This window comes from Doryrhamphus excisus, linkage group LG18, assembly GCF_037039965.1.
Source record: "Doryrhamphus excisus strain RoL-2023G ecotype Guam linkage group LG18, RoL_Dexc_Guam_v1.1, whole genome shotgun sequence".
Taxonomy (NCBI): Eukaryota; Metazoa; Chordata; class Actinopteri; order Syngnathiformes; family Syngnathidae; genus Doryrhamphus; species Doryrhamphus excisus.
The window spans coordinates 6,480,203-6,614,892 of record NC_136374.1 but is presented as its reverse complement, the minus strand read 5'-3'; the positions used below and the strand labels follow the sequence as shown (position 1 = coordinate 6,614,892).

The following is a 134,690-nucleotide window of genomic DNA, read 5'->3' as shown; positions in this document are numbered from 1 at the left end:
GACAGTTTTACTCGGTGTGCTTCCACAATGGCATCGTCGAATCATATTCAACCCAATGGTGTGGTTTGTAGACTCCATGGACTTGTGTTGTTAATATTGATTTTTTTTCAGTGGTATCTAACTGGTGGATCGACATTCCTACCGATCATTGAGGAAAACCTCTATCTGCAGTTCATCATCAGTTAACTATAGACAGAGTGTGATCAGTCGCAATGAAATATTTTAATCACGAGGGTCGCGGGGGTGCTGGAGCCTATCCCAGCTGTCTTTGGGCGAGAGGCGGGGTACACCCTGGACTGGTCGCCAGCCAATCACAGGGCACATATAGACAAACAACCATTCACACTCACATTCATACCTATGGACAATTTGGAGTCGCTAATTAACCTAGCATGTTATTGGAATGTGAGAGAAAACCCACGCATGCACGGGGAGAACATACAAACTCCACACAGAGATGGCCGAGGGTGGAATCGAACCCTGATCCTCCTAGCTGTGAGGTCTGCACGATAACCACATGCAAATACAAAAAAAAACACATTCGGCAGAAAACACCATACATTTCAAACATCAGCAAACTCAGAAAAATAAACAATAATAAACATAAATAAATAATCGTAAAAATAATCATACATTAGGCTGTATGGCGGTCGAGTGGTTAGCGCACAGACCTCACAACTAGGAGATCCGAGTCCAATCCCACCCTCTGCCATCTCTGTGTGGAGTTTGCATGTTCTCCCCGTGCATGCGTGGGTTTTCTCCGGGTACTCCGGTTTCCTCCCACATTCCAAAAAACATGCTAGGTTAATTGGTGACTCCAAATTGTCCATAAGTATGAATGTCAGTGTGAATGGTTGTTTGTCTATATGTGCCCTGTGATTGGCTGGCGACCAGTCCAGGATGTACTCCAGACCCCCCGCGACCCTCGTGAGGATAAGTGGTAGAAAATGAATGAATGAATGAATCATACATTAAATAACCATCAGGCCGCACGGTGGACGAGTGGTTGAATGCAGGCCACACCATCAGGAGATGGGAAGACCTGACTTGGATTCTCCACTTTGGAGTTTGCATGTTCTCCCAGAGTATGGGGGCGTTTCTCTGGGTACTCCGCTTTCTTCCCCCATTCCAAAAATATGTTAGCTTGACTGTAGAGCTGCAGCTATCCAATATTGATTAATCGAGTAATCAGCAAAAACATTTTTGCTTGGTTAAAGAGCAATAATACATTTACAAGAAAAAAATAAAACATTGCACTAAATAATGAACGATCAGTTGGTCTATGGTTTTTGATAATCAAGGTTTTATTTCTTCAATGAAATAAACTTATGTTTAGGGCTATATTCATTCATTCATTTTCTACCGCTTTTTCCTCACGAGGGTCGCAGGGGTGCTGGAGCCTATCCCAGCTGTCTTTGGGCGAGCGGCGGGGTACCTGGACTGGTCGCCAGCCAATCACAGGGCACATATAGACAAACAACCATTCACACTCACATTCATACCTATGGACAATTTGAATACCCACGCATGCAAACTCCACACAGAGATGGCCGAGGGTGGAATCGAACCCTGGTCCTCCTAGTTGTGAGGTCTGCGCGCTAACCACTCGACCGCCGTGTTTATGTTTAATTATGTGGGAATGCATCAAGGAAATATGTAATGAGCTTATTGAGTGCTAATGTGCATATTCATGCTAGCACAAAGCCTTTTACCACACACAAACGGCCAAGTATTCATCTTTGTCTGAAAAGCCAAGTCCAGGCTGGTACTGGTGGACGGTGACTCTGTATTCATGTGATGCTTCATTCAATGTTATTCCTGTCTGACTTTTACATTTTACACAATACATCATATATGACACTAATGTAGTTGGACTGCTGTGATCTTCATCCAGTCTTGTCTTGTCAACAAAAAGTCACATGTGAAAAAAAGGTCCATGAACTAATAACTAAATAACTGTGTCATCGTCACTGATGAAAACAACACAGTCTCGAAAAAAGGAGTCCAGCCACGCTACGCTTGTTCCCGCCATCTTGTCCTTCCGCTCACTACCCATGACCATAGGTGACCATAGGTGACCATGTGAGGTAGGAACATAGATCATCGCTAAATTGAGAGCTCAGCTCCCTCTTCAACAGCAACCGCATTACTGCCACACCAATCCATCTTCCCATCTTACGTTCCATCCGTCCCTCACTCGGGAACTCTGAGGTACTTGAATTCCTCCAACTGAAGCAAGACCTCACTCTCAATACGATTGAGAACCTTGGCCTCAAATTTGGAGGTGCTGAGTCTCACCCCAGAAGGTTCAAAACTCAGCTGCGAAGATCACAGCCTGATGAAGCCATCAGAGACCTTAAAATCACAAAATCAGACCCCTGATGTTGGCTGTGCCTAGAAATTCCGCTGATGAAGAATGATGACCTGATTGGGAGAAAGAGGCGGACGCCAACGTTAAGTTGGTTTGTGCATGAAACGTCTCCTAGCCCGATATTTGCAGCTGTGCTAGCATCACCCCAGTACTTCCTGAGCCATGGACAGCATGTTGACTCTCCGCGGACACACCCCGCGGTGGCGTTGCAAGCCACAGCCAACAACCTGAGCTGCATTCATAGACGTGATTGTTGTGTTTTTTTACCCTGCTAGAAAAGACAAGAGGGTCATTTTGTGGCGAATCACTGCCGAGACAAGCGTATCCCACCTTTTGCATTTGCTGACGTGTTTTTCATGTGGCTTAGAAAATAACGAACAGACATAAGAGATGTGGGCTGAGGGGATGTCCTGGCACGCCACTTGATGCAGCGCTCGCACCTCTGAGCCAACATTTACCACATCAGGGTGCCCTACGGTACACACGCACGCCACCGGATCGGGAGGTGCTGTCACATGACCCGTGACTCAGTCCTGCATGCTTTTCAGCTGGGTAGACATCACATGATGCGTGCATGCGAGGCTAAGGTTTCCTCATTAGCAGACTGGGGCTGAATAATGCAGGTGGGTGTATTGTTGGACGCAATGGTCTGGGTGCTAATGTGCCACACACAACAGCACTTTAATGGATGTCACCAAAGTCAACTGAAACCCAACCTGCAGACTCAGGTGACACGTGAAGATGTGGGTCTGTGTGTACAGAGGGAACTCAGCTCCAAAACCGCAAGACCAGACCAATGTACTTATCTTCAATAATACTGGATGTACATATGATGGACATACCCTAGGACTGGGACCATAATCAATGAATGAATCAAACACTAGTCAATATATTACTATCTGTACCTCCTAACAGACAGGAAGACTCCCTCTCAGTGAGCCCTGTTCTCAGTCATACAGTCTCTTTGTCTCAGTGGGGGGAAGCGGGGCCGCCAGCATACACACAGAGCGCACAAGAAGGTAACGTAGTTAAAATAAAACGTTCCAATGTGGTCTGGCTCTCACAGGTAGACCCAACCTTATTATACCCCTTCCAAAGCATCTTTCAAGCTCTGGTGGCATGCCATATTTTAACATACAGTATTTAACAACATACCACAATTGTTCTCTATTTATAGGTTATCACATGGTTTGTCTGGTATCAGGCCCGGTATCATGCCCCCAAGTGTCAGTATCATACTGGCACTTATTATCTCACACTATTTAATCTTATTATCACATACTATTTAATCATGAGCTTATTATCATGTACTATTTAATCAAAAGACCATTTTGTTTCCAGAAAATGTTCAGTTTATTACATGTATTATATCTAAACAGTGTAAACACAATAATTGCAAAAATATTTCAACAATAATATTTTATCAACCGTCTTATCTTATCAATGTCTGACAATTAAAGTTCCATTAATCAAGTTTGGGTACAAACTTTCTAGGGTACAGGGCCAATTAATACTGTAGTATGTGATAAACAGTAATCCCTCATCACTTCACCCTTCCAATTTTGCAGCCTCACTCTAGCGTGGATTTTCGCCGGGTACTTCGCTTTCCTCCCCCATTCCAAAAATATGTTAGCTTCATTGGCCACTCCAAATTGTCCATAGGTATGAATGTGGGTGGGAATGGTTGTTTGTCTATATGTGCCCTGTGATTGGCTGGCGACCAGTCCAGGGTGTCCCCCACCACTCGCCCAAAGACAGCCGGAATAGCATACCCCCACCCTAGTGACGATAAGCGGCATAGAAAATGAATGGACGGATGGATGTATAGTCAAAACGGCATATCATATCTTATCATATCTTATCTTAGGACTTGGTATTTCCTTGATGATTTTTCAACCCATCTTGCTCAAAGTTCACACAACTTGTGGTTCTGTGTTTGTGGGTCTCTTCAAAGTGTGTAACCAAATGTCATGGTGATTGGACCAAACACCCTGACGTAGTAGTTAGAGATGTGTGAGGAAGTTCAAGTCCATCCAAGACTGGAAACATCTGGAATCAGAGTTCAGTCACAGCACCTCCATGCGGAACAGGGGTCCATGTTGACACATTGTCACCCTTTTGTGTTTAGCACTTCCCCCATCTCATGCAAACACAAACATACAACATGACTGTATTTCTTCCTCTTTTTTTAACCTTGAGTTCAGGTTTTGAATCTTTCTTAGAAAAGAAAAAGGAGTAGGTAAAGGAAAGTAAATTAGCCATACCGATAAACTTTCCGCTTCTACTGTGTACACACCTAGGTAAGAAGAAGAACTGGAAGAAATGAGGATGTGTTGATGAGTCCAAATGAAATATCATGACATGACTACTACCAGGAGAACCAGCGTATAGAGGGGGAGGAGTCACCTGCTGTGGCCCAGCAAGGTGCACTATCAAGGCACAGTCGGTGGGATGCCGCGGAAATCTCAGGTAAACCTTTTACACTTTTCAAACAGAGGGAAAGTGAGCTCAGGGGAAGTAAGGACAGACAGTTAACGCAAGAGGAAAAAGGAGCGCATGATATGCTCACCCGCACAGTACGGGTCATGTCGCCTCATTGAAGCATCGATAATCCGAGCTATGTTATCAGATTTATGTGTCTGATATCATAATTCCCACAATTAACAATCTAACTAATTATTGGTCTGTTAATTATTGTGTAATGTGAGCATCACCTGCTAGCTGCTGTACAATGGAATATGTGTTATGTTAGCATCACATGCTAGCTGCTGTACAATGGAATATGTGTTATGTTAGCATCACCTTCTAGCTGCTGTACAATGGCATATGTGTTATGTTAGCATCACCTGCTAGCTGCTGTACAATGGCATACAGTGACTAAACTAAAAAGAAAAATCCAGAAATCACAATGCATGATTTTTTAACAATTTATTTGTGTGATACAGCTGCAAATAAGTATTTGAACACCTGTGTATCATCTAGAATTCTGACCCTGAAAGACCTGTTAGTCTGCCCATTAGAAGTCCACCTGCACTCCATGTATCATCCTGAATCAGATGCACCTGTTTGAGGTCGTTAGCTGCATAAAGACACCTGTCCACCCCATACAATCAGTAAGACTTTAACTTGTAACATGGCGAAGACCAAAGAGCTGTCCAAAGACACCAGAGACAAAATTGTACACCTCCACAAGGCTGGAAAGGGCTACGGAGCAATTACCAAGCAGCTTGGTGAAAAAAGGTCCACTGTTGGAGCTATCATTAGAAAATGGAAGAAGCTAAACATGACGGTCAATCTCAATCGGAGTGGAGCCCCATGCAAGATATCACCTCGTGGGGTCTCAATGATTCTAAGAAAGGTGAGGAATCAGCCCAGAACTACACGACAGGACTTGGTCAATGACCTGAAAAGAGCTGGGACCACCGTTTCCAAGGTTACTGTAGGTAATACACTAAGACGTCATGATGTGAAATCATGCATGGCACGAAAGGTTCCCCTGCTTAAACCAGCACATGTCAAGGCCCGTCTTAAGTTTGCATATGACCATTTGGATGATACAGAGGAGTCATGGGAGAAAGTTTTATGGTCAGATGAGACCAAAATAGAACTTTTTGGTCATAATTCCAATAAGCGTGTTTGGAGGAAGAAGAATGAAGAGTACAATCCGAAGAACACCATCCCTACTGTGAAGCATGGGGGTGGTAGCATCATGCTTTGGGGGTGTTTTTCTGCACATGGGACAGGACGAGTGCACTGCATTAAAGAGAGGATGACTGGGGCCGTGTATTGTGAGATTTTGGGGAACAACCTCCTTCCCTCTGTCAGAGCATTGAAGATGGGTCGTGGCTGGGTCTTCCAACACGACAACGACCCGAAGCACACAGCCAGGAAAACCAAGGAGTGGCTCCGTAAGAAGCATATCAAGGTTCTAGCATGGCCCAGCCAGTCTCCAGACCTGAACCCAATCGAAAATCTTTGGAGGGAGCTCAAACTCCGTGTTTCTCAGCGACAGCCCAGAAACCTGACTGATCTAGAGAAGATCTGTGTGGAGGAGTGGGCCAAGATCCCTCCTGCAGTGTGTGCAAACCTGGTGAAAAACTACAGGAAACGTTTGACCTCTGTAATAGCAAACAAAGGCTACTGTACCAAATATTAACATTCATTTTCTCAGGTGTTCAAATACTTATTAGCAGCTGTATCACACAAATAAATTGTTAAAAAATCATGCATTGTGATTTCTGGATTTTTCTTTTTAGTTTATCTCTCTCACAGTGGACATGCACCTACGATGAAAATTTCAGACCCCTCCATGATTTCTAAGTGGGAGAAATAGCAAAATAGCAGGGTGTTCAAATACTTATTTTCTTCACTGTAATACATGTAATAAACTGAACATTTTCTGGAAACAAAATGGTCTTTTGACTAAATAGTATGTGATAATAAGCTCATGATTAAATAGTATGTGATAATAAGCTCATGATTAAATAGTATGTGATAATAAGTATGTGACCTTCGGTCTCGGGCTGATACTGACACTTGGGGGCATGATACCTGGCCTGATACCAGACAAACCATGTGATAATCTATAAATATCAAACCATTAACAATGTTTGGCTACACAATGAAAAAAAAGCCTCATCAACGCCTGATGTGTTGGAGATGGGGAAGACCTGGGGTGGATTCTCCACTTGGGCATATCTATGTTGCCCAACATGTGCATGTTATCTACGCTGGCCACTCCAAGTTGGCCATAAGTATGAATGTCCCTCTGACAGCAAGCGTTATGAGCCATCCCAAAGTTTGTGTGTGTCATGCATGTCATAGCGCTGTCATATTCTAATTTGAGTCCTCCAGAGTAATGTTCCATAAAGTCTTCATTTGTCCACACCTTTAGCTTCAAATTATGACACATCCATCAGTCTCTCCAGATACTCTAATTGTAAAGTAGCAGTGTGAACTCGCCACTTGAAAGTGAGATGGATATCTGTCCAACATGAGGTGACTGAAGGTATGTCTGTCTTTAAATATATTGTATTATATTATAATATATTATTTTCCATTATATTTTCCAATACATTATATATTATAAATACATGGAATAATATATTTTTGTACATATATTGAAATATATTAAATCCAAATATATAATATATGAGTTTATATATCCCAAATTATATGCAATTTTATATATTTAAAAATATAGTCCTTTTTTGGTCTTGATCGCAAGATATTTTTTATATGTATCAATATATACACATATATGATCTATGCATATATTGCAATATATTGTAAAATATAAACATAAGATCCCATATTTGGAAATATATTTCCTAATACATTGCATTATATTTGCCAATACTGCAATATATTTTTTCCATAAGGGCATTACAGCTGGTGTACACCAGTGATTTAGCACAAAGCAGTAGGTCCCATTTTAAGACATTAAAAGCAGTGTGCTAGCTACAGTAGATGATATTCTAGACATTTAGCTGGGCTATCCATCACAGCGAACCTTTCAGCAGCCGTGAGTGGTCACCGTCAAGGCACGATGGCTGAGGCAGCAAGTCAGACACTTTGCATGACAGGTGCAGCGCTTTTTGCAAGCTACCACCCGTTCAGTGTCAAAGGCAACAACACAACTTTTATTGCCACAATAACAGCCTGAGGGCCCATGATCAAAATGATATATGGCCTTCATTTACAAGCTTTTACAAAGTGAAGGAAAGCAAACATCTCAGTCACACTTCATTCATATTTCATTCCATATACATGTTGCCCCTCCACCACCTGGAGGGGTTGTATGCCTTGAAAATCCTGTGGTACAGAATAAGGAAGACAATCCACAATGACTTGACGTATATTCACCCTCAGGATTTATTCTTCCTCTGTGGTTTTGTCACCTGCTCTATACCACCATCGCTGCTAGCACCCCCTAGTGGACCTTGCGGTATTACACCCAAACGCCAACAATGGAGATTTGGTTATTTTAGACACAAACATATAAAAAATAGTAGCGTGTTTTTTTTTCTTTTACAACTGAATTTTATATGTATGACATTAACTATTACTAATATTAAATGCTCTAACCATATTTATACATTTAATATATATACATAATTATATACATAAAAACTGTTTTTTTAAAACCATGTTACCTTATCTTTTATGTACTTTACATACATCAGCTAACAGGTGATGCTAACATAACACATATTCCATTGTACAGCAGCTAGCATGCGATGCTAACATAACACATATTCCATTGTACAGCAGCTAGCATGCGATGCTAACATAACATATTATCCATTGTACAGCAGCTAGCCTGTGATGCTAACATAACACATATGCCATTGTACAGCAGCTAGAAGGTGATGCTAACATAACACATATTCCATTGTACAGCAGCTAGAAGGTGATGCTAACATAACACATATTCCATTGTACAGCAGCTAGCAGGTGATGCTAACATAACACAGATGCCATTGTACAGCAGCTAGCCGGTGATGCTAACATAACACATATGCCATTGTACAACAGCTAGAAGGTGATGCTAACATAACACATATGCCATTGTAGAACAGCTAGCAGGTGATGCTAACATAACACATATTCCATTGCACAGCAGCTAGCCGGTGATGCTAACATAACACATATTCCATTGTACAGCAGCTAGCATGTGATGCTAACATAACACATATTCCATTGCACAGCAGCTAGCAGGTGATGCTAACATAACACATATGCCATTGTACAACAGCTAGCAGGTGATGCTAACATAACTCATGTTCCATTGTACAGCAGCTAGCATGTGATGCTAACATAGCACATATTCCATTGTGCAGCAGCTAGAAGGTGATGCTAACATAACACATATTCCATTGCACAGCAGCTAGCAGGTGATGCTAACATAACACATGGGCCATTGTACAGCAGCTAGCAGGTGATGCTAACATAACACATATTCCATTGCACAGCAGCTAGCATGTGATGCTAACATAACACATATGCCATTGTACAGCAGCTAGCCTGTGATGCTAACATAACACATATGCCATTGTACAGCAGCTAGAAGGTGATGCTAACATAACACATATGCCATTGTACAGCAGCTAGCCGGTGATGTTAACATAACACATATGCCATTGTACAGCAGCTAGAAGGTGATGCTAACACAACACATATTCCATTGTACAGCAGCTAGCAGGTGATGCTAACATAACACATATGCCATTGTAGAACAGCTAGCAGGTGATGCTAACATAACACATATGCCATTGTACATCAGCTAGCCTGTGATGCTAAAATAACACATATGCCATTGTACAGCAGCTGGAAGGTGATGCTAACATAACACATATGCCATTGTACAGCAGCTAGCAGGTGATGCTAACATAACACATATGCCATTGTACAGCAGCTAGAAGGTGATGCTAACACAACACATATTCCATTGTACAGCAGCTAGCAGGTGATGCTAACATAACACATATGCCATTGTAGAACAGCTAGCAGGTGATGCTAACATAACACATATGCCATTGTACATCAGCTAGCCTGTGATGCTAACATAACACATATGCCATTGTACAGCAGCTGGAAGGTGATGCTAACATAACACATACAGTGAAGAAAATAAGTATTTGAACACCCTGCTATTTTGCTATTTCTCCCACTTAGAAATCATGGAGGGGTCTGAAATTTTCATCGTAGGTGCATGTCCACTGTGAGAGAGATAAACTAAAAAGAAAAATCCAGAAATCACAATGCATGATTTTTTAACAATTTATTTGTGTGATACAGCTGCTAATAAGTATTTGAACACCTGAGAAAATGAATGTTAATATTTGGTACAGTAGCCTTTGTTTGCTATTACAGAGGTCAAACGTTTCCTGTAGTTTTTCACCAGGTTTGCACACACTGCAGGAGGGATCTTGGCCCACTCCTCCACACAGATCTTCTCTAGATCAGTCAGGTTTCTGGGCTGTCGCTGAGAAACACGGAGTTTGAGCTCCCTCCAAAGATTTTCGATTGGGTTCAGGTCTGGAGACTGGCTGGGCCATGCTAGAACCTTGATATGCTTCTTACGGAGCCACTCCTTGGTTTTCCTGGCTGTGTGCTTCGGGTCGTTGTCGTGTTGGAAGACCCAGCCACGACCCATCTTCAATGCTCTGACAGAGGGAAGGAGGTTGTTCCCCAAAATCTCACAATACACGGCCCCAGTCATCCTCTCTTTAATGCAGTGCACTCGTCCTGTCCCATGTGCAGAAAAACACCCCCAAAGCATGATGCTACCACCCCCATGCTTCACAGTAGGGATGGTGTTCTTCGGATTGTACTCTTCATTCTTCTTCCTCCAAACACGCTTATTGGAATTATGACCAAAAAGTTCTATTTTGGTCTCATCTGACCATAAAACTTTCTCCCATGACTCCTCTGTATCATCCAAATGGTCATATGCAAACTTAAGACGGGCCTTGACATGTGCTGGTTTAAGCAGGGGAACCTTTCGTGCCATGCATGATTTCACATCATGACGTCTTAGTGTATTACCTACAGTAACCTTGGAAACGGTGGTCCCAGCTCTTTTCAGGTCATTGACCAAGTCCTGTCGTGTAGTTCTGGGCTGATTCCTCACCTTTCTTAGAATCATTGAGACCCCACGAGGTGATATCTTGCATGGGGCTCCACTCCGATTGAGATTGACCGTCATGTTTAGCTTCTTCCATTTTCTAATGATAGCTCCAACAGTGGACCTTTTTTCACCAAGCTGCTTGGTAATTGCTCCGTATCCCTTTCCAGCCTTGTGGAGGTGTACAATTTTGTCTCTGGTGTCTTTGGACAGCTCTTTGGTCTTCGCCATGTTACAAGTTAAAGTCTTACTGATTGTATGGGGTGGACAGGTGTCTTTATGCAGCTAACGACCTCAAACAGGTGCATCTGATTCAGGATGATACATGGAGTGCAGGTGGACTTCTAATGGGCAGACTAACAGGTCTTTCAGGGTCAGAATTCTAGATGATACACAGGTGTTCAAATACTTATTTGCAGCTGTATCACACAAATAAATTGTTAAAAAATCATGCATTGTGATTTCTGGATTTTTCTTTTTAGTTTATCTCTCTCACAGTGGACATGCACCTACGATGAAAATTTCAGACCCCTCCATGATTTCTAAGTGGGAGAAATAGCAAAATAGCAGGGTGTTCAAATACTTATTTTCTTCACTGTATATCTAAACAGTGTAAACACAATAATTGCAAAAATATTTCAACAATAATATTTTATCTTATCAATGTCTGACAATTAAAGTTCCATTAATCAAGTTTGGGTTTTTTGGTGACTGGAGAAGCACTAGGCACTAAGCACTCGTGCGCTGTTCTCTGATTGGTTGTTTCACGGGCACGATACCAGAGCAGCGCGCTCTGAGTGGACAGCTACGGGGGCTGATACTGGACATGGTTAAACTCTATATTTTATCACTATCACTGCCCTGGGCTTTGACACAGTATCATTTCGGCCTTTTCCCGTATCATTCATGGGAGCTTTCTAGGGTACAGGGCCAATTAATACAGTAGTATGTGATAATACGTGGTACTGCAGTCATTCTTCAAGGTGTGTATACTGTATATACTTCACTTCATTCTTCATGCCTTTCCCCTCCACACCACTCCCAAAAAAGCATCCACAGCTGCTTTGAAACGTGCCAACCACGACTTTCTACAACATCAGGGAGTGGAAGAAACGTTGAAATATTGTAAAATTCAGGAAGCGCAGGTCGTCAAGAGTTGTGGGTGGTATCGTTGGAAAGCTCATGGCCAAATTATGGCATCTGTCTTGTGGTATTTTCCATGTTCATCCAGCCATAGAATATTTGAAATATCAGTATAAAATGGCCGCTACAGAAGGGGTTGTCTCGTGAAAAATGGCTGGGAGTGAAAGTGTTCAAGGACTTATTTGGAATGTTGCCCATCATTCCGAATCATTATGTGAAACGTGAGCACGGCGGACGAATGGTTAGTGCGCAGGCGAGGAGACCGAAGTTCAATTCCACCCTCGGCCATCTCTGTGTGGAGTTTGCAGTCTCCAGGTATTCCGGTTGCCTCCCACCAAAAACATGCTAGGTTAATTGGCGACTCCAAATTGTCCATAGGTATGAATGTGAGTGTGAATGGTTGTTTGTCAAAATGTGCCCTGTGATTGGCTGGCCACCAGTCCTCCACCAGTCCGCCTCTCGCCTGATGACAGCTGGGATAGGCTCCAGCATCCCCGCCCGCCACCCTTGTGGGAATAAGCGGTAGAAAATGAATGAATGAATGAACACATAATGGACATCATGGGCAATACGTATTTTGACAATAAAGCCCTAAAAAAAACCAATTTCCATAAGTAACTTGCATATCAACCAAGCTACAGCCATATTGTTATTGTAGCAGCGAACATGAAAAACTATATTTATCTGACACCTGGCTAATTGCTAGTTTAAGCATCATTCCCAGACGGAAGAGTGGATAGCTAGCTCTCTATTTGGCTACCAAGACTCAACAAGATGCTGGTTTGCCATCAGGAGTTTTGACCTAAGGACTGGAAGCACACGTCTTGTGCTGGAAGACACAGCCATCCCAAGGAGAGCCGACATTGGAAGTGTTGTAGCTGTATCTATGCTGCTGTTGTTGACAAAACTAGCACAAGTTATATGCTCGATGTGAAATCAATACGCCTAGGAAAGACGTTTGGTAGTGTTTTAAATCATCACAATACAGCAAGATAGGGACAAGACAGAAAGGGGCCTTTCCCAAAGTCATCTCATGGCAGATTGAAGCACATGCTTTCACTTTTGAGTCCCCAAATACCAAAAAACAACCCCAGAAAAAGTCACTAGATTTGTCGCTAGTCTGTTTTAAGAAAATATGTGGCGTCAATGGGCATTGGGAAATGGCCTCCTCCAGGGTTCCAGCAAAGGCCTCCAGCAGAACAATTTGGCATCATATAAATAAATGTAGAACAGAAATTGACCCAGAAGACAGAGACGACGCATTGAGTGGCTTGGTCCACTGTTGCCATACGTCAGTGTTCGGCGCCATATTGGATGGGTCAAATCTGCGCTGTAAATTAAGGCAAGTAAATGTACTAACTTTCATAAAGTTACGGGTGGGACGGTTCGGTGTAGATGTCACTTGCTCTGCCTCCTTCAGACCCGGAAGAAGTGACCCAAATGATAAGAAAAGATCAAATAAAATAAGATAAGATAAGATAGGACTGTCAAACATATTGTGGTAACAGTGGAAACTGATGTATTTCATTAATGTTACATTTTTGTGGAATACTATCTTCCTGTTAGTATTTCCTGTTGTATTTCATTAATGTTACATTAATGCCACCTTTTAAATGCTGATGCACTCAGAAGTCCAAAGCTCTCCCAGCATCTCTGTCACTCTCTGCCATTGAGTTTGTCATGCAGCGAAGAGAAAGGCTGGCTGTTGGCGTGGACCAATTGAATGGGCACATGATACAGCCGTGCCGCAACTGCACCTACATTCCTCTCTGCTGGCAGTCGAGGTGTAAAAATCGGATCACATGTCATTAATGTGCTTACAAGTGTTGTTTTGGATGACTGACATATGCCGCCATGTGGAATAAATGTCAGGCTAATTCTGATAGGATCAAATATCAGCACACCCTTTACTGCTGGACTTCAATTCAACTTCATGACCTTTCCTGCCCCGAGGTTTACACAAGACACGATGATGTCACCTTACACCGTGCTCTCTTTATCTTCACGTGCTCACCACAACAACAACAACAACAACACAGCAAGAAAATTGGACGCTATATCTTGGACTGTCAGTAAGTGGCATAGATAATAGACCTGTCAGCAACAATGGCTGCTTACTTAACCCTGGCATGGAAGCCATAGGATTGTTCTTCTAAGATTCATAGAATAGAACTAGTCAGGAAATATGAGTGACCTGTTGAAGCCTGTTGTGTGTCTTCCTTGTGGTTCCTGTTCCTGTTCCTTGTGTTGTAACCCCCACTTCCTGTTTTGCACCATGGGCTGCAACATCCCTATTCTATTGACAACCTGCTCATGTACCTGGTGCTGATTAGCTGAGGCGTCTATTTAGTTCAGCTGTTCGCTTTTTATTTGTAATAACTAGTGTTAAAAGACCAGCAGGGTATGGTTAGTGTAATAACTAGTGTTAATAGACCAGTAGGGTATGGTTAGTGTAATAACTAGTGTTAATAGACCAGTAGGGTATGGTGTGGTTAATGTAATAACTAGTGTTAAAAGACCAGTAGGGTATGGTTAGTGTAATAACTCGTCTTAAAAGACCAGTAGGGTATGGTTAATGTACTAATAACTAGTGTCAATAGACCAATAAGGTATGGTTAGTGTAATAACTCGTGTTAAAAGACCAGTAGGGTATGGTTAATGTACTAATAACTAGTGTTAATAGACCAATAAGGTATGGTTAGTGTAATAGCTCGTGTTAAAAGACCAGTAGGGTATGGTTCATGTACTAATAACTAGTGTTAATAGACCAATAAGGTATGGTTAGTGTAATAACTCGTGTTAAAAGACCAGTAGGGTATGGTTAATGTACTAATAACTAGTGTCAATAGACCAATAAGGTATGGTTAGTGTAATAACTTGTGTTAAAAGACCAGTAGGGTATGGTTAATGTACTAATAACTAGTGTCAATAGACCAATAAGGTATGGTTAGTGTAATAATAGTGTTAAAAGGCCAGTAAAAAAGTGTTTAGGAGGTCCTGATAGCTCATGACTTACTGACTGGAGACCCTGACTTAGGGTGTATTAACTCAAAGAGCGGTAACGGAGGTCGTAGGAAGTGCAGACAACTTTGACATCAGTGGTGGAAATGTGGTTGTTACACGTTTCTACATTTATAGGTCAGAAACGTGGAAAAAGCATCAAAGGTCCCTTTAAGACGCCTTTGGTGACGTATTGGAGCTCCACCCCCTCGGAAGCTGACTGGTTACTGCCGGCTTGTGACTGTCCTTGGGCGGGCCCGACCCATCAAGAGCACCCACTGTTGCTCAGTGAGAACACAAAACACATGCTTTCCCTTTTGAGTCCCCAAATACCAAAAAACAACTCCAGAAAAAGTCACTAGATTTGTCGCTAGTCTGTTTTAAGAAAATATGTGGCGTCAATGAGCGTTGGGAAATGGCTCTGTCTCCTCCAGGGTTCCAGCAAAGGCCTCCAGCAGAACAATTTTGCATCATATAAATAAATGTAGAACAGAAATTGACCCAGAAGACAGAGACGACGCATTGAGTGGCTTGGTCCACTGTTGCCATACGTCAGTGTTCGGCGCCATATTGGATGGGTCAAATCTGCGCTGTAAATGAAGGCAAGTAAATGTACTAACTTTCATAAAGTTACGGGTGGGACGGTTCGGTGTAGACGTCACTTGCTCTGCCTCCTTCAGACCCAGAAGAAGTGACCCAAATGATAAGAAAAGATCAAATAAAATAAGATAAGATAAGATAGGACTGTCAAACATATTGTGGTAACAGTGGAAACTGATGTATTTCATTAATGTTACATTTTTGTGTAATATTATCTTTCTGTTAGTATGACAACAGATGAAGGCACAAGTGGCGTCTCCAGAGTCACACGGACTCCTTAAGAACTTTATTCTGACCTGAACGTATCAAAGCAGTGCAATTCCAACATTCATTCATTCATTTTCTACCGCTTTTTCCTCACGAGGGTCGCGGAAAAAGTGTAATAACCTATCCCAGCTGTCTTGGGGCGAGAGGCGGGGTACACCCTGAACTGATCGCCAGCCAATCACAGGGCACATACATATAGACAAACAACCATTCACACTCGCATTCATACTTATGGACAATTTGAAGTCGCCAAGTAGCCTAGCAATAATAACAAAGCCCGGTCCAAATCCCGAAACAACTACAAGGTAAAAGCATGGCAACAGGAAATAAGGCATAAAGTGGTCAAATAATTGAATTAAAGGAGGTGGATATTCTTCTCGGCATTCAAGTGTGCTCGGAAATCCCAGAAAATTGAACTCAAAATGGCGTGATGTCTTTGAACGCATTGTGATTCAACATGTATATTTCTTTTCATGAAAATTGGCATATTTCACACATTGTTGCAAATGGTAACTCATCAGGATGAGTCATGTTTCAAGAAGTCATACAAATATCTAAATATGAAATGAAAGGTGTTGTTGGCACTTAAAAAAGAAGCCCCAGCACCCCTTCTATGGCTCAGCACTAAATAGGTACAGTATGTGCTATAAAGCTGGAACTCAGGTGTATTTTTAATTCCTTTGCATGTCACACAAGCACCTTCTGTCAACATGCCACTCGGGGGGTCGGGCCTGGGAAGGGCGGCAAACTGGAGCAATGAGCACGTTTCATCGAGAGGATATTCTTGCAAAACACCCCCCCCCCCCCCCCGTCCCCACTCAGATGGCTGCAATAAAAGTTTAACAAGATGGCCCAGCATCACATCTGGCTGAGGAGGCAGGAAGTCACATTGGCGCTCTCTGATCCATGTCTGGGCGGGTGCGTTCTGCTCCCCACATGGGCTCCTTTCAACTGGTGTAATTCCAAAACACACCAACCACCAACCACACAAGAAAAGATCACTGTGGTCCTTATTTTCTACCTTATTTAGTCATCAATCCTTTATGGTGGTTTATTATCAAATGAACGTCAGCAATATTGCATTCAATGTTAATAATTTTAATATTTTGTTAGTAAGAGCATAAAAAATCTCCTTGTGACTTTCAAAATACACCTTTTAACACTATTAGAGCTTATAGACATGAAATACCAACCCTATAGTCACCTTTACACCCCTGTTATTCTTTGTTTACATCACATTGCAACTCCTACTGCTGCAGGGACTTGAGGCAGCCACTAGTTAGCAAGCTAACCAGTTAGCCTTGAGTGTATTTCTTCTGAACTTACCACTTCCACACGGAATGAGAGGAGGACTTTCTTTTCACTTGATCTCAGCCCTGGCAAGTCCATGTCATCCATGACATGTCTGTCTCGGCACTGGCATGTCCATCTCACCATCTCACCATGACAAGTCAGAGTTGGAGACACGCAGACCACGTGTAACAAACGCCATCTCACAGAAACATGGTGTCTGAAACACGTGGCCTGTGTGTCGACAACTCATAGAAACAACTGCCGTCAACTACTAGCACGTCACTACTACCAGGAGAACCAGAGTCTAGAGGGGGAGGAGTCACCTGCTGTGGCCCAGCAAGGTGCACTGTATTTGGGCACATTCTTCAGGCAGCCAGTGTGACAGGTCAGCTAGGTCTCTGGTAAACCTTTGGCACTTTTCAAAGGATTCGGGAGGCTGAACACAGGTTTTTTGTTTGCTCCATGCCCCCCTCCAAATGGAACATTTGGTACAACGTCCTTCCTCTGAAAGTGAATGTTTGTTTCCAAGCGATCTGAGGTTAACGTCACACCCTAATGCTCACCTCAACGGGGCGTTTTTTGGAATGATCTGTTATTGGTTATTTTTTATTGTGGTGGTTTTAGTGATTGGGTCTGATCGGTATGATGTCATAATTCCCTCATATGGGCCTGATAATTACATCATTTTGTGATGTCCCTCATGTGGAGGTGGATTGACTGAGTGTAAAATGTGCAAGAGGGGCTGCACGGCGGACGAGTGGTTAGCGCACAGACCTCACAGCTAGGAGACCAGGGTTCAATTCCACCCTCGCCATCTCTGTGTGGAGTTTGCATGTTCTCCCTGTGCATGCGTGGGTTTTCTCCGGGTACTCCGGTTTCCTCCCACATTCCAAAAACATGCTAGGTTAATTGGCGACTCCAAATTGTCCATAGGTATGAATGTGAGTGTGAATGGTTGTTTGTCTATATGTGCCCTGTGATAGGCTGGCGACCAGTCCTGGGTGTACTCCGCCTCTCGCCCGAAGACAGCTGGGATAGGCTCCAGGACCCCCCCGGACCCTCGTGAGGATAAGCAATAGAAAATGAATGAATGAATGAGTTCTCCTATTTTGTGTGGAAGTGGTAACTTTTTGGCTTCTTATTTTGTCTTTCCCCACCCTCGGCCATCTCTGTGTGGAGTTTGCATGTTCTCCCCGTGCATGCGTGGGTTTTCTCCGGGTACTCCGGTTTCCTCCCACATTCCAAAAACATGCTAGGTTAATTGGCGACTCCAAATTGTCCATAGGTATGAATGTGAGTGTGAATGGTTGTTTGTCTATATGTGCCCTGTGATTGGCTGGCGACCAGTCCAGGGTGTACCCCGCCTCTCGCCCCAAGACAGCTGGGGCGACCAGCACCCACCGCGACCCTCATGAGGATAATGTCACGATTGGGCTTCACCCCCTCGTGAGAGCTTAGTTTTCTTCTTAGCCTTAGTTCCTGCTCTTATTTTGTAGTATTTCCTGTGTTGGTCTGTTCTGGGTCCCGTCACTTTTACTTCCCCTTGCATTCGCCTTTTGTGAAAATAAAGCCAAGCTTTTTACCTGCACCTTCCCTTCATCTCTGCGTCCTGGGGTCGCATCGCTACACCGGCATGCCGCACAGTGACAGATAAGCGGTAGAAAATGAATCAATGAATGAATGTGCAAGAGGGATCCTTGAACATTTGTCAGATTCTTCCTAAAAGAAAGCATAATCAGACATCAGACCCCCTTTTGGAATGATGTTTGTTTCTGGCTCGTCTTCACTGAGCTTTTTGTTCTCCACTTTCCACTTCGCACCTCTGAGTATGAGCACACATCGCATTGGAGGTTCCTATCAGGCAACTCTTCACTCTCTTCGTCTCCCTTTGGAGATTTCATCAGGTCATTTCTTTGATGAAGCCTATTTTCCACGTACTTTCACGCTGCATGATCACAGAAGCCTCGTTGGATGCAGATGATTTGATTGACTACAGTCCCCAGGTACCTTCATTAGCCTGATTATTCACATGCAGACATGTAATTAGGCTAATTCTACCCCCCTACCCCCCCAGCTTGGCCTCCTCTGCCGACATGCTGTGAAAAAGCAGAGAAAACAGACACACGGCAATGTCACCATCCACGCAATCCACGCAGTCTGAAGCGACTCCGCAATCATTTGGAACGCCACTGCGAACTCAATGAACCATCTATAAAAGATGGTTCATTGCTGACACCTAGTGGCCGAATGCTGCTCCAGCCGCTCCCATTTGTGTCATGTTCTCAGTTAAACACTTGGTGTCGCTGCTGCTCATAGTGATAATTTGATACAGATCCAGATCTGCAAAAGTATGGAATATAGAAAGTATGGAAGAATATTCATGTTTCCAGGACCGTTTTGTTTTCTAACTGTAGTTTTCGATGCTAGAAATAAGACACCACCTAAATGTAATATGAGTGGTGTGGAATTAAAGGAATAAAATAAATTATTATATATTATATTATGTATTTATATATATATATATATAGTTAGCAATATATATATATATGCATTTACATTTAATAATAATAAATAATAAATTTATAACGCACTTTACATCACATTTACATGATGCATTAAAAAACAACCAGCTCCCCAGAAACGTAATGTGAGGGGAAGTGTGATCTCTCTATCTCATCTTGACAAAAATGTGTCAATTAAGTTGAAACGGCAGTGGCACGGTCGTGCTGCGCGGTCGTGTGGTTAGCGCGCAGACCTCACAGCTAGGAGACCAGGGTTCAATTCCACCTTGGGCCATCTCTGTGTGGAGTTTGCATGTTCTCCCTGTGCATGCGTGGGTTTTTTCCACGCATGCAGGTATGAATGTGAGTGTGAATGGTTGTCTATATGTGCCCTGTGATTGGCTGGCGACCAGTCCAGGGTGTACCCTGCCTCACGCCTGAAGACAGCTGGGATAGGCTGCAGCACCCCCGCGACCCTCGTGAGGAAAAGCGGTAGAAAATGAATGAATGAAGTTGAAACGGCGATAGCTCCTCCCCCAGCTCATTATGCAAACACTTCAGCCTTGTGCCCAGCAAGCTTCTGGAGCCAGGATGAAGCCAAAGCACCATCTCTGAAAAGCTACTCTGAACCAGCTCCCACCCAGTCACGCTGGAAAAGGGTACACGTCGGCTGGGATAGGCTCCAGCCTGCTGGAAAAGGAGGGACGGATAGTTGAGTCTGGACCATGTCTACCATGGGATCTGATTGTCCATACGGTCGTGGCAGGCTGAGGAAATGGGAGGTTACTGCATCAAGTTTGGCAAAGCACCCCCACCTTTGCATGACCCGGTTTCCTCCCACATTCCAAAAACATGCTAGGTTAATTGGCGACTCCAAACAGGTATGAATGTGAGTGTGAATGGTTGTTTGTCTATATGTGCCCTGTGATTGGCTGGCGACCAGTCTTTGGGCGAGAGGCAGGGTGTACCCCGCCTCTCGCCCAGATAGGCTCCAGCATACCTCTACCCTAGTGAGGATACGTGGCATAGAAAATGGATGTATGGGCGGACATACTGTATCCTATCTTATGTATATTCGACTAGTTAGTGTTTTCTACTTTGTGTGTCTCGATCCAGGCTAATCATCATCATCATCATCCATCCAGACGGCCAAGTTCCTCCATCTCCAAGTCTCCATCTCTCCATCTTCCCATCATCCACCATTCCATCTTCCCATCATCCATCGTTCCATCATTCCATCTTCCAATCATTCATCTCTCCATCATCCATCTCTCCATCTGTCCACCTTTCCATCCCTCCATCCTTCCATCTTTCCATCATCCATCATCCATCTCTCCATCTTTCCATCTCTCTATCTTTCCATCTTCCCACCATCCATCAGCAGGAGTATCCCCCATGCTGTGGTTTTGTTGCGTGTAGTGCAAATGCAGGCTTATGCTAATCCCGGGACAACAACGCGATACATTTCTCCTACGCAGATGGAGCCAGGGATGTTGATGGGGATTATCATCTGGAGCGGACGCACCAACATTACACTCAGCTCACAACATCACAGTCGCTGATGTCCTGCCGCTCTTCATCCTTCAACAACATTCCCACCAACCGCCTCTGACCCCCACTGACACTGTGACCCTTTCCTCGGTGACCTCTTACTGGGTGGCCTCCATGCAGCATCCATCACCTCAAGAAGACCCTCTCATGGCTCATGGCTCTCATTGTCGTTACTACATGCATGGATGCTAGATGGTTGGATACTAGAAGGGTACTAGGATGATTACTAGTTGGGTACTAGGATGGGTACTAGGATGGATACTAGGATGGATGGATACTAGATGGATACTAGGATGATACTAGATGGGTACTAGGATGGGCACTAGATGGGTACTAGGATTGATACTAGGATGAGTACAAGGATGGATACTAAGATGATGATACTAGGATGGATACTAGATGGGTACTAGGACGAGTACTAGGATGATTACTAGTTGGGTACTGAGGTGGGTACTAGGATGGGTACTAGGATGGACACTAGGATGAATGGGTACTAGGATGGGTACTAAATGGGTACTAGGATGGATACTAGGGTGGGTACAAGGATGGATACTAGGATGATGGATACTCGATGGGTACTAGGATGGATACTAGATGGGTACCAAATGGGTACTCGGCTGGATACTAGTAGGATACTAGTACTAGGATGGATACTAGAATGGATGGATACTAGATGGATACTAGATGAGTAATACCTAGATGGGTACTAGGATGGATACTAAATGGGTACTATGATGTATAATAGGGTGGATGGATACTAGATGGATACTAGATGGATGCTTGGATGAACACTAGAAGGATACTAGGAGGGGTACAAGATGGGTACCAGATGGGTACTAGGATGAATACTAGTTGTACTAGATGGGTACTAGGATGGATACTAGGATGGATGGATACTAGATGGATAGTAGGATAGATACTAGATGGGTACTCCGATGCATACTAGATGGGTACTAGGATGGGTACTTGATCGGTACTAGATGGATAGTTACTAGGATGGATCCTAGTATCCAAGGGGGGTTGTTTGTGTTCCAGACGTGCGTGTTGACTTGTGTCCTGCGTGAATGTGGGCGGGATTATTCCATGTTTGTGATGAGGGAAGTCCTCATCGCCGGAAAGCCATTGAAGCTTTAATCACACTTTTTGAAATCTTTCAATCCTACATTGTACACCGGCCTTCTCATGAGGGATTCAGGCTGCTGGATTAGTGGGGATGAAGGACAGGATAAACAAGTCAGGCAAAGTGGTTGGTGGGGGGGTTGGTCCTCTTTGCCTGCTGAGAAGTAAAGAGAAGGAAGAAAAGAGAAAGAAGAGAGGACCAGTATTCCCAGTCCTTCCTCCTCAGAATCCCAAGGAAAATCAACACAAACCAAATCTTTGATGGCCATTTCATCCATTTTAATACCATTGCTAACCTGAGAGTCAGAGCCAGAATATTCTTTGTTTGCTTCGATTACCCCCCCGGACCCCCCACCCCCAGTGCACCAAAAAACACTACTGCACTTCAAAATACACAACAAAGAAAAGTACAGACAAAAGACAAAAGGTCACCAAAACACAGAAGAAAGCAGAAGACACGTAGATGATAAATTAGGCAATAAATAAAACATACTTTCATTGTGTAGAATATCTGACCCTAGATCAGACAGACTATAGAATATCTGACCCAAGATCAGACAGACTATAGAATACCTGACCCTAGATCAGACAGACTATAGAATACCTGATCCTAGATCAGACAGACTACAAGTGCTTGTGTATTCGTGGGCCATTGGGGCGATCCGTCCCACGTGGATCCATTTGGTAACGAGTTTGGAAAGGAAACGGAACTTATGTCAAGTATGATTGCTCTAAAATCAGCTAGTCTATTGTGCACCCCCACCCCACGCTGCCACTCTCTCAGTCCCTGTAGGCGGGGGTTATCTGTCGGGGGGTGACGTAGGAGTCATATGAGGCCTGGACACCATAGGCGCTCTGAGACTGGTACAGGCCGTGGTCCACCGGGGACGGGGAGTAGTGGGATGGCGGTAAGTAGTGAGGAGATGGCTCCTGTTTGCTGACCAGGGTGCTGCTGATGCTCAGAGGTGGAGTCGGGGGCCCCTCGTAGGGTGGGGTTCCCACGCCACCTGTGGTGTACTCATGTGGCGAATGGCTCTCGTAGCCTCCGCCTTTCATGGCCCTCAGATGGAGCAGGTGAGCCGAGTCAAAACTGCCATAGGGTGGACTCGGCAGGCCTGGGGAGGAGTAGTTGGCCATGCCGCCCAGAGGCACGGGGGGCGGCCGGAGTCTGTCGTCAGGCCTCCCTCCAACAGCTGGCACAGGGCCCAGTTGAAGGCAGCCTGCCACGAGATTGGTGGTGGGCTGGGACAGGCCCTTGCACAGGGTCTCCATGAAAGCCCGGCTCTCCATGGACAGCCCCCCCTCCAGGGCGGCCGAGAGAGCACAGATGTAGTTACGGGCCAGCCGCAGCGTCTCGATTTTGGACAGTTTTTGTGTTTTTGAGTGGCAAGGCATGATGCTGCGCAGGTTCTCAAGAGCATCGTTGAGGCCATGCATGCGTGAGCGCTCCCTGGCGTTGGCTTTAATGCGCCGGGCACGGAAGCGCTCCTGCCTGGCTTTGGTCACACGCCTCCTCTTGGGGCCGCATTGTTTGGATTCATTTTCACCCTCCCGGCCACCCTCTTCTTCCTCCTCATCTTCCTCGGCCTCCTCACTGCCCTCCTCTCTGGGTTGCTGGTTGGCGCCGCTCATCCTGTAGCGCCGCGAGGTCAAAGGTACATCTCCGTCAGGCGAACTCATGTCGCCGTCCATCCACTGCACGGGGCTGACGTCCTCTTCGCCCTCTCCTTGCCTCGCAAAGGCTTTCATCATCATGGTCTCTGCAAACAACGCAAATATTTATTTCTTTATGGTGCTTGCCATGAGAAATGTGCAAGTGGAAGCCTAACCCTAAACTAACCCCTAACCAGACCCTTAACCCCAATCCTAAACCTAACCCCTAACCATACCCCGAAACCCAGCCACAACCCTAAAACTAACCCTAAGCCCTAAACCTATTTTGTTTGTATGTTGTTATTCTACTTACATGGAAGAAAAAAAATCTCTTCTCTGCACACAAAAATATGAACAAATAATACATTTTAGAGAGAAAAATTGTATTTTTATGTGCCAAAAAATCTATCAATAGCATTATAATATTTATATCATAATACAAAATATTATAAACAATGAACGGATGGCGTTTGTCACATTCTTCATTAACCCGCTGGCACCTGCTACCATCTTTGCCCCATGGCGGGTCATTTTGCAGCAACACTCAGTATAAAATGGGTAACTGGGGCCAGCCAGGGTGGCTTTCCGGATATTCACGTCACTCCTTGACACCTTATGGTTGGACAGAAAGTTGACAGCTTGATGGCTCCCACTCCTGGCCTCCTTAGAGGCTGGTGGAGCCAGGTGGGTTACATAGAGTGTGGCTGAAGACTAACCATCCTAAAAGTGGGTGCCCAAAAAATGAGGATTGACTGAAACAGACGCACAAAAAGGAGCACTTTTATTTGCGTCAAGGCTGAAGGTCTCATTAGGTTGCTGTTTTCTATCATTTCAGCTTTCAGCACTGGACAGTTGTCCTCCTGGTTGGCCTGTGCTGCCCTGGTCCCCCCCCATTTCTCTTGCATGTAATCCCGGTCAACGTCTGAACGGGTAAAGCCCCTCAGAGAAGATAAAGTCACTGACAGGTTGTGCCACCAATCTGGGCCACGGCAGGATTTACTCTGCGGATGAAGCCATGGGATTAAACGAAACCCTGACGACCCCAAATCAGACACAGAGAACTCAGAGGCATGGATTGAAAGGCAGGGTATATCGTGTTGCTTTGCGTTGTGTGCCTCAGATGCTAGCATAGTTGAAGCATCGCTAGCTGATAAGAGCCTGGAGGCTGCATATGTCGTCGCCATCCAGGATGTTCCCTAACCATAACCCGAGGGTGTACAAACTACAGTCCGGGGGCCATTTGTGACCTGGAGCTCCTATGTATCAGCGTGCAGCACGTTGTACAGTGAAAAGAAAGCCAACAACAGCAGCATTATGAAAAAGAGAAGAAAAAGGCGTAACGATAAGAAGAACATGTGTGTTTCTCCTTCAGATAGAACCAAACCTCTTTTAGCTTTCCTGGAAAATAAAACATTCTTTGATGTTTCCATACGCAGCCCTCACAGGAAGAAGTTTGGAAGGAAGTTTGGCCCCCCCTCGACCCCTCTACGTTTGCTCTTCCTACTTGTTAAGCTCGATTTGAGAAGTCACATGAGCATCTTCAACACGTACCTGCACTGGAGAAGTTTGGAGGTGACTTGTCTTGCATCCAAAGGTCACACCGGTGTGTCCATCAGTCAGAGGTGTGGCCACATGTGTGTGTGTGTGTGTGTGCGTGTGTGCGCCTCTGCAGAGCACAGCCTCAGTGCGGGTCACCCTGCAGGAGCTCTGGCTTTAACCTCCACGAGAAGCTCCTCCCACCTCCAGCCACCACTGCCAGCAAAGTTGCGCGTGGCCGGCCCGTGGCTTGAGGCCCGCGCAGCGTCCCCCCCCCCTCAACCCCCCTTGCATGCGTGTGTGCAGGAGCCCCTTTGTTGCAGGGAGGCAGCACGTTTGGGGAGACGCGCTCAGCCGTCTGAGCTTAAGCGTATGTGACAGCTTGAAGTTGCATGTGAGCAGGTGTTTGCTGCAGCCCGCCGTCCCTCTGCAGCCAGATTGTTGCACAAGTTCATCTCACCCGAGAGGCCGGGGCCGCACGAGGTGGGCCATTCGCTCAGCGCCTGGCGCAACATTACGTCTGAAGAAGCGGCGGAGCTGACAATGACGCTTAAATGACTTCTCTTGACATCGTCCTTGGTGGCAATTTCAGCTTCATCTGGATTTGATACTTGCTGCATATTTATGGATGATATATTTCTACCTAATCAGAAGAAAGGTATCTTATTATCTACAGTAGGGAGAGGACTATTTTTACTTGAATTATCAAGACTTGGTTGGGACATGAAAAGGACATGAAATTAATAATAAAGAGAAATCATCTTTACTAGCAAATAATGAGAATTGTATGGATGACACTTACAGTTCTTCTCGATTGTTTACACACAATTTGTGATGCCTGGGACCCAATGACCACAACATATAACCAATGCACCAACTCCATGAACCAAGTCTGCTAAACTATAAGCACAATTCCTGCTTTACACTCAGAATGCAGATCTACAACACACTTTTTTTCAAAACACTACACACAATTCTCTGAGTTTTGGCACAATTTTCATGAAGTAAACTTCTTGTTTTCACAAAGAACACAATGCCACTCAAAACAGTTAAATGAATATTCCTATTATTCACACTGACTCATCACATGGCTAAACACCTGTCACACATTTTTACAATTAGCAGTCTAACAATGAGGGAGGCTGGGCAAAGGGTCAGAAATCCACAAACACACAATCCCCTTCTCCAAGCTATGGAAGATGCATGTGGAGAGATTCCAGAGGATGCTTTCCATGGCTGGATTCGCCATGCTAGGCGATATTTGGCCAGAGAAAACCTTGCATGTGATGTAGATGAGGTGCTGTGGCCTGACCCGAACAGAAGACGTGATGCAGTATAGTCTTTTGCTTTGTTATTGATTATTGATTATTATTATTTCTTGAACTGAAGCTATATACATTTAGATGCAGACCACTGTATGTGGAACTTTGTGTTGGCTGTGATAAACACTTCGTACACTTATGTGAAAAATAAAAATATATATTTTTGTGTAATTTTGTGTTCTGATTAAAAAAAATACCAAAAAAACAAAAAACAATTCTAAAACATTTTGCAAGAAGTGTCAGACTGAACACAAAAAGGCCCGAGTCATGATGAATATGATGTAATCACAGTGTTTTACACTGAGCACATCAGTGTTCAACTGGTTCATATAAATGTTTGTTCATATAGTGCCTTGTGTGCGTCATTTGGAGACAAAACACCATTTTGAGAAGAATGAAGACTGTTTTGGATGTAAAGTTCTCAGAAATGTGTGAGTGATTTTTGGATTTGTGTGCAGAGTTCTGAGAATATGAGACATTTTTTCAGAAAATGTGTTTAAACAATTGAGAAAAACTGTAATACTTCCTATATTCCTATTTGTCTTTTGTGTTATGCCTTGGAGGAGGACGGAATATGGAATATAGAATATGGAATGTAAATCCTGAAGTAGACCTCATGACCTCCAGCATCGTGTTTTATTGTGAAAGTGTACAAGGTCAAAAGTTCCGCTGCTGGATTCAGGTTGATGTTTATCCTGAGGAAAAGTCCAAAGTATGAGCTTTTCTGTCCGTTTTTGTCATCTCAGTTGACCACCTCACCCTGAGATCTCGGCCTCTACTATTCCACACCTGCAGCCTCCCCTGCCAATGGCAGTGTTGAGCCGGCCCTCTGCCTCACTAGCCGAGTGTCTGCACCCTTTTCCTGGCCGGGGCACGAACCACGTGCTTAAGCTGCTTTTGTATCGATATAAGCAGACCAAATTGGCTGGCAGGAGATGAAAAGGGCATCGTAGTAACCGGATTATCATAATAACCGGGTATCGTACTAACGGAACTAATTATATCATAAAAGACTAGAAATTTGCCGGGAAATGAAAATAGTATTGTAATAAGCAGTACTTCGATATAACCGATATCAATATAACGAGGCTTTACTGTATGTACTTGGAACACATTTGTCCCCATTCAGTGTCCCAGATGGTTCCTATGCCACCTCCAGCTAGCCAAGGCAGGTTCTGCCCCAGTGGATGCATTGTGAACATCCAATCAGCTTTCAAGGCTCCCTGACATGATTCATCAACTTGTCATATGTTGTTGCAATTATCTTCAGCATTGTTGAAAGCCGATGGTACATTCCAAAACCAATAGTTGATGGCTCCTCCGCCAGCTAGCTCGGTTCAGTGTCATTTCCGGAAGTGATGTCATGGGAGTACTATCACTCAGGTACACAAAGATGGCTCTGTAGGAGGTTAGCGTGAACAGAGCCAAGGTTTCAGCCATGCATCAAGAGTTTTGGAGGAGGAAGAAACATTTGGACCCCCCCTCAACCTTTTAGAACGTGAAGACGTTTAGAAGGCTGGTGGCTTTCAAAACACATTCTTAATGAGCGTTTTCATTGACGGTTTTATTGCCTTTACTACGCCCCCTTGGCAAACGTATGGCTGTGAAAAGATGTTTACATAACATGTAGAATGCTTCCCAGCCTTGTCGCTATCATGGAATAGTCTTTCAACATGTAAACAAGACCGTATTAACTTCAACATCATTCTTCTAGGTTGCTTTTCTTCCTGTACTGGCAGAATAGCATCCTTTTTCAAAATGTGTTTATAGCGTACTTTCAAGCCAAATGCTTCTTGTAAAGGTAGTCCTTCATAGTGGTCATCAGTGAAATGATAACTCCATCGTCCATCTGTCTCTCCTTCATCCATTGTTGTCTTAAAGATTCCTCTTTTGGAAAAGAAAAGAAACTTCCAGTATGACTGGGATATTGTGAACATCCAGCAGCAACACGTTTGGTGTGATATTCCTACGACAATGACTATTTGGATTAAAAATGTACACAAGCAAGTCCACCATTCACCTGGAGAAGCCTTTGTTTACTCTGCTTTAGTTGAGAGACGTCACCGCGATGACATCACTTCCAGGAAATCAGGCTGAACTGTCAGAGCTAGTTCATCATGGCTAGGGCCATCAACTCTTTACTCCTTTCCCTTTCACTTTCACAAATGGAACAATGTAGAACATAAGTGGTAATACTTGACAGTAATGAGGAACCAGCCCACCTCACCCTAGCTGCTATTTGCCAGCTCCTCATGGCTTCTTCAGTCAGTACTCTATTTGGTTATTGTAGAATTACGTATTCATTCAGCACTTTAACATGCATGTCGTTATACTTGCCTACCCTCATGGATACTTGAGATGGAAGTCTCAGCTGAGAGGTGTAGCTCGTGTGAGAAGAACGTAAGGCATACCCGAGGAAGCGTATGCCGTCATGTGGCGGCTCGTGATCCAAGTTGGTATCCATCAGTAGGAGACTCAGATGCTCGTCCATTCTCAGCTGGCGTCTCACCTCGTGAAGAGGACGATGCTCCCCTGGCAGCGGCTTGATGAAGGATATTCTGGAGCCATCACGTTGCACTCCGGTACACTCGGCGAGTCCCTGGTGCTGGGGTGTCTGAGCGTGGGGGAGAATGTCCATCTGTCGTACTGGACGTCCAGTGAGACTGAAGAAAACTCCACAGCATGAGGAGGCCAAGCACGTGCACGTGTGCGTGCGTGAGTGCATGTGAAGCAACGAAACAAGTCCATGCGGTGAGGCTCTTTCCTTTTGACCGATGGATATTTTATATTTCATACAGAGCAGCATGTGATTGTTTGCACTCGTGCTTTGCTTTTTCTCCACACCCCCAAGCCCCCAACACAGTCACACAAAAAACTTCAGAGGTGAAAAGTCTGAGTCATTGATGGTTTTCCGTCTCGTTCATGACGCTTGGCCCTTTCCTCCATCTTGCTGTTCCTCTGTCTCCATGGAGACGTCAGATGGACATCTCTGCCAGGTCTCCCCAGTCTCAAACCACACTTTGGTTGGACTCCTGGCCATCATCCACCAGACTTTGGTGAGGCATGAACCCATCATCTTACTGTCTCTGCCTTCTAAAGATATCCAAACAGATAAAAGGAGGCCGCTAAGAATGCCCCGAATGGAACCTACTCCACTATGAAACACCTCTAAAAAGCTCCAAGGAGGTTTTTTGGGTTTCTATCCATGCTGTGAGTGTGTAGTAGCAGGTACATTGATGGTACACCTAGCCTCCAAAACAAAATGCTTCAACATGTAGCGTTACCTTTGCTAGTGTCCTGAGGCTAGGCTAGCTAGTCGCTAGCCAGCTAGTCACTGTGGTGTGGCGAGGTGTCACTATGCCAGTAAGGTAGTTCTTGGGAATAACAATGTCAATAAGAGTAATAAGAACAACGTGATTACCTGATAGACGTCGACCTGTGGCGCTTTTTGGATGTTTTTATATCTTTAGAATGCACAAAAAGACAAAGACGTGTGTGTTCAAGCCTTGGATTGTGGATAATTGGCATAGTACGTATCACGATGCCTCAAGCTCCTCCCTAGTGACGCTACCTGATGGTGCTGGTACTGTGTTGTTCGTTTGGAAGTGAAGGCTAGCTTATACATCACGCCTCACATGTGTATTGTTGAGGGTTGTGGCAATAAGCCGAATAGTTTGTCAATGTAGATTCCACACGCTGGCAAGAAAACAACAGGACAGACTGAAGGAAAAAGCAGTTAACTTAGTCAACTTAGACCCGACAACATGGCTACCAAGACTCCGTAAGATGCTCGTTTGTTCTGAGCCTTTTCCACGGAAATGGACGGAAATAGCCTTAGTTCCAATCAGCGAGTCTAAGGAAGACGTTCCACTCATGTTTTAATTGTTTAAAGTATGACAAAGTACTGTAAGTACTACAAGTTATCATCAATGTACTTGGATAGAATATGTTGATAGAGGGTTTTAGAGGGCTTGGTAGTGGAAATATCTGTGTACCAATGACAGCATGGTTAGCTAGCTCATATGAACTACTTTTCTTCTGTTATAAGGTACAGAAAAGGGAAAGACATATGTGTTCATGTTTCACATAAGGATTGGGAATGATGGACAACATTCCATCTTTAAATTGTCCATTTCATCTCCAAGTGTTTCATCCTCCTCCAAAACCTAAATCTCCACTTGGCTAGAATGACCATATATGACCATGACTTTGTTTAGTACTCCTATTATGTCACTTCCTGGAAATGAGAGTGAAGTGGTCATGTTAGCTCTGAAAAATGGATGAACGTAGAAGATAATTAGAGAGATTATTGAACATTCATTCATTCATTCATTTTCTACCGCTTATCCTCATGAGGGTCGCTGGGGTTGCTGGAGCCCATCCCAGCGAGAGGCGAGAGGCGGGGTACATCCAATCACAGGGTACATATAGACAAACAACCATTCACACTCACATTCATACCTATGGACAATTTGGAGTCGCCAATTAACCTAGCATGTTTTTGGAATGTGGGAGGAAACCGGAGTACCCGGAGAAAACCCACGCATGCACGGGGAGAACATGCAAACTCCACACAGAGATGGCCGAGGGTGGGGAAAGACAAAATAAGAAGCCAAATAGTGACCACTTCCACACAAAATAGGAGGAGAATGTTTGGAATGTGGGAGGAATCAGGAGTACCCGGAGAAAACCCACGCATGCACGGGTGGAATTGAACCCTGGTCTCCTAGCTGTGAGGTCTGCACGCTAACCACTAGACCGCCGTGCCGCCTCATTATTGAACATATTTAGAGAATATTGAACATATATTGAACACAGGTTGCTGAGTCCTATCAGGGAGTACTTAGTACTGTTAGTACTTAGTAGTCATTACTGCTTCCTGCCTGCTTTGTGCTGTCATCCCAACATTTGGGTCGCTGACTTTGTCTCGTGTGCTGATGACATCGGTGTCCTGCCTTGGGAGTAGCAGACCCCAACGCAGACTGTGGGAAGGGTCATCACGGGGGGGCTGCGTTGTGTTTGCATCCATGCTGCTCTCAAGCGCTCCTTCGTACGGACACTCCACACATGCATCACATGCTGGAAGCCACAAGAATATGGAGACAAGCTCATGAATGAACGTTGTCGTGCGTTTCATGCTCCCTCGTCAACTTTTCGATTGACCCACATCCACGCCAAACTTGAACCCCCCCTCCAGCCCGGCGCCGACCCAAGGGGGACCGGGGTGATGGTGACCATGTGTCCCCCGACTAACCATCTCATTGACAGACCCCCCCACGCCCTGGCCTCACTAAACACCCTTCACCCCTCTCTAAAGCCGCTGTTGGCCCCCCGGTGTGCGTGCTCATTGGCCGACCGCCTCCAGGCGTCCCATTTTCAGGGGGCCATTGTCTGGGCCCCTAAGCAGCTTTGTTTCTGCATGTGCAGCTGGGCTCGCCCGCGCCGCCATTAGCCGCAACACGCTACACACAGAGCGGGGTAATATAATTAGAAAACAAAAGTCAGGTGGTGCGCCAGCGCTGCCGGGGAAGCCAATTTGGGCGAGATGAGGGACACGCTGGCGGGTGGCCAGCTATAATTCGATTATGAAGTTGTGGGAATGACAAAAGACACAATTGGATCTTTTTTTCCTTCTTTTATTTGCCCCGCTGTGATTGAATGGAGTTGTGTTTGGGCTGAAAGAGGGAAGATTTACTCTTCTTATTTAGCGGAGGAAATGTGATATTCCATGAGAACGCGGCGGAGAACCGGACCGGGGGCTGCACGGGAGGCCCGCAGCAGATGAAGGACCGAGACAGACGAGGGGACAATGGGATCAGTGGCAGATCCATCTCCTGTCATGCTTTCTTTAACGCGGCTGCAAGTGTGTCCCCTGTTCCATCGGCAGACCAGGATTTATCCTGTTAGTCACCCTAGATGAGTGAAACGGGTAAAATCAACCCCCATCCCAGCTGGACGCATGCACACACAAAAAGGCCGCAGCTTCATCGACAGCTGATCTTGGCAGGTTGGGTTGCTGCCACTGTTTGCGGCGGGTCAAGCAGAACAGGATCGGTTAATGTCTTTTTGTCTCGTCGCTAAGGACTGTTTTTTGGGGCTTTGGTGGGAGACAATAAGCCATTGTGTCAAATGGATACGTGCACGTTCTCCTCCAGGCTGGGTGTCACTATTCTACCCACTCGGGTGTGGAAACGCCCATTTTGTGCCCCATTAGGCACAGTTGCATCGTGCCCCTGGAAGAGAGCAGTGCCACATTCTCATGCTGCTAGCAAATGGTCATGTATCATCCTTTTTAGGATCCGCCTCCTCGCAGGATTGGACAGGAAAAACTCAATCTGCTGTTTGACATATTGGAAATGAAATGCTGGGATGGTGAAAAGGAATCTTCCTGTGGGGAAATATGTCCCCAGTGGACCGTTCATTCATAGCGGCGTGTCCTCACCGACTTCAAGCAAGTAGGCGTGCCCAGCATAAACATGAACTGATACAGCAATGGCCAGTGTAAAGCTTGCTGGATTAGCTTACTTTAGCATAGCATGCTAGTGTGGCTGAGTGTGTTTTAGGTCATGTGACCTAGCATGTTTTGCTAGCATGCTAGTGTGGCTATGTGTGTTTTAGGTCATGTGACATAGCATATTTAGCTGGAACAAATATTGATTGGGAAATGGAGAAAGAAAAGAGTATTTTGATTGGTAAAGTTAGCTTCAAAGCCCTGGCAGATGGCTCTTGTAGCAAGACCAAAGTTGTTAGTATCTACTGTGGCTGTGTTTGACTTATCACGGATTACATGGCAATATTAAATTACATTATATTAAATTACATGCAATAAGAGGGGGCGGCACGGTGTTCGAGTGGTTAGCACGCAGACCTCACAGCTGGGAGACCAGGGTTCTCTGTGTGGCGTTTGCATGTTCTCCCTGTGCATGCGTGGGTTTTCTCCGGGTACTCCAGTTTCCTCCCACATTCCAAAAACATGCTAGGTTAATTAGCGACTCCAAATTGTCCATAGGTATGAATGTGAGTGTGAATGGTTGTTTGTCTATATGTGCCCTGTGATTGGCTGGCGACCAGTCCAGGGTGTACTCCGCCTCTCGCCTGAAGACGGCTGGGATAGGCTCCAGCACCCCCGAGACCCTTGTGAGGAAAAGCGGTAGAAAATGAATGAATGAATGAATGAACATGCAATAAGAGAGACCCAATTAACCAGTGGTTTTCACATTTTTACATCTCTCTAATTCTCTGAATTGGAGTTCCAGCTGCTAATGTGATGACCGTGGCTGAAGTCCAGTGTTCAAGGTTAGACTTAGGGGGTTAGGTTAGACTTAGGGGTTAGGTTAGACTTGGGGGTTAGGTTAGACTTCGGGGTTAGGCTAGACTTGGGGGTGTAACAATGTGGGAGTTAGCCTCCCTGACAGTTCATTTAGTTTCCTTTCATGTCTTAGTTCCTGGTTCCTGCCCTTATTTTGTATTCACTTCCTGTGTTGCTCTGTTCCGTTTTCCTTTGCTTTGCATTTCTTATCCCCCGCACCGGTTTTCCGTTTCAGTGATGTCTATTTAGTTCAGGTGTGTGCCCCTTACTTTGTCAGATCATTGTTGTTTTCTGTACATGCTCCTTGTCTTGGTCCTCATCTCTGCATCCTGGGGTCGCAAAGCCGCACCGTGACAGGGGGGTTAGGTTAGATTTAGGATTAGGTTAGATTTAGGGTTAGGTTAGACTTAGGGCTAGGTTAGATTTAGGGTTAGGTTAGACTTGGGGTTAGGTTAGATCTAGGGTTCGAATAGATTTAGGGTTAGGTTAGACTTGGGGATGAGGGTGACCACGCCACATATGTGCCAGTTCTAGTGAACTTCTTTATTGCGGCATTAGGAAGTTGGAAGGTGGTGTGTATCTCCATCACGTGTGGTAGGGCGGAGTAGACGGTCCATGGATTCATGGATTCAGGTCCTGGGTGTTGCGGGATAAGCGGTGCCGATATACTTCTTGCCGTTCCCGTAGGAGGAGTTATTCCAGGTGTACGTTTGGATGATCAGCTCCTGTCCTCCCAGACTAAGGCGACATCTAAGGCAGGAGGACACAACACTGAAAGCACTTGGAGGAGCTTCATGGGAGGCCATGGACACTCACTGTTTGCCGGGTCGGGTGATGTAACACAGGCTGTAAATGGCAAAGTCAAATTCGGGGCTGCAGCCAATGACAGCAGAGCCCACCTGCTTGAAGTAGCCGTCCCACATGAACTGCATGCCCATCACGTCTGGGTATCGTGTCCACTGATGAGGAGGAGATGACGGTGATGAAGAGCATAACAAACATCCAATGATATGTCTTACTGGCCCGTTGAAGCTATGGCTGTAATAATTCAGCTGCCCGCTTTGCTCCAGAAGATAAAACTGGATCCAGTTGTGGAAGCCGGACACCTTCCCTCCCTTGATCTCACCTGGAACACAAACAAACAAACAAACACACACACACACACACACATAGTATTGGCCTTCAATACAGTATGTCCATATCCTTCCATTCTGGGTCATCCATACATCCATATATCTATACATCCATATAATCCACGCTGCGGAGGAGCAGTCATCACATTGATGCTAGATAAATTTAAACTACGACAGAAATGTTTTTATTTTAAACATGAGACCTGTAATATTTGTTATCATGGTCATTTTTTCATGTAAATTGGGGGATCAAAAGCAGTATCGGCCACAAATATCGGCCCAAGCAAAATCAGCCATCGCTGAGGGTGATGGAAAGAAAATCGGTATCGGCATTGTCCCCAAAAAAAACATAACGGTCGATCCCTAATCCATACATCCATATATATATATCTATATATATCCATACATCTATGTATATATCCATCCATATATCCATACATCCATATTCTACCACATCCATCTTTGCTATTTTGACTTTATCCTTGTAGAATGACTGCTGATGTGTCCACTGTGGTTGTTTGTAGTTTTCTTGTGCCATGATACTTGTAGTCCTAACAAAATGTATTATTTATTATTATTATTATTTATTATTTATTATTTATTATTTATTATTTATTATTTATTATTTATTATTTATTATTTATTATTTATTATTTATTATTTATTATTTATTATTTATTATTTATTATTTATTATTTATTATTTATTATTTATTATTTATTATTTATTTTCTAAAATGGATGAACGTAGAAGATAATTAGAGAGATTATTGAACATTCATTCATTCATTTATTTTCTACCGCTTTTCCTCATGAGGGTCGCGGGGGTGCTGGAGCCTATCCCAGCTGTCTTCAGGCGTGAGGCGGGGTACACCCTGGACTGGTGGCCAGCCAATCACAGGGCACATATAGACAAACAACCATTCACACTCACATTCATACCTATGGACAATTTGGAGTCGCCAATTAACCTAGCATGTTTTGACCGAGGGTGGAATTGAACCCTGGTCTCCTAGCTGTGAGGTTTGCGCGCTAACCACTAGACCGCCGTGCCACCTATTTATTATTTATTATTTATTATTTATTATTTATTATTTATTATTTATTATTTATTATTTATTATTTATTATTTATTATTTATTATTTATTATTTATTATTTATTATTTATTATTTATTATTTATTATTTATTATTTATTATTTATTATTTATTATTTATTATTTATTATGACACGGAAGCCAGGCAACGACATTTTGTCGGCAATTTCACTGCTGTGTTATTGTTCAATGACAATAAAGAAAGTCTAAGTCTATGTCTAAAAAGAGGCCCCCATGTCGGAGGGAACGTGCTGTATTTCTTTCAACCATCATCCTGCTTTGCAAGCTAACTTGTTGCTGGCTAGATAGCCTGAAGAACCGATGAGGATATCAACCAAAGGCATTTTTATGCCAACATCTTCTGGCCGATATTATAATGACATCCCTGATGTATAGATGTATGCATAGATTTATCACATACTACAGTATTAATTGGCCCTGTACCCTGGAAAGCGCCCATGAATGATACGGGAAAAGGCCGAAATGATACTGTGTCAAAGCCCAGGGCAGTGATACTGATAAAATATAGAGTTTAACCATGTCCAGTATCAGCCCCCGTAGCTGTCCACTCAGAGCGCGCTGCTCTGGTATCGTGCCCGTGAAACAACCAATCAGAGAACAGCGCACGAGCGTGAACACACACTATAAATATTCCTAGTGCTTCTCCAGTCACCAAAAAACGCAAACTTGATTAATGGAACTTTAATTGTCAGACATTGATAAGATAAGACTGTTGATAAAATATTATTGTTGAAATATTTTTGCAATTATTGTGTTTACACTGTTTAGATATAATACATGTAATAAACTGAACATTTTCTGGAAACAAAATGGTCTTTTGATTAAATAGTACGTGATAATAAGCTCATGATTAAATAGTATTATTTAATCACGACCTTCGGTCTCGGGCTGATACTGACACTTGGGGGCATGATACCTGGCCTGGTACCAGACAAACCATGTGATAACCTATAAATATAGACATATTGATATGTAGACATATATGTAGATATATATATCTTTAGACATACATACGTATACATATATATATATGGATATATAGACTTATAGATATATAGACATCGATACGTATAGATATATAGACATATCAATATATAAAGATATAGATATATAGCCATATAGATATATAGACATATAGATCATTTCTCCAAATATAATGTCACTGTGGAGTGTCCGTGGTGTAAAGACTGGCAGACCAACGTAATATCGGTCAATGTGGCAACACGCAGCTAATGGCCTCGTTCCTCTGATAGTCTTGGTGATGCACCTGAGGTGGTTGGTGGTGACATTTTGGAACATTTTTGGTTGCAAGATTTTTCCAAAGTAAAAAGCGGACCGTGGCTCAAAAAGGTTGGAAACGATGGACTAGAGGAGACTAATGGAAGGAAGGAAAATGATTTTCTTCCAACCTGCAAAGATGTGCTCAAAGCCACTGGAGTCCATCTTGTTGTTGTTCCGTGAGTAGAGACCAAACCACATCATCTTCAGGTCGTACAGGAAGTCTTCCTCGGATGCATAGATACCTTCAAGTGGAGAGGAACATTCATTTCACTAAACATGTGTGTGTGTGTGTGTGTGTGTGTGTGTGTGTGTGTAAGAAACCTTTGGTGGAGAGGAACCCAAAGAGCTCTCGGCCCAGCTCTGTGTTGGACATGGTCTCCCTGAGGAAGCGGTCCTGCTCGGCCATCTCCTGTGGGCTGATGTTCTCCATCTGGCCGGTCATCCTGTTGTAGTTATCCAGCAGGGCCAGGAGAGCTGCATAGGTGGGCCTGGAGAACAAAGCCCCCTCATCCACGTAGCGGAAAAACCTAACAGCACAAGATGGAAGGTGAGCTGCCAGGGTGAGGGAGAAGTGGTTGGGGTGCTGAGGGGGAGGTCATCTCACGGGCGAAAAGAAAGATCTGACTGGGAGCTGCTCTGAGACCCTGAGATCAGAACCTGGGGGTCGATCAGCAACTCTGAGGCCGAAGCCCGGTTTGAGTCCAGGACGTAAAGGGCCTCTGAGACAGACTTGATCTCAGCATCCGTGACGACGGAACCGCCGCTGCCGCCTGCACACACACATACACACCTGCTCTCATGGAGACACACTCCTCAGATCCACCACTTCTCACGTGGTAGGAGAGTGAAGGTGGCTATAGGGGTTTGACTTTATGTCTAGAGGGATCTAATCATGTGGTGGACCACGTGGTGGATCTGCAGGAGGTTCTGAGTAGAGATTCAAAATGTAAGCCACGGCAAAGAAGCCATCCCTTTTCTACGCCGCTTATCCTCACGAGAGTGGTGAGTGCAGCCATCGGACACCATCTGTCAGAGAAGAAAGCACATCTCCAAAGGCCTGGTCTCCTTCAAGGTTTGGAATGAGCAGGAGAGCACCAAACATGGGACATTGAAAGGTGGAAGAAAGTTTTCTTCTCCCTGGATGGTCCTGATGGCTTCCAAGGAGACCCCACCTTAGATGTTTTCCACCATCATCATATTTCAATGGAACAGTGGAGTTTCAGGAGGTGAGGGGGCTGTCTTCCCCTCATCTAGAAGGAGAAGATTTGGGGATGCATTTACAAAAATGGACAGTGAAGCCATCTTCAGCTTCTATGCAATGAATTGCTTTTTTCTCTCCCTCCCGTGTTGAATCTCTACTTAGAACCTTCTTCAGATCCAACAAGGGCCAGATGTTCATTCTTCACATTGGCCCCTGCTCTTCACGTGCTCATGAGACAGATGAATAACAAAGGCCGACTTATCTAACCCGACGCCGCCCCCTGCTGGTCATGTGGTGTAACTGCAGTCACCAAGCTGGTGTTTTGGTCATCACAGATGCGAGGATTTCATTGGACATGGCGTCTGCTGGGTTGAACTTTGTGGGCTATTTTTAGATTCTGTTCGTCATTTATGGCAGTTTATCGCTACCCCACCCCAAAGCAGGATTCAATATTAATAGGTGGAATAGAAACCCTCTTTACAATCTTCATTCATTCATTCATTTTCTACCGGTTTTTCTCACCAGGGTAGCTGGAGCCTATCCCAGCTGTCTTCGGGCGAGAGGCGGGGTACACCCTGGACTGGTCGGCGACCAATGACAGGGCACATATAGACAAACAACCATTCACACTCACATTCATACCTATGGACAATTTGGAGTCGCTAATTAACCTAGCATGTTTTTGGAATGTGGGAGGAAACCGGAGTACCCGGAGAGGGAGAACATGCAAACTCCACACAGAGATGGCCGAGGGTGGAATTGAACCCCGGTCTTGTGAGGTCTGTGAGGTCTGCACGCTAACCACTAGACCGCCGTGCCGCCCCTCTTTACAATCTTAATATACTTTAACATTAGAGCCCTAGGCATCAAGTAACACCCCTATAGCCACCTTTACTCTCCTACTCCTCAGGTAATAATGAGAGACAATAAGACATAGTAGACATAAATAAGACAACATACTAGACTTACATATTTTCTGGACAGCGTACTTCCTTTGTCTTTAAACAGCTTTACACTGGTATTAGCTCATATAGCAGACACAATCAGAGCACATCAGCCATGGAAGAAAGGCCCTGCTGGAGCAGTTGTTTCTTATGGCAGTGATTGTCAACCACTGTGTATGCCATCAGGGATTATCTAATATCAGTTGTTTTTTTTATTAACATTTATTCATCATTTTCTGAAAATATTATATCATTGTCGAGTGTCTGTTGTGTAAAGACTAGTGGAGCAATGTAATATTCGTCCGTGCGGCAACACGAAACCGATGTGCCTCTTTCCGACGATTGACTTGGTGATTGATGCATGTGGGGTGGTTAGTTGGGCTGGAGCGACGCATTGACGTCATCGATGACGCAAAAATACATCGACGCAAGAACGTTGATGCGTTGTAACTCAGAATCAAAAAATGGTGCCTCATGTATCGAGTCGCAGCAAGTCTGGGGAGAAGAAAAGATCTCGCAATAGGATGTCAAAAGTATGAGAGTACTGTACAGCAAAAGGTAACGATTGGGTGGTCTGGGATTCTATTTGGATTTAACTTAACTTATTTCAATCATTTGGCCACTTTTCTGTTGGACAATACTTCATTGTCACCAAGAAGAAGTACTACTTGCCTAAATATACAGACTTCTTACATGATACATACTTCAAACATTCACATGGTTTGTTGGTATCAGGCCCAGTATCATGCCCCCAAGTGTAAGTATCACTTGAGTGAGTGCCAGTATAAATATATACTATAAAATATACTATAAATATATACCACTAATCCCTAAATATACTAATCCCTAAGTATCCAACCACTAATCAATCATCAATTTGGGGCATTTTTTTTCCACAAAATCCTCTCTGAAGCTGAGTGGTAGCGAGAGGACGTTTGCTTTCACTCGATTATCCTTCCTGCCAGCGGCCCCCATGGGACCACCGGGCGGGTCTTTGACACTCGATCTAAAAAAGACAAAGCAGACTTTGCTTTCAGGGGAGGGCGACAGATAGACGGCCACATCCAGGAGTTCACCATCCCACCCGAGCGTGTGAAACAGTGTGAACGCACCCTAAGCGCAGCTCGTCGGCTGTGTCAGGATTGCTATGATATGCTGTGATGTACCGAGTCCTCTATGGAACGTTTGCCTTGGAGGTCATGTGAAGAGCAGCAGGTGTTCCAGAGAGATAGCATCATAGACGTGTGTGTGGTAGACGTGTGTATAATAGACGTGTGTGTCGTCACTGCACCGCCACAGCAAGTCAGGTTCAGCACTGGGCTTCATTTTTACACCGGATGTCCTTCCCAACACGACCCCTGACATTTGTACAGGTTTGGGGCCAACCCTGGACATCTCCAATGGGGGAGTGTTGGGAATCCAACCCTCAAAGCAGCAGCATGTGAACATAAACATGACATTGTACATCACCGTTAAGATTAGACATGCTTATCGTATTTGCCCACAGATAAGTGTAGTGTGTACACACCTGGAGGTAGGAAGTATTACATTGATGGGTCCTAATGAAATACCTGACATGATGACTACCAGGGGGACCAGAGCAGCAAGGTGCACTGTATTCGGGCACACGCTGCGAAGAACCAACTCATATCCACTCACCATCCATCCAACCATCCATCCATCCAACCAACCATCCATTCATCCATCCATCCATCCATCAAACCAACCATTCATCCATCTATTCATCCATCCATCCACCCAACCATCCATCCATCCATCCAACCATCCATCCATCCAACCAACCATCCATCAAACCATCCATCAAACCATCCATCAAACCAACCATCCATCCATCTATCCATCCATCCATCCATCCATCCATCCACCCAACCATCCATCAAACAACCATCCATCCATCTATCCATCCATCCAACCATCCATCCATCCATCCATCCAACCATCCATCCATCCATCCATCCAACCAATCATCCATCCATCCATCCATCCATCAAACCAACCATCCATCCATCTATCCATCCATCCATCGATCCACCCAACCATTCATCCATCCATCCATCTAACCAACCATCCATCCATCCATCAAACCAACCATCCATTCATCTATCCATCCATCCATCCATCCACCCAACCATTCATCCATCCATCCATCCAACCATCCACCCATCCACCCATCCATACATTCATCCATGCATCCATGCATCCATGCATCCATGCATCTATCCATCTATCCATCTATCCGACACTTTCTATGCCTTATTCTAACAAGTGTGGCTGGGATGGAGAAAAGCCACACACACAGGGAGAACATGCAAACTCTACACAGAGATCCAGGAGGAGAATCAACCCAGGTCTTCCTGTGTGGCCTACATACTAACGAATTTCACCGGGAAGGCCAAGAGTCCCCAAGCAGGAGACATCAAAGGCAGAAGATAGTTTTCAAGCTTCTTCTCCTCGGCAAAATGGCGAGTCGTGAGTGGAGGCGCACAGCGAGGAATGCACGTACCTTTGTGGCACACTCACCCTGACATAGCTGAGTGTAGTCCGAGCAGCAGTCGCCGTAGCGCTGACAGGACGGGTTGCACTGACAGGAATAACCAGCGTCTGTTCCAAAACCACAGCGACCCTCACAGGAGTCCAAGGAGTCTAGAAGCCAACACAACACATGTTTCCTTCCGTCCCACTGGTACCACTTGGTACACATACAGTATATATATATATATATATATATATATATATATATATATATATATATATGTATATATGTATATATATAGTATGTATCCATCCAACCAACCAACCATCCATCCATCAGTCTATCAACCAATACATACTATCTGGATGTACTTTCTTTCCCAATACAGGGAATCTTACCCGGGTGTACGGGACACAGCAAAGTGGCCCAAAGTGCGAGGACAGCAAAGACCTTCATCCTGGCGAGACGGCAGCAAAGTGACCTGACGGCACTCATGGTCTCTCTTTTAGAATGTCCAGCCCCTCAGCCGGCCGCACACAGGCCAACACCTCACTCTCATGCTCTGCAGCGTTTCCTGCATGACAAATCATCACCACATGAGGGCCTCGTCCTCCCAAGACGTCCACATGAGAGCCTCATCTTCTCAAGACGTCCCGTGAGGGCCTCGTCTTCCCAAGACGTCCACATGAGGTCCTCATCTTCCCGAGACGTCTATGAGGGCCTCATCTTCCCAAGACGTCCATGAGGTCCTCATCTTCTCAAAACGTCCATGATGGCCTCATCTTCCCAAGACGTCCATGAGGGCCTCGTCTTCCCAAGACGTCCATGAGGGCCTCGTCTTCCCTAGACGTCCATGAGGGCCTCGTCTTCCCAAGACGTCCACATGAGGTCCTCATCTTCCCGAGACATCCACATGAGGGCCTCATCTTCCCAAGACTCTATGAGGGCCTCATCTTCCCAAGACGTCCATGAGGTCCTCATCTTCTCAAAACGTCCATGAGGGCCTCATCTTCCCAAGACGTCCATGAGGGCCTCGTCTTCCCAAGACGTCCATGAGGGCCTTGTCTTTCCAAGACATCCATGAGGGCCTCGTCTTCCCAAGACGTCCACATGAGGGCCTCATCTTCCCAAGACGTCTATGAGGGCCTCACCTTCCCAAGACGTCCATGAGGTTCTCATCTTCTCAAGACGTCCACATGAGGGCCTTGTCTTCCCAAGACGTCCACATGAGGGCCTCGTCTTCCCAAGATGAGCTAAGTTTCTCTGCAAGCCAATTTTCCACAAATGAGTTCAGGGTGGCTAGCTTTGTTAGCATTGTCTGTGGCTAGCTCTGTTAGCATTGTCTGTGGCTAGCTTTGTTAGCATTGTCTGTGGCTAGCTTTGTTAGGATTGTCTTTGGCTAGCTTTGTCTGTGGCTACCTTTGTTAGCATTGTCTTTGGCTAGCTTTATCAGCATTGTCTGTGGCTAGCTTTGTTAGCACTGGCTGTTGCTAGCATTGTTAGCATTGTCTGTGGCTAGTTTTGTTAGCATTGTCTTTGGCTAGCTTTGTTAGCATTGTCTGTGGCTATTGTTAGCATTGTCTGTGATTAGCTTTGTTAGGATTGTCTTTGACTAGCTTTGTCTGTGGCTAGCTTTGTTAGCATTGTCTTTGGCTAGCTTTGTTAGCATTGTCTGTGGCTAGCTCTGTTAGCACTGGCTGTTGCTAGCATTGTTAGCATTGTCTGTGGCTAGTTTTGTTAGCATTGTCCGTGGCTAGCTTTGTTAGCATTGTCTTGGCTAGCTTTGTTAGCATTGTCTGTGGCTAGCTTTGTTAGGATTGTCTGTGGCTCACTTTGCTAGCATTGTCTGTGGCTAGCTTTGTTAGCATTAGCTGAAGTAGTGCTACATGTGTTGGCTCGCAGCCGGCTGTCATGACGGACACCAACTTTTTGGCTAATCTGTCCTGTGTGAACGTCCACACCTGCTTGGCACACTGACGCTGCGGGAACCTGGTGACCCTCTCCGGGGGCACGTGCACCCTCACTAACCCTCCATATCAGCATCATGAAAGCCCCTCCTACATTCCAGCCACTCAATATCCGTCAGCACATTACGTTAAAAAAACAGGCAACTTCCTGTCTCGCTGCCCCTTCTTCACAGCCACAACATTAGGTACACCTGCCCGATGTCTCCAGCGCCAAAGCAAAAGCCTTTTGTGTTTGTCTCATCATGTCAGTCCTAGAAAGCATACATCAATATTGAATCCACGTCTCTTCCTCCCGTCCTGTGGCCGTACTTAAAGGTTATCACATGGTTTGTCTGGTATCAGGCCTTCGGTCTCGGGCTGATACTGACACTTGGGGGCATGATACTGGGCCTGATACCAGACAAACCATGTGATGATCTTATTATCACATACAATTTAATCATGAGCTTATTATCACGTACTATTTAATCAAAAGACCATTTTGTTTCCAGAAAATGTTCAGTTTATTACATGTATTATATCTAAACAGTGTAAACACAATAATTGCAAAAATATTTCAACAATAATATTTTATCAACAGTCTTATCTTATCAATGTCTGACAATTAAAGTTCCATTAATCAAGTTTGGGTTTTTTATAGGAATATTTATAGTTAAAGTGACATTTCCTGTCACATGCGCGGAGTTTAGAAAGTTAAGCCCAGGAGCCCACTTCATGACCTGGGAGTTCTGGGAGCGCTGTTCTCTGATTGGTTGTTTCACGGGCACGATACCAGAGCAGCGCGCTCTGAGTGGACAGCTACGGGGGCTGATACTGGACATGGTTAAACTCTATATTTTATCAGTATCACTGCCCTGGGCTTTGACACAGTATCATTTCGGCATTTTCCCGTATCATTCATGGGCGCTTTCTAGGGTACAGGGCCAATTAATACTGTAGTATGTGATAATCCACCTTAGCTAGCACATCAACTAGTAGTAGTAGCAGGTTCAAAGATTTGCGCCCAGGTTGGACACATTTCCACTCACTGGCATCATTCATCATCACTATCATCTTTACAGTCATTTCCTTGTATATCCGAGGGGCCCAAGGCGACAGGATAGCTCTTCCTCTCTGCGGCTTAATAGATGCTCAGATTGGACCATTCATCGCTGGAGTCCCAGACGTTGGGATGAAAATGGGTTTGCTAGAGGATGCACATGACCAAGCCGACCGGAAGCACATGGGAAAAATGGCTTAGCATGTTCCACTGCTCAAAGGTCAAGGCAGAATATCAACCAGGCCTGGCTGATCATGCTGTCCTATGGCTAGAGTACTTAGTGAGGAACCCACGGCTAGAGTACTTAGTGGGGAACCCATGGCTAGAGTACTTAGTGAGGAACCCACGGCTAGAGTACTTAGTGAGGAACCCACGGCTAGAGTACTTAGTGAGGAACCCACGGCTAGAGTACATAGCGAGGAACCCACGGCTAGAGTACTTACTGAGGAACCCATGGCTAGAGTACTTAGTGAGGAACCCACGGCTAGAGTACTTAGTGAGGAACCCACGGCTAAAGTACTGAGTGAGGAACCCATGGCTAGAGTACTTAGTGAGGAACCCACGGCTAGAGTACTGAGTGAGGAACCCACGGCTAGAGTACTTACTGAGGAACCCAAGGCTAGAGTACTTACTGAGGAACCCACGGCTAGAGTACTTAGTGAGGAACCCCTCGGCTAGAGTACTGAGTGAGGAACCCACGGCTAGAGTACATAGTGAGGAACCCACGGCTAGAGTACTTAGTGAGGAACCCAAGGCTAGAGTACGTAGCGAGGAACCCAAGGTTAGAGTTCTTAGCGAGGAACCCACGGCTAGAGTACTTAGTGAGGAACCCACGGCTAGAGTACTTAGTGAGGAAGCCAAGGTTAGAGTAAGTAGCGAGGAACCCAAGGCTAGAGTTCTTAGCGAGGAACCCACGGCTAGAGTACTTACTGAGGAACCCACGGCTAGAGTACTTAGTGAGGAACCCACGGCTAGAGTACTGAGTGAGGAACCCAAGGCTAGAGTACTTAGTGAGGAACCCATGGCTAGAGTACTTAGTGAGGAACCCACGGCCAGAGTACGTAGTGAGGAACCCAAGGCTAGAGTTCTTACCGAGGAACCCACGGCGAGAGTACTTAGTGAGGAACCCAAGGCTAGAGTACTTAGTGAGGAACCCAAGGCCAGAGTATGTAGCGAGGAACCTAAGGCTAGAGTTCTTAGCGAGGAACCCATGGCTAGAGTACTTAGTGAGGAACCCACGGCTAGAGTACATAGTGAGGAACCCACGGCTAAAGTACTGAGTGAGGAACCCATGGCTAGAGTACTTAGTGAGGAACCCACGGCTAGAGTACTGAGTGAGGAACCCACGGCTAGAGTACTTACTGAGGAACCCAAGGCTAGAGTACATAGTGAGGAACCCACGGCTAGAATTCTTAGCGAGGAACCCACGGCTAGAGTACATATTGAGGAACCCACGGCTAGAGTACTTAGTGGGGAACCCACGGCTAGAGTACTTAGTGAGGAACCCACGGCTAGAGTACTTAGTGAGGAACCCACGGCTAGAGTACTTAGTGAGGAACCCATGGCTAGAGTACTTACTCTATTTACTCGAGTCGTAGTCGGGAATCAGGAAGTCCAACAACTGGTGTTTGCCTCGTTAGGAATTGTAAACAAATGTAGCTTTTCCTTACACGAGACATTGCTAGCAACGCAAACAGAAGAACAGAGGGGTGGGGGGAGGGCAGAGTGTGTATCTGGCTTACAGCCATGCCCGCATAAGGAAATCTGCTCCCCTGTGACATCACAAAGGAACAGTTTAACAACGCCCTCTGCAATCAAGCGTTTTGAGCCATCCTAAACTTCTTTCAAGGCTCACTTCCAAATGCCCAAACCTCTTCATCAGAAACTTTGGCCTGGTTTAACACCATCCAACATTCTAACTACATTTATAGGTCAGAAAGGTGGAAATGGCATGGTAGAAAATAGGGATTGACCGATATGTTTTTTTTGGGGCCGATACCAATTTTTTTCCATCGCCCGATTTTGCTTGGGTCGATATTTGTGGCCGATACTGCTTTTGATCCCCCAATTTACATGAAAAAATGACCATAATAACAAATATTACAGGTCTCATGTTTAAACAAATATTCATTGAAATATCACCAGACTTAAACTGTTATGCCTAGCGATCACCCAGTGAATTGTGATGGGCTTAGTAAAGTGTTAAAAGTAAGCTAACTCTATTACTTGTGAAAACGCGCTCTTGATGTGATTCAACAGTGGGAGCGGGGTACCGCGACTACATGTGTTGCAAGGTCCTCTGCCGCTGGGGCAGCTTTGTGTTGCCCCGACTGTTGCCTGACTGTAAATCATGCGGTGGAAAAATACATCGGCGAACCCACGCGCGTATCGGCCGATACCGATACAAGGACAAAACGCAAATATCGGCCGGCCGATATATCAGTGGATCCTTAGTAGAAAACAACTGAGAAGCAGCGCCTGAGCACTAGCTGTGTCTGCTTCATGGTGCCATTGTTGTCATCCTTCTATGCTCTCCCTCTGCATCTGTGGTCCAGTACTACTTCATCTGTAGCCAAACTAAACCAGTCGGTTTTTGGTCCAAGAAGCTACTGACTTGTTCAAGACTTTGTGAGCCAGGGTGTGGGGGCTTGCATCATATCTGCTTCCTCTGCGTCCACAAATAAGGACATAATAAACATGTCCTAGCAAAGAGTCATCAGTTAGTCTCATGTGGAAGCCAGAAGCACATACATATGCAACATCTCCGCCTTCCTGATATGGAAACCCCCTTCAAACAGTGACATGTTGGCCAATAGCAAGGTACAACACGCACATACACTCCAGCGCTGACAGGAAGCTAGACGCAGACAGAAGGAGTTCTGGACTTTTCAGACAACTGGCAAGCATCACTGGCTTTGGGGTAAGGGATGATATCGTATATATTGGTCTGTGGTGAACCTGGAAGCAGCTCGTAAACCCGACTGTCAGCACCTGACAGAAACATGCAGCATTGTTGGCTTCCTGGATGGAGAGCAAGACAGGCAGTCACCTTTATGTTGGCATACTGGACTTGTGTTAGACATTAAAGCACGCTATTGATAATCAAGTTATTATTTCTATGTCCGACATGAGGGCGGCACGGCGGACGAGTGGTTAGTGCGCAGACCAGGGTTCAATTCCACCCTCGGCCATCTCTGTGTGGAGTTTGCATGTTCTCCCCGTGCATGCGTGGGTTTTCTCCGGGTACTCCGGTTTCCTCCCACATTCCAAAAACATGCTAGGTTAATTGGTGACTCCAAATTGTCCATAGGTATGAATGTGAGTGTGAATGGTTGTTTGTCTATATGTGCCCTGTGATTGGCTGGCCACCAGTCCAGGGTGTACCCCGCCTCTCGCCCGAAGACAGCTGGGATAGGTTCCAGCATCCCGCGACCCTCGTGAGGAAAAAGCGGTAGAAAATGAATGAATGAATTAATGTCCGACATGATTCGTCCCTTACATCACGGACAGCTACAGTGTACAGCCTAGCTTCCCAATTATGTGAATTAAAAAGTAAAAATCGTTTTAATATTTCTAATGATGACATAACATGTTGTTGAGGACAACCAAAGAGCATAAAGATCACAGTTCACCACATCTACCACAGCTTGTCAACATTTAATATCATGCAATAGAATAACGATTCACAGTATCAATAAGCCCAACCAACCTCTAAAACCCCACTTAGCTGCCTATTTCGATCTCTTTTTATATCTTTAGAAGGTACATAAGAGACATAAAGATGGTGGATGATGGGCTCAGTTCCACAAAAGTACACGTTTGCTCCAAGAAGGCAGCAGTACATTGAAGTTAAACTCTCCATCCAAAAAGAGAAGCAGAGGAAAGCAAGTGAAACTGCAGCTCATTTAGCAATAGGTCTTGCTAACAGGAAGTCAAGTCATTCTAACAGGAAATGCTATTTTTAGGTCAGCAAAATAAATAGACCATGTTTATAGTTCAATCATTCATTTTCTACCGCTTTTTCCTCAAGAGGGTCGCGGGGGTGCTGGAGCCTATCACAGCTGTCTTCGGGCGAGAGGCGGGGTACACCCTGGACTGGTCGCCAGCCAATCACAGGGCACATATAGACAAACAACCATTCACACTCACATTCATACTTATGGACAATTTGGAGTCGCCAATTAACCTAGCATGTTTGAAAACTAGTTTATGACTTTTCTAAATATGAGGTCTAACATGATTAGAAAACCGTAGACATGAATGAACATACGTATATTCACCTTTACACTCCTATTATTGTGTTTACATCACATTGCACAGACTACAGGACCACTTCAGGGACATCAAAATAAAGACGATATCTTTCTCAAAGAATTACAGAAAATCTGAAAATGTCTCTATTTCTGAACCTCCGCCACCAAAGAGCTCTTGCTCATGTTTTTCAGAGCAGGACCGTCCATGCAGTTAGAAAATTTCCTAGGGAAAATTCGGGCCTTGCAGACGCCGCACGGAAGTGTCGTGTTTGCAAAAGAGACTACTTTGGCCTGGCGGATGTGAGCTTGATGCCCCCACCCTGCTGCCATAGTAAACCACAATACAGCCACCATTCATGAATGGATTATTTTTTAAGTGAGGGAGCAACATTTGAAGAATTTGAAATGAGGGGGATTTGTTGGTCTTTGTCCTGTGACAAGACAAAGGCTGATCTGTATTGACTGATCTGTATTGACTGATCTGTATTGGCTGATCTGTATTGGCTGATCTGTATTGACTGATCTGTATTGGCTGATCCTATTGGTTGATCTGTATTGGTTGATCTGTATTGGTTGATCTGTATTGGTTGATCTGTATTGGTTGATCTGTATTGGCTGATCTGTATTGGTTGATCTGTATTGGCTGATCCTATTGGTTGATCTGTATTGGCTGATCTGTATTGGCTGATCTGTATTGGTTGATCTGTATTGGCTGATCCTATTGGTTGATCTGTATTGGTTGATCTGTATTGGCTGAGCTTTTCTTTTGCCAGAATGCTGCTGAACCTCACCAACCAGACAGAAACGGAGGATGGCTTCTCCTGCTTCAGTCCTTCGGTAGAAGCGTACCGCTACTTCGCCGTGCTGTGGGGATGTTCCGTCACCATTACCGGCACGGTGGGAAACCTGATGACCATTCTAGCGTTTGTCTCAGACTCCAAACTGAGGACCCGCTTCAATGTGCTCATTGTCCACCTGGCCGTGGCCGACCTCCTGTACTGCACCGTACTGCAGCCCATCTCTGTCGACTCCTATCTTCACCTCCGATGGTGCAGCGGCAAGATCTGGTGCAGAGCCTTCGGCCTGCTCCTCTTCCTCTCCAACTCTGTCTCCATCATCACGCTCTGCTTGGTTGCCATCAGTCGATACCTACTGGTGGACAAGAGGGCCCTATTTGACCGTGTGTTCTCAAACCATGGACTGGTTTTCCTACTAATGGCGACGTGGGCGCTCGGCCTGTCCAGCTTCCTCCCACTCTGGTCCGTTTACGTGTTTGTGCCTCAGGTGTGCACATGCAGCTTCCATCGAATCAGGGGCCGTCCCTACACCACCGTTCTGCTCTTTTCCTACTTCTTTGTGGGACTGGGCTGCGTCGGCACCTTCTATGTCCTCATTTACCAACGCATCAGGGTTGCATCCAAGGCCCTGCTCCGCTACAGGCTCAGTCGGCGCTCTTCCAAGAGGAAAGCCCCTTCGGAACCAGAGATGGACCCCAGCAGCGTGGAGAGCAATGTGCCCACTTGCAGCAGCGAGCTCAGCACATATGTTGACAATTCAGTCCAAAAACCGCAGCAAAGAGACGCAAACCAGCTGACAACAAGCGAGCCCAATCCTGATGTTGTCAGTAAGCCCCCTTCGAGCCCACCTGTGCCCCCTACAGCAGACTCAGGAGAGGATTCAGAATTTAAGCGTGTGACTCGCATGTGTTTTGCAGTTTTCCTGTGTTTCGTCTTTTGCTTTGTCCCCTTCCTGATACTCAACATTGTGGATAAACAGGGCCGTGCCCCACAGATGCTGCATATGTTGTGTGCAAACCTCACCTGGCTCAACAGCTGTATCAACCCCATCCTCTACGCTGTCATGAATCGACAATTTCGGAAGGCCTACCATGTGCTGCTCACCAAGGCGGCCTCGCCCTTCACATGCCTCTGGATCCAAAGCTTGTAGTTCACCTGCCTGGTTGATACAATACCATGCTGATCTTCTAAGTCTCCCCACACAGTTTTTATGACAGGCTTTTGTTAAACCACACTTCCCTCCCGGCCTGACTGCTGCGTTCTGAGTGGGAAATCCCTCCCGTGTGAGGGTGAAACCTCTGAGTGAGGGGAACTTCCAGATCCGCACTAGCAGATCCTCTACTTTAGAGCTGGTTACTCTCGGCCAGGACCTGGGATCATTTACTATCAATCACAAGGTCCTGGAAAGACCATCACTGCCAACACTTTGGTACCACAGAAGACTCCGAAGAAAAGGTTAGCCATAATAAACGGTAAATGATCAAGAGGATAATGACTGTCATAATGAATGTCAATTGTTCTCATGTCAATGAATTGTCCCATTTTAAATTCATAAACAACAAATAGGTGAAAGATGACCATACAGGGCTGCACGGTGGCCAAAGGGTTGGCGTGCAGGCCACGCAGCTGGGAGTCCACCCTCACACGTGAAAGGTTTAATATGCAAACTCCACACATGCAAACTGTGTGGAGTTTGCATGTTCTCCCCGTGCATGTGTGGGTTTTCTCCAGGTGCTCTGCTTTCCTCCCACATTCCAAAAACATGTTAGCTTAATTTGGCCACTCCAAATTGTCCATAGGTATGAATGTGGGTGGGAATGGTTGTTTTGAAGACGGCTGGGATAGGCTCCAGCACACCCGCAACCCTCGAGAGGATTAGCTGTAGAAAATGAATGAATAAATGACCATTCAGGTTATATTGGTTTCATATTAACCGTTCATGTGTGAGGGGGTAAGCTGGTGTCAAGTCAAGTATGATAGCTTATTTTGTCATAAACATTCCATCTTATTTGTCATCAACATTCCATCTTATTTAGTCATAAACATTCCATCTTATTTAGTCATAAACATTCCATCTTATTTGTCATCAACATTCCATTGTTTCGCCATTTGTGTTGATGAAAGCCCGTGTTGCACAAGCAGCAGGAATGTACCATTTGGCGCAGTATGATTGATTTCATCATATGAAGGAACTTAGGACTCACACCATAAGAGACCGGAAGTCATGGCTGACGTGAATGTAGTTGGCGTCACCTGAGTTAACAAAACAAAGATTCTTCACCAGAAACGCCTTCTGTTCTAATCTTCCTTTCGTTTTGCTTGCTAGCACATTACACTACGGAGAGCGAAAACAGTGCATTTGCGAACAATGGTTGTGTATGCCACACTAAATGTGCCCCATAAGCGCCAAAACACTCTTCGAACTTCTTTTTGGGACGTGACACACATGTGCCATGTATGGAGAAAAAAATTGTGAAACAAATTGTGAAACACACATTGTCTCATTTTTGCTCTGACTCCACAGCAGTGCCTCTCAGCCACATGAAACTGCTTTGACATATGAGGGGATGCGAAGCTGCGTCAGGACCCTCCTGGCACCTGCCGCTGGCTGGCAGTGGGCCGCCGCAACATCCGTTGCTCACAATTTTTTTCAGAGTGAATAAAGTGCATCTGCGAACAATGGTTGTGTGTGCCAAGCAATAAAGCACATCACACTAAATGTGTTCCATAAGTGCCAAAACGCTCTCAGGAGGCCTTCTCTGAGCGAGTGGAGTGCTTTTTTGGCCCTTTAAAGCTGGAGCTTTAAGGCTGGCCCTTTAAGGGTGGCCCTTTAAGGCTGGCCCTTTAAGGCTGGAGCTTAAAGGCTGGCCCTTTAAGGATGGCCCTTTAAGGCTGGCCCTTTAAGGATGGCCCTTTAAGGCTGGCCCTTTAAGGCTGGCCCTTTAAGGCTGGCGCTTAATGGCTGGCCCTTTAAGGCTGGCCGTTTCAGGCTGGAGCTTAAAGGCTGGCCCTTTAAGGATGGCCCTTTAAGGCTGGCCATTTAAGTATGGCCCTTTAAGTCTGGCCCTTTAGGGATGGTCCTTTAAGGCTGGCCCTTTAAAGATGGCCCTTTAAGGCTGGCCCTTTAAAGATGGCCCTTTAAGGCTGGCCCTTCAAGGGTGGCGCGTTAAGGCTGGCCCTTTAAGGCTGGCCCTTTAAGGCTGGCCCTTTAAGGCTGGATCTTTAAGGCTGGCCCTTTAAGGCTGGAGCTTCAAGGCTGGAGCTTCAAAGATGGCCCTTTAAGGCTGGCACTTTAAGGCTGGCCCTTTAAGGCTGGCCCTTTAGGGATGGTCCTTTAAGGCTGGCCCTTTAAAGATGGCCCTTTAAGGCTGGCCCTTTAAGGCTAGCCCTTTAAGGGTGGCGCGTTAAGGCTAGCCCTTTAAGGGTGGCGCGTTAAGGCTGACCCTTTAAGGCTGGCCCTTTAAGGCTGGCCCTTTAAGGCTGGATCTTTAAGGATGGCCCTTTAAGGCTGGCCCTTTAAGGCTGGCTCTTTAAGGCTGGCACTTTAAGGCTGGCCCTTTAAGGATGGCCCTTTAAGGCTGGCCCTTTAAAGATGGCCCTTTAAGGCTGGCCCTTTAAGGCTGGAGCTTTAAGGCTGGAGCTCTAAGACTGGTCCTTTAAGGCTGGCCCTTTAAGGCTGGCCATTTAAGGCTGGCCTTTAAGGCTGGCCCTTTAAGGCTTGCCCTTTAAGGCTGGCCCTTTAAGGATGGCCCTTTAAGGCTTGTCCTTTAAGGATGGCCCTTTAAGGCTGGCCCTTTAAGGGTGGCCCTTTAAGGGTGGCCCTTTAAGGCTGGATCTTTAAGGATGGCCCTTTAAGGCCGGCCCTTTAAGGCTGGCCCTTTAAGGCTGGAGCTTTAAGGATGGCCCTTTAAGGCTGGCCCTTTAAGGCTGGAGCTTTAAGGCTGGCCCTTTAAGGCTGGAGCTTTAAGGCTGGCCCTTTAAGGATGGCCCTTTAAGGCTGGCCCTTTAAGGCTGGCCCTTTAAGGCTGGCGCTTTAAGGCTAGCTCTTTAAGGCTGGCCCTTTAAGACTGGCCCTTTAAGGCTGACCCTTTAAGGCTGGATCTTTAAGGATGGCCCTTTAGGGCTGGCCCTTTAAGGCTGGCACTTTAAGGCTGGCCCTTTAAGGCTGGCCCTTTAACGATGGCCCTTTAAGGCTTGCCCTTTAGGATGGCCTTTTAAGGCTGGGCCTTTAAGGCTGGAGCTTTAAGGCTGGTGCTTTAAGGCTGGCCCTTTAAGGCTGGCCCTTTAAAGATGGCCCTTTAAAGATGGCCCTTTAAGGCTTGCCCTTTAGGATGGCCCTTTAAGGATGGCCCTTTAAGGCTGGCCATTTAAGGCTGGCCCTTTCAGGCTGGAGCTTAAGGCTGGAGCTTTAAGGATGGCCCTTTAAGGCTGGCCCTTCAAGGATGCCTTTTCAGTCTGGCCCTGTAAGGCTGGCCCTTTAAGGATGACCCTTCGAGGCTGACCTTTGAGACTGGCCCTTTAAGGCTGGCCCTTTAAGGCTGGCTGTTTAAGGCTGGCCCTTTAAGGCTGGCCGTTTAAGGCTGGCCCTTTAAGGCTGGCTCTTTAAGGCTGGCTCTTTAAGGATGGCCCTTTATGGATGACCCTTTAAGGCTGGCCCTTTAAGGCTGGTCCTTTAAGGCTGGCCCTTTAAGGATGGCCCTTTAAGGATGGCCCTTTAAGGCTGGCCCTTTAAGGCTTGCGTCTTTATGGCGGGCCCTTTAAGGCTGGAGCTTTAAGGCGAGCCTTTTAAGGCTGGCCCTTTAAGGATGGCCCTTTAAGGATGGCCCTTTAAAGATGGCCCTGTAAGGCTGGAGCTTTAAGGCTGGCCCTTTAAAGCTGGCCCTTTAAGGCTTGCGTCTTTAAGGCTGGCCCTTTAAGGCTGGCCCTCTAAGGCTGGAGCTTTAAGGCTAGCCCTTTAAGGCTGGTCCTTTAAGGATGGCCCTTTAAGGCTGGCCCTTTAAGGCATGCCCTGTAAGGCTGGCCCTTTAAAGCTGGGCCTGTAAGGCTGGAGCTAATTTAAAATAAATTAAATTAGTGAAAAATGGGGCTGCACAGCGGTCGAGTGGTTAGCGCACAGACCTCACAGCTAGGAGACCAGGGTATATGTGCCCTGTGATTGGCTGGCCACCAGTCCAGGATGTACCCCGCCTCTCGCCCAAAGACAGCTGGGATAGGCTCCAGCCCCCCACGCGACCCTCGTGAGGAAAAGCGGTAGAAAATGAATGAATGTTTCTAAAGTGTTGGGACTTCAGCAAACCACAACGAGAGCCACAAAAAAGGAAAACATGGAACAGAGGCCAAACAAAATGATGACTCATCCACAAGGTCACAAAAGACCCCACAACATCATCGGAATTTTTTGTTCAGTTGTGTTGTCATTGACTAATGTGATTGATGTGTGTGTGAGTGTGTATACCAGTGTGTTCTACGACTACCCGCGCTACATTATGTTCATCTACATGGTCATCAATGACGCCCTGCAGCTTCGCTTGGTGACGGCGCTCTACGTGGTCAGTTACATCTTCAGGAGGATCCACGCCTCCGTCTGCTGCCTGCTGGTCAGAGATCACCGCCCAGCTTCTTCCACGCTGCCATCTTCTGCGACCACTTGCTGCTCTTCCGCCACCGCTCCATCTACTACAAGAACTTTGTCTTTGACGGCGCCTACTTGTCGTTTGTCTTCCTCACCCTCCTCTTCACCTACTGCAAGATCATGATGACGGCTCGTGCCGCCTCCACCGGCTTGGCGTCCGTTACCAGGGCCCGGAACACTGTGCTGCTCCAAGGCCTGCAGGTGGCGCCACCTTCTACACACGTGCAGTATCTCCTCTTCCAGCAGATGTCAGACCCGCAGTGTTCTTAAGGTTCTGCTATTGTCCTCCTTGCAGCTGCTGCTGTGCATGCTGGCCTTCGCGGTTCCGTCGCTGCAGGCTGCGCTCATCTCGCTCTTCCCGCTTCTGAGCCTGGAGATCCTCTACATCTTCTTCCTGCTGGTCTACATCATCCCTCGCTTCCTCAGTCCCGTCGTCTACGGTTTCAGAGATGAGCTCTTCAGGAAGTCCTGGACCCGCTTCCTGGCCTGTCAGAGCCTCGCTAACATGCGCGTTGGTGCCGTCGCTTGATGCGGACCTCCAAGATCAACTTCAGTGCCTTCCTGTGGCAGGGATTTCAAAATAAAATGTGGAATAAAAGACTGTTGTAAAAACATGGTAACATATTTCCAGTGAAAGATCTGATTAATCGATAAAATATTTATTGAAAAGCATCAAATTACCATGAAGAAAATATTTGTAGTAAAACATCAAATTCCCTTGACTGAATATTTCATAATAAAGCGTCAAATTACCATGATGAAACATTTGAATTGCAGCATCAAGTTAACGTCAAATCAACATGATCAAATATATTTTTATATTTTATCTGAACATTCTAAAATATTGCAATACAATACAAAATAAAAAATTAAACATGAAATAAACATGAGAAATTATATGACTAAATTAAACATCTAACATCATCAAATATTTATACGAAAGCAGACTTCATGAACATATTTGCTAAAAAAATATTATAAACAATACATATTAATATACAGCATAATACACAAATATATATTTAATATTATACATATTAATACATATGTAATAAATGTGTTCATATTTTTAAATGTAAAAATTTAAATTTTATTTTGATTATAAAAACATCACATTGTCATAAACGATTTGCAATCTAATCAACATGATCAAATATTTAGTACAAAATATCGACATAATTATTAAATTAAACCAAATCAAACCTTTGACCTCAGAAGAACTTTCCGTTCCAGGGGTGCCATACAAAAGGTCACATTTTAAACGCCGTCCACATTGTCGACCAGCAGGTGGTGCTGTGGTCACAATAATGATGATAATAATAATTGTTTGCTTTATATCCTCAAGTCATGAAGATGATGATTATGTCGTCATGATTTTTCATTAGTATTATATTAATAATAATTTACTAATATCATAATAATAATCATCATCATATTAAATGTCCCTTGGTGTCGAGTATGCTATTATTATAGTAGCTAAAAATATTTAAACTTTGATTGAAATTTAACAAAAGAGTTTCGCTTGGTCACACGGAGATTCGGCTCACCTCCGGAGTTTGACGGAAAAAGCCGAACAGACTCAGCCACGCCGCACACGGACTGCCGGCCGTGCACGGTCGTGACGAGGGCGCGCAGCTGGACCCGCGAAGACAATTAATTCCTGTTCGTGGACATAAGAGCTTTGACGAATAGTCTGGCCGTGACGTCACATAATGCTGTGGTGGAGCATTGGCGCCAAAAGGTGAGTCAAGTCCTTCATTGATATGACGACATTAGATGCTAGCCACGCGACGTGCGGTCACAACTTTGATCATGACGTGGATGTGACGTCACCGAGTGGAAATAGGAGTTTTTCATGAAGCGACCTTTGACCGCAGTTATGTCAGGTGACTTTTGAGTTTGTGTTGTTGACAATCAACAACATTCTTCCACCTTCCACCATAATAGCCAGTAATCCATGCTTTGTTGTTATGGAAGCAACTCATTTTCCTGTCATACCTCTGGTTTCAAAACAACACTACTTCCTGTTCAGAAAGAATTCTACTTCCTGTTTGGGAACAACATCATTTATGTTTGTAAAGAATGCTACTTCCTGTGGTGAAAGAATGCTAATATTGCTATTACATGTTTGGAAACCGCACAACTTCCTGCTTTTGCTTTTTCCCATTTGGAAAGAACGCTACTTCCTGTTGGGAAATAACACTTTTTCTATTTAGAAAGATGGCTACTTGTGGTTTGGACAAACCACACTAAGAACACTATTTCCTGTTTGGAGAGAATACTACTTCCTGTTTGGAAATAAGGCTAATTTGTTGCTTTGGCTACTTCCTGTTTAGTTTTGGGTTTATTTTTTCCCCGTTGAGATAGGACACGCCCTGCTTGTAAAGAATGCAATTTCCTATTAATATAGAATGCTACTTCCTGTTTGAAAACCACACCACTTCCTGCTTTTGCTTTTTCCCATTTGGAAAGAACGCTGCTTCCTGTTGGGAAATAGCACTTTTTCTATTTAGAAAGATGGCTACTTGTGATTTGGACAAACCACCCTAAGAACAGTATTTCCTGTTTGGAGAGAATACTACTTCATGTTTGGAAAATAATGCTAATTTGTTGTTTTGGCTACTTCCTGTTTAGTTTTAGTTGATTTTTTTCCCGTTGAGATAGGACACATCCTGCTTTTAAAGAATGCAATTACCTATTAGGATAGAATGCTACTTCCTGTTTGGAAACCGCACCACTTCCTGCTTTTGCTTTTTCCCATTTGGAAAGAACGCTACTTCCTGTTGGGAAATAAGACTTTTTCTATTTAGAAAGATGGCTACTTGTGGTTTGGACAAACCACACTAAGAACACTATTTACTGTTTGGAGAGAATACTGCTTCCTGTTTGGAAATAATTTGTTGCTTTGGCTACTTCCTGTTTAGTTTTAGTTTATTTTTTTCCCGTTGAGATAGGACACGCCCTGCTTGTAAAGAATGCAATTTCCTATTAATATAGAACGCTTCTTCCTGTTTGGAAACCGCACCACTTCCTGCTTTTGCTTTTTCCCATTTGGAAAGAACGCTACTTCCTGTTGGGAAATAAGACTTTTTCTATTTAGAAAGATGGCTACTTGTGGTTTGGACAAACCACACTAAGAACACTATTTCCTGTTTGGAGAGAATACTACTTCCTGTTTGGAAATAATGCTAATTTGTTGCTTTGGCTACTTCCTGTTTAGTTTTAGTTTATTTTTTTCCCGTTGAGATAGGACACGTCCTGCTTGTAAAGAATGCAATTTCCTATTAGGATAGAAAGCTACTTCCTGTTTGGAAACCGCACCAGTAAGAATTTGGAGAAAAAAAAACACTACTTCCTGTTTGTAAAACACACTATTGTCTGTTTGGAAACAACACCCCCGATTCATAAGGAACACTACCTTGTGTTTGAAAATAATACTACTTCCTGTCTGTAAAGCTGTGTTGTGTGTGATGGTTGCAGTGTTGTTTACCACTTCCTGTCGGCGAAGTCGATGACATATAGGTCTTTGTATTTCCCAGTGAAGCATGGTGACGGAGCGTCTGCCCTTCCGGGCCCAGCGGGACTCAGATGAAGGTGTCATGCACGTGAACGTAGGTGGGCTGAGGCGGAGCGTCTGCCGCAGTGCGCTGAAGAACTTCCCGGACACCAGACTGGGAAAGCTTCTGGAATGTGACACGGAAGAGGACATCTTGCAGGTCAGTGGGAAGAGTGTTTCACGGTGACGTCGATGGTGCTTGTGACCTTTTTCCCTTCTCCTCCGCAGGTGTGTGATGACTACGACGGGCATCAGAAAGAATTTTATTTTGACAGGAATCCTGGATTGTTCCCATACGTGCTCAACTTCTACCAGACGGGAAAACTTCACATCATGGAGGAATTGTGCATCTTCTCCTTCAGGTGACGCACATTTTGACCACCTCTAAAACAGACAGGAAGTAGTATTATTTCCTACAGTAGTGGACTACAAATGTGATGGAAGTAGTGCATTTTGTGGGCAGTCAGGAGTTGGAGTACTGGGGAATCAGCGACTTCTTCCTGGACAGCTGCTGCAGCTTCCGTTACCATGACCGCAAGCTGGAAAGCAGTCAACGTCGCAGCTGGGACGATGACAGTGACGCCAGCAGCTTGGACACGCTACCGGATGAGATTTCCGACTTGAACAGGTGAGGTAGGGTGGAGGTGGGCGGAGGAGAAGGCCCCTGTGGTTGACAGGCGCGTGCTCCTCGCAGGGACATGCAGCACTTCCAGGAGGTGCGCTGCGGGAACGTCCGCAAGTGTCTGTGGCTCACTCTGGAGAACCCGGGATACTCCATTCCGAGCAAGCTCTTCAGCCTGCTCTCCATCAGCGTGGTGCTCACCTCCATCTCCACTATGTGTATCAACAGCATTCCCGAATACCAGGTCTGACACAAGTTAGCTGCATGTTCTATTTCTGAGTTCAATTCCCAGATAAAATACGTGCTTAACTTGTTTTTACACTCAAAACGTACCTATAAAGGCCACAGTTTGAGCCTGGAATAGACTATTTCCATCAGTCAAAAAAATGTCTATTTCTGAGTTCAATTCCCAGATAAAATATGTGCTTAACTTGTTTTTACACTTAAAACTTACCTATAAAGGCCACAGTTTGACCCTGGAACAGACTATTTCCATCAGTCCAAACAAAAAATTCTATTTCTGAGTTCAATTCCCAGATAAAATATGTGCTTAACTTGTTTTTACACTTAAAATGTACCTATAAAGGCCACAGTTTGACCCTGGAATAGACTATTTCCATCAGTCCAAACAAAAAAAAAATCTATTTCCGAGTTCGATTCCCAGATAAAAATACATGCTTAACTTGTTTTTACACTTAAAACTTACCTATAAAGGCCACGGTTTGACCCTGGAACAGACTATTTCCATCAGTCCAAACAAAAAAAAAATTCCTTGTGTTGCAGACGATTGACTCCGAGGGGAATCTGATGGACGATCCCACGATGCACACGCTGGAGGTGCTGTGCATGTGCTGGTTCACTTTTGAGGTGACTACTGAGTGTGTGTGTGTGTGTGTGTGTGTGTGTGTATGCACGTCGTAAGCTGAGGTGTGATGTCGCACAGGTGGTAATGCGCCTCCTGCTGGCACCAAACAGGAAGAGGTTCTTCCAGCATCCTCTCAACATCATCGACATGGCGTCCATTCTTCCCGTCTACGTCACACTGGTCTGCGACATGGTGCTGGGAACCCCGTCAGAACTCGGAGACTTGGGACGCATCATCCAGGTTTGGCCTTATCAGGCACCCACTGCCAGGGAGCGGGGTTCTTCAACAAGCTTTTGTCCTCCAGGTCTTCAGGCTGATGAGGATCTTCAGGGTGCTGAAGTTGGCCCGACACTCCACGGGATTGCGCTCGCTGGGGGCCACGCTCCGGGTGAGTCCATCGCATGTTCGCTGATGCCTTTGCTCATAGAAATAGAGGATGTAGATCCCAGTGGATGTCAGTCCGTCCTCTCTTGTCCTCTAAATGTCTTCATGGACAAAGTGTGGCGTCAGTGAGATGTTCCAAGTTGTCTGATGAGACACTGATTGAAGAATCCGACAGACCACACATCAATCAATCAGTTGGTGACCGTGTGCATGTGCATATGACCATAACATTTCTACCTCCATGCCACTGATTAAAATTACGGAGGAAATCACTAACGCTATAGATCACAGGAAGTGTGCAGCCGCCGTATTCATGGATCTGACAAAAGCCTTTGATACAATCAATCATGACATCCTAATAACTAAATTAGAAAGGTACGGAATAAGAGGATTAGTTCTGAACTGGGTCAAAAACTACTTAGCTGACAGGAAGCAATATGTACAGCTAGGAGAATACACATCTGCAAGTTCATATATTAAGTGCGGGGTTCCCCAGGGGTCAATACTGGGACCAAAACTGTTCAACTTGTACATCAATGATATCACCAAAGTCATGAAAGACTTAAAGCTGGTATTATTTGCGGATGATACCACTGCTTTTTGTTCTGGAGGTAATACAGACAAAATCATTAGAAAGGTCAGAGAAGAAATGGTCACACTAAAAAGATGGTTTGATGATAATAGATTGTCCTTGAACCTAAGTAAAACTAAAATCATGCTGTTTGGTAACAGCAGAAAGGACACGCACCAGCAAATACAAATAGACGGTGTGGACATTGAAAGGGTGAACGAAAATACATTTCTGGGGATCACAATAGATGAAAATATGAGCTGGAAACCTCATATTACAAATATACAACATAAGGTGGCCAGAAATATTTCAGTATTGAACAAAGCAAAATTAGTTCTCAATCAGAAATCACTCCACACTCTTTATTGCTCTCTGGTTCTACCATATCTTACTTATTGTGTGGAAATATGGGCTAATAACTATAAAAGCAATCTTCACTCGCTAAATGTACTGCAAAAAAGGTCAGTAAGGATAATTCATGAAGAGTCTTGAACCAGTCATGATGTGCTATATATATATCACTATATTGACACTTACTATGGTACCCATTATGTCATTGGATGCTCATATCACCTTGTACTTCGGTACGAGGTACATTATTAAAACATAAAATTTAAAAAAAAAAAAAAAACTTAAACTGTATTATGGAAAGCAGGAAGTGAACAAATGTAACAGTTACTGATTGTAAAAGTCCCAGATGGAGGGGTAGGATTTAATAAGCTTTGCTTCTTCCTACTCCTTTTGGACATGTGGAACTGTGAACTGATTATGGGATGCACTCAATTGTAATCTGATGCATGTTCAAATGAAATAAAACCATTACCTTTTTTCACATGGCGAGCTGTCCTCCATCTTGCAGCACAGTTACCGTGAGGTGGGCATTCTGCTGCTCTATCTCGCCGTGGGAGTGTCCGTCTTTTCCGGAATGGCCTACACCGCCGAGTACGAGGAGGTCAAGTATCCTTGTGTCATGATTACTTTCACACTCATCTGCTGTCTCGTCTCTGTTTGCATGTTGACGTGCGAGTGTCCCTGTGCAGGACGTGGGCCTGGACACCATCCCGGCATGCTGGTGGTGGGGGACGGTGACCATGACCACGGTGGGCTACGGGGACGTGGTGCCCGTGACGGTGCCGGGCAAGCTGGCAGCCAGCGGCTGCATTCTGGGCGGCACCCTGGTCGTGGCGCTGCCCATCACTATCATCTTCAACAAGTTCTCACACTTCTATCGGCGCCAGAAGGCGCTGGAAGCTTCTGTACGCAACGGCAACAGCAGCCACCGCCGCAGGAAGACACCTAGCTGCGGGGACGAAGAGGGCCAGGAAGGGGCGGAGTCGGATGATGTTGACGTACAATACGAGGACGACGGCGGTGGTGTGATCAACTACAGCTACGTGGAGGCAGAGTCACGTCAGCTGTGACGAGACGCTAATTTGATGAGACCTCAGCGTGACAACGACCGAAGAAGAAGCATAAAAATAACAAGATTTGTGTTTATTCTTTCCACAAATAAAAGACATCAAACATCAGCAGCAGTTTTAAGGCAGCAACATTTCAACCAAACTCAGCAAAGCACAAGTTTTCGAAAGGACTTCCCTTTGTCGCATCAAAGCAGTCAAAATGGCGGACAAGAACGCGCCTTGCTCACGTTTACCAGTTCCAAACACAAGGTTGCCATATTGCTTGTGCACGGTGGCGTCCATATTTGTGGCGCTCATGTTAATCCAGTGTTTCTGACTTGACAGCGTCTCAAATGCAATCCTTCCATCTGTACACTTCGATAAGTATACAGCGTACAGTGTGTACTTAGTTCCTGAGTGTGCACATTTTTTGACAGTTTACCGTCATTGTGGACTTAGCAAGAATGCCATTATTCAAAATGGCGGCTCTTTAGTACAGTGTTTTTCAACCTTTTTGAGCCACGGCACGTTTTTTACATTGGAAAAATCTTGTGGCACACCACTAACCAAAAATGTCACCACGACCTCACACGTGCATCAATAAGTCTATGGGAGGAACAAGGTAGGTGTTGCCACACGGACCAATATTACATTGCTCTGCCAGTCTTTACACCACAGACACTCCAATCTCTTGTCTACATGTGCCGTGAAAATCAACCAGAATAGTCAATAGGGCATGCCCAGTAAAACGTAAACATCAACATCACGTGATACCGGCTTCCCCAAGTTTTTCTTTCACTTGTTGGAATAACTCCGTATTACCAGTTTTTCGTCTGTCCAGTCTTGAAATTTAGTTTGAATCAAAAACAAACTTTGCTTAGTCCAGTGCCGATTGCTGGCCTCCATTTTTAAAAGTGAAGAACGTCTGGATCTGCGTGTTATGTCATATCTGAGCATGCGCTGAAAGAACGCACCCGGGATAAATTTAAACAGGAAAAGATCAAATTCAATCTTGCTAATATTTTATAATTAAACTCAGGACATGTTTTATATAGATATATATTTTCTTTTTTAATGAAACTGCACTTGTGAATAAAGTATAGAAGGGTTTAGATTCTGTTCCACAGATGGCGGTAATGCATACGAAAGCTGCTTGCCAACCGCCAATAAACAACAGAAGAAGAAAAACACCACGAAGAAGAACGCACCCTGACAACTTTCCGTTTGAGCGGGTACAAGATACCTCAATCGGATTGGTTAAAGGAATATTCCATCCCTGTTCAATTCTTTCCGTTTGAGCAAATAAACCAAATGCAATTGGAATATTTGGGTCCATGTATACTATTGATATAATGGCTATTGACATAATATTTGCAAATGATGATTAATAAATGTTAACTATAAAAAGTGATATTGGATAATTCCTCACGGCACACCTGACGGTTTCTCAAGGTACACTAGTGTGCCGCGGCACAGTGGTTGAAAATCACTGCTTTAGTAAGTGTCCACACGAGACTCAAAATGGTGAGGGTGCAGTGAAGGACACTTGGCATCATCAATAGTAGCCATCTTGGCTACGTAGCCTACGGAGAGGGTAGGCATAATGGCCACAAAGCATAATGGCCGCTTCATTTGAGGGGGGGTTTGGGGGAACACGCAAGCCAGAAGAAGTCAAAAATTAATTTTTCGTGATTGTATAATTGAAGGGAAATATGCAAGGACATGAATGTTTTTGGGACGGCGCTACGCTGGCAAACACAGGAACTAAGTACAGTGTACTTATGAAAGTGATGATGCTTTCAAGTGATCCGTTTTATTTCCCTTTTATAAGACTTTATCCTCTTATTAAGTTACAGGTTATCTGTTGTGTGAAAGCAGTAGTATGCCAACATGCTGCACATTTCATAACTTATAACTATAACTTTACTATAACTTATAACTATACAGCTAGGAGAATACACATCTGCAAGTTCATATATTAAGTGCGGGGTTCCCCAGGGGTCAATACTGGGACCAAAACTGTTCAACTTGTACATCAATGATATCACCAAAGTCATGAAAGACTTAAAGCTGGTATTATTTGCGGATGATACCACTGCTTTTTGTTCTGGAGGTAATACAGACAAAATCATTAGAAAGGTCAGAGAAGAAATGGTCACACTAAAAAGATGGTTTGATGATAATAGATTGTCCTTGAACCTAAGTAAAACTAAAATCATGCTGTTTGGTAACAGCAGAAAGGACACGCACCAGCAAATACAAATAGACGGTGTGGACATTGAAAGGGTGAACGAAAATACATTTCTGGGGATCACAATAGATGAAAATATGAGCTGGAAACCTCATATTACAAATATACAACATAAGGTGGCCAGAAATATTTCAGTATTGAACAAAGCAAAATTAGTTCTCAATCAGAAATCACTCCACACTCTTTATTGCTCTCTGGTTCTACCATATCTTACTTATTGTGTGGAAATATGGGCTAATAACTATAAAAGCAATCTTCACTCGCTAAATGTACTGCAAAAAAGGTCAGTAAGGATAATTCATGAAGAGTCTTGAACCAGTCATGATGTGCTATATATATATCACTATATTGACACTTACTATGGTACCCATTATGTCATTGGATGCTCATATCACCTTGTACTTCGGTACGAGGTACATTATTAAAACATAAAATTTAAAAAAAAAAAAAAAACTTAAACTGTATTATGGAAAGCAGGAAGTGAACAAATGTAACAGTTACTGATTGTAAAAGTCCCAGATGGAGGGGTAGGATTTAATAAGCTTTGCTTCTTCCTACTCCTTTTGGACATGTGGAACTGTGAACTGATTATGGGATGCACTCAATTGTAATCTGATGCATGTTCAAATGAAATAAAACCATTACCTTTTTTCACATGGCGAGCTGTCCTCCATCTTGCAGCACAGTTACCGTGAGGTGGGCATTCTGCTGCTCTATCTCGCCGTGGGAGTGTCCGTCTTTTCCGGAATGGCCTACACCGCCGAGTACGAGGAGGTCAAGTATCCTTGTGTCATGATTACTTTCACACTCATCTGCTGTCTCGTCTCTGTTTGCATGTTGACGTGCGAGTGTCCCTGTGCAGGACGTGGGCCTGGACACCATCCCGGCATGCTGGTGGTGGGGGACGGTGACCATGACCACGGTGGGCTACGGGGACGTGGTGCCCGTGACGGTGCCGGGCAAGCTGGCAGCCAGCGGCTGCATTCTGGGCGGCACCCTGGTCGTGGCGCTGCCCATCACTATCATCTTCAACAAGTTCTCACACTTCTATCGGCGCCAGAAGGCGCTGGAAGCTTCTGTACGCAACGGCAACAGCAGCCACCGCCGCAGGAAGACACCTAGCTGCGGGGACGAAGAGGGCCAGGAAGGGGCGGAGTCGGATGATGTTGACGTACAATACGAGGACGACGGCGGTGGTGTGATCAACTACAGCTACGTGGAGGCAGAGTCACGTCAGCTGTGACGAGACGCTAATTTGATGAGACCTCAGCGTGACAACGACCGAAGAAGAAGCATAAAAATAACAAGATTTGTGTTTATTCTTTCCACAAATAAAAGACATCAAACATCAGCAGCAGTTTTAAGGCAGCAACATTTCAACCAAACTCAGCAAAGCACAAGTTTTCGAAAGGACTTCCCTTTGTCGCATCAAAGCAGTCAAAATGGCGGACAAGAACGCGCCTTGCTCACGTTTACCAGTTCCAAACACAAGGTTGCCATATTGCTTGTGCACGGTGGCGTCCATATTTGTGGCGCTCATGTTAATCCAGTGTTTCTGACTTGACAGCGTCTCAAATGCAATCCTTCCATCTGTACACTTCGATAAGTATACAGCGTACAGTGTGTACTTAGTTCCTGAGTGTGCACATTTTTTGACAGTTTACCGTCATTGTGGACTTAGCAAGAATGCCATTATTCAAAATGGCGGCTCTTTAGTACAGTGTTTTTCAACCTTTTTGAGCCACGGCACGTTTTTTACATTGGAAAAATCTTGTGGCACACCACTAACCAAAAATGTCACCACGACCTCACACGTGCATCAATAAGTCTATGGGAGGAACAAGGTAGGTGTTGCCACACGGACCAATATTACATTGCTCTGCCAGTCTTTACACCACAGACACTCCAATCTCTTGTCTACATGTGCCGTGAAAATCAACCAGAATAGTCAATAGGGCATGCCCAGTAAAACGTAAACATCAACATCACGTGATACCGGCTTCCCCAAGTTTTTCTTTCACTTGTTGGAATAACTCCGTATTACCAGTTTTTCGTCTGTCCAGTCTTGAAATTTAGTTTGAATCAAAAACAAACTTTGCTTAGTCCAGTGCCGATTGCTGGCCTCCATTTTTAAAAGTGAAGAACGTCTGGATCTGCGTGTTATGTCATATCTGAGCATGCGCTGAAAGAACGCACCCGGGATAAATTTAAACAGGAAAAGATCAAATTCAATCTTGCTAATATTTTATAATTAAACTCAGGACATGTTTTATATAGATATATATTTTCTTTTTTAATGAAACTGCACTTGTGAATAAAGTATAGAAGGGTTTAGATTCTGTTCCACAGATGGCGGTAATGCATACGAAAGCTGCTTGCCAACCGCCAATAAACAACAGAAGAAGAAAAACACCACGAAGAAGAACGCACCCTGACAACTTTCCGTTTGAGCGGGTACAAGATACCTCAATCGGATTGGTTAAAGGAATATTCCATCCCTGTTCAATTCTTTCCGTTTGAGCAAATAAACCAAATGCAATTGGAATATTTGGGTCCATGTATACTATTGATATAATGGCTATTGACATAATATTTGCAAATGATGATTAATAAATGTTAACTATAAAAAGTGATATTGGATAATTCCTCACGGCACACCTGACGGTTTCTCAAGGTACACTAGTGTGCCGCGGCACAGTGGTTGAAAATCACTGCTTTAGTAAGTGTCCACACGAGACTCAAAATGGTGAGGGTGCAGTGAAGGACACTTGGCATCATCAATAGTAGCCATCTTGGCTACGTAGCCTACGGAGAGGGTAGGCATAATGGCCACAAAGCATAATGGCCGCTTCATTTGAGGGGGGGTTTGGGGGAACACGCAAGCCAGAAGAAGTCAAAAATTAATTTTTCGTGATTGTATAATTGAAGGGAAATATGCAAGGACATGAATGTTTTTGGGACGGCGCTACGCTGGCAAACACAGGAACTAAGTACAGTGTACTTATGAAAGTGATGATGCTTTCAAGTGATCCGTTTTATTTCCCTTTTATAAGACTTTATCCTCTTATTAAGTTACAGGTTATCTGTTGTGTGAAAGCAGTAGTATGCCAACATGCTGCACATTTCATAACTTATAACTAATATACACATATGCCCTGAGGAATGACCACCTGATGGTCCAAAGCTTTGAGGAAAGCTCACACAAGATGGTGGTCGTCATCAAAACTATGAGTAAGAACAGCTGGTGCTACATTCTGGTGCATGAGGTGAGGGGGAGTGGGGGACAACATGGCGGCGCCTACGTACCGTGATCCCGTTCCGTGTCCCGGGTCGCACTGACAAGTTCAGAAGTCTTCACCCGTCCAGACAGATGACGACGACGCCTCTCAGAAGTTCTGCTGCCGCCTCTTCTTGGCCTCGATGGCGTCCAGGATGGGTTTCCTCTTGGCTTGGTACCGCTGGTGGATCTCCTCGATCTCTTGCTCCATCTGCGGGTCCAATGAAGCCAGGCGCTGACGGAGCTCCTCCACCGACCACGAGCTGACCTACGGTGGTGACACACGACAGACAGCTTGAAGTCAACCGTGGCCCCTCCCGGTGGAAACGACAAGCAGATACAATGGAACCTGGATTTTTCTTGAGCACCCACAAACACGCAATGTCTTTGAATGCGTCATCCGTGCACGACCCAGTGCTTGAAAGAACGAAGAACGGAGAAAGATAAAGTTGTTTATGGTTCTGTGTCATATACACACTAAATATAATGTAATGACTCGCTGATCAGAATCTGTCTATGGCAGGGGTCTCAAACACGCGGCCCACGGGCCAAATGTGGCCCGCAGGACACTAGTTTGAGGCCCCTGCCTTGATATGAAAGTTTAATGTTAGTGCGGCCCGCGCAAGTTTGATATGGATGCTGTATGGTATCATGTACCCAGAAAAAATTATTACGTTTGATTAATGTTCATGTTAAAGGTTAAATAACTGTTAATAGTTATCCTCCCTATCCGTGTGGAAGTGGTAAGTTTTTGGCTATTTAAGTTTAAAGGAAATAACTTGAAGGCTACCGTTTAGGTTGCTAGCTCTCTAGTTTGCGAGTTAGCATGTGTCTCAAGACCCTGCAGTTGCGCAATATGTTGTAAATAAAAAGAGTATAAATGACTATAGTCGTGTTTTGTCATGTCTACAGGGCTCTAATAATGCTTTGTTCATTTTAATCTGAAAAAAATAATTTGTCTACCCACCAACTATATGTGGTTATTATTATTATTATATTTATTTATTACTGATTGATTGATTTTCTTTATTCTTGATTTGTTTATTCATTTTTCATCTTATTTTGTGTAGAAAAATAAAAAATAAGATATTTGAGAACAGTGGAATGTTTTATCAGAGCTTTTCTTGTAAAGCAAAGTTTATTCATTTTTCTGTTTTTAATAAATGTGTTGTTTTTTTTTTTTGAAAACCTGATGCAGCCCAGTCTCACCCAGACCCGAGCTCCAGTGGCCCCCAGGTAAATTGAGTTTGAGACCCCTGGTCTATAGTGTCCCAACTATCCATTCTATCCAGAGACACACTGATCCATCCATTTTCATGTTCAAGGTGATGGGTGAGTTGTCACCGGACAATTGAGTGTTTTTGGACTGGAACCCACACAAGAGCACATGCAAGTTCCACACATAGAGGTCCAACCCCATACATGGCAAACCACGTCACCACCGTGCTGATGACTATGTTAGCGTATCGGACACCTTGATTTCCATTCCCATTCTTTCCGAGCGAGGTGCGCTGTGGGTGTAACGGGACACTTTAGCTAAAAATACGCTTGCGGAGGTTTCATCTTTTTACTTGTAGTGAGACGATGCCTTCAGCGTGTCCCAGAGGAACACCACCCCCCCCTCCCCCTGACCCTTTTTCCCAGCACGCACTCTGTCTGCAGCTATTTATGAGCCACAATCAATCCGGATAAAGTAACACCGCACTCGTGCAGCCGAGACTTGGTGATTTGATTTGACACTTCTTCTAGTGCAGGGGTGTCCAAACTTTTTCCATCGTCAAAAATGAAAAGATGCACTTTGATATTTGAAGTTATATATTTGAAGAAAAAAAAACAGTCATCCCTGTCCTTTGCAAAAAATTTAATATTAATAAATGGAATAGTTTTGTATTTATGGCATAGAAAACCTGTTTACGATTTATTAATATGTTTTTTTTAACATTATTAGAGCTATGGAGACATGAAATAACACCCCTATAGTCACCTCACCGCTCCTATTACACAATATACGAGATATAATCAGACAAAATAAGGCACATTATATATGAAAAAAGAAAACAAACTCGCATTATAGCAGGTTCTTGTCTTTTTTTTTCCTGGACTGCGTACTTCCTGTGATGGCTATTGTTCGGTCCAATTCGACTGATCCTATTGGCCCAACATTTGTCATATGATTGTATGTATGCTTATGATGTGTATGTATTTCAAATCCCTGTTAAATACCATAACATGTGTTATACATTATGATGGCTTGTTGAATGACTATATGACATAACCATAAGTCGTGTTGTCCAAAGTAAACAATTGAAGAAAAGAGAAGTAACGCTTATTGTCAATTTTACAGCATTTACAAAAAGTGCGCATTCATTATACGAACTAAAGTAGGCAGATGCCTAAATTTGGGCACCCTTGTTTTATTGATTTGAATACCTTTGACACTAATTATTAAATAAAAGCCTCAAAACAACTGCCAAATGACCTGAGAGCAAAGATTGTTCAACATCATGGTTTAGGGGAAGGATACAAAAGTTATTTATCTGTATTTGTATCAACTTCGGCGGCAAGGCGGTAAAGTGGTTAGCGCGCAGACCTCACAGCTAGGAGGACCAGGGTTCGATTCCACCCTCGGTGTGCATGTTTGCATGTTCAGGGTTTTCTCTGGGTTTCCTCCCACATTCCAAAAACATGCTAGGTTAATTAGCGACTCCAAATTGTCCATAGGTATGAATGTGAGTGTGAATGGTTGTTTGTCTATATGTGCCCTGTGATTGGTCCAGTCGAGGGTGTACCCCGCCTCTCACCCGTAGACAGCTGGGATAGACTCCAGCACCCCCCGCGACCCTTGTGAGGAAAAGCGGTAGAAAATGAATGAATGAGTTCTCCTCCTAATTTGTGTGGAAGTGGTAACTTTTTGGCTTCTTATTTTGTCTTTCCCCACCCTCGGCCATCTCTGTGTGGAGTTTGCATGTTCTCCCCGTGCATGCGTGGGTTTTCTCCGGGTACTCCGGTTTTCTCCCACATGAGTGTGAATGGTTGTCTGTATGTGCCCTGTGATTGGCTGGCAGCACCCCCTTCAACTTCCTTCTTTAATAATCTTGGTAAATTTCTTCTTGTAATAATAATAATAATAATAATAATAATTTATTGCCATAATAGTTTGACTTTATGCAAGTGTTTTGTTTCTCATAATTTCAAATTATGTACTACTCATAATTAGCAGCTATTACTAATACTACTATTACTAATAGTACTTTACTTTTGTGTAAAATGTAGACCTTTTCGTAATATATATTTATATATAAAAAAATCTATTTCTGCAGTTTTTTTCAAATTTTCCAACCACTGTATTTTAACTTTCTTCTCGTCAGTTTAGTTCTGATAATATTGATGACTTTATTCCAATCAAATGTTGACCTTATTCTCATATAACTTTGCCCCAATGTTATTTTCTCATATTGGAGCTTTTTTAAAAAAAATTAAAAAATCCTACAATGACATTATTTTTCCTCAAAATATGATGTTGTGCTAGTGAAATTTTTTTGTCATTATTATTATTATTTTGTATTACAACTTTTTTCTTGTAATATTTTGACTTTCATGTTGTGAAATTAATGCAATTTCCAATTTCTGCCGGTTGGAAATGGCCCCCTGACTGTAATTTGGACATCCTTGTTCTATAGTGGATGGCGTGTTAAGGCATGCAACAAGGATGAGAGGTTGGACTTGAGTCTTTAAATGCCCCTGAATCTTCATTCTTCACGCTTTTTAGACAATTGGGTGCTTCCAACTTTATGGGAACACTCTTTTCTTTCCCCAGCGCACAGAGCAACATGCATAAAGACATGCTTGGAGGAGTTTGTTGCGGGAAATCAGTGACTTTTGACCTTTGTTGATAGTCTTCCCAGAAGAACAAAAGCTGTTCTCGACAGCATTTTCTTCACCTTACGCTTCCTGTAGCTGCCCCAATACCTTTTGTCCATGCAGTTTGGTTGGCCGTAGGAAAGTAAACAAAGTCTGCAGCAGCACTCACACGTAAATAAAAAGATGAAACATTTAGCATGGCCGCGCTTCAGTGCTCTCCTCAAATGTACACACACACACACCATCATCATCATCGTGATGAGAATAAGTGAGTGAATGGAAGGAAATCTTTCCTGAATGAAGATAATAAATGTTGCTGTTTTTTGTACTGAGAGGCATCCATTTAACAAGATAAGAAGCAGTCATCATTAAGAATGATGCAAGCCATTTTAGAACTTGCTTGTTCTTTGGCACACTGTAAAAGGTTTGTGCACCCTTCCATTAGGTTGTGTGTTTGTTTACAGTCATCATCATCGCAACTAGTATGCACGCGCTCAAACGGTCACAGTTGGGTGCCTCGCACAAATGATGCAGCCGAAATAGACGGAAGCTTTGGATGTTCCACATCTGCTGCTCATCAATAATGTAGCTTAGTTCTTCCTCCAGCGTGTTGTCACGGAGGCGCCCAAGAGCCCAGGCCGGGAGGTACGTAGAGAAGCTAGGCGTATTTGACTGACGCATGACATCACAAATGTCTTCCTTTTATCTACTCATGTTTTGAATTTAATTGTAAACTGTCCATGAGACTCCTACACTCATCTGAGACCATCTGTTCCATCCACGATTCCCACCCGTTGGTGCTGCGGCACATTAGTATGACCTGACAGTCATCAGGTGTGCATTGAGAAATTATCCAAATTTGTAATTGGTCTGAATTTGATTATTTATTTACTTCAAATAAAGTATTAATATTTATCTATGAACAGTTTATAAGCAGAAGCAGGTGTCCAAAGTGCAGCCTGGGGTCTACAGTGGTTAGCGCACATGCCTCACAGCTAGGAGACCTGAGTTCAATTCCACCCTCGGCCATCTCTGTGTGGAGTTTGCATGTTCTCCCTGTGCATGCGTGGGTTTTCTCCGGGTACTCCGGTTTCCTCCCACATTCCAAAAACATGCTAGGTTAATTGGCGACTCCAAATTGTCCATAGGTATTAATGTGAGTGTGAATGGTTGTTTGTCTATATGTGCTCTGTGATTGGCTGGCCACCAGTCCAGGGTGTACCCCGCCTCTCGCCCGAAGACAGCTGGGATAGTCTCCAGGACCCCCCCGGACCCTCGTGAGGATAAGCAATAGAAAATGAATGAATGAATGAGTTCTCCTCCTATTTTGTGTGGAAGTGGTAACTTTTTGGCTTCTTATTTTGTCTTTCCCTACCCTCGGCCATTTCTGTGTGGAGTTTGTATGTTCTCCGCGTGCATGTGTGGGTTTTCTCCGGGTACTCCGGTTTCCTCCCACATTCCAAAAACATGCTAGGTTAATTGGCGACTCCAAATTGTCCATAGGTATGAATGTGAGTGTGAATGGTTGTTTGTCCTTTTGTGCCCTGTGATTGGCTGGCGACCACTCCAGGGTGTACCCCGCCTCTCGCCCGAAGACAGCTGGGATAGGCTCCAGCACCCCCGCAACCCTCATGAGGATAAGCGGTAGAAAATTAATGAATTATTATAGTTATAATATAAGCTATAACATAAGCTAAGATGCACCTTTTATTAATACAAAACATCCAAGTGGCCCTTCCATCCTTTCATTTTTCACTATGAAGCCCTCGCTGGAAAAGGTTTGGACTTGGATTGGTTGGAAAACTGTGTGAGACCACCCAACAAGCTAGATTAAATGGTGTGCATACAAGTAAAGTAAGTTATAGTTCAGATCAAAGAAAGAAGAAAAAAAGATGATATATGTGGTTTCGAGGTAAAGCTCGCTAGTTGCTGTCGGCTGACATGTTGAGGCTTTGACAGAGAGCGGGACCAGACTCTCCAGCAGTGGTGTCCTGCCAGGAGGAACCACCTTAGATGTTGAAAAGGTTACATTTTAAATATTTAATGGCAGCAGCAACTCATGGTCCTGATTGAAAGGTCTCTGGGAAAGAAAGCAGCTTTCAACGTTCAACTCACCACTTCCAGATCTCCTTCAGTGGGCATTTTGCGGTAGTCTGCAGGGTGATCTCCTCCTCTTCCTTCTCCATTCTGACTGTGAGCCTCCTTCTCCTTCTGCTCAAAGTATTCCAAGAAGGACGGCTTGGTGGGCTGCATGCTCTCACCCCTTCCTGCAAAGCATAAATGTTTGTGTCAAACGCTGTGGCTGCTATAAGTACGACGTGTTCTACTTACTTATATATTTACATTAAGGCTTACGATAAATCTGATTAAATCTGACATGTCCCAAAACATTGAGACATTACCTTACCTTACACTACATTACCTTAAAACTGAATGAAGCAATGAAATCAGGCATGGCAGGTTCGACATGATAGAGGGGGAAAAAATTCTCCTTCCATTCCATGTGGAAGTGGTAAGTTTTTGGCTTCTTTTTAAAAAAAAAAAATTTATTTGGGCAAATATATCAAACATTAGGCGGCACGTCGGTCGAGTGGTTAGCACGCAGACCTCACAGCTAGGAGACCAGGGTTCAATTCCACCCTCGGCCATCTTTGTGTGGAGTTTGCATGTTCTCCTGGAAAACCCCCGCATGCACAGGTTTTCTCCGGGTACTCCGGTTTCCTCCCACATTCCAAAAACATGCTAGGTTAATTAGCGACTCCAAATTGTCCATAGGTATGAATGTGAGTGTGAATGGTTGTTTGTGTATATATGCCCTGTGATTGGCTGGCCACCAGTCCAGGGTGTACCCTGTCTCTCGCCCGAAGACAGCTGGGATAGGCTCCAGCATGCCCGCAACCCTCGTGAGGATAAGCAACAGAAAATGAATGAATGAATGAGTTCTCCTCCTATTTTGTGTGGAAGTGGTCACCGTGCACGTGTGGGTTTTCTCCGGGTACTTGGGTTTTCCTCCCACATTCCAAAAACATGCTAGGTTAATTAGCGACTCCAAATTGTCCATAGGTATGAATGTGAGTGTGAATGGTTGTTTGTCTATACTATGTGCCCTGTGATTGGCTGGCCACCAGTCCAGGGTGTACCCCGCCTCTCGCCCGAAGACAGCTGGGATAGGCTCCAGCACCCCCGCGAGGATAAGCGGTAGAAAATGAATGAATGAATGAAAACATTTCTGAAACTTTTCCAACCACATACACATATTTATGCTAGTTTTGTCAGCAACAGCAACATAGACACAGCGACAACACATGATGTCCGCTCTCCTTGGGATGGCTGTGTCTTCCAGCACAAGACGTGTGCTCCAGTCCTCAGGTAAAAAATGGGGACCGCAAATGAGCATCTTGTTGTATCTTTGTAGCAAAATAGAGAGCTAGGCATCCACTCTTCCGTCTGTGAATGACGCTGAGACTAGCGGTTAGCGAGGTGTGCAGCGCCAGGTAAAAATAGTTTTCATGTTGGATGCTACAATAATATCGCTGTAGCTTGCTTAACGTATAAGTCAGTTATGTAAAGGAAACACTGTTGGCGTTCTTTTGAGTTTTTTCTGACTGCAAAATAGGTATTTCCCATGACACCTGTTGTTAGCTAGCTCATATTAACTCGTTTTCTCACACTAGAATGCACAAAAAACGGAAATAAATATGTGTTCCATGTTTCAAATAAGGATTGTGAATGATGGGCAAAAAAGTGCAGTTCCCATTTAAGTTTAGAATTAATAAATTTGAGGCTAACTGGTTAGCTCGCTAACTCGCTACCCATTATCCGTCTCAAGTTCATGCAGTGCAGTAATAATAGGAGTATAAAGATAGAGGGGTGTTATTTTATGCATTCATTCATTCATTTTCTATCGCTTTTTCCTCACGAGGGTCGCGGGGGGTGCTCGAGCCTATCCCAGCTGTCTTTGGGCGAGAGGCGGGGTACACGCTGGACTGGTCGCCAGCCATTCACAGGGCACATATAGACAAACAACCATTCACACTCACATTCATACAATTTGGAGTCGCCAATTAACCTAGCATGTTTTTGGAATGTGGGAGGAAACCGGAGTACCCGGAGAAAACCCACGCATGCACGGGGAGAACATGCAAACTCCACACAGAGATGGCCGAGGGTGGAATTGAACCCTGGTCTCATAGCTGTGAGGTCTGCACGCTAACCACTCTGCCGTGCTGCCTAGTGTGTAAACAATAAAAAGAAAATGATTTCAATAAATAACAAACATTGGAAAATGTGTTCCCAAGTTGAGACCATTTGAGAACCCCTTGGTTAGAGTACATTTTGGTTAGAGTGAGACCTTCTGGAATGGCTTCATGATGCTAACCAAGCTTTCACCGTATTACCATTTCTATTTAATTATTGTATTTAATGTTTTAGTACTCTATTTTAGGTGTTAACTTAAGGCATATGCGACCAGTTCGGGGTGTGCCAGTCAGCTGGGATAGGCTCCAGCATTCTCCCGTGACCCAAATAGGACTAAGCTGCATAGGAAATGAATGAATAAGGCATAATTCCGACCACCTGTTCATGTTATCTATCAGCATGTTCATCTTCCAGCGTGTCATACTTGGCTTGGATGTGAAATAAAGAAAGGCGGAGCTAGAACAGGTGGAAAGCGAAGGAGTCGGCGTTGCTTTCAGTAAAAATGCGAGCGATAAAAGTACGTTTGACAGACAAAAAGCAGACATGGAGTCAGTTTGTCCTCAATGATTCCTCCTTCGTTTTCTCAATTTGCCAATTAACCTAGCATGTTTTTGGAATGTGGGATGAAACTGGAGTACCCGGAGAAAACCCACGTATGCATGGGGAGAACATGCAAACTCCACACAGATGGCCGAGGGTGTTATTTCATGTCTACAAAAAAAACTACAAATATATTAAATTTATTAACATTGAGTCCTATATTGTGGAAATTCATTTAATGGCAGTTGCAGAACCAATGAACCACTATAAACAAGGACGACTGTACTCACTAGATGTAACTACAAAGTATTCTCTGGCTGAGCATGTGCAAATGAGGTCTGTTAAGAAGCAGACCAAGAATGGAGTTGCTGTTATGATGAGTGTGTGTGTGTTTAAAGTACGTCTACTTCGTGACAAAAGTGACCACATGGTGGACAAAGTAGAATCCGTGGGCAAACGCTTTGCTTTCCAACATGCAGATGCGCCCGATGGAATGTGTAGCATTACATTTGTGGGAGAATCATTTGGAAATAAAAAGCCTCTTCATTATTCACAAGCATTAGGGATGATCGATATCTGATCTAGTAGCTCATTTGGATCCCGGGGACCACTGTTGTCATTAGCTCACTCACTCACACACACACACACACACACACACACACACACACACACACACACACACACACACACACACACACACACACACACACACACACACACACAGAGTAGGGGAAAGAGTAGTAATGTAATTTTAACGACAAAATGTGCTTGAGTTCGATACTAACCGAATAGTCTGACGTCAGACTCTGAGTGTCTCTAATGTATTTTTACATTTGTTATGTCGCAGCATTTTGCGTGGTGCTGTCTATCGGATAACTCTTGTCTTTATTTTTTCCTTCCTTTTTGCTTTGTCATCACGGAGTACAGCCCACTGCTGAGGCCAACGTAAATAATATCAGAATCAGGTTTCAAAATGTAACAAATTGAGGGAGATCTGAACACTAATTGCATTGTATGCAAATTAGGCTATCAAACGCTGTTTTTTTTTTTTACGTTTAATGTTGCATCAAATCCGTCCAAACCCCTTCAATAGTGAGTTTGTGTCTTTCACACATCGTGAAAATTTAACCTTTCTCATTTTTTAGTGACATTAACAAGTTATTTGAGTCGTTTCTTTACAATTTTTAAAAAGACAATGTATCTTCCCAATAAAACGGGGTACTGTCCAAGCATTAAAGAGCTTACTGCGCCCTCTTGTGGTTAGAAAGCTAACTGGATCTACAGCTAGGAACCTACAGCTAGGAAGCTAGGTACCCCCTACTCCTGCTCACTTAAAAATGATAAACCTTATTAACTGAATTAACTTGAAATATTGGAGATAATACATGGGTTCATTTATTTTATAGTAATTCTGCGTGAAAAATGTGTATTTTGCATGGTGACATTTGTATAAAGTTTGACATGAGCGCTAATAAATAGATCAATTATCATCCTACATATTTTTTATTCCACCCTGATGTTGGCATTCTTCCCTTTCAATCCATTTAATTTGAATGGACGGCTCCGCTGCCTTCCTGTAGCACTGTAAGGCGTTCAGGCGCATTTTGTAATTTTGAGAATTGGGCGCTATCTGTTTTTCATTTTTATTCACGTACCCCCTATGGGTACTGTATGCCATAATCATCAAACAGTATATACAGTGCATCCGGAAAGTATTCACAGCGCTTCACTTTTTCTACATCTTGTCATGCTACAGCCTCATTCCAAACTGTATTAAATTAATCTCTTACCTCAAAATTCTACACAAAATACTCCATTATGACAATGTGAAAAAAGTTTTTTTTTACATGTTTTGAATTGATTAAAAATAGAAAACAAAAAAAATCACATTTACATAAGTATTCACAGCCTTTGCTTAATACTTTGTTGATCCACCTTTGGCAGCAATTACAGCCTCAAGTCTTTTTGAATATGATCCCACAAGTTTAGCACACCTATCTTCAGGCAGTTTTGCCCATTCTTCTTTGCAATAAGTCTCAAGCTCCATCAGGCTGGATGGGAGACGTCTGTGCACAGCCATTTTCAGATCTCTCCAGAGATGTTCGATCGGATTCAAGTCTGGACTCTGGCTAGGCCACTCCAGGACATTCACAGAGTGGTTCTGAAGCCAATCTTTTGAGCTCTTGGCTGTGTGCTAATGTCTACTGTCTATATGGTCAAGGTACATGACCAGTCTACTGAGGTCAAGAGCGCTCTGGAGCAGGTTTTCATCCAGGATATCTCTATATATTGCTGCATTCATTTTTCCTTCTATCCTGACTAGTCTGCCAGTTCCTGTTGCTGAAAAACATCCCCACAGCATGATGCTGCCACCACCATGCTTCACTGTAGGGATGGTATTGGCCTGGTGATGAGCAGTGCCTGGTTTCCTCCAAACATGGCGCCTGGCATTCACACCAAAGAGTTCAATCTTTGTCTCATCAGACCAGAGAATTTTGTTTCTCATGGTCTGAGAGTCATTCAGGTGCTTTTTGGCAAATTCCAGATGGGCTGCCATGTTCCTTTTACTAAGGAGTGGCTTTCGTCTGGCCACTCTACCATACAGGCCTGATTGGTGGATTGCTGCAGAGATGGTTGTCCTTCTGGAAGGCTCTCCTCTCTCCACAGAGGAACGCTGGAGCTCTGACAGAGTGACCATCGGGGCCTTGGTCACCTCCCTGACTAAGGCCCTTCTTCCCCGATCGCTCAGTTTAGAAGGCCGGCCAGCTCTAGGAAGAGTCCTGGTGGTTCCAAACGTCTTGCATTTCTGAATAATGGAGGCCACTGTGCTCATTGGGACCTTCAAAGCAGCAGAAATGTTTCTGTATCCTTCCCCAGATTTGTGCCTCAAGACAATCCTGTCTCGCAGGTCTACAGACAGTTCTTTTGACTTCATGCTTGGTGTTTGTGCTCTGACATGCACAGTCAACTGTGGGACCTTATATAGACAGTTATTATATTTCCAAATCATGTCCAATCAACTGAATTTACTGCAGATGGACTCCAATTAACCTGTAGAAAGATCTCAAGGATGATCAGTGGAAAAAAGATGCACCTGAGCTCAATTTTGAGCTTCATGGCAAAGGCTGTGAATACTTATGTAAATGTGATTTCTTAGTTTTCTATTTTTAATAAATTCGAAAAAAGTAAAAAAAAAACTTTTTCACATTGTCATAATGGAGTATTTTGTGTAGAATTTTGAGGTAAGAAATTAAATTAATACAATTTGGAATGAGGCTGTAACATGACAAAATGTGGGAAAAGTGAAGCGCTGTGAATACTTTCCGGATGCACTGTAGTATGTATAGTAGTATATAGTGTATACACAAGTAAAATTACAGATTTTTTTCACTTGATTATTATCGTTAGATTACTGCTATTTTTTTCAATTTTTGCTGCTGATATTTTTGTTTTCCACATTTGTAAACTTTCTGATAATATAGCTGTTTTCCCAACCAAACTTTACATAAATTACAATTTTTACAATTTAGTGGTTAGCAGGTAGGCCACACAGCTAGGAGACCCGAGTTCGATTCCACACTCAGCCATCTCTGTGTGGAGTTTGCATGTTCTCCCCGTGCATGCGTGGGTTTTCTCCGGGTACTCCGGTTTCCTCCCACATTCCAAAAACATGCTAGGTTAATTAGCGACTCCAAATTGTCCATAGGTATGAATGTGAATGGTGGTTTGTCTTTTTGTGCCCTGTGATTGGCTGGCCACCAGTCCAGGGTGTACCCCGCCTCTCGCTCGAAGTCAACTTCATTCTCAGTTTTATTTTCATAATATTGTGATTTAAAATTGTCTTTAAATGTCTCTTTTTCTACTATTCCTCATAATATTAAAATGTTTTATTTCTGATGTTCCGATGTACTTTTTTCATTTATTATTTTGACTGTATTTTGGTAAAATTACAGCAAATTTTTCAGTTTTGTTGTTGTTTTCTGGTTAAATTGTATTTTAAAATATGATGGGCTAATTAAAATGAAACAGCCACGTGCCGGAAATGGGCCCCTGGCCGCACTTTGGAAAACCCTGCCATAGTCATTTTTACAGTACATTTCGCAATCTGTCCTCCAAAAATCGGTGTGTAAAGTCAAACTAAGTCTGATCCAGATTTCCAAACAATTCTCCCATGTAAACCATTCTTACTTTTCATGGTGCCGTCCTCTTCTTCCTCCTCGTCATCGGAGTTGATGACCATGGTGCCGAGCTGTGACTGCATGGTTCCAGAGTCGTCGTGTTCGATCATGGTGCCCGATGTCCCGCCAGGCGAACACGTCAGCGAGCCGGCCGCGCGGATGGTTCCCGAGTTGCCCGACCCCGCCCTCACCATGGTCCCCTGGTCGACTTCATCCTCTTCCTGAAACACAGAGTTCTTATTGTCATCCTGCCATATCAACAACTACATTGTGTGTGTGCCGTATAGTAAGGACATTACCGAATTGTCGTCATCGTCGGCATCCTGTTCTCTGTGCTCGGCCTCCTCCTGTCGCTTCAGTTTAATCTCCATGGCATCGGCGATGAGTGGTCTGAGGATGGTGCTGGGCTTGGCCGACTTGATAAAGCGATGCTGAGAGCACGGAAAACAAAATAATTCTGTCATTTCCATAATTTGAAGTCCAGTAAAGTTAACGGTTTCTTTCTTATCGACTCTTTCTCAACAAAAAAAAAAACATTATATTGCAACACAAGAAAACGAGTTGATGAGCTAGCTAACAATGCACATCATTGGGACACACCTACTTTGTCTATGAAGCCCTCTAAAAAAACCTCTTACAATGTTGAATGGTTTCATATCCATGCTGTGATCATGCATTAACGAGTACACTGATGATAATATGTCGTAGTTGCAGTATCTTGCCATTTCTTTGTTTCGGCTTTTTCCTGATCTTTTGATCCGCATACTGATTTTAGCTTGATTTTGACTTTATATTCCCGTATTTTAATGACTTAAAACACAACCGAACAATTCCACCCTTGGCCATCTCTGTGTGGAGTTTGCATGTTCTCCCCGTGCATGCGTGGGTTTTCTCCGGGTACTCCGGTTTCCTCCCACATTTAAAAAAAAAACATGCTAGGTTAATTGGCGACTCCAAATTGTCCATAGGTATGGGCATAGGCAGGGTGCACCCGCCTCTCGCCCGAAGACAGCTGGGATAGGCTCCAGGACCCCCCATGACCCTTGTGAGGATAAGCAATAGAAAATGAATGAATGAATGAATGAATGAGTTCTCCTATTTTGTGTGGAAGTGGTAACTTTTTGGCTTCTTATTTTGTCTTTCCCCACCCTCGGCCATCTCTGTGTGGAGTTTGCATGTTCTCCCCGTGCATGTGTGGGTTTTCTCCGGGTACTCCGGTTTTCTCCCACACTCCTAAAACATGCTAGGTTAATTAGCAACTCCAAATTGTTCATAGGTATGAATGTGAGTGTGACAACAAAAACACCTTTATTCCACTATGACGACATTTGGGCATCAAATTCTGTGTAGTTAGCGTGCGGCTACCTGCAGCAGCTGGGTGGCGGTGGCCCTGCTCTCCGGGTTCTTCACCAAACACTGAGTAACAAAATCCTGGAATTGCGGTGACCACAGATCATGGTTCCGGAATGTTGGGGGAGGGTTTGTCGGGATCATGAAGATAGCCTGGAAGAGGATATTCCATGGTGTGAGTACTGTGATTCCGTGATGTTGTCTCAATCAATGCTGTTATGTGGTGCTGGGTATTGTTATGATATGTGGTGATGCATAAAGACATTATTCACATGGTGGCAGGGGGCATGGCCTCACCCTCATGGGGTGGATATCGGCGTACGGCGGCTTCCCCTCAGCCATCTCGATGGCTGTTATTCCCAGAGACCAGATGTCCGCCACGCAATTGTAGCCGATCTCCTGGATAACCTCCGGAGCCATCCAGAAAGGCGTGCCGATCACAGTGTTTCTCTTGGCCATGGTGTCCTGAAAAGAAGAGTGAGTGATGCTCATGCTGATGGACACGCCGTGGCGGATGCGGACTCACTGTCAGCTGACCGGCGACGCCAAAGTCGGCCAGCTTGGCCTGACCCTCCGTGTTGAGCAGGATGTTTCCCGCCTTTATATCTCTGTGGATTTTTCTCATGAAGTGAAGGTATTCCAGACCTTTCAGAGTCGACTGCAGGATGGTGGCGATCTCCTCCTCTGTGAGCTGCACACGTGTAAAGAAGAAGAAATGATAAGAAGGAACATTTCACAATTCTTTTAGGTCCGTGTTGTGCAAGTTTTAACTACTTCAAAGTGCTTCCTCCGCGATGCAATCTAAGGAGTCATTGAGTGTTGGCGAGGATTACCGGCTTGCTGCGTATTCGGATGATATCGGACACGGATCCGGCCCCGCAGTATTCCATGACGATCCACAGGTCGCTGTTTTTGAAGTAACTGCCATAGTAGCGCACCACATGTGGGCTGCACACACAAACAGATGAAGAACATCCAGTTGTTGTCTTATATCACTAAAAAAAAGAGGCGGGGTACACCCTGGACTGGTCGCCAGCCAATCACAGGGCACATATAGACAAACAACCATTCACACTCACATTCATACCTATGGACAATTTGGAGTCGCCAATTAACCTAGCATGTTTTTGGAATGTGGGAGGAAACCGGAGTACCCGGAGAAAACCCAAACATGCACGCGGAGAACATACAAACTCCACACAGAAATGGCCAAGGGTAGGGAAAGACAAAATAAGAAGCCAAAAAGTTACCACTTCCACACAAAATAGGCGCAGAACTCATTCATTCATTCATTTTCTATTGCTTATCCTCACAAGGGTCCAGGGGGGGTCCTGGAGACTATCCCAGCTGTCTTCGGGCGAGAGGCGGGCTACACCCTGGACTGGTCGCCAGCCAATCACAGGGCACATATAGACAAACAACCATTCACACTCACATTCATACCTATGGACAATTTGGAGTTGCCAATTAATCTAGCATGTTTTTAGAATGTGGGAGGCCGAGGGTGGAATTGAACCCTGGTCTCCTAGCTGTGAGGTCTGCGTGCTAAACACTCGCCCGCTGTGCAGGCGTAATACCTCACTTATCAAGGTTCATTGGTTCTGCAAAGTAGGATGCTTTCTTTACAATTTGAATATTTTCTTAGTAAGACCACAGAAAAGCTGTTTACAGCCTACTAAATAGGGTCTTTAACATCATTAAAATATAAATAAATATAAATAAATAAATATAAATAAATATAAATAAATATAAATAAATATAAATAAATATAAATACAAATAAATATACATAAATATACATAAATATAAAATATAAACATAAAATAAGGCCCTTATAGTCACCCTTTCACTTCAGTTACCAAATGACAGTAGACATAAACAATAAGCCATATGAGAAATCAATAAGACATAATATAAACTCATACACACACAGCCTATTGTTATTTACTATTTATGTGCTCAAAAACCAAACCATACAGAAATTAAGGTTTGACTGTAATTTTCCCCAAACTGCTGCTGCGTGATTACTAACTATTAACTGCTAGCTACAATCACTACTTGCAAATGTCATCCACCTGTTGCACTGCTGCATGATGGAGATCTCCTTGATGATCTCCTGCAGGTCAGACTCCACAGGGACTTGTTTGATGGCCACAATCTCGCCTGTCTGCTTGTAATGTGCCTTGAACACACAGCCGTATGACCTGCAGGGCGCAGCAAACAGGAAGTTGAGAAAAAAGGAAGTGAAGTGGATTGACAGAGAGAAAACAGAGAGAGGCAGCGAAAAGAGAGAAACATGGCTGACTCACCCTTCGCCCAGCTTCTCCAGGATGTCAAACACTTCCTCCGGCTGCTTGGTGAGGCTGTCCTCACTCAGTTTCTTCAGCTGTCTGCAACACACACACAGACACACACACATAAGAATATGCCACAGACAACAATAGTAATAATGCTTAAACAAATCTTATGATCGTACAAGTTACAGATTTGAGAGGGATTTTCTGGAATAGTACGTCTCGTTTGATGATGTTGTGCAATATTTCATGTTTGATGATGTTGTGCAATATTTCACGTTACTTAAAACAAAGTTCTTTTGACGGTTTAGCATTATGATTAGCATCATTATGATGGCTGCATGGTGGACTCGTGGTTAGCATGTTGGCAGGGATGGAGGGTTAGAGAGTATCTCTGTGTAGAGTTTGCATGTTGTGTTAATTGTCCATAGGCGTGAATGTGAGTATTGTTGTTTCATATCCAGTCACGAAAAAAAATGATTAGACCGCCATTGTTTCTACAGTTTAATGCCTGGTACAACTAAAAGGTACCTTTGTTTGGACAAATGCTTCAGTCGTACTTCGGTATGAGGTGCATTATTAAAAAAAAAAAGACCTTAAACTGTATTATGAAAACAGGAAGTGAATAAATGTAACAGTTACTGATTGTAAAAGTACCAGATTGAGGGGTAGGATTTAATAAGCTTTGCTTCTTCCTACTCCTTTTGGACATGTGGTACTGTGAACTGATTATGGGATGCACTCAATTGTAATCTGATGCATGTTCAAATGAAATAAAACCATTACCATTACCAAATGTAACAGTGACAACAAAAATCTCTTACAAGAGTAAAATATTTTGGCAGTACAATGCTATAGTTGTTCATGTACAAACTTGTTCATACTTGAAGTTGCTAGATACAGTGCATCCGGAAAGTATTCACAGCGCTTCACTTTTTCCACATTTTGTCATGTTACAGCCTCATTCCATATTGTATTAATTTAATCTCTTACCTCAAAATTCTACACAAAATACTCCATTATGACAATGTGAAAAAGTTTTTTTTTGACTTTTTTTGAATTTATTAAAAATAGAAAACTAAGAAATCACATTTACATAAGTATTCACAGCCTTTGCCATGAAGCTCAAAATTGAGCTCAGGTGCATCTTTTTTCCACTGATCATCCTTGAGATCTTTCTACAGCTTAATTGGAGTCCATCTGCAGTAAATTCAGTTGATTGGACATGATTTGGAAATATAATAACTGTCTATATAAGGTCCCACAGTTGACTGTGCATGTCAGAGCACAAACACCAAGCATGAAGTCAAAAGAACTGTCTGTAGACCTGCGAGACAGGATTGTCTTGAGGCACAAATCTGGGGAAGGATACAGAAACATTTCTGCTGCTTTGAAGGTCCCAATGAGCACAGTGGCCTCCATTATTCGTAAATGGAAGACGTTTGGAACCACCAGGACTCTTCCTAGAGCTGGCCGGCCTTCTAAACTGAGCAATCGGGGAAGAAGGGCCTTAGTCAGGGAGGTGACCAAGGCCCCGATGGTCACTCTGTCAGAGCTCCAGCGTTCCTCTGTGGAGAGAGGAGAGCCTTCCAGAAGGACAACCATCTCTGCAGCAATCCACCAATCAGGCCTGTATGGTAGAGTGGCCAGACGAAAGCCACTCCTTAGTAAAAGGAACATGGCAGCCCGTCTGGAATTTGCCAAAAAGCACCTGAATGACTCTCAGACCATGAGAAACAAAATTCTCTGGTCTGATGAGACAAAGATTGAACTCTTTGGTGTGAATGCCAGGCGCCATGTTTGGAGGAAACCAGGCACTGCTCATCACCAGGCCAATACCATCCCTACAGTGAAGCATGGTGGTGGCAGCATCATGCTGTGGGGATGTTTTTCAGCAGCAGGAACTGGCAGACTAGTCAGGATAGAAGGAAAAATGAATGCAGCAATATATAGAGATATCCTGGATCCTGGATATCCTGCTCCAGAGCGCTCTTGACCTCAGGCTGGGGCGAAGGTTCATTTTTCAGCAGGACAACGACCCGAAGCACACAGCCAAGATCTCAAAAGATTGGCTTCAGAACCACTCCGTGAATGTCCTGGAGTGGCCCAGCCAGAGTCCAGACTTGAATCCGATCCAACATCTCTGGAGAGATCTGAAAATGGCTGTGCACAGACGTCTCCCATCCAACCTGACGGAGCTTGAAACTTATTGCAAAGAAGAATGGGCAAAACTGCCTAAAGATAGGTGTGCTAAACTTGTGGGATCATATTCAAAAAGACTTGAGGCTGTAATTGCTGCCAAAGGTGGATCAACAAAGTATTAAGCAAAGGCTGTGAATACTTATGTAAATGTGATTTTTTTGTTTTCTATTTTTAATTCAAAACATGTCAAAAAAAACTTTTTTCACATTGTCATAATGGAGTATTTTGTGTAGAATTTTGAGGTAAGAGATTAATTTAATACAGTTTTGAATGAGGCCGTAACATTCCGGATGCACTGTATCAGCTCTTCAATTAACTCTTATGGGGTATTTTTGTTGTCATTATGTTTGTCCAAACAAATGTACCTTTAGTTGTACCAGGCATTCAAATGTATCAATAAACTGAAGAAACGGTGGTCTAATCATTTTTTCCATGATTGTACAGTCGTCCCCCGCTATACAAGTTATATGTAGTATTCTAGTCACGAGGCATCAGCAATGTTGTGAGACATGACGTTAGATTACGTAGCTTTCACACTGCATGGAAACAAGCTGCTGAGGTAGTAGGGCCGAGTGGAAAAAAAGGTTCTCCTCTCATTCAGTATGGAAGTGGTAAGTTTTGGCTTCTTTGTCCTTCTCCCCACTCAGTTTGAAAAACTTTCTGAAGTTTAGAATAAGTAAACTGAAGAGTCTAACTAGTTGGCTCGCTAGTTTGTGACAGCTGTCTGTATTGAAACAGGTTTCCAATGCCCTAACAAAAATATTCAGTTTTTTAATTTAATATTTTAACACCTGCACAAACATACTTCAGTTCCAAATGGGAAAACTGTAAAAAAAATGTATTGGTGTTATTTGTAAATCAATTCTTATTTTGATGTAAGCAACTTATTTTTGTGTTTATGTTGGTATAGTTGTTTAGATATTTCCGCTGTCACAAAAGCAAAAAAAAATTGTGTCAAAGTGAAAGTTATGGTTGAAATGTTTTTCTCCTTTTTTTAGTCGGAAACTGATATTTTCCTAAAACTTGTCTATATTCTACTGCTGATTTTGAGTTTAATCTCTCTTTTGGTAGGTTCCATGTTTATACAGTCATTCTGTGTGTCTTGATAGAATTAATTAGTTAATAGAATGAGTTAATATCCAATATACAGCGGTCGAGTCTGGAAACAACTAATCACGATAAACGAGGAACGACTGTACAGTATATGCCCTGCAATTGGCTGGCAACAGTCCTGGTGTACCAAACCTCTCACCAAAACCCAGCTGGAATAGGCTCCAGCTTACCCCTGGTGACCGGTTTTATAGAAAACGCATGATGGATGGTTCAGGAAATATCAGTGCAGACTGCATTCTGACCTCAAACTGTCATAAGGATTTTGTCAGGAGACAAAAATAGATGCTTTATAAAGAAGAAAAAGCTAAAAATATCCCACATGAAATTTGTGACAACCACTGCTCGTCACAGTTTTTGTGTGTTTGTGTGTGCGAGATCCCAAATAGAACAGTAAAACATCGTGCTGGTCTCTTAAACTGCAATCTGTATTGAAAACCACTCTGAACAGAATACCCGCTTCAAAGCCAACACATCAACAAAGGAAGAAGAAAAGTCAAAGAACAAAGTAAGAAGCCCAAAAAGTACCACTTCCACATGGAATAGCCTTAGAGGAGAGCTTTTTTTCCCCAATTATGTCACGTCGGACTCTTCATCAGTGTAACATTATTGACACCTAGTGAACAATCTATATTAAACGACAAGGTACATATTCTACAATGTTATAATGTTAATAATGTGTTTATTTTGTGTTTTTTCCCCAACAAATTTAGGTAAAAAAAATGCTTTGCTGGCCATTTTATTGTCATTATTTTTGCACCATTTTCTGCATGTAAAACTATAATTATTGTCATGAAAATAACATTTTTTAACTGATTTGTTGGATTTATATTATTTTCTATGGCCAAATTGGCCTTTTATTTTTGGTCTGATTTTCTGGAACGGATTAATGACGTTAACCAAGGCACCTCTGTATTGTATTATTATTGTGAAAATGGCACGTGCTTTGGCTTTGCAGTTTGAATTGTGTTGCCGTGACGTCACAGCCAAGATGGCAGCGGTTCAAAATCTCGGTGGAGGGGGCGTTTGAAAATCACAACTTCATTCCATTCGTATTATACTTGAATAATTACACGGCGGATGACAGCAGTATTATGACAATAACGTTTTATTGAGTGATACTTGTATTTATTTTTTTTCAAAATTTTGGGGCGTCTGCAAGTGACATTTTTTTAGAGTAACAAACGACATGAACCTGTTAATGAAAAATTCTCGACAAAGCCAAATAAATGCTGGTAAATGTAATAGAAAATGATTTAAGATTTAATTCTAATTTCCGTCAAACTCAATTGAGAGACGGTCAATTCCAAACTCTGACAGGGGTATATCGAATGTCCATTACTACCTGCTAACTTCTTCCCAAAGAAAGACAGAGGCGGAACATGACGGCATGGAGACGGTGTTACCTGCGAGGATGGTTCCGCATCTGCACTTTGTCGTTGTTTTCCATGCTCGTAGTCAGCTCAGTCTCCAGACAAACTCGACGCGTTCGTCCCGATGCCAACCGCGAGGCAGCCTCCTGCAAAGTGGCTAACAGCTGGTCAGTTCGGGGTCTAGCAGCTAACCCGCTGGGAAGCTAGCTGTTAGCGTGCTACGGGGCTAGCAGCTAGTTATACATCAGCGTCGCCCGCTCGTCGTGAAAAGGCTCCAGTGTGCTCCTCATATCTTAAGACGAGGTGCTCCAAGGGTGCACGTCCGTCTCGGACACGGTCCTCCCCTCAGCGTGTCCATGCTCCTCCAGTGTGGGGACAACCTCGGACTTGTTGAACAGCGCTGAGACACTTCGGAGGAACCAGGAAGAGACCGATGCAGGAAGGAGGGCCAAACAAAGCCTGTAGAGTCGCATGTGAACGACAGAGGGCGCCAGAAACCAGGCTAGCATATGATATATTTCAGTACAGTACGTGTATCTCCTATCCAATCTTATATTCGGCTTAGCCTCACTGGGGTCGCGGGGGTATGCTGGAGCCCATCCCAGCTGACTTTGTGTGAGAGGCAGGGTACACGCTGGACTGGTTGCCAGTCAATCATAGTACCTATAATGTAATAATACATCATTATGATGACCAAATACATGTTAAAACACAAGCAAACTGAACAGTTTATCCACTGTAAGGAGGCCACCGTAAGTATATGTAATATCTGACACTGAAAGACATTTAGTAACCCCTCCCTCAAACAGACCCATCAAATATTCATGAGGTAGCTCATGTTTGGTAAATTCCACTCACATATTGTAAGTCAACAACAGGTTTAATAGGTACATTTATTTTAGAGCAGTAAATGACATCCAAAGGGGAGAAACAACTTCACAGCGGGAATGAATGGCAGGAAACATCTAGAAGGAAAAAAAAGAGAAATGTAAGGAAGCATTCATTCTAAAATGAACAACTATTTTATAGAAGAATTGAAATAACATTGACTGCATCCATAAATCACTGTCAGTATTTGCTGACATTTCCAAGCAGAAAAAGTAATGGTAATAGTCACATGACAAATAGATCAAGAAAAGACGCACCAGCTTTACTCGCCAGAAGGACGCACGCTCTCAAAGATTCCCGCTTCCCTCATGGCGTTGAACTCCTTCACGGAGTCGTACTGCTTGTAGAAGTCGGCATATGCTTGCTTCCTGGGTTCTGCCACCGTGTACTGAGCAGCATTAAAACACAGTTTATTTTGCATGAAAATGAATTAATGTTTATGGGTCACTTAAAACTACTTTGCTCTGTCTCAATTCCTGCACATTTACTTTAACAATTTTGCTAGTCAATAATTGTGATATAAAATATGTATATTAGAATTTTCTGTCTGTGCATGTGCACATTTGCACATGTTATTTATATTTACATACCAACCAAACACACCTCCATCTGTAGTTTTTTTTGTCCAAGTTGAGAAATCAGTATGTGTCGGTGTTGATGCGCTCACCTTGGTCATTCTGATCAAAACGGAAATATTCCCACACTGGCATTCGCTTTTGAGTTAGCGTATGCTGGCTCACGAAGCTAACTTGCCAGTCCAATAGTCGCCATCTTGGCTATGTAGCGAAAGTGGAGGAACAACCTTGACATAATGGCAGTCGAGGAGCAACTCATAGTGGTTGAAAGTAGTGAAGAACAAGGTACGCTACCCACTCATCCGTTTTTATGCCGCTTCTCATCATGCAGTGATTTGCAATTATTTTCTCTCAATCCTCCTCCAGGGGGATAGAGATTTTTGAGTTAGGAAGCAGCTACTGTCATTGGCACGTGCAATGCCTCAGTCCTGTCTCCTGATGAGACGTACAAAATGTTTATCTGAAAGCACGTTTTGCTTATTATGCATCATCAGTTTAAGTGGCAGGAACATTACAATGTCTTAACAATCAACATTGTTATATTCGGAGGTGTTGGAAATCACCATGGCAATCGCAAGCGCCTGTATGGGATTTCCAATCTAAATTAGCATCGAGCTAGCACTTAGGTGAACTTGAAGCAAGTCATGACTGACATGCTTCAATTTTATAGTGCTTCAAAGTAATGGCTCATTTTTTGAGAACCTGTTTGCTAAATTAGAAGCCAAACGTTAGCGGGCAAACAGAACACTGTCAATGCCCCACTCCAGAGACGGGCCCCACTATTTTCCAAAAACCAGGAAGTAAGTACTAAGTGCACACAGTATACTTATTGAAGTGTACTGACAGAAGTCTTCAATTTGCGCACATGATGATACAGCATCATCACACTTGTAAATATGATCAGAGTGATAACCATCCAACGGATGAACATGGGCCAGTAAAGATGACTGAAGTTGCTTTTGAATAATGTGTGGATCACCTTGAAGGCTGCCGCAAACAGGAAGGACAGACCAAAGGCAATGGGGAGATGAAATCTCAGGCGCTTTGCCAGCAGACCCCTCATCATCGGCTTCTGCAGAGACATATTCGATCACCTGAAAAGAAAAGGGACAGCTCATAAGGGACACATGAATGCAAGAGATGGGTGTCACAATAATTTGTAAAGGCAGAACCATTCAAGTCTTATGTCGGGTAATATAGCATTGAAACAACAAAAAATGTCAGCTTCTTTTTAAAATGCTATGGAGTTGTACTCAGTGGCACATTTAGTGCTAAAGCATGTAGGATAACATAGCTTGGCTACGAGATGAAGCAACGTTTATTCACATGGTGACCTTTGGTGTTTAAAATGGGGTCCCCATGTCAGGTTAGCACCAAAACAAAGTAATAAATAGCAACGTCTAATTATTTGCAATGTGAGGGCAATGACCGCATGATAAATAGCCACAAACAGGACAATGTTCAGCCTAATTTCAAGCAACGACATTAAAGACTACCTTGTCTTCAAGTGTTGACTTTGTGCTCTTTGACACTAATATCAACCCCCCCCCCCCCACACACACACACACACATTATCGACAAGCATTTGTAGCGTTCGCACATTTAGTTTTGCGTTTGCGAACAGACTACATGACAGCAAAAATAAGCTAGCTGTGGCGCGACTCGCTAAGCTAACCGCTTCAGAGCTTGAAACGTTAACACCACAGCAATTCACCAAATGATTCAGAGCTAGTAGACACAATTAAGAAGATAACTGGTACCGTAATTACCAGAACACCTCGACGAATGACTTTAAAGTGTCTAAATGACAAGTTTACTCACAAGTTGAACTCACGACCTTCACGGAATCAGCTAGCTGGCTAACACACTAAGGATGAGGTCCGACGGTGAACTTCTTGTTCGTGACCCTGAGCTGTTTGAAAAACAGAACACCGCCCCGCGCGGCCTGGCGTGTTCCTGCAACGTACCTCGAGAGTAGCATACAATGAGCACTGCTCGAAGATAGTTAGCGTATCTTGTTTGCTAATATCCGTATGTCTAAGGGCTCAAATTATCGTACATAGTGGGATGTTTTCGTACTTTATCGTATCGAAATTATCGTACTTCTGGCGACGCTGATCACGAATATAACCATTGCTCATATGGCGCTTCTCATCTCAACACTGCCCCCGCGGTTTCCGGCGGTACTGCAAAGTCTGGCCACAATGACCGACAAAACGGTGACGTCACAGCCCCGCCCATTTTTGTTCGGCTCGACCAATTGAAGGTTAGAGCGTCACGCATCGCTTGAATATTCATTAGATTTCGCGGGCTTTCTGTACCCCGTGACTGATCCTGGCGCGAAAGGCAACAGTTTGCAGGAAGGAGTTGGAGCCCCAAGAAGAAGAGAAAGCAGACGACAACAATGGCGGTGAGTTTTTTCACTTAATGACCAAGGCATTCCGCCGTCCAGCAGCTCACTAATGTTACGTTTTTGTGAACGAGTGTGACATTTAATCACATATTGGGGAGTTTAGCTAGTTAAGTTAGTTAAAAATCGTCAGCCATAAAATGATCGAGAGCAAATGTGTCTTATAAAATGATCCGGAATATAATTATTTTTAATATTTTGATTCCTTTATGTGTGTTACCTTTGATTTAACAAAACACAATTGTTATTTAGAACGACACGCGGTGACACGATGCACTAGCCAGTCCACTTCATTAGGTACACAACCACATCTGTTTCAAGCATTCTTTGTAAAGACAGACGTCATCTCATTGAAGTGGCCAGTGATGTAAACAAACTTGAAGAACATCACGATGTTACTTCCGCAAGAGAAGTCAGAATGTTAGCAGGCGATGATGGAAGTTGTGATGTCGAAGTGAGCAATAAGAATGGAAAAAGTGTCGTGTCATGTTGACAGGATTCATCCGAGTCACAGCACATGGCCACCAGCCCCAGCCGTGTCTCCAGGAGGGGAGACCTGACCTCCAGCCCAGGAAGAGACCTGCCACCCTTCGAGGATGAATCCGAGGGTCTTCTGGGGGATGGGAACCTGCCTGTAGATGAGGAGGAGGAGGATGGCGATGGAGAGGAGCTGATCGGGGACGGCATGGAGAGGTGAGGAATTATTTGCCGGCCGGAAAGAGGGGAATTCTCACGAATGTTTGTCCGTATTTGAAGGGACTACCGGGCCATCCCGGCACTGGATCAGTACGAGGCAGAGGGTATGGACTTGGATGACGAGGATCTGTCGGAGCTGTCCCCTGGAGCTCGGGCGGCCGCCGAAGAGGCCATGAGGAGGAGGGATCGGGAGCAGGGTCTCAGTGGGCGGCTGAGGAGAGGATTGCTGTATGGTGAGCCTGTGAATGTTGAATATTCTCAAACACTCTAGAACAGGGGTTCCCATATGGTTTCAAACTAGGACACGCATTTTCCAGTGATCAATTAAGATCAATACACACTTTTATTTAAGTCGTTTTTATTTTCATTATTTTTTTTTGTCATTGTTAATTTTTGTTTTTATTTTTACACTTTTATTGAAGACATTTTAATTTTAAATTTTTTTTAATTCAGTCATTTTTATACGTATACTGTTTTTACACCAAGTTATTTATATTTTAAAGGATTTTTTTCATCATTTGTATTTTATTTGTTTACACTTATGTCAATAATGTAATGTTTATATTTATTTTCTTTTATTAGTCTTTCATTATTTATTACCCATTTATTCAAGACATTTTAATTTTTATGCATTTATTTTCACACTAATTTAAGACATTTTTATTTGTCATATTTTTTTGCACATTTTTATTTTTACTTTTTACACTTGTATTTGAGTCTTGTTTTCAAGTAATTATTTGTTCTTAGTATTTTGCCTTATACAATTATGTCAATAAAGTAAAGTTAGTATTATTTTCTTAAACTTTTTAAATTAAAAAAAATATATTTATGGGCCATTTATTCTAGTAATTTACTTTTTATGCAAGTAATTTTTTATTTTTGTTTTTACGCTTTTTATGTAAGACTGTTTTTTAACGTTTTTATTTCAGTCATATTTTTACAATATTTCACATTTTTGTTTTTTACACCTTGTCATTTTTATTTGTTTTCATTTTTGTTTTTATTTTGTCATTAAATAATTTTTATTTGTTGCGCGTCATTTGTATTTCATTTTACACTTATTTAAATACTGTAAAGTTTGTATTTATTTTCTTACACCTTTATTATTGTATTAATGTGATTTTTTTTAAACAAATGTGTTCATTTTTAATAATTTATTAATTTCGTCAATGTATGTATTTTTTCAAATTGTCAAAAAAAAACAACAAATCAAATATTTGACATGTACACATACCAAGGAGGAAGATGACTAAAATATGGACACTAAATTACTTAAAAAAGGGTTATGACTGGCTTGCATTCTGCTCCTCAGACAGCGAAGACGAGGACGACGAGCGGCCAGCAGCGCGGCGAAGGCGCCTGGCCGAGCGGGCGGCGGAGGGTGGGGCAGAGGGCGAAGAGGAGGAGATGATCGAGAGCATCGAGAACCTGGAGGATATGAAGGTTTGTCTGTGTGAGATGTCATCTCTCGCCGACGGTCTCAACTCAAGCGCTGCGTTCGCCCACAGGGTCACACGGTGCGGGATTGGGTGTCAATGGCCGCTCCTCGGCTGGAGATCTACAACCGCTTCAAGAACTTCCTGCGCACGCACGTGGATGAAAGCGGCCACAACGTGTTCAAGGAGAAGATCAGCGACATGTGCAAAGGTAGCTCATCTCCAAGTGTGTGAGTGTGTCCTGGATCTTCCGCTAATGTGTGTGTGTGTGTATACAGAGAACAAGGAGAGTCTGGTGGTCAACTATGAAGACCTCGCAGCCAGGGAACACGTGCTGGCTTACTTCCTGCCTGAAGCCCCCACTGAGATGTTGAAGGTGAGTGTGTTGGGACCGGTCCTTTCACCAGACGAAAGTCCACCTGGGTTTCAGGTGAAATGAGTCTAGGAGTCTCAAGGACAGTTTACAAATTGACTTCAAAAGTAAAAAGGAGTTACGAGCAATTGCAATGCCGATTAGCTGCCAACAAAGGTTTAGCGAAGCCTGGTTGATCTCGGAAGCGCTTATGACTCTTATCTGTCAGAGAGGTGGTGCAAAGAGTGAAAACTTCCCCTTTTTCACAACAGAGAGGAAATATTCCATTCCTAACATTTAATTCTGAATAGTGAGTTTTTAGCTGTTTTTATATCTTTATAACACAGTGAAAAGAGTCTCATAACAATTGTGGATGATGGGTAAAATTCCTAAAATAATGGGCAGACCGAGGACACGCTGGAGGGATTATGTCTCACAGCTGGCCTGGGAACGCCTTGGTGTCCTCCCGGTGGAGCTGGGGAACGCCTTGGTGTCCTCCCGGTGGAGCTGGAGGAGGTGCTTGGGGACCGGGAAGTCTGGGCTTCCCTACTAAGACTGCTGCCCCCGCGACCCGGACCCGGATAAGCGGGGGAAAATGGAGGCCGGCAAAATGATGGAATTAATTTTCATTTATTATGTGATTAATTATGAATTATTGTGCCCAGAACCGGTCGAGTGGTTAGCGTGCAGACCTCACAGCTAGGAGACCAGGGTTCAATTCCACCCTCTGCCATCTCTGTGTGGAGTTTGCACGTTTTCCCCGTGCATGCGTGGGTTTTCTGCGGGTACTCCGGTTTCCTCCCACATTCCAAAAACATGCTAGGTTAATTGGCTACTCCAAATTGTCCATACGTAGGTATGAATGTGAGTGTGAATGTTTGTTTGTCTATATGTACACTATGATTGGCTGGCGACCAGTCCAGGGTGTACCCCGCCTCTCGCCCGAAGACAGCTGGGATAGGCTCCAGCACCCCCCGCAACCCTCGTGAGGAAAAAGCGGTAGAAAATGAATGAATGAATGTGCCCAGAACGAGAAATATTATGTTCTAATCTCGCTTAATCTTGTGACACCCTTACAGTTCACTCTACACTTTGCAGCAGGAAGATGCTATGACAAGACATGATGTTGTGTGTTGAATTTTTGTCAAATTACTATAGATTTTTTTTGGTTTTCTTGTAGAATTATATTTTTAGAAAAAAAATTGACCGTGGGTTGCAAATGACCCCCGGACTGGTTTAAAGCCTCTTCTTGTGGCCGAGGTTTGGGTTGTTGGCTAACCCGCACGCTCTTTCCGTGAATCAGGTGTTTGACGAGGCGGCTAAAGAAGTGGTGCTGGCCATGTACCCTAAATATGACCGCATCGCACACGAGATCCATGTGCGCATCTGCAGCCTGCCCCTGGTGGAGGAGATCCGCTCGCTCAGGTAAGCAGCTGGTCACATGACCGATGATGACACCTCAGAGAAATGATACCCGCTTCTCGTCAAGAAACCATAAAAAAAAGACAATTTCTTTTATTTTGTCCCCAGGCAGCTCCATCTGAACCAGCTAATCCGCACCAGCGGGGTGGTGAGCAGTTGCACGGGCGTGCTCCCCCAGCTTGGCATGGTCAAGTACAACTGCAACAAGTGCAACTTTGTGCTGGGCCCCTTCTTCCAGTCTCAGAACCAAGAGGTCAAGCCTGGCTCGTGTCCAGAGTGTCAGTCCCAAGGACCCTTTGAGATCAACATGGAGGAGGTGAGTGCGCTTCCGCTGGAAGCTACTTTTACAGCAGTGGTCGGGACCCCAGACTTGAAAGACTTGAAAATATAAAGAATACTTAAAATAAATACGGCTTCAACATGTCAAATGCCTGAAAAGTGTAAAAAAATAATAGTACAATTATTTAAAATTAATAATGATGTAATAAAACAAGACTTAAATATGTAAAAAAAGAAAATAAAAATAATTACAATATCAGCATTAAAAAAATGTCTTATTGAAGGTAAGAAAATAATTAAACATTTATAATAAATACAAATATAAAGGTAAAAATAACCTATAAAACAATACATTTATAATAAATAAAAAATGTGTAAAAAATTTAAAGTGTGTAAAGAATAATTCAAATAAATCTGACTTCATCATGCAAAACATGATTTAAGTTTAAAAAATACACATTTTAAAATAATTAAAGTAAAAATCTCATGATAAAACAAGACTTAAACATGAAAAAAAATTGCAAAGAATAATTTAAATAAATATGACCAACATGTAAAAAAAACACTTAAAGTGTAAAGAAATAAAATCAACAAGACTAAAAATAAATTGAAATTGAAAAATTCAAACAAATCACTTCAACATGTACAAAAATTAAGTATGACAAACGTAAAAATATAAATAAAATAAATAATTTCTAAATAAGTAGAAAAATGACTAAAATGTAAAAAAAACAGACTTAAGTGTAAAAAAAATACATAAAAATTCTATATACATTAAAATGGAAATAAAGACAAAAAACTTGTGTAATAAAGTAAAGAAAAAAAAAAACACTTCAAACTTTAAACAATAATAAAAATGCAAAACGAAATTAAAAAATGACTTGAGTAAAGTGGGTCATGACTTGATGACTGTTGTGGGTCCCAGGTTGAGACCATTTGAGAACCCCAGTCTACTGTATGCCTCGCCAGATCATCTGTTCAAACGAACCGTGCGGTTTCCCTTGCAGACCGTGTACCAGAACTACCAGCGAATCACCCTTCAGGAAAGCCCCGGAAAGGTGGCTGCTGGTCGCCTCCCCCGTTCCAAAGACGCCATCCTGCTAGCGGACCTGGTGGACAGCTGCAAGCCAGGAGACGAGATCGTGAGTGGATGTCCTGGCGAGAAGCCGAAATGGCCGCCGGCCGGACTTTAAAGCATTTCCTGTCTTCAGGAGCTGACCGGCATCTACCACAACAACTACGACGGCTCTTTGAACATGGCTAACGGCTTTCCCGTATTCGCCACGGTCATCCTGGCTAATCACATTACTCGCCGTGACGAGGGCGTTGCCGTGGCCGAGCTGACGGACGAAGACGTCAAAGCCATTGTGGCGCTGTCCAAGGACGAATGCATCGGCGAAAGGGTGAGTGGACGCGCATGCACACTTCCTGTCTGGGTGCGTCAGCAGCCCATTGTATCAGTGAAAAGAACCACACCAATATAATCCGATATCTCATTTTTATGGCAGCATCGGTCGACCGATATATTCGGGTATCCCTAATTACGCCCGTGGTGCGAAGAAGTTCAACATTTACGATTCCATAATTCTTCCCACTCTTCCTTCTCTGTGTGTAGATCTTTGCCAGCATGGCACCCTCCATCTACGGTCACGAGGATATCAAACGAGCACTCGCCTTGTCGCTGTTTGGAGGAGAGCCCAAGAACCCTGGTAAGAAAAATAACAAGATGAACTGAAATGCTGTCAGACTTTTGGGATGTGGAAAACGGAAAAAAAGTGTTTCAAAGGGTTGAGCACCACAAAATGAGTTATAATAATGATAATCCTGCCATTGGCTGGCCACCAGTCCAGGGTGTACCCCGCCTCTCGCCTAAAGACAGCTGGGATAGGCTCCAGCAAATTTACAAGTTGTACATTTATGAGACTAGCGTAATATTAACTCATTCAATCCTAACCAAAATTCACCTGGCAAAATAATATGGGAATAAAATCTAAGTAGTAAGTTGAAATAGTTGCATGACATACAGCTGTCATGTTACTGGAATAAAGTCAAAATATTAAGAGAAAAAACTGTCAGAATTTTACAAGAATAAACTCGCATGAGGAAAATATGAAATGGTAAAGCAAACATTTTTTTAAATTTACAAGTCATTTTAATATTTTTTTAAAGAAAAATCATAATTTTTAGAAAATGAGGTTGGGGAAAAGTTAAAATATGGGAATAAAATATTGCGGAAGAAGATTTACGAAGATTATCTAAGGAATTTCGAAATATTTTTATAGTAATATAAGTTTATATAATATAATAATATAAGTAATATATAATACAAGTTTTTTAATTTTTTTTATTTGTAATTTTTAATTTTAATAAAATATTTACTCTGGTATTTTATGTACATTTTTTTACATTTTTGTTTGCACAAGAGGAACAACTCTACAATGAAATTATTTTTTTTTATTTTTTAAACATTTTAATAAAATATTTACTTACTGGTATTTTATGTAATTTTTTTTGTTGTTTGCACAAGAGGCACAACTTTACAATGAATTAAATATATATATTTTTTTTTTATTTAAATTTTCCTGTGCTGGAATGCACGGAAAAGGAAAAGAAATTTGTTCATGTTTCACATAAGGATTGTGAATAAAAAAAAAAAGTACACTTTCCCTATAAAATTAAAGACTAAAGACACACCTTTTTAATCGGGCTTTTAACTAATATTTTAAAAATCTTTTTAGTCTTATTTTATGCTCTTAATCATTAGCTTTTAACTCCAGTATTTCCTCAGGGGGGGTCCTCCACACTGGGGGCTGTGTCGGGTCTGTTGAGGGGGTGCCGTCCATGGGTCCCTTGGACCCGGCCGGCTGGGGGTTTCTCCCTTTTTGATGTGGGGGTCCGCCCGCTGTCTGTCGGAGTCGGGGGGCCCGGGTGCTGGTCCCTTGATGGCACGGCCTTTAATTCTTAAAACACTTTGTGTTACATGTCTTTTCAGGAAAAGTGCTCTACAAATAAAGTTGATTTGAAAATACGCTTATTTGACAAATATGTTGGAAAAGCAAATAATGCTGTCTCTTTCCTCCTGTGATGATGATGATGATGATAGGGGGTAAACACAAGGTGCGTGGAGACATCAACGTGCTTCTATGTGGAGATCCCGGAACAGCTAAGTCTCAGTTCCTCAAGTAGGTTTCTTCTGGCTACTCACGGCTATATTTCATTATTATATGACTATCATAGAATTTGTTGATGGCATGTGTTTAAAGGTATGTGGAGAAGGTGGCGAGCAGGGCGGTGTTCACTACGGGTCAGGGCGCCTCAGCCGTGGGCTTGACGGCATACGTGCAGAGACACCCGGTCAGCCGTGAGTGGACGCTAGAGGCCGGCGCGCTGGTCCTGGCCGACCGCGGCGTCTGCCTCATCGATGAGTTTGACAAGGTGAACGGAGCCCCGACGTCACAACCTAGCCTCGGGAGCTTCTGGTCACACTGTCAAATCCGTTTCTGTTTCTCCAGATGAACGACGCCGACCGCACCAGCATCCACGAGGCCATGGAGCAGCAGAGCATCTCCATCTCCAAAGCTGGCATTGTCACCTCACTGCAAGCGCGCTGCACCGTCATCGCCGCCTCCAACCCCATCGGTAACTTCTGGAAGCTTCTCACGTCTAGCGTTACACATGGTGGATTTGAATAGCTGACTTTCCACTTCCACCATTTGATGTTGTCTCATTGGTGTCCAAAGTGCGGCCCGCGGCACATTCTAAAAATATAATATTACAGGAAGCCTTTTAAGTGAAAATATTAACCGTTATAATCTAACACAAAAAATCCAGAATGTTACCAGGATAAGGTGATATAATGTACTATATTAGAACAAAGAAATATGATAAACAAGAATAAAGTAATATTGGAATGAATGTCATGAGAACATTTGAAATTGGAAAAAACAACGGCAAACTAATCATTTTAATGACAAAATCAAAATATTTAGAGGAAAAAAGTTGTATTATAACCAGCAAAAATATACTTATAAATAATATTAATAATATAAATATATGTGTGTGTGTGTGTATATATATGTATATGTATGTGTATATATGTATATGTGTATATATAAGTATATTTTTGCTGGTTATAATACAACTTTTTTTTTCTCAATATTTTTGATTTTGTCATTAAAATGATTAGTTTGCCGTTGTTTTTTTTCAATTTATTAATAAATTAATATTAATAAAATAAATATCATGTGTGTGTATATTATATATATGATATTTTATTAATAAACAATATATTTTATATATAAATATATAATATTATATATTTTATTAATATTATAAAAATAAATATCTATTGATATTTATTTTATTAATATTATTTATAAAAATATAACTATAAACTTGCCATAAATTACAACTTCATTTCTTCTGGGGTTTTTTGCATACTTTTTTTTATGTCTTTAATATTTGCACTTTATGCTCTTAAAATTACATTTTTCTTCATAATATTAGTGTTTTAGTGAAATTAGAACTTATTATAGAATAAGAAATATTGTAACGATCACAAGTAATGGATTTGGGACCGCATTACACTGTCAAAAAATATGCACACTCGGGTGCACTTAAGTGTGCAAATTAAGACAGTTTGTATTGATTCTAAAACTCTGACCACTGATTGGCTTGTGGGCGTGTCCTTCCAGGCGGCAGGTACGACCCATCTCTTACCTTTGCTGAGAATGTGGACCTGACTGAGCCCATCGTGTCCCGTTTTGATGTTTTGTGTGTAGTCAGAGACACTGTGGACCCAGTGCAGGTACACACACACGCTCATTTTCAGTGACCCCACCCCCAGCAGAGGCTCTATGAAAGGTTTTCTTTGTGTGGCGAGCAGGATGAGATGTTGGCCCGCTTTGTAGTGGGCTCCCACATGAAGCATCACCCCAGCAACAAGGAAGGGGGCATGGTCCTGGAGGAAGTGGTTCTGCCCAACACGTCCAATGTGCCGCCCGTTCCCCAGGAGCTTCTCAGGAAGTACATCATTTACGCCAAGGAGAGGGTACGGCTTGTCGGCTTGTCCGTTGTGTGTGTGTGTGTTGGGTCATGTGCTCATCACGTGATTGACAGCAGTGTTGGTGCAGGTTCACCCCAAACTCAATCAGATGGACCAGGACAAGGTGGCTCGCATCTACAGTGACCTGCGCAAAGAGTCCATGGTGAGTCCGCCCACGCCCTGGCGTCGTCCTTCAAACCCTCTAATGCACGCACACTTCGCCAAAACAGGCCACCGGCAGCATCCCCATCACGGTGCGTCACATCGAGTCCATGATCCGTATGGCTGAAGCCCACGCCAAGATGCACCTGAGGGATTACGTGTTGGAGGATGACGTCAACATGGCCATCCGCGTCATGCTGGAGAGCTTCATAGACACGCAGAAGTTCAGTGTGATGAGGAGCATGAGGAAGGTACAGTACATCTGCTCGCTGACTTTAACGGCATTAAAAAAAAAAAAAGTTCTAGTCTTGAAGGCGTGTGTTTATTCTCTGCAGACCTTCGCTCGCTACCTGGCGTACCGCAAAGACAACAACGAGCTGCTGCTCTTCATCCTCAAGCAGCTGGTGGCCGAACAGGTGGCCTACCAGAGGAACCGCTACGGAGCCCAGAACGACACCATCGAGGTCTCGGAGAAAGACCTGCAGGACAAGGTGACAACAGCGCAAACACGTCCTCAGTCAGCCAGTGTAAAAACACGCTAATGAGACCCGAGCTAACAAAACGCCATGCTAATCCCCAGCACCCAGATGTTAGCACGCTAACACGAATGTGTGCTAAATGATGTCCCTGTCCTCCCCCAGGCGAGACAGATCAACATCCACAGTCTGTCGGCCTTCTACGACAGCGAGCTGTTCCGCAGTAACCGCTTCAGCCATGACGGGAAGAAGAAACTGATCCTGCAGCAGTTCTAAGAGCCGCTAGCGGAGGTGGCGCGTGTAAATATGTGTACATGTTACATTGTTCTCATCTTCAACTCCTCTTGATTAAACTTGTCTTTGTTAAACACTTTTCTGTTTTCTTACATCAATGCATTTCATCATGGGGTGTCGTGTGGGTGTCATTTTCTGAATTTGAAAACTACAAGCAGCACTTGAACGCCGTTATCAAGCCGAACCGATTCAGCGTTCAGCGGCGCCCTCTAGCGACAATTTGGCTCTATTGGCTGTAGATGGAAACTTTAAGTAGCACAGATATTTAAAACTGAAACACTCCCAACGTAATGAAAGGATTAGAAACGTCAAAGTTTATGCGCGTGAACGCTGATGCCAGAAGTATTCGCAGGACCGAGGCGCACTTGAACGCAGCCCTTGTAAGCACATGCCACTTCCACAGTTAGCGAGCACGCGCATAGGCGGAGTCTCGAGCGTGCACTCGTGCACATTGCCAGGCTGCTGTGTCCACAGGAGGACCAAGAGGAGGAGGAGGAGGAGGATGAAGATGACGACTGCAGCGGACATGGCGGGCCTGCTCCTCTTCATCTTCATCACGCTGATGGGTCAGGCTTCTCACACGCGCACACGCACATCTGGGAGCGCGTCAAGGCGGGAACATATGACACCCCCCCTCCACCATGTCCCCAGTTAGAATGCTGTTAATGCTATTTATTTACATGTACGTCCACGCGTGGGAGGTGCGCTGCAGCGTCGTGCTCGCGCACACGTGCTTAATGTGATGAATTCATGTAAACCTCGTAATGACGGCTTCTATGATGATGACGATAAAGACGTTTACGATCGACCCTGAACTCATCACTCAGGGACACTTCAATAGGTACACCATCTAATATAAAGATTATTAGAATGATTGACAGTTCGCAGAGCTTTGTGGTCATTGTGTAATTGTAAATGTTGCCAATATTTTTCCCCCAATGAGAAAGTGTCCTAGTCATGGGGCGGGGAGTTTTAGACATCATACTGCAGTCCACCTATTGATTTAGAGTCAGGATCGGTACAGTCCATCTATTCATTTTGAGACAGGATTGGTACAGTCCATCTATTGGTTCCGAGTCTATCTATTGATTAGATGCAGGATTGGTACAATCCATCTATTATTAGCCAAGCTTGGTGCAGATTTTGAGTCCATGTATTGATTTTGGGTCCAGATCAATACAGTCCGTACTGATTTTGAGCTAGGATCAATACAGTCCATCTATTGATTCCGAGTCTATCTATTGATTAGATGCAGAATTGGCACAGTCCATTTATTATTAGCCAAGCTTGGTACAGATTTTGAGTCCATGTATTGATTTTGGGTCCAGATCAATACAGTCCGTACTGATTTTGAGCTAGGATCAATCCAGTCTGTCTGTTGATTTTGAGTCGAGATCAGTACAGTCCCAGTCCATCTCTTGGTTTTGAGTCCAGATATTGAGTCAGGATGGATCCAGTACAGATCAGTACAGTCCATCTACTGATTTTGAGTTCAGATCGGTACAGTCCACATGATGATTTTGGGTCTATCTATTGATTAGATGCAGGATTGGTACAGTCCATCTACTGATTTTGAGTCCAGATTGGTACAGTCCACATGATGATTTTGAGTCCATGTATTGATTTTGTGTCCAGATCAATACAGTCCGTACTGATTTTGAGCTAGAATCAATACAGTCCATCTATTGGTTCCGAGTCTATCTATTGATTAGATGCAGGATTGGTACAGTCCATCTATTATTAGCCAAGCTTGGTACAGATTTTGAGTCCATGTATTGATTTTGGGTCCAGATCAATACAGTCCATACTGATTTTGAGCTAGGATCAATACAGTCTGTTGATTTTGAGTCGAGATCAGTACAGTCCATCTAAGATTGGTACAGTCCATCTCTTGGTTTTGAGTCCAGATATTGAGTCAGGATGGATCCAGTACAGTCCATCTACTGATTTTGAGTCCAGATCGTTACAGTTCATATGATGATTTTGAGTCTATCCATTGATTAGATGCAGGATTGGTACAGTCCATCTATTATCAGCCAAGCTTGGTACAGATTTTGGGTCCAGATCGATACAGTGCATATATTGATTTTGAGCTATGATCAATACAGTCCAGATACTGATTTTGAGTCCAGATCAGTACAGTCCATCTATTGATTTAAAATCCATCTACTGATTTTGAGCCCAGATTGGTACAGTCCACATATTGATTTTCAGCCAGGATCAATACAGTCAAATCTATTGATTTTGAATCTATCTCTTGATTTTGAGACTGGTCCATCCACCCATGGATTGATTCTTGTTATCCTCCATGAAGACGTTGTTGAAGTTGAGCCTTGGTGGAAGTCTCCTCTCTCGTTTCAAGCCGTGTTGTCTCCTGCAGCGTTCCCGCTGTCCCAATCTCAGTACCACCATCAAAGTCCAACCCAGGAATTAGTCCCACCCAGACCTGAGCTGGTTCCGGTCCAGTCCGACCGCAGGAGCCCAGCACAGACCCAGCAGACATCTCGGACCAAAATGGACTCCTGGCAGGTAAGAACATTCCTGCTCCTCCCTATAAGTCCGTCCAACTTCTTTGTGCTTCTTCTTCACAGGATCCAGACAGGAACCGAACACGTTCCTCGGACTCTCCGAGCCTCTATGGACCGACCGGGGAGTCCTCCATGGAGGCTTCTGGCTTCTTTGGATCGGACACAGAAGAACAAGACGGAGGCGAGGATGGTGGAGCGGCCCGAGACAGAAGAGACGGAGGGGACGAGTGGATGGGCGTCCATCATGTCTTCAAGAGGACGAGAGCTATTCTGGACTTGGATGCTATGATTGGTTGGTGAACATGACTCACTGGCCACTTCATTAGGCACACCATTGAATCATGTTGATGTAGGAGCGCTTTGACCTGATGACTAGAGTGGTGAAAGATGCTATGATTGGCTGTGATCACGGTCACCGTGTACCTAATGAAGTGGCTGTCAGTGTCCGAAACTGCTGGTGTGTTCCTCGACATGTGATTGTGACATTGATGGCGTCCTGCAGGCTACAGTCCTCCGTCCCCCCCCCTCCATGCTGGGTCCCAGCAGCAGCGTGAGGAGGTGATGGACAGCTAACGAGCTAACCAAGCAGCTAACTCACTAAGCTAACTCGCTTTTGTTGGCTTTCAGCTTTGGGAGGCGGATGCTCACGCCAGCGGTTTCGGGGCCCTCCGCTCCTCTTCGACATCACCCCCCCCTGAGTCTGACACAGGCACAGACTTCGGACTGCTAGGGGTCAAAGGTGAAGCGGCACATGGAATGGAAGGTTATGGCTCATTTTCTTTTCTTGATGTTGTTTTTGTGTCGGTGCAGGCGAGGATGAAAGACGTGTCAATGTTACTGTGGACCCCCCCGACAAAGGTAAGACACCCCTCTCCCCGAAGACACTGAATGGGTACACCTTCTTCATCTTATTCTTCACCCACCCGCCTACCTTTCATCCAATGGACACTTAGCTGGCACAACGTGGGACTGGCTGGCCACGCCCCCTCAGCAGGCGCAGGTACATTCACAGTTTTTGGTTTTGTTTGGAATACAATATAGGAAAATCAATATCAGTATCAAATATCACTTAGTATTATACTTAGTATTTTATACATTACGTACATTTAATAATAAAGCTAAATATATATTTAAAGCCAAATATATTATATACATACAGTATCTTATTATTCATTCATTTTCTACCGCTTTTTCATCACAAGGGTCGCGGGGGTGCTGGAGCCTATCCCAGCTGTCTTTGGGCGAGAGGCGGGGTACACCCTGGACTGGTGGCCAGCCAATCACAGGGCACATATAGACAAACAACCATTCACACTCACATTCATACCTATGGACAATTTGGAGTCGCCAATTAACCTAGCATGTTTTTGGAATGTGGGAGGAAACCGGAGTACCCAGAGAAAACCCACGCATGCACGGGGAGAACATGCAAACTCCACACAGAGATGGCCGAGTGTGGGGAAAGACAAAATAAGAAGGCAAAAAGTTACCACTTCCACACAAAATAGGAGGAGAACTCATTCATTCATTCATTTTCTATTGCTTATCCTCACGAGGGTCCCGGGGGGTCCTGAAGCCTATCCCAGCTGTCTTCGGGCACGAGGCGGGGTACACCCTGGACCACATTCCAAAAACATGCTAGGTTAATTGGCGACTCCAAATTGTCCATAGGTATGAATGTGAGTGTGAATGGTTGTTTGTCTATATGTGCCCTGTGATTGGCTGGCCACCAGTCCAGGGTGTACCCCGCCTCTCGCCCGAAGACAGCTGGGATAGGCTCCAGCACCCCCCGCAACCCTCGTGAGGAAAAGCAGTAGAAAATGAATAATATTATATATATATTTTTTGTATTATGTATGGATGTGATGAACATGTGATGTTTGTCAGGTGGCGTGTGTGGACTGGACGCAGCCCGACGGGCACGGCTATGTCATCCTCAACATGACACACAACCTCAACTGTGTAAGTACACCTCATCCCTGCGCTCATGTCGCTGTCTTACATATGTATGTGTGTGTGTGTGACACAGGAGGAGTTCAGTGTGGATGGCGGCGTGCGCCTGCTTAAGACGATGGAGCATCTGTTTGCTCGCAGGATGAAGAGCCCAGAGGGAACATGGCGACTTTACCTGAGCAAGCCCACACACCAACAGCGTCAGATGCTCATGCATGTGAAGTCTGAACATGGTACACACACACTATGTTTGTTCTTGTCATTATAACAGTTTGGAGCAGCGAGGTGGTCTATGATATGTTGTGATGTGTCCTGCAGGCGTGATCTCCACCCAGGTTCTTCTGAGTATGCTGACAGAAATGAGCATCATTTTAAATATGGTAACATCCCGGAACTTTCTCCCGTGGGTTCATCCATGTGGGATCGGTTTGAAAGCGGGTGATTTTCTGGTGCCGCCAGGTGGGCGTGCAGAACTACGGCGCTCCCAGCACGTGTCCGCCTCGGCCCAGTCAGACGCGCAGCGACTACAGCAAACTCTTTGTGGTTTTGGTCATCATTGGGTCGGTCTGCATGGTCATAATCGCGTCAGGGTTTTTCTACATCTGCTGGCAGAGACGGCTGCCTGCTACCAAGAGCACGGTAAGCTAGCTGGGAGCTGTACTAGCTGGCTAGAAAGTACGCTTGGGCTAACACGTCTGTCGCTGTGCAGTTTCGCGCAGAGGAGCTTCATTTTGTGGAGAACGGTTGCCACGACAACCCCACTCTGGACGTGGCAGGCGACAGCCGGTCCGAGATGCAGGAGAAGAAGCCCAACGCCAACGGACTAGCAGGCGGGGCCGAGGGAGGCGGGGACGAAAGCAGTGGTTGGCAGGTGAGTTGGCCCGCAGAGTGGCTTTATTTCGCCCGGCAACAAGCACCTTTTCTTATGCCTGCAGGTGTTTGTGAATCAAGCAGCGGCCGAGGAAGAGGAAGAGGAAGAGCAGGACACACACCTCTGATGACATCATCACAAGGACTTAGCCGTGCTAGCTGCTAGCGTTCATCACTTTGAGATTTGATGGAAATGAAGCACTTTAAAGCCTGAATTATGCTTCGGCGTCACCACCAGTTGGCCCCTCCTCCTTCAGACCCTCCGATTGAGCTTTGGAAAGATTAAAACTTTATGTCAACGGCGCACCAAAACACAAGTAACAACTTTGACTCAAATGAAGTAATAATAAATACCAGCTGTAGTTGCGTGCGCTGCCCACTAGTGGTTCGGCAGAGAACTGCAAGTGACTGCAGAACTGGAGCAGAATCAAGACGCCATCAGAGGGACCGGTTTGGTGCCGACTCTGAAGCGTGGTTCAAACATTACACGACAGCAGAAGATAACATTGCCGCTGTTAGCTTAGCCTGCAGCCGTGTGTGTGTGTTATGCTAACTGGCAGCCATTTAATAAGAGTAAGAAAATATGTTATGTTAACTGAGATAGAACATAAAGGATGGCCAGTGGGCTACATTGTGCTCGGCTACCAACATCCATGTCTTGTTTCCGTATGAAAGTTGAGGTGAAATGGAATTGAGCGCCTGTTAAAGTGCTTGCGGCTGAAATGTGCATGACAACAAAGCTTGATGTACATACAGACTTCAAGCCCGTAGAATAATACTGGATGGTAAATGAATACTGTTCCTCATAAAGGTCAATGCTCTGCACACATGCGCACTGCATCAAGGAGAATGTTGCTACTACAAATGAACAAAAACGTTAATAAATCTTCATGAAATTCAACGTTTGCGTTTGTTTGCTCTGTTAACGCAAAGCACTTGTATGCAACAGCTCTCTTATTCATTCGTAGTCATTTAAGTGCGTGGAATAAAATCCGATTTCTAACTAACATTTTTACTCTAAATGTGGTATTTGTGCTCAGGCACATCAACGGGCACCTCCGCCAGCTGCCAGCCGTAGGGGTCCTTACTACTGGTTAGCCTCTTGCTAGCAAGCAAACACGTACGCAGTAGCTCGGGGAAGCAGAACATGACGTCTGTGGTTGATTTATGCAGAGAATGATCCGAAAAAATGCCAGGTATGTTCGCCAGTTTGCTTAATCGACTGTTACTATCAGTATGTCGTGTACGCCATGTTGTTTTTGAAAGGTGTTTGTGGTATTTTTGCCTTAGAATGCCTTTGTGAGGCAGTCTTGTTAGGCTAGCAGTTAGCTAAACTGGCCTCCGCAGCCAGTACCTCTGTCATCTGAAAACATTCACATTAAACGCTCAAGAAGTGATTATGGCGTGTCGTACACGGTAATATCATCACTGGCTGGAATCTTACCACTCCTAATAATCGTCGCCAACGGACCTTCCGTGAAGCTTTAGTAACACGAAAGCCTTTTGAAGGCTAGAAAAGACTGTAAGAAACTACATCGATTTTGAAGCACACCGAATAAGTAAGTTGTCTCACTAGTATTTGAGCTGATGAAGTTGGTTTTATAATCACCGTAAGGGTTGCTAGTTTAAAGTCGGCCGTTTTCAAACGAAGTTTGGTGCAAATATGCTAACGTCACGTAGCTTTATGACGGAGATTTAAAACCCTTTTACACCCTCTTCTGGATAAAACGGCAAGATGAAGGCTATCGTCAATTCTTGCTTTGGATTCCTGGAATGTAAGCAAACGTTCTCAAGTTGGGATTTAACAGTCGTGGATTATGCTAGTTTACAACCAGGAAGTAAGAGCTGCACTGCGCGTGGCACACCTGTGCAGTCAATGATGGCCACCACCTCTTCAATATCGCATTTGGAATCAATGCAGTACGCATGCTCAGACCAAGAGTTTGTAATGGTTTTATTTCATTTGAACATGCATCAGATTACAATTGAGTGCATCCCATAATCAGTTCACAGTTCCGCATGTCCAAAAGGAGTAGGAAGAAGCAAAGCTTATTAAATCCTACCCCTCCATCTGGTACTTTTACAATCAGTAACTGTTACATTTGTTCACTTCCTGCTTTCCATAATATAGTTTAATTTTTTTTTAAATAATGTACAAGGTGATATGAGCATCCAATGATATAATGGGTACCATAGTAAGTGTCAATATAGTGATATATATAGCACATCATGACTGGTTCAAGACTCTTCATCCTTGTATTTAGCAAACATCAACTGCTTGTATTGTTTCTTGAATTGGCTCATCGTTGTGCATTGTTTGATTTCCTTACTCAATCCATTCCATAGTTTGATTCCACATACTGAAATGCGATGGCTTTTTAACGTAGTCGTAGCATAGAAGTGTTTCAAATGTACTTCTTCCCTGAGATCATATTTCTCCTCTCTTGTAGAGAAGTATTGGATGACAATTTTAGCTAATTGGTTGTTTTTAGCCTTATGCATTATTTTAGCAGTTTGAAGATGAACTATATCAGCAAGTTGAAGTATTTGTGATTTTAGAAATAAGGAGTTAGTATGTTCTCTGTAGGCGGCATTATGAATTATCCTTACTGACCTTTTTTGCAGTACATTTAGCGAGTGAAGATTGCTTTTATAGTTATTAGCCCATATTCCCACACAATAAGTAAGATATGGTAGTTTCTTCAAACTGATGTGTCTCTGCAGGGATGAGCTGACCTCAACGACTCTCGACGTCTTCTTCCACTTCCTGGCGAGCGCGAGCCTCCGCTGAGACGTCCCCTCTGGCGCCATCATGTATTGCCTGCAGTGGTTGCTGCCCGTGCTGCTCATCCCCAAACCGCTGAACCCAGCGTTGTGGTTCAACCACTCCATGTTCATGGGCTTCTACCTGCTCAGCTTTCTGCTGGAGAGGAAGCCCTGCACCATCTGTGCCTTGGTCTTCCTCGCCGCCCTCTTCCTCATTTGCTACAGCTGCTGGGGCAACTGCTTCCTGTACCACTGCCAGGATGCCGCCCTGCCGCACGCCGCCCACGACCCGGCCATCGTTGGCACCTAGAGAGGGTGGGATGGTGTTGTTGCCGCCATGCTGGATGGACTATGTTGGCGGAGGAGCATCGACCCACGTTTTTGGAGGGCAGAGTTGCGGGCCATGCTGTAAAGACACTTGAACTTGGTGGGGGGCAAGCAAACGACGGACATATTTGTGAAGCACATGTGACCACCACGATTTCTCGTCTCTACTCAATTCTTCTCACAGGACAATCCTCCTTTCACTCCGCCATGTCAAGCTTTTTAATCAACTTTCCACCAAAAGAAGACACAAACTTGTTTCTTTTTAGTCTGTGTTGAGCTGTCGGTGTGTGCTTTGCGGCTTTTTAATTTAAATAAAGTTTCTTTCCCTCGCCAGCTGTAGTGTTTTTCATCAGACATCACCAGACCAACTGTTTTAGTAGGGAAGAAGACCTTTTATGAAAAAATAATAGATGTCTGCATCACTTTACAAAAAACAAATGGATGAAAAACAATGCTGTTGCAGATCCGCACCAGCAGATGGTGCTGTGAGGACAGCATTAAAACAGGAAATGTTTAAAGCTGATATTTTTTAAATGTCATTTAAAATCCACCTCGCTATGTGTGGGTCCTCTGCCTCAAGTTGCCATGGTAACAAAACCTTTCATTTTTTTTCAAAGAAAAATGTGGAAATTTTTAAATGTTATCCTTTTGAGCAAACACTACCTGATGACGCTAGCTATTGACGATGCACGCAACACCAATTATAGCTATTAGCTATTTTCACTTTTCTGTTGCATTCACGTGTTAAACGGTGCCAAAGTGTCCGATAAGATTTGCACATTTGGAATTGACCTCTGAAAGACGTTTCGGATGGCTCTGCACAGTGGCTTTTTTTCTAACAAAAAATTAATCTGACATGAATTCAATCCGGACGTCCTTATATGGGTATGCCCAGATGCTGTAGGCCTCGCCCTGCTTACAGTGTTAGCAATGTCACCCAGGAAGGGTGTAAGGAAAAGCTAAATGTGTTTAGCTTTTCTAAGCACCCACATAAGAATCTTAAAGGGAGATTTCTTTCACAGGGAAGCATCAGGCAGAAGTGGTTGGAGTTGGTGATTACCAGCCAGCAAGAGAAAAATATGCTCATCTGTCAAACACACACGGCATTGTTTCGTGAACATGGATGAAGCTAGACACAGCTAGGAGACCCGGGTTCAATTCCACCCTCGGCCATCTCTGTGTGGAGTTTGCATGTTCTCCCCGTGCATGCGTGGGTTTTCTCCGGGTACTCCGGTTTCCTCCCACATTCCAAAAACATGCTAGGTTAATTAGCAACTCCAAATTGTCCATACGTAGGTATGAATGTGAGTGTGAATGGTTGTTTGTCTATATGTGCCCTGTGATTGGCTGGCCACCAGTCCAGGGTGTACCCCGCCTCACGCCTGAAGACAGCTGGGATAGGCTCCAGCACCCCCGCAACCCTCGTGAGGATAAGCAATTGAAAATGAGTGAATGAGTTCTCCTCCTATTTTGTGTGGAAGTGGTAACTTTTTGGCTTCTTATTTTGTCTTTTCCCACCCTCGGCCATCTCTGTGTGGAGTTTGCATGTTCTCCCTGTGCATGCGTGATTTTTCTCTGGGTACTCCGGTTTCCTCCCACATTCCAAAAACATGCTAGGTTAATTGGCAACTCCAAATTGTCCATATGTATGACTGTGAGTGTGAATGTTCCATTCGAAAGAACATCTTTGGTCTTTGACCGGAGGCATTGAATATTATTTCAGAACCTGGAATATTGACTGCATGTCAACTGGGCGACACCGATGAAAAGTTGATCATTTTTCAACTTTCTGGTATTGTGTTGTGACTCGTGACGCATAAAGTCAAATTTTGAGTGTTGCTTGGCTGGACGCGCAGGTTCCATTGAAAATGAATGGAGTAGAGGCGATGTCGCCTCGGCAACCATCTCACACGTTTTTTTTCTCCACATCCGTAGGTTGCGCAGTTTGTTCCTATACAGCCTCCCTTCCAGAATACTTCCAAAAAATCAAATAATGCTATAGAAATACAATGCATGACAGAGGGGCACGGGACCCCCTTTCACGGGACACGTGAAAGTTGTTCCTATAGGACGGTGATCTCAGTCTCCAGGTTCTGGTAGAACTCCTCTTGCATTAACATGTCCAGATGCTCCATCCTCTGGAAGGCCTCGTGACCTTTGCCACCTGCCACAAACACACAAGCGCACATCCGCTATATACATAGCAAACAACCTGGGAGACCATCCAGGAAGTGCGTTCCCTACCAAAAGACAAGACCGCCTCCTTGGCGGCGCTGCGGACGTTTTCATCAGCTGAGCGCCACAGCTCTGCGATATAGTCCACGCTCTCGGTTGCCTAGCAACAACACATGCACACACAATGAGACATAATCAACAGAGAGCCGATGTGACGCCGCTCACTCACCATCAAACATTTCAGTGCCAAACAGGAACTTTGCTGGATTTGAACGTCGGTGCTCCTCAAACTCTCGGTGTAGTAAACCACCGCCTGGACGCCACGTTTTGTTAAAACACACTCGACCTGTCAGCTTCGCCGTGCTTTTAATAAAACAAATTTACGTGCCTTGGAACGAAAGGGGCTGCACCCGCCGGCTCGTCGCAGGAAGTCGGCGGCGGCTTTGCACACTTTGTGGTTGGCGTCCAGCTGCAGCCCCGCAAGCGTCTGCAGCGTGAGTCCCAGTGGGAGGAGCTCCGCGATGCCCTGCATCTTCATCCTATTTAAAGCTCGACTCCGTTTGGGTTCCCGCATGGCACACAGGAAGTACTCTGAAACAGCATTGGATGATTACAACGTTTATATGAGGTTGTGAGAGCAACCAGGGAAACAAGGATTGTGTGATGCATTCAAGGCCACTGGATAATCCGAAGCATCTCTCAAAAAGTCACACGGAAAAAACACGGCTGATGGTTTGTAAAGACAAATAAGGTCATAGAAGGGTCACCTTCCTTGGAGAGGCGGGTCACGTGTTCTCCCAGCGTGCGGATGTTGCAGCGTTGCATGTAAAGTGACAGCTGGAAGACGCTGACCTTGTCTGGGCTGCATGGCGGCAGAGGAGGCCACAACGCCGCCCTGCTGGCCGCCTGCACCTCCTGCACCAGCCCACTGAAAACTAAACACACACACACAGGATACTTACAAATACATTTCAGGAACACGTGTACTTATACTTGTACTTGTACTGTACTGCACTTACACAATACAAAAAGCGATGAAACAAAGTTTTGGTTTTACCTCTTTCAGAGTGTCCTGGCTGCTTGGCCTTGACCTTGGCCTTGACCTTGTGAGAGTAATTCCTCTTCAGTGCTGTGACAAAGTCATCCGAGCGGCAGCAGAATGGTGAGGTGACGTCGCTCAGACAGTCTTCCCAGAACAGCAGCACCTCCTTTGGAGCCTCCTGCAGGACTAAGGACGACACCTCTGCCAAGGTCATATGTAAGGTCGATACTCAACTCCTACATGCTACATGTTGATACTTTCTACATGTGCTACATATTACAGCTTTATATCTTCTACATGTGCTACATGTTACATGATGATACCGCTACATGTGCTACATGCTACATGTTTATATCTTCTACATGTGCTACATGCTACGTGTTCATATCTTCTACATGTGCTACATGTTACATGATGATACCTCTACATGTGCTACATGCTACATGCTACATGTTCATATCTTCTACATGTGCTACATGTTACATGATGATACCTCTACATGTGCTACATGCTACATGTTTATATCTTCTACATGTGCTACATGCTACATGTTCATATCTTCTACACGTGCTACATGTTACATGATGATACCGCTACATGTGCTACATGCTACATGTTTATATCTTCTACATGTGCTACATGTTCATATCTTCTACACGTGCTACATGTTACATGATGATACCGCTACATGTGTTACATGCTACATGTTTATATCTTCTACATGTGCTACATGCTACATGTTCATATCTTCTACATGTGCTATAAGCTACATGTTGATACCTGCTACATGTGCTACATGCTACATGTTCATATCTTCTACATGTGCTATAAACTACATGTTTATATCGTCTACATGTTCTACATGCTACATGTTCATATCTTCTACATGTGCTACATGCTACGTGTTTACATCTTCTATATGTGCTACATGCTACATGCTGATACCTTCTACATGTGCTATAAGCTACATGTCCATATCTTCTAAATGTGCTACATGCTACATGTTTATATCTTCTACATGTGCTACATGCTACATGTTCATATCTTCTACATGTGCCACATGCTACATGTTTATATCTTCTACATGTGCTTCATGCTACATGTTCATATCTTCTACATGTGCTACATTTTACATGATGATACCTCTACATGTGCTACATGCTACATGATGATACCGCTACATGTGCTACATGCTACATCCTACATGGGCTACATGCTACATGTTTGTATCTTCTTCATGTGCTACATGCTACATGTTCATATCTTCTACATGTGCTACTACATGCTACATGATGATACCTCTACATGTGCTAATTGCTACATGTTCATATCTTTTACATGTTCTACATGCTACATGTTCATATCTTCTACATGTGCTACATGCTACATGTTCATATCTTCTACATGTGCTATAAGCTACATGTTCATATCTTCTACATGTGCTACATGCTACATGTTCATATGTTCTACATGTGCTACATGCCACATGTGCTACATTCTGCATGTTGATACCTGCTACATGTGCTACATGCTACACATGCTGCATGCTATCCTAAACATGAGAGAAATGAAGGAGGTCAGCCTTTGTACTAACGCTCCCTTGTTGAGACATCATTTTTCTTCTCCAGCAGCAAACAGCTGATTCGTTGCACGATGTCGGCCTGGAGAGACACGTCCTCCAGCAGATCTCTCCGAGCGGCACTCAAGTGGCTCCTCTGGAGCGTCTGAGGAAGTAAGAACATCAAAGGTGAGGCCGCTCTCATGTTCTGCAGCTACCAGCAGGCAGGGTGGTGTACCTGAAGTAAGATGCAGCAAGTGTTCAGGTGAATCTCCAGAGCCTGATCCAGACCACAGTTCCCACTAGTCAAAGGAGCAACAAAAAGCTCCTCCTCACAGGTTCTTCTTAGAGAAGTAACACTATTTGGGGGAAAAGAAGGTTTCTTCTGGCTGCATCGCTGGTGTTTTTTCATACCTTCTGCACGCCAACTCACCCGGAAGCCTCCTCGTCCACGTTGACATCATGTGACAGGAAGTCAAAGCTGCAGAGAACTTCCTCAACAGCCAAGGTGTCTTCTGATGATGAGTTTCTCATCAGGGATAGGTCGTTCTGAAGGAGACACTGTTTGGACTCGGACCTACATTAGACCCCGCCCCCCCCCCAGGACTCGGTAAGGTCCGGCTCACCCGCAGTATGGTGGATAAGTGGACTATCTGCTGATTCAGGACCCGCAGCTCCTTGTCATAGCTGCTCTGGTTCTGCAAGGTTGTCTCCAGGTCAACGATCAGCATTCCCAGTCGTAGCGCCTGCTCCTGAATTCCACTCGCTGAGGGGGGTGTGGCAGCCTGGGGTGAGTCAGGGGAGGCGTCCTGTGACATGTGACGTATTAGCGATAAAATTCTGAAAGTAGAACGCAAGAGAAGACTGACAAACTGACCTGCTCACTGATGGTATCCTGGCGTGGCTCCGCCCCCTGAGTCTCCGACTGTGGATCTGTGCTGGCTTTGAGGATGTCAGGGGTGCCACACCTAAAGATGGAAATGGTAATAATAATTATAATAATAATAATAATAATATGGTGCAGCCTGCAAGTCATACGGTTCTAGTCCACAGTGAGAAGGTTCTTCTCACCTCTGCAGGTCCGTCACAGAAGATGGTTTACACTTAGCGGCATACACCCCCTCCCACGCCTCCTCCTCCTCGCTCACCCTCCTCCTCTCCATGGTGTCCTCCCCCTCCTCTCCAAGGGACACATGGGTCCGGCTCCCCCTCAGACTGGTGTCCCGGCTAGTGAGTCAGTTTTGTGAGCGTTAACACTATAAAACATTCATGCATGTTCTGGCCCGCCTACCTGAGGGGGGCTGGACTTGGTTGGCTGAGGTTTGACGTGATGGATGACTGGGACAGGTAGCTCAGCAGGGACACGTCTCCCCTGTCTCTCTTGGGTACGTGGAACGGGACAGAAGCACCCCCATCCTGCAGCTCACGGACCATAGACTGTAGAGAAGATTGGGTCTTAGCAAAGAACAGGACCTGGTCTAATATGGGTCCGCTTTTAGGGAGGGTTTTGGGCACAGACCCTCGAGCGGACTGACTCAGAGATGTGGTAGTACTCACCAGGAAGTACTTTTCAGAAAAACTGTCACGCGGGATATTAACCGTGATATAGAGGGACGGCGTTATGTCTTATTTTCTCTTATTATATCTACTATGTTGGGTAAACAAATGTATTGAGTTATGGACTCGTATAGAGCAGCTGCACACAATAACCCAGACAGATCCTCCAGAATCTGCACCTATTCCACCTGTATTTTCTTGGATTTGTGCTTCCCGCCAAAACGAGGATGCTGCGTCCACCTCGCCTGCTTGAGGAGGCGCACTCATTGTCAGACACACTTTGTCAGAGGCAGTGCTGGTGCCTTGGAGCTCAGAAGCCGGACCTTAGCACAAAATCAGTAGTGAAAATGTGGTCATTACACTTGTTTTGTGGGACTCCCCTGTTCCAAACTGCGGTTCTCGATTAGGCACAGGTGTGGGTGATTAGGGGAACAAAAGAAGACGAGGCAAAGCAGGAAGTCACATACAAAATAAGAGTCCAAACAGAAACTAAAGCCCAAGAAGGTAACATAAGCAAAACTGTCATGCGGGATATTAACCGTGATATAAAGGGACGACTTATGTCTTATTTTCTCTTATTATATCTACTATGTTGGGTAAACAAATGTAGTAGATCCTTTGTATTGAGTTGTGGACACGTATAGAGCAGCTGCACACAATAACCCAGACAGATCCTCCAGAATCTGTACCTATTCCACCTGTATTTTCTTGGATTTGTGCTTCCTGCCAAAACGAGGACGCTGCGTCCACCTCGCCTGCTTGCGGATGCGCACTCATTGTCGGACACACTTTGTCAGAAGCAGTGCTGGTGACTCAGAGATGTAGTAGTACTCACCAGGAAGTACTTTTCAGAAAAGGAGGGGGTGCTCGGTGCGGTCCAGCTGTGCACAGAAGTCTTCCTGCTGGACCCCCACTGTTTGCTGATGGACAAAGGACCCGCCCTCTCTGCGCTGTCCAGCGGACTGCAAACACACGTTGTTTGTTGTGTCGTTGCATATTGTTGTTGAGAAGTGTGTGTTTCCATCTTACTTCCAGGTGACCTCCATCTGCAGCTTGATGGTTCCCAGCTCGGTGATGTCCACCAGCATCAGCTGAGGACTGGCTACAAAGAAGTGAGCGCTGGTGCAGGTTACCGTGCCAACCAGCAGCCAGCCCAAACCCTTGGCTTCCGACACCTGGCGGGGGGCACGATAGAGGTCATGTGATGCAGGAGATGTCCATATACAAGGTGGACGGATGATGACCTTGATCTCAAAGTTGTGGTTAATATGCGGGAGGAAGACCATCTCCTCTTCATCCCAAGACTGGACATCATCACTTTCAATTTTGCCTCGGATCCTCCAGCGCTGACGACCCAACTGTAGTAGCACCTGCACACAGTTTCCTCTTGAAGCAATCTTTGGAATCCATCTTCACTTAGATCTTGGAGATGAAGGTCCTGCGGTAAGGCTTACCTCATACTGGTCTCCGGGGCAGAGTCGAGCAAAGCCGATGAGACCTGCAAGAGAAAATACATGACCACCGTCCGCGCTGGGTACGAGACGGGTACTGGTCTACCTTTCATTTTCACATGCAGTTCTCCCAGGAGGACCTCCAGCTCACCCTCCATGGCCGACATGTCCTGCAGGGAGACCGAGGACCAGAACATACCGCTACATACCTCTACATGTGCTACATGCTACAGGTTGATACCTTCTACATATGCTACATGCTACATGTTCTATCTTCTACATGTGCTACATACTACATGTTGACACCTGCTCCATGCTACATGTTGATACATGTTACATGCCACATGTGCTATATGCTAAATGTTGATACATGCTACATGTTCATATCTTCTACATGTGCTACATACTACATGTTGATACCTGCTACATGTGCTACATGCTACATGTTTATATCTTCTACATGTGCTTCATGCTACATGTTCATATCTTCTACATGTTCTACATGCTACATGCTGATACCTGCCACATATGCTACATGTTCATATCTTCTACATGTGCTTCATGCTACATGCTCATATCTCCTACATGTGCTTCATGCTACATGTTCATATCTTCATGTGCTTCATGCTACATGTTCATATCTTCTACATGTGCTACATGATGATACCTCTACATATGCTACATGCTACATGTTCATATCTTCTACATGTGCTACATATTACATGTTGACACCTGCTCCATGCTACATGTTGATACATGCTACATGCCACATGTGCTACATGCTAAATGTTGATACATGCTACATGTTCATATCTTCTACATGTGCTACATACTACATGTTGACACCTGCTACATGTGCTACATGTTACATGTTCATATCTTCTACATGTGCTTCATGCTACATGTTCATATCTTCTACATGTGCTTCATGCTACATGTTCATATCTTCTACATGTGCTTCATGCTACATGTTCATATCTTCTACATGTGCTTCAAGCCACATGTTAATATCTTCTACATGTGTTACATGATGATACCTCTACATGTGCTACATGCTACATGTTCATACCTTCTACATGTTGATATAATGTATATGTGCTACATGCCACATGTAGTACATGCTAAATGTTGATACATGGTACATGTTCATATCTTCTACATGTGCTACATACTACATGTTTATACCTGCTACATGTGCTACATGCTACATGTTCATATCTTCTACATGTGCTTCATGCTACATGTTAATATCTTCTACATGTACTTCATGCTACATGATGATACCTCTACATGTGCTACGTGCTACATGTTGATACTTTCTACATATGCTACATGCTACATGTTGATACCTTCTACATATGCTACATGCTACATGTTCATATCTTCTACATGTGCTTCATGCTATATGCTACATGTTTATATCTTCTACATGTGCTTCATGCTAAATGTTCATATCTTCTACATGTGCTTCATGCTACATGACGATACCTCTACATGTGCTACATGCTACATGTTGATACCTTCTACATATGCTACATACTACATGTTCATATCTTCCACATGTGCTTCATGCTACATGATGATACCGCTACATGTGCTACATGCTACATGTTGATACCTTCTACATATGCTACATACTACATGTTCATATCTTCTACATGTGCTTCATGCTACATGATGATACCTCTACATGTGCTACATGCTACATGTTGATACCTTCTACATATGCTACATGCTACATGTTCATATCTTCTACATGTGCTACATGCTACATGTTGATACCTTCTACATATGCTACATGCTACATGTTCATATCTTCTACATGTGCTACATGCTACATGTTGACACCTGCTCCATGCTACATGTCGATACATGCTACATGTTGATATAATGTCTCTCTCTGCCTGAACAGCCTGAACCAAAAAGTCCCAGCCCACCCTACCGACCTGCATGCTGTGTCTGTGGTTGCGGCCCAGCTCCAAAAGACTCTCCCTGGATGCTCTGGAGGACGGCGAGAGCGAGAAAGCTTGTTTCATGTTGACCACTCCCTGACACAGGCGCCACTGGACGCAGTAGTTCTCGTAGAGTTCATCCACCTGCGGACACACGGAGACACGTGGAGAGACACGGGCGCATGAGCAGCGTGGACGGACGTGCACACGTTTACCTTGCTGATTTGGAATTCCAGTCTTCGTACATGTCTCTCCTGTGCTCGTATCTCCTGCGGGTGCAAAGACGGGTGAAGATGATGTGAGGGACGTGCTGGGAGAAAGATAAGCAAGAGTCACCTTGTCCAGGTCGTACAGGAAGGCCTGCAGGGAAGGCAGAGATAGGCTTATTGGGAGGAGGCGTGACACTGCTTGGTTATCACTGTCACTTTCATAGGAGCATATCCTTTCCATGTTTATCCTTAATGGTTGCGGCGTTTGAGCGGCTCGGACCGTTGACACTTCCACTTTCTGAACATTGTTCCTTGGTGTAACAACGACTACATATTTCCGAATTCATAATTTATGCTCTTGCGTAACCATGAAACGTCGTAACATGGAAAGTCATAACACGAGGACCACGTGTGTGTTTGAGGCGGGGTTTGAGCTCACCAGTCTGGAGTTTCTTTTACTCTCTCTCTGGCGTGAGGACAGGAAGTCCATCTCAGCCTGGTGGCGCTGCACATGCTCTCTGCACACACAGAAAACACACACACATTCATATGTTTGTGTGAACCCTGATAGAGAGACCTCAGACCTGATACTTAAAGGGGACCTGTTATGGGGACCTTTTTCCACTTTTCTGACATGTAAAATTGTATTCTTGTGTTAAAGCATTTTCGGGCAAACCACGAAATCCAAAAAAATACAGCTGAATAGGTGCAGATTCTGGAAGCACTAGAAAGCTTTGGTGCTGTAGGAGTCCACAGGTCAATACAAAAGGCCGAAAAATGAGTATTATAGGTCCCCTTTAAGGCTTTAGATCTTAGACCTCAATGCTGTGTGGGCAGAAGATGGCAGCCCGCCCCCCGGTCCCCCGCCCCCAGTAATACACCTGAGGCCTTTGCGTAGCGCCTGAAAGACCCGGTCCACCTCTTCTGGCTGCAGGGACAAGGCGGATCCAAATCCTCTCCTCGAAGACAAAGGGGCTCTTGGAGTTTTTCCTCCAGACACGACTTTGGAGCGCAGTGAATTCCGAGCAGAGGAATGCCTTAAAAGACAAAGACAGCTGAGCGGAAAGGCTTTTTAATGTTGTAAGAGCGCATCAAACGTTTCTTCCTTCACTGTCAGAGCTTGTCATTTCCTAGCAATGCTAACTCACCGCCGTTGTCCTGTCAGAGAGCCGAATCCAGTGAAGGAGCGACTCCGCTGGATTGAACTTCCGGGAGAGTCGAATCGCAGCTTCACCGACATCCTGAAAACATGGAAAGTTTCAGTCAGATGTTCTGTTTCCTGTTCCCGACTCAATAACACAAACGTCAGCTGACCACAAGGACCACCTGCTTGACCTTCAAATCGACACACAGGAACACACACATCTAACATGCTTTGCGTCAAATGGACTACTTCTGCCAGGAGACCTCAATAAGTGTATTGAGTATTCTTAGTGTCACGCTATCATGGTTTATCCCAAAATACTGTACATTTACTCATGAATGACCAAAACCATTTGGGGGTTAAGGGTTAAGGGGTTAAAAGGTTAAGGACTCAACTTTAAAAAAATTTGTAACGTTGCTGCCTTAAAATTTTGATTAAATCTAGCAAATTATTTCAGGTCATTTCAACTCACAACGAAGTTTCTCCAACTTAAAAGATCAAGTTCACGTGACTTATTGATTTGTTTTGGGAACTTTCTTTATTAGGTCAAATACTTAAGTACTTCGGTGGTGCATTATTTAAAAAAAAAACCTTAAACTGTATTATGGAAAGCAGGAAGTGAACAAATGTAACAGTTACTGATTGTAAAAGTACCAGATGGAGGGGTAGGATTTAATAAGCTTTGCTTCTTCCTACTCCTTTTGGACATGTGGAACTGTGAACTGATTATGGGATGCACTCAATTGTAATCTGATGCATGTTCAAATGAAATAAAACCATTACCATTACCATTTTTGTTGTATCAACAATAGAAATCAAGTAATCTCAACTCACTTTTGATTTAGTCTAACTAATTAGCTCAAGTTAATTCAACTCACAATTAAATTGAAATTAATTGAGATTACTTGATTGACATTGTTGATACAACCAAAATATTTGGTTATTGGTGGGGGGGTGCTGGAGTCTATCCCAGCTGTCTTCGGGCGAGAGGCGGGGTACACCCTGGACTGGTCGCCAGCCAATCACAGGGCACATATAGACAAACAACCATTCACACTCACATTCATACCTATGGACAATTTGGAGTCGCTAATTAACCTGGCATGTTTTTGGAATGTGGGAGGAAACCGGAGTACCCGGAGAAAACCCACGCATGCACGGGGAGAACATGCAAACTCCATACACAGATGGCCGAGGGTGGGGAAAGACAAAATAAGAAGCCAAAAGGTTACCACTTCCACACAAAATAGGAGGAGAACTCATTCATTCATTCATTTTCTATTGCTTATCCTCACAAGGGTCGTGGGGGGTCCTGGAGCCTATCCCAGCTGTCTTCGGGCGTCAGATGGGGTACACCTCGCCAGCCAATCACAGGGCACATATAGACAAACAACCATTCACACTCACATTCATACCTATGGACAATTTGGAGTCGCTAATAAACCTAGCATGTTTTTGGAATGTGGGAGGAAACCAGAGTACCCGGAGAAAGCCGAGTAGAACATGCAAACTCCGCACAGAGATGGCCAAGGGTGGAATTGAACCCTGGTCTCCTAGCTGTGAGGTCTGCCGCTAACCACTCGACCGCCGTGCCGTAGTGCCCCTAGTGGTTCCAATTCACCATTAAAAAGCAGAGAAGAAGAACACGTTGTCATTGAAATTCTGACCAGCGCTGACTTGGCGCAACTTGAGTGGAAGAAAACATGTTATTTCAGATAAAAACTCCTAAGAGACACTTTGCTTCTTTCCAAATCAGCTTTACGTTTGGCTCCATCCCAACTTAAACAACGCTGGCTCATTACAGAGAGGTCAGAGGTCAAGCATGACTCATGTTCTCCGGGGAGAAGAACTATGCTGCACACACACAAGCATCAACATCCTGCTCGTACGGACACACCAAAGTCACTTGGTGGTTATACGCTATATGTGTTCCTGACTCCGAGACCACGTGTGGGACGCTACACTTCCACAGCAAAAGGTCTGACGAGGAACTTCCTGCCCACCACATGCTGTGCCAACACACCATTTTCACACAAGGATGCTCGCAATGTGGTGAAAAGTGCCCGATGTCGTGAAGGCAGCAGCGTGTTGCTGCACGTACGCTTATCTTCTATCAGCAGCCAACAGATGAGAGACGCCCGCCGAGAGACGACAACACGTAAACAGACACACGCTGCTGCTCATGATGGATGGTGGCTCGCAGCGAACACACACTTCTCCGTGACATACATACAGAACACCCCTCCACCCATGTTGGATTGGATCAGCCAGGCTTTGCTCCAGGGTTTGGGGCTAATACAGAACCTCACATATTATTAGACTCAATCGTGTGGACAGATAATATCATATAATACGGGGGTGTCCAAACTTTTTCCAGCAAGAGCCACATAGTAAAAGGATGCAATTTGGCCATTTTCATATTTTGTGAAGCAACACATGTAGACTAAGATATTCATATTTCAGCTTTGGCATTCATTCATTCATTGATTCATTGGGTCACAGGGGGTGTTGGAGCCTACCCCAGCTGTCTACACTCTGGACTGGACGCCAGCCAATCACAGGGCACATATAGACAAACAACCATTCACACTCACATTCATACCTATGGACAATTTGGAGTTGCTAATTAACATAGCATGTTTTTGGAATGTGGGAGGAAACCGGAGTACCCGAAGAAAACCCACGCATGCACGGGGAGAACATGCAAACTCCACACAGAGATGGCCGAGGTTGGGGAAAGACCAAGTAAGAAGCCAAAAAGTTACCACTTCCACACATAATAGGAGGAGAACTCATTCATTCATTCATTTTCTATTGCTTATCCTCACAAAGGTCGCGGGGGGTGCTGGAGCCTATTCCAGCTGTCTTCTGGCGAGAGGCAGGTGGGGTACACCCTGGACTGGTGGCCAGCCAATCACAGGGCACATATAGACAAACAACCATTCACACTCACATTCATACCTATGGACAATTTGGAGTGGCCAATTAACCTAGCATGTTTTTGGAATGTGGGAGGAAACCGGAGTACCCGGAGAAAACCCACACATGCACAGGGATACATGCAAATGCCACACAGAGATGGCCGAGGGTGGAATTGAACCCTGGTCTCCTAACTGTGAGGTCTGCGCGCTAACCACACGACCGCCGTGCTTGCCCCCAGCTTTGGCATATAAGTGAAAAATCCTATTATCCTATTATCTTCGCTCTTTTTCTTAATTATGTCCGATAATTATTGGGCTGATATCAGTATAAAAATGCAATATCGGTTGACATTGGTATCAGATTTTTTCCCAAACATGAAAACTGATATTAACCTTTAGATGCATGAGTGACTGGACCCTACACTCTTCCATAAGTGGGTCAAAAATTACCCATATTAGAATCAATGTGTTTTTAAGCCATTTTGGTTAGGACTAATGCTATAGCGGCGGCATGGCGGTCGAGTTGTTAGCGTGCAGACCATTTATTAAAAACATGTTTTTTTTAGGAATAACTAGAATATGAAATGATAAAAAATTTTAATTACGAAGATATTTCAGGAAAACAACCTGACCGGGTCATTTTTGACCCACTTATGGAAGGTTGGGGTAGTAACACAAAAACTAAAATTTCTTAAAATGTATAAAAGGTAAGTTAAAATTTTGAATGGCATGATATTAAAAACATGTTTTTTTAGGAATACCTGGAATATGAAATAATAACAATTTTTAATTACGAAGATATTCCAAGAAAACAACCTGACCGGGTCATTTTTGACCCACTTATGCATCTCAGGGTTAAGAAATGCTGCATACAACCACCATGGCGGATATCAGCATCAGAAACAGAAAGGTGGAAAATATCAGCATCAGTTTTCAGCAAAAAAAAACAATATAAGACATCCCGCCAAATATTATTTACAAATATTTCTTCTGGGCAGCTTTTTAATGGTGAATTGGAACCAGTAGGGGCGGCACGGCGGTCGTGTGGTTAGCGCGCAGACCTCACAGCTAGGAGACCAGGGTTCAATTCCACCCTCGGCCATCTCTGTTTGTTCTCCCTGTGCATGCGTGGGTTTTCTCCGGGTACTCCGGTTTCCTCCCACATTCCAAAAACATGCTAGGTTAATTAGCGACTCCAAATTGTCCATAGGTATAAATGTGAGTGTGAATGGTTGTTTGTCTGTATGTGCCCTGTGATTGGCTGGCCACCAGTCCAGGGTGTACCCTGCCTCTCGCCCGAAGACAGCTGGGATAGGCTCCAGCACCCCTGCGACCCTCGTGAGGAAAAAGCGGTAGAAAATGAATGAATGAATGTCCGGACTTTAGAGACACCATTTTGTTTGACCCTGAACTGTTTTATTCATATACAGACACTCACACATGGGGGAGAGGGTCAAAGGTCATTTTTTATGTGCGCATAAACAGCATAGACGTTAATGACAGGCAGCAATGAGAGTCCAAGTAAAAGTGAATATGAGCATTGTTCACCGCATATACGTACGTATGTAGCTAACATAAACGTTATTAAGTGTGGCTCAGCTTCATGCTGGACTATGTTTGACAGCATCCTAAATCTCAAACTAACTAAAACCAAGAAAATTATATTTAGACATATTTATATTGTTAGACGCTTTCACTGGCCGCTCATGAAATAATGTTTAAAACTCGAGATGATGCGATCGGTCGGTCGATTTGATCGCTCCCAAACCTCCCAAACCTACACGGCCCTGTGTGAAAAAGTAATTGGCCCCCTGTTAAAACATAATATATATATAATATATTATATAATTATAATATTATAATTATATATATTTAGATATTGAGCTCTATTCGTCCGGAAAACATTATAAAGACATTTCCAAAGCTTTGCGACTCCAGCAAACCCCAGTGAGAGCCTTTATCAAAAAATGGTGAAAACATGGAACAGTGGTGAACCTTCCCAGGAATGGCTGCCCAACCAAAATTACCATAAGAGCGCAGCGCAGCGACAACTCATCCAAGAAGTCACAAAAGACGCAACAACAACATCAAAAGAACTGCAGGTTAACTCAGTTAAGGTCCATGTTCATGACTCCACCATAAGAAAGACACTGGGCAAAATCGGTCTGCATGGCAGATTTCCAAGACCAAAACCGCTGCTGGACAAAAACAACATTAAGGCTAATTTGGCCAAAAAACATCTTGATGATCCCCACCATCTTTGGGAAAATACTCAAGAGTTGAACTCCCATTACATGTGGGTAGTTACGCCACGTTTCAAAAAAAGAACATCATACCATCAGTAAAATATAGTGGTGGTAGTGTGATGGTCTGGGGGTGATTTTTTGCTATCTGTTGGTAAACTCAAGCTGAAACCAACTTGGGTTCTGCAGCAGGACAATGATCCAAAACACACCAGCAATTCCACCTCTGAATGGTTTTGGAGTGTCCTTGTCAAAACCCTGACCTAAATCCCATTGAGATGCTGTGGCATGACCTTAAAAAGAACCTCCATTGTGTGGCTGAATGACAACAATTCTGCAAAGATGAGTGGGCCCAAATAAGAGACTAATTGCAAGTTAACACAAACGCTTGATTGCAGTTGTTGCTGCTAAGTGTGGCTAAGTGTGATTAACGATGGCCCCGGCCTATAGCACTCATGACAAATGAATTAAAAAATTGTACAGTTTGTCTATATCGTTGGTATTGGTATCGTCCGATTTCACTCATGGATGATCAGAATCATAATTGGCAGCATCAAACCCTTATGGGAGCATCCTTATTTAAATCGCAATCAAAGAGGTCAAACGTGGACATGTGACAATAATAGAACATTGTTACTGAAGGTGGACCACAAAAGTGCTTCGGAAACGAGACAGGAAGTCCCGCCCGGGTTCTTTTAGCGTCACACCGTTTACAGCGGCAACAAGTCTGTCCGTTTATTGTCAAGTCGTCACTCTCATCCCATCACTTGAAACACTTCTATGCTAGGACTACGTTAAAAAGCCATAGCATTTCAGTATGTGGAATCAAACTATGGAATGGATTGAGTAAGGAAATCAAACAATGCACAACGATGAGCCAATTCAAGAAACAATACAAGCAGTTGATGTTTGCTAAATACAAGGATGAAGAGTCTTGAACCAGTCACGATGTGCTATATATATCACTTAATTTAATTTAATTTAATTTAATTTAATTTAATTTAATTTAATTTAATTTAATTTAATTTAATTTAATTTAATTTAATTTAATTTAATTTAATTTAATTAATTCATATTTATATCACTATATCACTATATCACTATATCACTATATCACTATATCACTATAATGAGTACCCATTATGTATATGGTATATGGTACCCATTATGTCATTGTATGCTCATATCACCTTGCACTTCGGTACGAGGTGCATTAAAAAAAACTAACAAAAAAAAAACCTTAAACTGTATTATGGAAAGCAGGAAGTGAACAAATGTAACAGTTACTGATTGTAAAAGTACCAGATGGAGGGGTAGGATTTAATAAGCTTTGCTTCTTCCTACTCCTTTTGGACATGTGGAACTGTGAACTGATTATGGGATGCACTCAATTGTAATCTGATGCATGTTCCAACGAAACAAAACCATTACCATTACTTTGACTGTCCAAATCCACCCTGTTCGATTCCATACCGCTGTGCTTGTACCAAATAGGAAGTAAAGAGCAGACATTTCGGTAGCCTTCACACAATCATAAAATAATAGAAGTACTAAAGCCAAGCCAACTGTGCTGCTTGGAGGAAACGTGGTTTGTGTGAAGCAAAGGGCATCTGCCTCAACCCCCAGAGCACAGAAGAATGCCACAGCAATAACAGCTGTGGTTGTACTGCAATAGTACTCACCGATATATATATATATATATATATATATATATATATATATATACTTTCTAGTAACTGTACAGTCACTATAATAATGTGCAAAACTGAGTAAACACGTCCAATCCTGAAGCTGTCATTGATGTTCCTCAAACATTCCACAAGCATCCATCAGAAGGAACAATGTTTGGAAGCCCATGCAGTCCAACATCTGCTTCCACTTGTTGCTTCTACATGCAAGGAAACAATAAATAAAATGTCACTTACCTGTGTGCATCAAGAAGAAGAAGAAGAAGAAGTTAGTCCCACGTCCAACACTTCCTCAGCTCAGAAGTTCCATCTCTGACTGCCAAGGAGGTCCTGGGCCTGTGTGTTGTAAACATTGTGTGTGTGTGTGTGTGTGTGTGTGTCTGCTACGTGCTGATAGCAGCAGCTAAAGACGTTTTAGGACGACGAAGGCAACTTGTCCTCTCTCAGCTGTGCTTCCTCGCCACTTTCTTCTCCTCCTCCTCCTCCTCCTCCTCACCGTCCCACTCTTCCTCTTCCCCTTCCTCCCCGTTTCTCTCCCATCTTGACCACTCCCACTTTGTTGTCTCTCCCCTCCCGTCAGTCAACTTCTTTCCATCATAAGTTGGACTTGTCTTGTCTTCCTCCTTTCGTCTTTTACCGGCTAAGAAGACACTTGACTTTTTTTTTCTCCGGTCAGACTTTTTCCATACAGCGTCTTTCTTCTCTTTCCACACAACAATTCCAGTCCATTTCCTGCCTTCACTGTGACTCACTCTTATTCTGCTTCACTTCCTCCTCCTCTTTCCTTCCACTCTGCCCTTCCCCCGCTACGCTCGGAGACCACCACCACTTGCTTACCATTCGCCATTACACACTGTACCTGTACAGTATGTGCATCAGTCCTAATTTCTTATTTTTTTGCATGTTTGTCACACAAAAGGGCGGCACGGCGGTCTAGTGGTTAGCGCGCTGACCTCACAGCCCGGAGACCAGGGGTTTTGCGTGGGTTTTCTCCGGGTACTCCGTTTTCCTCCCACATTCCAAAAACATGCTAGGTTAATTAGCCACTCCAAATTGTCCATAGGTATGAATGTGAGTGTGAATGGTTGTTTGTCTATATGTGCCCTTTGATTGGCTGGCGAGGTGTACCCCACCTGACGGCCAAAGACAACTGGGATAGGCTCCAGCTGATGAATGAACCCCACTGTGTTCAAAGAGATAAAGCTCTTTTGCCTTTGCCATCAAGAGTTCATGACACTAAATCACATTCAGTCCACATTCTTGCCAAGATTTTAGAGGCTGTTTTGATCGGCTGATGAACAGATCATTTGACTTGAATGCTTCTTTATAATAAATTGCTGACATTTTTGTGTCACTCCCATTTTGAAACCACTAAGAACCTATTTAACCTTCCTCTTGTGTTAGCTTTCTGGTATCATCTCTTATGTTAATGGGTCGGTTTTGACCCGTGTATTAAATCAGCTATAAAATACACTAAAAACAATAAGTTACCATCAAATTTGCTTCTCATGTCTTGGTTACCTTCTTAGGCTTCCTCATCCATGAAAATGTTGCTTTTAATACTTTTGGTGTGGGCATGTAGGCCTTTTTTTGTCACTATACCCCTCCATTTTAATTTCCAAAAATGGTCAAATGAAGAATCATATTAACAAATTGAATTATTTTGTTACCTGGCTATTACTGAGGGATATAGAAGATAGCTCTTAAATCAATTAGTTTGATTTATTTTCTCATTTTAGTATGAATCACTAAAGAAACATCTATGGTGTTGGGGTGAATTTTGACCCATATATATTAATGTCAAGAAAAGGTAGAAAAAGTGATTGTTTTCAGCAACAGAACTTTGGTGTAAAGTGAAATGAAAAAGCAGAACAGGTCCAGATCTTGGTTCACTGTACTTCTTGCCATTCTTTCCATGATCCAAATTGTAAATGTGAAATCAGCCAATCAAATGAGTGAATTCCCCTCACATGTCTGGACATTGTTTTTCTGCTGGTATATTGGAAAAGCGGTCAAAATGAGAATCCCCTGAAGCTTACATGATGACAAGAGGAGCTGGTTGTCATTGTGTTGGCTAATTGTACACTTATGATTTATAGCCAAAACTTGGAACAGTGGCCAACATTGTGGCCAACCAAAATGACCCTAAGAGCACAGCGACGACTCATCCAAGAGGTTACAAAAGACCCCACAACAACATCCAAAGAACTCGAGGCCTCACTTGGCTCAGTTAAGGTCAGCGTTTTGCTGCTTCAGGACCTGGAAGACCTGTTAAATTGAATCATTAATTTATTCTGATAAAATTGCTACTTTTTTCTTAAAATAAAAACATTTTTCCTCTTAATGTTTTGACGTTATTTTCATAAAATCCCCCCTGCTTGGGTTTTTTTCCAACTATTTCAACTTCATTCTTGTCAATATTCTTCTCATAAAATTGACTTTATTTTCATGATATTTGGACTTTATTTTTGTAACATAAACTTTCCAGCAAACCTCATTTGCTTTATTTGTTGTTTGTTTTTCATCAAATTATGATTTAAAAAAACAACATCTATCTGTAATATTTCAACTTTTTTCCTCATAATATTAATATTACTTACTTTCATAAAATTACAACTTTTTTCTAATGATTGCCAACTTTTTTCTTCACTCTTTTGACTTTATTGTTGCAAAATTACTGCAGAATTTTCAGTTTTTGTCATTTTTCATGTGAAATTCCATTTTTTTTGGCTCAAAATATTGCTTTATAGTCATATTATTATAACCGGGTCGAAACCGACCCTAACAATACAGTGGTCATAATTTCAACCAGACCATTTTAAAATGTAGTAAAAAAAATTTTTTGGTTTTATTTTGTTGAAATAGAGTTTCCTGACAAAGTCAAAAGCCTTGATGCAATAAACAAATGTTATGTGATTCTTTTTACGCATTAAAATGTAAAACGGGTCGGTGCCGACCCTAACTCAAGAGGAGGGTTAAGATCCAACAGTGCAAAATATACATTCTTGCATTCTTAAACAATTGTACTATTGTAGTATGACGCCCCCTACTGTCATTTTGTGTCTTTGTCATTCAGCCCTGCTTGCCAGCATGGAGAAAGTTCGTGTAATTATGTATGTGCGTACCGCCTGTAAGCATATTTAAATGAAACAAATGAAATGAAGCATTAAATCTCTGATTGCTAATGTTTGTGTGCTTTGAGAAAATATGTTGCTTTTTGTTTGCGGTTGTTTCAAACACGCACACGCACACGCACAGCAAAAGCGGCATGGTTCTGCTGAAAATACGTGTGCCCCCCCCCCCCCCCCCCTCTCCACAGCAGTGCCAGGGCGACGTGCCCGACATAGGAGCTCAGCATCAGTTGCCATGGCAACAGCCTCAGACCCGCTTGTCTGAGCCAACATGGCCGCCCAAGGTGAAGCTGTGTGCGCGCGTGTGTGTGTGTGTGTTTTTCCATGCATGGCTAATGAGCACATCTTGCGCTGTGCAAGGTCAAATGACTTGTTTGTAGGAATTGGAAACAATCAGCGGTGGGGTGGTCTGTGGTGCCCACTTGCATTGGGGCTGAATTGGGCAATTATCTTCCAGATGCAGTAGATGGCGCTGTGGACCCCCCTCCCCCCCCAAAAAACAAACCCAACCACTATTTAGGTAATTCAGACAGAAAATACACAAAGTACAAAAGGACTTGAACACAACACAAAAACATCAGAACCCCACCTCCCACTTTGAGGAGGAGGGGTGATGAAGAGGGACTTGGGGGAGGGGGGGTATGGGTGGGGTGCAGGAAACAGCAGTAGGATGTGTGCTGGGCTACACGGATCAGACGCAGACTTAACTCTTTGTGGAGCAGAACATCTGCGGCACACAAAGAAGTGTGACGTTTCAAGCTTAAGCTTTTATGATGGCCACAGTTTGACCCTGGAACAGATTATTCTATTATTCTTCACAATTCAGCAACCATTGGCTCTGCAGATTTGTCATTTTTCCCTCCTGAAACACATCTCATTTACCCTAAGTGGGTAATAATCTACAAATATTTGATAATATGGGTAAAATGTATAGCATACATGTACCACTGTCCTCAAGG

The 134,690-nt window shown here is 43.9% G+C and overlaps 11 protein-coding genes across 13 annotated transcripts; 6 read left to right on the top strand and 5 right to left on the bottom strand.

Annotated features, from left to right (window-relative positions):
- Positions 1–22,801: 22,801 nt before the first annotated feature.
- LOC131105899 (neurogenic differentiation factor 4-like) lies at positions 22,802–25,845 on the bottom strand. Of its 2 annotated transcripts, XR_013630295.1 has the most exons (3): positions 25,679–25,845; positions 23,079–24,234; positions 22,802–23,016 (listed from the first exon to the last, which is right to left on the bottom strand). XR_013630295.1 is itself a non-coding variant. In XM_058054392.2 (2 exons), the coding sequence occupies exons 1-2, from the start codon at positions 25,713–25,715 to the stop codon at positions 23,255–23,257; spliced, it is 1,017 nt and encodes a 338-aa protein (XP_057910375.1). In that variant the 5' UTR covers positions 25,716–25,845; the 3' UTR covers positions 22,804–23,254. The 2 variants fall into 2 exon arrangements, 1 of the variants encoding a protein (XP_057910375.1); XM_058054392.2 differs by having other exon boundaries at positions 22,804–24,234.
- An 8,977-nt stretch (positions 25,846–34,822) lies between these two features.
- endou (endonuclease, polyU-specific) lies at positions 34,823–42,941 on the bottom strand. Its single transcript, XM_078798713.1, has 8 exons — positions 42,863–42,941; positions 42,512–42,634; positions 38,430–38,637; positions 38,147–38,352; positions 37,954–38,067; positions 35,314–35,420; positions 35,111–35,253; positions 34,823–35,044 (listed from the first exon to the last, which is right to left on the bottom strand). The coding sequence occupies exons 1-8, from the start codon at positions 42,918–42,920 to the stop codon at positions 34,924–34,926; spliced, it is 1,080 nt and encodes a 359-aa protein (XP_078654839.1). The 5' UTR covers positions 42,921–42,941; the 3' UTR covers positions 34,823–34,923.
- Positions 42,942–48,113: 5,172 nt separating this feature from the next.
- On the top strand, positions 48,114–51,969 carry gpr84 (G protein-coupled receptor 84). The gene is made up of 2 exons (XM_058054390.2): positions 48,114–48,390; positions 50,497–51,969. Exon 2 carries the CDS (start codon positions 50,498–50,500, stop codon positions 51,668–51,670), a length of 1,173 nt encoding a protein of 390 aa, XP_057910373.2. The 5' UTR covers positions 48,114–48,390; position 50,497; the 3' UTR covers positions 51,671–51,969.
- Positions 51,970–52,093: 124 nt separating this feature from the next.
- On the top strand, positions 52,094–56,745 carry LOC131106608 (odorant receptor 131-2-like). Its single transcript, XM_078798712.1, has 3 exons — positions 52,094–52,166; positions 56,043–56,353; positions 56,448–56,745. Exons 1-3 carry the CDS (start codon positions 52,094–52,096, stop codon positions 56,679–56,681), a joined length of 618 nt encoding a protein of 205 aa, XP_078654838.1. The 3' UTR covers positions 56,682–56,745.
- Positions 56,746–57,721: 976 nt separating this feature from the next.
- LOC131105894 (delayed-rectifier potassium channel regulatory subunit KCNS1) lies at positions 57,722–64,065 on the top strand. The gene is made up of 10 exons (XM_058054384.2): positions 57,722–57,893; positions 59,692–59,868; positions 59,937–60,070; positions 60,172–60,336; positions 60,403–60,574; positions 61,114–61,197; positions 61,274–61,435; positions 61,500–61,583; positions 63,010–63,102; positions 63,191–64,065. The coding sequence occupies exons 2-10, from the start codon at positions 59,698–59,700 to the stop codon at positions 63,569–63,571; spliced, it is 1,446 nt and encodes a 481-aa protein (XP_057910367.2). The 5' UTR covers positions 57,722–57,893; positions 59,692–59,697; the 3' UTR covers positions 63,572–64,065.
- Positions 64,066–67,092: 3,027 nt separating this feature from the next.
- Positions 67,093–90,625, bottom strand: LOC131105892 (serine/threonine-protein kinase 4-like). Its single transcript, XM_058054380.2, has 11 exons — positions 90,216–90,625; positions 85,513–85,593; positions 85,279–85,407; positions 84,038–84,152; positions 83,731–83,895; positions 83,502–83,669; positions 83,220–83,357; positions 82,154–82,285; positions 81,865–82,075; positions 75,055–75,206; positions 67,093–69,346 (listed from the first exon to the last, which is right to left on the bottom strand). Exons 1-11 carry the CDS (start codon positions 90,257–90,259, stop codon positions 69,188–69,190), a joined length of 1,494 nt encoding a protein of 497 aa, XP_057910363.2. The 5' UTR covers positions 90,260–90,625; the 3' UTR covers positions 67,093–69,187.
- A 431-nt stretch (positions 90,626–91,056) lies between these two features.
- cox6c (cytochrome c oxidase subunit 6C) lies at positions 91,057–93,622 on the bottom strand. Its single transcript, XM_058054405.2, has 4 exons — positions 93,467–93,622; positions 92,625–92,739; positions 91,328–91,458; positions 91,057–91,147 (listed from the first exon to the last, which is right to left on the bottom strand). The coding sequence occupies exons 2-3, from the start codon at positions 92,727–92,729 to the stop codon at positions 91,333–91,335; spliced, it is 231 nt and encodes a 76-aa protein (XP_057910388.1). The 5' UTR covers positions 92,730–92,739; positions 93,467–93,622; the 3' UTR covers positions 91,057–91,147; positions 91,328–91,332.
- A 293-nt stretch (positions 93,623–93,915) lies between these two features.
- On the top strand, positions 93,916–104,292 carry mcm2 (minichromosome maintenance complex component 2). Its single transcript, XM_058054367.2, has 20 exons — positions 93,916–94,055; positions 94,552–94,748; positions 94,812–94,984; positions 96,064–96,194; positions 96,260–96,398; positions 96,466–96,563; positions 97,843–97,964; positions 98,070–98,277; positions 99,248–99,382; positions 99,452–99,643; positions 99,856–99,949; positions 101,344–101,422; positions 101,504–101,675; positions 101,753–101,879; positions 102,935–103,047; positions 103,126–103,290; positions 103,373–103,447; positions 103,515–103,697; positions 103,782–103,937; positions 104,088–104,292. Exons 1-20 carry the CDS (start codon positions 94,050–94,052, stop codon positions 104,196–104,198), a joined length of 2,676 nt encoding a protein of 891 aa, XP_057910350.2. The 5' UTR covers positions 93,916–94,049; the 3' UTR covers positions 104,199–104,292.
- A 309-nt stretch (positions 104,293–104,601) lies between these two features.
- Positions 104,602–110,468, top strand: podxl2 (podocalyxin-like 2). 2 transcript variants are annotated; one of them, XM_058054386.2, is made up of 13 exons: positions 104,602–104,782; positions 106,597–106,745; positions 106,808–107,036; positions 107,247–107,302; positions 107,372–107,483; positions 107,555–107,602; positions 107,698–107,744; positions 108,632–108,706; positions 108,774–108,930; positions 109,016–109,077; positions 109,157–109,336; positions 109,407–109,568; positions 109,633–110,468. In XM_058054386.2, the coding sequence occupies exons 1-13, from the start codon at positions 104,605–104,607 to the stop codon at positions 109,693–109,695; spliced, it is 1,518 nt and encodes a 505-aa protein (XP_057910369.2). In that variant the 5' UTR covers positions 104,602–104,604; the 3' UTR covers positions 109,696–110,468. The 2 variants fall into 2 exon arrangements, with proteins under 2 accessions (XP_057910369.2, XP_057910371.2); XM_058054388.2 differs by lacking the exon at positions 108,632–108,706.
- A 154-nt stretch (positions 110,469–110,622) lies between these two features.
- blcap (bladder cancer associated protein) lies at positions 110,623–112,993 on the top strand. The gene is made up of 2 exons (XM_058054404.2): positions 110,623–110,763; positions 112,292–112,993. Exon 2 carries the CDS (start codon positions 112,380–112,382, stop codon positions 112,641–112,643), a length of 264 nt encoding a protein of 87 aa, XP_057910387.2. The 5' UTR covers positions 110,623–110,763; positions 112,292–112,379; the 3' UTR covers positions 112,644–112,993.
- Positions 112,062–123,900, bottom strand: ripor3 (RIPOR family member 3). Its single transcript, XM_078798442.1, has 24 exons — positions 123,753–123,900; positions 123,486–123,641; positions 123,044–123,122; positions 122,732–122,755; positions 122,611–122,664; positions 122,390–122,539; positions 120,550–120,613; positions 120,447–120,490; positions 120,237–120,362; positions 120,022–120,167; positions 119,828–119,954; positions 118,727–118,872; positions 118,507–118,662; positions 118,313–118,403; positions 118,062–118,244; positions 117,869–117,984; positions 117,674–117,794; positions 117,472–117,601; positions 115,893–116,063; positions 115,603–115,770; positions 115,224–115,426; positions 115,065–115,148; positions 114,905–114,995; positions 112,062–114,824 (listed from the first exon to the last, which is right to left on the bottom strand). The coding sequence occupies exons 1-24, from the start codon at positions 123,842–123,844 to the stop codon at positions 114,724–114,726; spliced, it is 2,823 nt and encodes a 940-aa protein (XP_078654568.1). The 5' UTR covers positions 123,845–123,900; the 3' UTR covers positions 112,062–114,723.
- Positions 123,901–134,690: the final 10,790 nt, after the last annotated feature.

Bases quoted from the DNA above. Each gene is read 5' to 3' on its own strand.
- gpr84 (XM_058054390.2), top strand. From the start codon at position 50,498: ATGCTGCTGAACCTCACCAACCAGACAGAAACGGAGGATGGCTTCTCC.
- podxl2 (XM_058054386.2), top strand. From the start codon at position 104,605: ATGCCACTTCCACAGTTAGCGAGCACGCGCATAGGCGGAGTCTCGAGC. The intron at 109,078-109,156 runs GTAACATCCCGG...TGGTGCCGCCAG, and splicing joins TGAGCATCATTTTAAATATG to GTGGGCGTGCAGAACTACGG. The intron at 109,569-109,632 runs GTGAGTTGGCCC...TTATGCCTGCAG, and splicing joins ACGAAAGCAGTGGTTGGCAG to GTGTTTGTGAATCAAGCAGC.
- cox6c (XM_058054405.2), bottom strand. From the start codon at position 92,729: ATGTCTCTGCAGAAGCCGATGATGAGGGGTCTGCTGGCAAAGCGCCTG. The intron at 91,459-92,624 runs GTGATCCACACA...AATGCTGCTCAG, and splicing joins TGTTTGCGGCAGCCTTCAAG to TACACGGTGGCAGAACCCAG.
- endou (XM_078798713.1), bottom strand. From the start codon at position 42,920: ATGAAGGTCTTTGCTGTCCTCGCACTTTGGGCCACTTTGCTGTGTCCC. The intron at 38,068-38,146 runs GTTTCTTACACA...CTCCACTTGAAG, and splicing joins TGGGTTCCTCTCCACCAAAG to GTATCTATGCATCCGAGGAA. The intron at 35,254-35,313 runs GTAAGACATATC...CCTCCTCATCAG, and splicing joins GCCATAGCTTCAACGGGCCA to TGGACACGATACCCAGACGT.
- ripor3 (XM_078798442.1), bottom strand. From the start codon at position 123,844: ATGTCGGTGAAGCTGCGATTCGACTCTCCCGGAAGTTCAATCCAGCGG. The intron at 120,491-120,549 runs GTAGACCAGTAC...TTTCTCTTGCAG, and splicing joins ACTGCATGTGAAAATGAAAG to GTCTCATCGGCTTTGCTCGA. The intron at 120,363-120,446 runs GTAAGCCTTACC...AACTGTGTGCAG, and splicing joins GCCCCGGAGACCAGTATGAG to GTGCTACTACAGTTGGGTCG.
- blcap (XM_058054404.2), top strand. From the start codon at position 112,380: ATGTATTGCCTGCAGTGGTTGCTGCCCGTGCTGCTCATCCCCAAACCG.
- LOC131105892 (XM_058054380.2), bottom strand. From the start codon at position 90,259: ATGGAAAACAACGACAAAGTGCAGATGCGGAACCATCCTCGCAG. The intron at 84,153-85,278 runs GTGGATGACATT...TTGTGTGTGCAG, and splicing joins ATCATGCAGCAGTGCAACAG to CCCACATGTGGTGCGCTACT. The intron at 82,286-83,219 runs GTAGCCGCACGC...CCGTGCTCTCAG, and splicing joins CCGCCACCCAGCTGCTGCAG to CATCGCTTTATCAAGTCGGC.
- LOC131105894 (XM_058054384.2), top strand. From the start codon at position 59,698: ATGGTGACGGAGCGTCTGCCCTTCCGGGCCCAGCGGGACTCAGATGAA. The intron at 59,869-59,936 runs GTCAGTGGGAAG...TCTCCTCCGCAG, and splicing joins CGGAAGAGGACATCTTGCAG to GTGTGTGATGACTACGACGG. The intron at 61,584-63,009 runs GTGAGTCCATCG...TCCATCTTGCAG, and splicing joins CGCTGGGGGCCACGCTCCGG to CACAGTTACCGTGAGGTGGG.
- LOC131106608 (XM_078798712.1), top strand. From the start codon at position 52,094: ATGACCATACAGGGCTGCACGGTGGCCAAAGGGTTGGCGTGCAGGCCA. The intron at 52,167-56,042 runs GTGAAAGGTTTA...GACGCCCTGCAG, and splicing joins CTGGGAGTCCACCCTCACAC to CTTCGCTTGGTGACGGCGCT. The intron at 56,354-56,447 runs GTGGCGCCACCT...TCCTCCTTGCAG, and splicing joins TGCTGCTCCAAGGCCTGCAG to CTGCTGCTGTGCATGCTGGC.
- LOC131105899 (XM_058054392.2), bottom strand. From the start codon at position 25,715: ATGCAAGACAAGTCACCTCCAAACTTCTCCAGTGCAG. The intron at 24,235-25,678 runs GTACGTGTTGAA...CGTTGTTTGCAG, and splicing joins TCCAAACTTCTCCAGTGCAG to AGACCATGATGATGAAAGCC.
- mcm2 (XM_058054367.2), top strand. The intron at 99,950-101,343 runs GTAAGAAAAATA...TGATGATGATAG, and splicing joins AGGAGAGCCCAAGAACCCTG to GGGGTAAACACAAGGTGCGT. The intron at 103,698-103,781 runs GTACAGTACATC...TATTCTCTGCAG, and splicing joins TGATGAGGAGCATGAGGAAG to ACCTTCGCTCGCTACCTGGC.